Raw genomic sequence first — 144,179 nt, 5'->3', positions numbered from 1 at the left:
GCCTGCTCCAAGACGAAGGCCACTTTGAGACACATGTGATTAGTGATAGCCCCCCAACACTGAAAAGGAGAGCAGGAGGCCAAGGCACCACCCCAATCTGTGGAGAGTCCCAAGCCAGCCCAGGCCTCTCTGGGTCTCCTGCTGCCTCTTGCCCCATGGCCTCTTCCTGTTTTTCCACCTCGCCACATCTCTGTCACTTTCCTTACCCTGAGTTCACTGTGTCTTCTCCCCAGCTTATATTTTAGATGGGTCAGTCATTTTAATAAGTTGGAACATCTGCATCACTTCAAAGGCCCTGACAGCCCCACCTTATTCCAGTGGCTAAAGTGTCCACCATCATCACGGTCAGGACTTGTGCATGGATGTGCTCCCCAGGGACCATCTGCTGCTTGGGCAAAACAGTCCACACAGCTTCAGTAGAAGGGTTCCAATGAGCTAAGAATGAAGACTTGGTGGTATGTTGAGCTGGGAAGCTGGGAAAGACTCACTTTAAATCCAAGAAGACTCCACACAGTGGGAGGGTGCTAGGGACAGGTCGGGCTTCCCTGTTTCAAATTAAGGGTGTGTGCTTCATCTTTACCTGGTTTACATCCCAGCTTAACCATTGCCTACGGTCATGCCTGAGCCTGTTTCCTGGCTCCCCGCCCTTTTCTCTTCTCATGCTCTCTTGGCAAAAACCTCAATCTTGATGAGAGCTGACTTTCTGCCTACTCGCACTTACACCTGACCAGCTGTAGATGGCTGAAGAAAAGCACCCAGACACAGGTACCACTCTAACTGCAGCTCATGATCAAGGACTTGAGTGTGGCTTCAATGGTTCCAGGTCCCCACACTCCCTTAGTTGCATTCCCCCAACATTCTCCTTTGTCTTAAAGCCCCATACCTCCTCTCCTCTCCTCTTTCTAGTAAGATGCCCCTGCTCTCTACTTCTTTGAGAAGTGGAAGAAATCAAAACAAAATTTTTAGACTTCTGACACATTTCCCTACCTTCTGGCGTCTGTTCCCTGCAGTCTGTTCTCCTGTTACCACAGTGAGCTGTGCCTGCTCCCACCTAAAGCCAGACCCCTTACGTGTGTCTCTAATCCACTCTCATCTACTCAAAAATATTGTTCCAGAAAGCTCCTCTCTTATCTACAAAACTAATTTCTTATTCCCTGAATAAGAAACAATATTTTTTATGAACATACAAAAATGCTATGTGCCCCATTTACAAAGCAAATAAACAAAAAACCCTTGACTTCACTTCCTCTGCTGGCCACCACCCATTTTTTTGTTCCCCTTGCAGCAAGCAAACTTTGTGACAGTCATCTATCTATACTTGCTGTTTTCAACTATTACCCTTCTCCCATGCGCCAACCCTCACCAACCAGGCTTCCACTCTCACCACTTTGCTGTAGCTGCTTTTGTCAGGGTCACCCATGACCTCCACTCTGCCATACCCAGTGGACAGTTCTCCACCCTCACCTTACTTGAGCTCTCAACAGCATTTGACCCAGCTGTGTGCTTTCCTTCTCGATTCACTTTCTTCTCTTGGCTTGTTGTATACCATGTTCCTGGGTTTTCCCCTGCTTCACTGGTTGCTCCCTGACAGCCAGTTTTACTGGTAATTCTTCATCTCCCTCAGTCTCTAAATGTAGGAGGGCTCCAAGGCTCAGTCTTCATCCTCTTCTCCTTTCTATCTCTACTCCTCCTTTTAGTGATCCCATGTAGTCCCACGGCTGTTAATACCATCTATGTGCTGCCAACTCCCAAATATGTCTCTCTAGCTTACACTTTTTTAGCTAACTTCAGATTTGTTTACTCAATTGCCTCTTCAGCATTTGCATTTAGATGCCTAACAGCTATTGCAAACTCAACACCTTCCAATTAGGCTCCTGATCTTCTCTCCAAATCTTCTCTAGTCAGAGCTTTCTACAACTTGATTGATAGCAACTCTATTATTTCATTTGGTCAGCCAAAATCTTTGCTTCCTGCTCTCTTTCCCTCAGACCCCATGTCCATTTTTTTTTCCTCAGAAAACCCTGCTGACCATTTCTTCAGAATATTTCCAGAACCCAGCTACTTCTCACTATCTGCACAACCACCATTATTTCTTGCCTGGCTTTCCCTAATTGTTCTCTTTACTTTCAAACTTGCTCCACTAGTCTACTTTAACATCACCCCTAGAGGGATTAGTATAAATCACAAATCAGATGACACTACTCCTTTGCTCTACACCCTACAATGGTTCCCAGCTCACTCAGAACAAATAGCCTGCAAAGTCCTGCAAGACTAATATCCCATTACCCATCTGACCTCATTTCCTAATACTCTCTCCCTTGCCATCTCCACCTCAGCTGCACTGGCCTCCGTGCTATCCTCCACCCTTTGGCCCTGGAGTCTTGGCTAGATTGTTTCTCTACCTAGAACTCTCCTTCTCCAGATAGCCATGTGAATAATTCCCTCTTCTCCTTCAAATATCATTCCAATGACCGCCTTTTCAATTCTGCAGTCTAATCCTGCCCCCCAATGCGTATCAACAATTCTCCTTTCCTTGTTCTACTTCTCCCGTATCACACATAACATGCTGTATTATTTCTATAATTTGTAACACTTTCTGGCATACTACATTATTTGTTTGTTTGTTTACTTGTTTATTACATTCTTCGGTGTCTGTCTCCCTCCTGTTTCTTCTCCCCACTATACCATAAGTGCATTAGGGCATGCATCTTTGTCTGTTTAGTTCAGTTTTTGATCCCAAATTAATGAAATGATACCAGGTGTCATTCTGAGGAATCTACAATGACAGATCCTCAATTATGTGTTAATGGATGAATAATGGTGAGAGAGCAGGGAATCTTTTGACTAGAAAATGTTTCCATAAGGTGTGTCCATCTCCTATCATTACCTAACAAATTATTGCACACTTGTAACTTAAAGCAACATGCATTTATTAGCTCACAACTTCTGAGGGTCAGTCTGGGCACAGCATGGTTGGGTCCTCAGCTCAGGATCTCATAAGGCTCCAGTCAGGTTGGCAGGGGCTTTGGGCTCCTTAGAGCCTCCACCAGAGAAAAATTCCCTTCCAAGCTCCATCAGGTTGTTGGCAGAATTCATCTCCTATGTTTTTAAGACTGAGGTCCAGCCAGTAGGGGGAAACCCCCAGATCCTAGAGGCTACCCCACAGTTCCTTGGCTCCTCCACAGACCCTCTCTCAACATGGCAGCCTATTCCTTCAAAGCTAGCAAAGGAGACTCCCTCAAGTGCAAGACATAATATAATCACAGGAGTGACATCCCATTAAATTCGCCATAATCTGGAGTTCAGAAGCAAGTCACAAAGCCTACTCACTTTTATCAAAGGTAGAAGATTATACAGTGTGAACACAGGGGGCCATATAACTTTTCTGTCATCAGCTCCAACCTTTTTTTCTCTCAATATTGCATCCTTTATTAGTCATTAAAAAAAAAAAATTTTGGAAGATGTTTCAGCTAGGATGAGCTAGTTTGTACCGCAGTAACAAGTAACCCCAAAACCTCTTGGTTTGAGGGTTTTTTGATGTGTTTTTAAATTTTTTTTTGTTCAAAACACATGTGTACCACAGGTGAGCTGGGGGCTCCCCACTGCATGTCCCTGAACTCAGTTATCCAGACCAACAGAGTAGTCATTATTTAAATGTTGCAGATTACTCTGGCAAAGAGAAATTAAGGCCTAGAAGGTCTCCTATGCACAGTCAAATGCTCTAGCTCACAAATGTTACATCTCAATTCTTCTCAAAATGCACCACAAGGAAGCCAGCTTGCTCAGTCTCCTGTTTCTAAGAGCAAGAGCCGAAAGAGTTGGAGGACATCACCCATGACTGCTATAGGAAGCCTCTTTACTGAGATATGGCCAACATGGAGTTTGTCAATAAAAGAATTTCAAAGAAAACTAGTTACCTGAAGGACATATCATATCAAGGAGATAAGAGTTACAGGGCTCTTGACAGTCTGCAAATGTCCAATTTCAAGGAAAAAAACTGGCATACCTCAGAAATATTGTGGATTTGGCTCCCGACCACCACAATAAAGCAAGTCACATGAATTTCTTTGGTTCCTTAGGGCACATGTAAAAGTTATGTGTACACTATATTGTGGTCTATTATGTGCAATGATAGCATTATGTCTAAAACATGTATGTACATTAATTAAAAAATACTTCATTGCTATAAAGTGTTAACCATTACCTGAGCCTTCAGAGAGTAATCTTTTGCTGGTTGAGAGTCTTGCCTCCATGTTGATAGCTGCTGACTGACCAGGGTGGTAGTTACTGAAAGTTGAGATGGCTATGGAAATTTTTTAAAATAAGAAGATAATGAAGTTTGCCTTATTGATCGACTCTTCTTTTCATGAATGATTTTTCTGTAGCATGTGACGCTGTTGGATAACATTTTACCAACAGTAGAATTTTTTTCAAAATTGGAGTAATTCCTCTCAAATCCTGACACTGACTTATCAACTAAGTTTATGTGCTATTATAAATCTTTGTTGTCATTTCAACAATCTTCACAGCATCTTCGCTAGGAGCAGTTTCCATCTCAAGAACCCACTCTCTTTGCTCACCCTAAGAAGCAACTCCTCATCTGTTCATTTTTATCCTGAGATTACAGCAATTCAGTCACATCTTCAGGCTCCACCTCTAATTCTAGTTCTCTTGCTATTTCTACCACATCTGCACTTACGTCTTCTACCAAAATCTTGAACATCTCACAGTCATCCATGAAGGTTGGAAATGACTTCTTCCAAATTCCTATGAATGTTAATATGTTGACCTCTTTCCATGAATCCTGAATGCTATTAAATGGCATCAAGAATGATGAATCCTTTCCAGAAGGTTTTCAATTTACTTTGCCCAAATACATCAGAGGAATCACCATCTATGGCAGCTATAATCTTACAAAACATATTTTTTAAAGACTTGAAAGTTGAAATTACTCCTTGATCCATGGGCTGCAGAATACATGTTATGTTAGCAAGCATGAAAACAACATTAGTCTCATTGTACATCTCTATCAGAGCTCTTTGGTGACCAGGTACATTGTCAACAAGCAGTAATATTTTGAAAGAAATCTTTTTTCTGAGCAGTAGATCTCAACAGTGGGCTTAAAATATTCAGAAAACCATGTTGTAAACAGATGTGCTATCATCCAGGCCTTTGTTGTTCCATTTATAGAGTACAGGCAAAGTAGATTTAGCATAATTCTTAAAGGCCCTAGGAATGGTAAGTCAGCATTAGCTTTAACTTAAAGTCACCAGCTACATTAGCTACTAACAAGAGACTCAGCCTATTTTTTGAAGATTTAAAGCCAGGCATTGACTAGCTATGAATGACCTAGATGATATCTTCTTCTAATATAAGGCTATTTCGTCTACACTGAAATTCTGTTGTTTAGTGTGGCCACCTTCATTAATTATCTTAGCTGGATCTTCTGAATAACTTCCTGCAGCTTCTTCACCTTAAACTTTTATGTTATAGAAAGAGCTTCTTTCCTTAAACCTCACCAGCCAACCTCCAACCTCTGCTAGCTTCAGACTTTTATTTTGCAGCTTCCTCATCTCTGTCAGCCTTCACAGAATTGAAGAGAGATAGGGCCTTGCTCTGGATTAGGCTTTGGTTTAAGGGAATGTTGTGGCTGGTTTGATCTTCTATCCAGACCACTGTAACTTTCTCCACATCAGCAATAAGGCTTTTCAGTTTCTTATCATATATGTGTTCACTGGAGTAGCACTTTTAATTTCTATCAAGAACATTTCATTTGCATTTACAACTGGAGGCCTAGGTTTCAGCCTATCTCGACTTTCAACACACCTTTCTCACTAAGCTTAATCATGTCTAGATTTTAAAGTGGGAGACATGGGACTCTTCCTTGAACTTGAGCACTTAAAGGCTATTGTAGGATTATTAATTGCCCTGATTGCAACATTGCTGTGTCTCAGAGAACAGGGAGGCCTTAGGAGAGGAAGAGAGATGGAGGAATGGCTGGTCGGTAAAGCAATGAGAACACACAATATTTATCGATTAAGTTCACCATCTTACATGGGCATGGTCAGTGGCACCCTGACAGTTACAGCAGTAACAGTAAAGATCACCGATCACAGCTCGCCATAACAAATAAAATAATAATAATAATAATATGTTTGAAAATTGTGAGAATTACCAAAATGTGACACAGAGACTCAAAGTGAGTAAATGCTTTTAAAAACTTGTGTTGATAAACTTGACTCAGGATTGCCACAAACCTTCAATATGTAAAAAAATGCAATAATCTGTGAAGTGCAGTAAAATAAAGCATAATAAAAAGAGGTATGCCTGTATTTAAAATTTGGGCTAGATTAATGTAGTGATTGGTGATAATTAAAAAGTAATGAAAACTGGATAATTGCATCTAAATGAGCTTGCTTCTTCTTTAGGGCTATTGCTTTTCATTTGTATTTGCATTTTTTTTAATGTACTACAAATGTCAAAACTTTTAGTTTCCAAAAGTATCCTGCCACATTGTTCTCTTAATAAACTCCCAGTGCTCCTGAAGGCAATTGGTACTAGAATGGACTATTACACCTGACAATCTACAAAATGTGGAATCATTTGAGTCAAAGTGAGCAGGGGTCCTTCTGTCCCTGGTTGGGACATTAGAAGTTTTTTTTTACATTATAGTGGAGTGATTGGTTAAACATCACATTTGATATCTTAGAATTCAGCCCATAGGATTATAAAAACTAAGAGTTTTGGGATGCTTCCCAGAGACTTTCTGGACAGACAAAAACATACATACATCTGATATAAAATCTAAAGTCTCTTTTTAACTCTTGATAGTCTTAAATATTCTACTATGCCCATCCTTGAGGAACTCTTTGATATATCGCCAGCATGAGAAATAAACACTGATTCCCACCCTTGTGAATTGCCCTAAGCTGGTTCTTTATTCATACCCAAATATTATTCCAATCCCGTTGTGATTCAAACTTACAAACCATCTTGGACACGATTTAACAATGAAAACAAACCTGGTTGTTAGCTATAACCCCTACTCTGCTACTGACATACCACGGAGGGCTACTTTGGTTTGCCAAGGGTCATCATGTACCTTCTACTAAATGGCTACAGTAGCCATTAGGTGAAGACCCTATATCCATTCTGCCCCAAATGATTAGGCTCCTAACCTAACCATTGCAATCCCATTTCATTCATAAGGAATGGTTTAGGAATGAGCATGTAACTAGATCCTGGCCAATAAGACATGGGCATGTGTGTGTGTGCTAGATGGCTCCTGGGAAAAGTCTTCACATTTGTAAGAAATGATGGTTCCTCTCTTGCCTCTGGGCAGGTGGCACCTGGATGGGATGCTGCAGGGAGAGCAGAGCCAGACTGCAGTGAATGAAAACTAGGACCTCTGGACTTTTTGTTAATTGGAATAATAAATCGCTTATTGTTTAAAACAGTTTGAGTTGGGCTTTTAGTCACTGGCAGCCAAAAGCATTTTAATTGACAACACAAAGGTAAATTGCATGGTTCTTTACCTTTCCTCCTGTGGTGCAATGCACATTGTTTCCACAGCAGTGCATTGGAAACGCCAAGGAATGTGCTCCGAAGCTCTGACCCTTGTGCCATTTCCACCAGTTCATATGAGCAAAAGGGTAATAAGTGCAGCTGGGTAGGCAGCTTCCTCCAATCACTGCATGATAGGATTGATAGAATGTGCTGAGCCGTTTGGCTGATGTTCACCAAGATCATAGGCCAGAGCTCACCATCTGTTGTATTAATTATTGCCCATAATCTTGATTTATAAGATGTCCACTATGGTTTTCCCACCTAATTACTTTGGATCTAATATGGCCACTTCTATGATCACAATTCCTGATGTACAGATGGATGGGACTGGAAAGTTAGCTCCAGCTCCAGAAAAATTAAAGAAGCAGGGATGAACCTGGGGCCTCTTTCTCATCATGGAGCGCCAACAGATATTCATCAACTGTAAGGACACAAACATGCTCAGCATACATGGACACAAATCTCTCTTTTCTGACGAGATGGGTCACAGTATTCATGCCTGCATTTTAGATCATGGAATAGGGTTTCTCATCCTCAGCACTACTGACATTTTGAGCTAAATAATTCTTTGTTATGAGGAACAAATCCTGTGTATCATAGGATTTTAGCAGCATCCATGGCATTGACCCATTAGATGCCAGTAGCACCACCCAATTGTGAAAACCAAAAACATTTCCACACATTGTCAAATTTCCACTGGGGTAAATAATCACCCCTCAGTGAGAAACATTGTCTTAGAATTACTCTCAAATATCTGCAGATAAAACAAACAAACAAACAAACAAACACCATGTAGTAGACACCTTGTATTTTTACCACCAAGCCATCACTCACTTTTATTTCATTAATGGAACCCTGACTTCTTTGTGCAGAACTTCCCCCTTCTGCTCTCAGCCCACAGGATTTGGATGAGGCTGACTATAACCGGGTACCACAAGCAACGTGTTACCTGGGTGTAATCAATGAAAGTACATCATCCCCTTGGCTTCAGTGATCTGTTCAGGACTGACCATATGGTCCAATTCATGACAGTGAGAGTCAGGTCCAGGACTTCGAATTCAGCTGTTGGACTTGTACTTTGAGAGTAAAAGCCTGAGATTGCTGGCTGCCATTTTGTCACTTTTAAGAGGGAAAGGAACTCTCTGAGAAAGTAGCCACCACAGAATGTAGAACAAAGAAAAGGTAAGAAGCTAGATCCTGATGCTTTATCTGAGACCATAAATCCAGAAATGTTTGATGTTAGATGTCTCCCTGAACTTTCTATTCATATGAGTCAATTGATTTCTTTGGGCCTTAAGCTATTTTGTGTTGTGTTTCCTTTCACTTGCAAAGAATCCTTATTGCAGTATTTGATGAGGTTTGACCTGTTTGCAATCTATAATCTTGTTTCTGCTTCTCAATATCCATAGCGTTTTTCTGCATGAGGGTTATAGATTACCTGGAAGATTGCACTTTTCTCTTTGCTAGTTTCCCTACCTTTTGAAATACAAGGATAAGGAAATGGAGAGAAGTTCACTTTAGAGAAAGTAGGGCCCTCATACTCTGGGCCTAGAGAGTAGAGTAAACTGATAGGTAAAGAAACAGATGGTATGATAGTTCATTTTATATATCAACTTGACTGGGCCATGGAGATTCCTAGATATTCCATTAAACATTATGCTGGGTGGCCTGTGAAGGTGTTTCTGCATGAGATTAACATTTCAATGGGTAGATAGAGTGAAGCAGATTGCCCACACCAGTGTGAGTGGGCCTCATCCAACCTGTAGCAGGCCTGAAAAGAACTAAAGGTAAAGGAAGGGAAAATTCATTTTCTCTGCCTGTCTTCGAGTTGGGACCTCCCTTAGTCTTCTTCTGATTTTGGATTTGAACTGGGACTGGAACTGGAAGTTAGACCACATGCTCTCTGGTTTCCCAACCTTCAGACTCAGGCTGGAACTGTAACATTGGCTCTCCCGGGTCTTCAGTTGGCTGACTGCAGGTCTTGAGACTTCCTAGTCACCATAACTGTGTGACTCAATTCCTTATAATCAATTATCTAATCAGTCAATCCTATTGGTTCTGTTTCTCTGGAGAACCCAGACTAACATAGATAGGTTTGGGCATGACAAATGTAAGGAGGAAATCCAGGCTTTCCTCTGACTCAAGCTTTCTCTCCCTTACTTATTTATACTTCTCTGATGTCGGTGAGGTTGCCCTATTAATTAACCTTTGCCACTACATTGAGAAAGGGATCCTAGTGGTTTAGAAAATTTCAGTGAAATGAGCCAGGCAGGTCGACACAGGCTTTCAAGAATTTTAAAAGTCTTTATGTAATTGGGAAAGACTTGGTAACTTCTGGATTTGCTTTTGGGGGTATCTCTTAAATCTTTGTATCATACCTGCGTGTGACCAGAACTGCCTGGACAGAAGTGCCTAAGCTAAAAAATAAAATTAAAATATTTAGATGTAAATGTTATAGATTCCTCCCAAAGCACTGTCTTTATTTGTGGATTATGGGCAGCTAGCATTATATTTGGAAAGACTGATGGTTACTCACAAAATCTGACATGGTGTCCCACGTCTAGAGCAGTAACATTAATGTATTTTGATATTCCCAGAAGAGGCAAAGTCCTTGCCACCTAGCTAATGAACACATGTTTGCACAATTTTGCAAACAATTTCAGAGGGTTCATGGAATCCCTAAAAAAAAATCAGACTGTGAAGAGAAATCGGGCTATCTCTAATACAGTGAGGGGTTTCTTAACAGATTTTGTCCTCCTCTTTTCAAGTGTTTTACTTCTCTTGACACGTGTTTTATTTCAGGAAACTGCTTCAGAAGTTTCAAAGAGCACATATATTGGTTCAGTCCTCATAGGATGAAAAAACCATGCATTTGGGAGTTCTGAATTCAAATTCTGATCTGTCACTCAGCTGTGTAACTGTAGGGATGTATTACCACCTCTACAAACTTCAGTCTGTTTCCTCATCTGTAATATGATACAATTCTCAGCCATTTCAGAAGTTAAGGGGAGGGGCTGGAGTAAATAATTCATATTCTTTGCTCTCTACCGTGCGGTCTCGCCGAACTTTCAGTTTGACTAATGATTTTGCTGAATTGCCCAATTGTTCTGGCTTCATGTAGACACAGCCAGTGGCTGTGAAGTAGAACAAGAGTGAAAACAAACTCATAACGCCTTCAAGTGTAGAGTGTAGGCGTGTGTGTATGTTCGCGCGTCACAGTGGCTGGCTGGATTCTCTTGTTTGCATCACCCACTCATTTCAGGCATCTGGTTCTTTCTGTTTCTGTCTAGGTGCCGAGCTCATGGTGCCCCACCCCAACTACTACTATCTTCACACAACAATGCCTCCTAAAGAGGCCTCAAATCTTCTACTCACTCTGCTTTCTCCCAAAATCTTTACTGTGGCATTTAGTACATTGTATTTCTGTCCTTGTTTTTCAAGGGTAATCATTTGTATTCTGTAGGTATCAAGCAGTATCTGCTATAGAACATGTTTATAAAATTGAATCCTCATCTATCTAAATCCCCTTGTCTCTACACATACCCCTAAATTCTCTTGGCTTTTCCTTCCTGCAGGAGCCATGGTTTAAATACCTAATTGGCCCTTACTCCTCGTTCCATATGTATTAGTTTCCTAGGGCTGCTGTAAAAAATTACAACAAACTGGGGGCTTAAAACAACAGAACTTTGTTCTCTTGTAGTTCTAAAAGTCAGAAGTCTGAAGTTGGTATCACTCACTGGGCTGAAATCAAGGAGTGTGTCCCTTCAGAAGGATCTGGGGAAGAATCCTTCCTTGCTTCTTTCAGCTTCTGGTGGCTGTGGGCATTCCTCAGTTTATGGTTTATGGCCACATCACTTCAATCTCTGCCTCCTTTGTCACATTGCCTTCTCCTTTGTGAATGAGTATGTGTGTGTGAGTGTGTGTGCGTGTGTGTGCGTGTGTGTGAATTCTCCCTCTACCTCTGACATGTAAGGACATATATTCTTAGAGCCCACCTGGATAATCCAGGATAATCTTCCCATCTTAAATTTCTTAATTTTACTATGTAAGATAATATTCACACTTTCTGTGATTAGGACCTGATACTTTGGGTGACATCTTTCAGCCTACCACACCACAGACTACACCAGTGAAGGGGTGTGCCCAGGTGGCTATGTCTATTCCAGGTGACCCTACTGACCTGGTCACAGCTGAATAGTTGGGAGTGGACTCCTGGCTCAGGAGAATGAATGCACAGGCTGGGTGGAGCCAATCAGATCAGGTATCAATAGCCCAGTTTCAAATTCCCAGGAAAGAGCATCCACTAGCAGTTAGGATCCACATATTAACATAGTGTATATAAGTCAGGAGGTGGCATGCTATATCCACCCAGGTAGAAGCTAAAAGTGGGGGACAGTCAAGGTGCCAGCAGGGGCTGGTCCTGAGTGGAGAGAATGAACAAAATGTTCTAGGAGGCTGGGACAACACAGTCTTCAGCCCCTGGGAAGTGAAAGGCTTTTGGTTCTAGTTCCCTCTGTGATAAGCCTACTTTTTGTTTCTCATCCCTGGATATCCATGAAGTTAGCTCTTACATTCTTAAAAAAAAAAAAAAAAAAAAAAAATCCCAGCATATTTAAAATCATTTAAGGTAGCTGCAATTCTTGGCAACTTTTAGACCCTCAAAACAGACACTCTTCTCCGTCTTCCTCATTGGGGCCTCGTTGGAGTCCCCAATTCTGCCGAGAGTAAACTCTTTTATCTTAAACCTCTCCCTACCTCATCTAGCTTCTCACCCTAACTGAGACGTCCCCAATGGCATCTACTTACCATAGGCACACTTGCACCCCCTCATGGCCCTATTACAGGGGTCAAATGGAGAAGTTCTTCCCCCCACCTTCTCCACATCTAGATCAGTCACTCTCACCAGTGTCCCCTTGTTATCACCTGAAATTCAAGCCATTCATCTGTTTAGTTCTTGCCAAATAATCACTGCTAACAGCCCCCTTTGCACCAGAACTCATCTCCACCTCTTAGTTCGTTTTAACCCTGGATTTATCCTCTTTTCTCTTTACATCCCCTGCCATAATCCTCATTGACAACAACATCCATTTTTAATGACCCAGTAACTCTTTGATCTCCCAGCTCTTAGCCTCCCAGCCTTACTTGATTTTCAGCTCCACTTCCCATCTGCCACCCACAAGCAAGGCTGCATCCTGAGATCTTGTCATCCCCTCCACACAGACCTGCAAGAGGAGTCGTATTGGACATAAATTTTGCTCACTTCTAATTTCCCCAACTACTCTCTTTGTTCCTCTCTCTTGTTGTGGCTTCCCCAACTGTGCCTACTCACTCGTTGTATCAGTTTCCTAGGGCTGTGGTAACAAATTATGACAAACTTTGTTGCTTACAACAATGAGGTTTTCTCTCTCACAGTAGTGGAGGGCAGAAGTTTGAAATTAAGGTGTGGGCAGGGCGCCTGGGGAAGATTTGCTCCTCACTTCCTATAGCTCCTGGTGGCTCCAGGTGTTCCTTGGTTTGTGGCAGTGTCACTCCAATCTCGGTTTCAGTCTTCATACATCCTTCTCCTCTGTGTTTTCTCCCATCTGTTATAAAAACACTTGTCATTGGATTTTGGGTCAAGCCTAATGCAGGATGATCTCAAGATCTTTGACTTAATTACACCTGTAAAGACCCTTCATCTAGATAGTTATATTCAGTTTCCAGGTAGACGTATCTTGTAGGAGACCATCATTCAAACCACTGCACTTCTTCAGTTTCAAATTTGGAAAATACACCACACTGTAGGGCCTGGGCTCTGGCCTCCTACAACCAACAAAGGGACAGGTGATGCAATCTGGAAATGAGGAAATAACTCCCAGCTGATGGACCTTGACCAATGGGAAACAAGAGAAGGAGGAAACCAGGTGGCTAAATCTCTAGCCCCCTCTCATGGACCTCTTACAATACTTCTGAAGAAGGCTTGTGTGCTAGTGAGCAAGCCAGCCTTCCAATCTACCCCACCTCTCCCAAGCTCTTCAGGAAGTAAATCCCCACCAAGTAACATCTCTCCACTTTCCTCACTTCACTTCCTATTGCCCCTCATGCGCACCTCCACCTCCGTGGGCTTATGCCTCTCAAATAAACTGTTAACACCTTACTTCCTGTCTCAAGCTTTGTTTTCTAGAAGAATCAAGCTATGACTCTGGCCGGCTATGCCCTGAGTTCCCATGGAACAGGAAGTGGTACAGGTAGTCTCCTCAGATAAAGTGCTTTTTTTTCCTCTTTTTTTTTTTTTTTACCAGGCAGACCATAGTTTATTGAAGGACAGATCTGTAGGCTGCCTTGTGTCCTGGGACTACAGCTCTATCCAACAGTGGCTTGCTGAACCTGAGCATGAATAACTGGAACGACCGGAATCCCTGTGGGAAACTGTGTGATGCAGATAGGTAGCAGAGTGAGAAGAGTTGAAAGGTAGGGAAAGGAGGCAGATGCAGAGACAGATGTGTTATTTGCTTATGATAATGGGGCAGACTAGAGCAGAGACTGCTGGGTGCTCACTACTGGAGGGTGGCAAGAGGAGTAGGGTTATAACTTTTATGAGGCCTGGTCAGGCAACTTTGCTTAAATCTTGAGACATACTGGGGTAGCTGTGAAAAGTGCTTTCTGTGCTTCCTCTGCCCTAATGGTTCTTACAGTAAACTCCTAATGAGGGCATCCTGACTCCTTATAGCCTAAAAAAGCTAAATTAACACAACCTATGGGGCCCTTAACCTCTGGAGCCCCCTCCCCCACTAAATGTACTGTTGGTATCATCAAGAGTTTAACCATTACACCATGGAACCCTTCCCCAAATGAGCCACTTTTATTTTGCCCAGCTCACCACTTTCTGCCACCAACATTGCTGTGCTAGGCTTTCCTGTTATCTCGACTTTTTTCTATGTCACTCAGCCATAGATTCATAAATATCTTCTTCCTTCTACTTCCTTCTACTTTTTTATTGTATACACATAACATAAAATTCATCATTTTAAGTATATAATTCAGTGTCATTGAGTACATTTACAAAATTATGTAACCATCATGACCGTCTATTTCCAAAATGTTGTTGTTTTTTTTTATCATTCCATACAGAAAATCAGTTCCCAGTAAATAATAACTCCCCACACCTTCCAAACCTTCAACCCCTGGTAACCCCCATTTTTCTTTGTCTCTATGAATTTATCTATTCTATATACCTCATATAAGTGGAATCATGTAAGATTTGTCCTTTGGGACCTGGCTTATTGCACTTAGTATAATGCTTTAAAAGTATATTTTTATGTCATATATCAGAACTTTATGACTTTTTTTGACTGAATAATATTCTATTGTGTGCTACCACATTTGTCTGTTCATTCATCTCTTGATAGACACTTGAGTTGTTTCTACCTTTCAGTTATTGTGAATGATGATGCTATGAACATTGATGTACAAGTATCTGTTCAAGTTTCTGCTTTCAGTTCTTTTAGGTATATATCTAGGAGTGGAATTGCTGAATCGTATGTTAATTCTATGTTTAGTTTTTTAAGAAACTGTCAAAATATATTTTCCAAGCAGCTGTACCATTTTACATTCCAACCAGCAATGTACAAAATTTCCAATTTCTCCACATCCTCACCAATACTTGTTATTTTCTGTTTTGTTTTTGTTTTATAATAGCCATCATAATATGTGTGAAGTGGTATCTCATTGTGCTTTTGATTTATATTTCCTAAGTGAAAGAAGCTGTGCATCTTTTTATATGTTTGTTGGCCATCTGTATATCTTCTTTGTAGGAATGTTTATTCAAGTCCTTTCCTCATTTTTGAAGTGACTTGTTTGTATTTTTGTTCTTGAGTTATAGAAGTTCTTTATATATTCTGAATATTAAATCTTATCAGATATACGATTTTCAAATATTTTCTCCCATTCTTGGGCTGTCTTTTCATTCCCTTGATAGTGTCTTTTGATACACAAAAGGTTTTAATTTCAATGCAATCTAATTATCTATTTTTTTCTTTTATTGTCTATCCTTTTGGTGTTATATCAAAGAAATCACCGCCAAATCCAATGTCATGAAGATTTTCCTCTCTGTTTTCTTTTTAGAGTTTGGTAGGGTTAGCTCTTTAAGCTTAGGTCTTTGATCTATTTTGAGTTAATTTTTGTATATGATGTAAGGTAGGGGTCCAACATCATTCGTTTGTGGTTATCCCTTTTCCTAGAACTATTTGTTGAAAAGACAGTCCTTTGCCATTGAATAGTTGGAACCTGTGTTGAAAATCAATTGACCATATGCAAGAAGGTTTATTTTTGGACTCTCTGTTCTATTTCATTGGCCTTCATGCCAGTACCACAATATTTTGATTACAGTAGCTTTGTAGTAAGTTTTGAAATCAGGAATTATGAGCTCTCAAGTTTGTTCTTTCTTTTCAAGACTGTTTTGGATATTCAGGGTTCTTTGAGATTCCATATGAATTTTAAGATGCATTTTTTTTATTATTATTGCTATAAAAATATGCCATTGGAATTTTTACAGGAATTGCATTGAATATCCAGAATGCTTTTGGGAATATTATTGTCTTAACAAGATTAAGTTCTTTCAATCCATGAACACAAGATATCTATTTCTTTATGTCTTCTTTGATTTCTTTTACCAGCATTTTGTAGTTTTCAGTGTACAAGTCTTTAACCTCCTTGATGAAGTTATTCCTAAGTGTTTTATTCTTTTTGATGGTATTGTAAATGGAATTACTTTAAACAAATTTTTGTTCTTTATTATTAGTGCATAGAAATACAACTAATTTTTGAGTATTGATTATATATTCTGCAACTTTTCTGAATATGTTTATTAGCTCTACAATATTTTTTTGTGAAATCTTTAGGATTTTTCTACATGTAAGATTATATCATCTCTGAACAGAAATCATTTTACTTCTTCCTTTCTCATTCAGATGCCTTTTATTTTTTTGTTGTCTAGTTGCTCTGGCTAGAACTTAATATACTATGTTAAATAAAAGTGATGAAAGTAGGCATGCTTATTGAGTATGATGTTGGCTCTGGACTTTACATATATGGCATCTATTATGCTGAAGAATTTTCTTTATAGTCCTATTAGTTTATTGGGAGTTTTCATCATGAAGTATGTTGAATTTTGTCAAGTATTTTTCTGCAGCAACTGAGATAACATTAATGTGGTATATTTATTGAATAATTTTCATATATTGAACCATCCTTACATTCTAGAAATAAATTCCATGTGGTCAGAATATATAGTCTTTTTTCATATGCTGTTAAATTCACTTTGCTATTATTTTATTAAGGATTTTTTACATTGATGTTAATAAAGGATAATTTCACTACATTCCATAGGTTTTGGTATGTTTGTTTTTTACATTTTCCTTTATCTCAAGGTATTTTTAAATCTCTCTTGTGATTTCTTCTTTGACCCATCAGTTGTTAAAGAATGTGTGGTTTAATTTCCACATATTTGTGAATTTTTCTATTTTACTTCTGTTATTAATTTTTAGTTTAATTCCATTGTGATCAGAAAAGATACTTCACATCATTTCAGTCTCTTTTAAATTTATTAAGACTTTTTTCATGGTTTACCACATGATCTATCCCAAGAATGTTCCACATGCTCTTAAGAAATATGTATATTCTGCTGTTGTTGAGTTAGGTATTCTATATGTGTATTAATTCTAATTGACTCATATTATTGTTCAAATTCTCTATTTCCTTATTGGTTATCTGTCCGGTTGTTCTATATTATTGAAAGTGGGGTATTGAAGTTTCCAAGTTCTATAGTTTCCACTATAGAACTGTCTGTTTCTCCCTTTAATTTTGTTAATATAGTTCATAAATTTTGGGTGGAAATGTATGTTGTTTGAGGCATACATGTTTATAATAGTTATAGTATCTTGAATTGACTCTTTTATCAGTATCTAATGTTCTTCTTTGTCTTTTGTAACAGTTTTTGTTTTTTTTTTTTAATTTTAAGTCTGTTTTGTCTGATGACAGTATATCACAGCTCTCTTTTGGTCACTATTTGCATGGAATATCTTCATCCTTTTACTTTCAACTTACTTGTATCTTTAGGTCTAAAATTATTCTTTTCTAGACAGCATATAGTTGGATGATGTTTTCTTTATCTATTCTGCCAAACTCTACCTTTTAATCAGAGAGTGTAATTCATTTACATTTAATGTAATTGCTAATAAGGAAGGACATTGGCCACTTTGCTATTTGTTTTCTGTATGTCTTACAACTTTTTTCATTCCTCACTTCTTCTATTACTACCTTTTTTATGTTTAGTAGAAGTTTTTGCAGGAACACATTTTGATTTTTTTCTCATTTACTTTTACATATATCCTATAGATATTTTCTTTGAATTATTATAACACATTTAAAATATTAAAGTTATAACTAGCTGATTTTAATTAATTTTAACTTAACTTCAATAGCATATAAAAACTCTGCTCCTACATAGCTCCTTCTCCACCTCTTCATATGATGTTACAAATTACACCTTTATACACTGTGTGTCCAAGAACATGGATATTATTTTTACACATTTGTGTTTTAAATCATGTAGAAAATAAAATGGCAATAATAAATATAAAATGGCTTTTATATTTGCCTATTTTTTAACCTTTACTGAAGATCTTTTTTGTTTATACAGACTTAAGTTGTCTTTGAGCATCTTTTCATTTCAACCTGAAAGACTCCTTTTTGCATGTCTTACCAGGAAAGTCTAGTGGTAATAAACGACCTCAGCTTTTGTTGTCTGGGAATGTTTTCATTTCTTCCTCATTTTTAAGGACAGTTTTGCCAGATATAGAATTCCTAGTACAGTGGGGTTTTTTTTCTTTCAGCACTTTAAATACATTGTCCCCTGATTTCTGACCTCCAAAATTCTGTTCAGAAATCAGATCATAATTTTATTTAGGATTGCTCACATTTGCTGAGTAATTTCTTTCTTACTGCTTTCAAGATTCTTTCTTTGTTTTTGGCTCTTGCCCATTTAATTATAATCTGTATTTTTATGGGGCTCTTTGAGTATCCTACTTAGAATTTTTTGGGCTTCTTGGATTTGTATATTCAAGTATTTAATCAATTTGGGCTGTTTGGGAACTTTATTCCTTCTAATAATTTTGGCTCTTTTGTTTTTCTTTCCTCATTCTTGGGTTCCTATAATGTGATGTTAGTTCACCATTCAATGATGTCCCACAGGTTCCTTAGGTTCTGTTCACCGCTTTTCATTCTTTTTATTTTTGCTTCATGCTCAAGAATTTCAATTGTCCTATTTGACAATTGAAATTCAATTGTCCTGATTCTTTTTGTTCGGATCTGATTTTTAAATGCTCCAGTGAATTTTTACTTTCAGTTATTTTACTTTTTAGTTCTAGAAGTTTTGTTTAGTTCTTTTTAATACTTTCTATCTCTTTAATAGTATTTTCACTTTGTTTATACACCATTTTTCTGATTTCCTTTTTTCTTTGACTCTTTAAGGATATTTAAGACAGTTATTTTAAAGTCTTTTCCTAGGAAGTCTGATGTCTGCCATTCCTGAGGGACAGTTTCTGTAAGTTTATTTTGTCCCTTAAATGGGCCACATATTGCTGTTTCTTTGCTTGCTTTGTGATTTTTTGTTGAAGATTGAATGTTTGATTTTTATCATATAATTCTGGAGATCAGATTCTCTCCAAGGCTTATTGGAATTTTATTTTGTTTTGTTTTGTTTTATTGTTGAAGGTTATAATAGTCCATTTTGAGAATTTTCTAAGCCATTTTGCAAAAGTTATTCTTAGTGATGTGTGGTAACTGAAGTCTCCGTTTCATTTGCTTTCTCATGTTTAGCTAATGTTTTAACAGATATTTTCTTGAATTCCAAAAGGGGAGAGAGAGAGAGAGAGAGAGAGAGAGAGAGAGAGAGAGAGAGAGAGAATATCTCTCTTAGTCTTTGTAGGAACACTTAGACTTGCACAGAGCCCAAGGATCAGCCTGAGGTGAAATCTTAAGGATTTCTTGGGTTTTTTGTGAAAATGCATCTTGTTCTTGGTATGTGCATGACTCTTGAAATACCCTTATGAATGGCAACTTTTGAATGCCATAATTTCCCAAAGAATCTCACCCTCACTTTTCCTTCAAGTCTTAGGTAGTTTGCTATGTGTCTCAATCTATATCTTTTGGTCCAGACATCTGTGGGTCTTGAGTTCACCTTACAGCTTTTATGTATAGTGTCTACCATTCTACTCTCCGGAGTTCCAAGTTAAGTGAAACAGAGATGAGCGCCTTGTATCAGCCCTTCAAGTATCCACCAGACAGGTTAGACAGACATACACACAATAATTTGTGATGACATCTGGTCTGCTCCCTCTGGTTTGAAGGATTGGAGTCTCAAACAGAAACATAGGCTGCTGCTACTTCAAGATCATAACTGCCACTGTGCCAGGTAGGGCAGGAAGGGGCTGGTGTAAGGGCAGGTAAAAATGCCACAAAAAGTGTCCTACTGCTTTGAAGATGGCTTATTTTTTCCCTTCGATTTGGCATTCACTTAATTGGTACAAATATTTGTTTTCTCTTTCCATAGTGCTGAAAAAGTTGTTTGTTTCTGCTTGTTTTTGCAATTTCTGTAGAGGACCAAAAGCTTGGAGCTTCCTAGACTTTCATTTTGCTCTGGCTTTCCCTCTAGTTTTACCATTTTTTCATGTGAAAAAGACCAATGGCATTTTTGAGTACCTCCTATGCGACATAAGCACTAGGGGCATTATAGCAAATGAGATAGACACAGTCTCTTCCCTCATATGGCTTCTTCTCTAGTGGAAGAGACCAGAAAACAAATAACTTAGGTAATTGTCATTTCTAATGTGTACGGCGAAGAGGGTAGGGTGGGGCAAGGCTAATATAATATAGAGATTGACTGAATCTGGTGGAGTCAAGGGTGCTATTTTTTCTAGTATTCCAAGGCAACTTTCCCTAAACTGGGGATATATTCTTTAAACTGTGTAGAGTGGGCTGCTTTCCAGCCTTCAGTGTCACAAAGGATGCAAGGCTGATGGGCGGCATTGGCAAAGCCATAGTTGAGAGGACTGAAAGGCAACCATTAAAACTGTAGGAACATGATTAAGGAGAAGAGGGCATAAGATGAGGAAGATGAGCTGGACAGTGGTTTAAGGCCACTTAGAATTCAATGGGAAGCCATATTTTTTATTGAAATATAATTGACACATAACACGTTAATTTTAATTGTACAACATAATGATTTTATATATATATATATATATATATCTCAAAACATTTACCACAATGCCTAGTTAACAGCTGTTCATCACCACACATAATTATAATTTTTTCCTTGTGATGAAAACTTTTAAGATCTATTCACTTAGCAACTTTCAAATATGCAATACAATATTATTAACTGCAGACATTGTGCTGTCCATTACAGCTCCATGATTTATTTATTTTATAACAGAAAGTTTGTACCTTAGACCACCTTCATCCTTTTCACCCACGATCCACCCCTGCCTCTAGCAACCACTAATCTGTTTTCTGTATTTATGAATTAAGAAGCCATATTTTAAGCAGAAGAGTGACACATTTGATTGACCTTTTAACATTACTTGTGGCTGAGTTGAGAACTAATTAGAGGATGGTATTGTAGAAGCAAGAAGGCTGGCTAGGAGAATGTCTGTAACAGCTGTAACAAGAGAGATGTTATGGTGGTCTGGCAGTGGTGATGCAGAGAAGAGGAAGAAGTGGCTATCTTGTAGTGTAGGATGTGGCAGGACTTCTTAATGGATTGATTGGATGGATGAAGAATGGGCAAGGAAGAACTTAAGGATAACATCTAGTTTTTTGTAGGTAATGCCTAGACAATAGTGCCATTGACTCTATTGCAAATTTGAAAGGAGAAAGCATTCTCCTGATTTATTTTAAAATACCTATAAAACAACCAAGTGGAAATCTTGAGTAGGAAGTAGACCGTATGAAACTATGAAGACTGGGTTGGAGATAACAAATTTGGAAGCTATCAAAACATAGATGATATTTGCCCCTAAACAGATGACATTAAAGGACTTTGAGAGTTTAAAAACAAAAACAAAACAACAACAACAACAACAACACCATAGATGATATTTAAATCCATGGGAAGTGCTGAGATTGCAAAAAGCATGAAAAGAATAAGAGGAAAGAGATCTCAAACCTAACGTTTAAAGGCTGAGCTGACAAGGTGAACAAGCAAAGAAACTACCTAATGTTAGCAAGACTCTAAACGGTGTCCATATCAGACTCCTCAAACCTAGAGTCACCAAAACATACCTTCTCTGAAATTACCCAATAGGATCTAATTGCCTGAATCACTACTTAGGTAGTAATTGGTTTATAATACTCGGGAGTACTGGAAGCCAAAGACAGATAGAAGGCAATAAAATGCTGCTTTAAAAGGTAGGTAAATCCTTCCTGGATGGGGCAAGGAGAACCCCAAGCCTCTTCCAGATCTATGCTTGGACAATGCCAATTTGCTGTGTGGAAATTATTCAGGCTTTCTCAATTCCTTTAGGAAACAACTGTTTATGAACTAATGAAAAAAGATAGGAGGCTGGGGGAGGAGGAGAGAAATTCATAGTATACAACTCTTTCAGTTTCCATCTAAATTTACCTTTTGTATTTATGTATTAAATTAGTATGTCTTTTTCACTTCTATAATGTATAGATACCTTTATAATATCTACATTTAGTATTATCAAGATTTTCCTGTACCTTGTGAGCGATATGAAGGCATGGATTGTTTTTCTGTTGCTAGCCCTGTACCTAGCCCAAAGTGTAGCAAAAAAGATAAAACAAATGAATGAATAAAATTAATGAATGAAGGCTTTGGCTAATGAAGAATCCAGTAGCTCATTTAATTTAAAATTTAGGGGAGCTAAAGCAGAAAACAGACTGACATCCATAAGTATTTAAATGTTCATTAACTAAATTGCAATCATCTAATGTGCTTAATTACTTTAATTATTTCGAACAACAACAATTTGTTGGTCATTTACTATAGGATGGTGCCAGGTACCAGGGGCAGGGTTGGAGGCCTTACATAGAAGTGGAAGAGTTGGTCTCTAGATGCTTACCTGAGATATGTACAAATTGAAGAAAATAACAATGCAGGAGAGGTCTGTGCATCTCCCTAAGGGGACACCTGGATCCAGAGGTTCCTGTATAGTGAAATGGAGACAGCCAGAGATAAAATAAAGCTCTACTTGGCCTCTTCTGCTGCAGTATTGATGACTTTTATCAAGTAACTTTACATTGTTGAAAAACCATGTTTTTTCCTATAAAAAGGAGTCCTTTTTTACTCTAAAATTGTGGTTTTCTTTTTGTCTTCAGAAACTATCTGGAAGAAACAGTGGTTTGTGTAGGTCAGAGATTGGAGTTCCACAGGCCTAACCTTCTTGTGTTTGGCTCAAATGTTAATGGCTCCCAGGGCTCTTTTAAATTTTATTTAAATCTGTAACTTTTAAATCACTTCATATTTAAAATGCAGGAAATTTTGTGTACAAACGCAATTTACCAGCTTTGCTGGAGAAATCAGAAGCTCCAACAGCACCAGGCAATCTTAACCCAGAGGTGGTATCTGCTGCTTTCTTTTTTATATGGTCTTTTCAATTCTTTCTTACCTGGCCTCGCTTGGTCTAAACTGTTGTCTAGGTTTCAAAACAGGTATCTGTAACAGTAGGTGTTCAAACTTTATCCTTCAGGCAAGTGATCATCATGGGAATATGTTCGTGGAAGTGGAGGATAGGAGAGTGCTCCCCAGTGGGGGTAGGTCAGAATATCTGAATGTGTTTTTAAGCCCAGAGATTCTGAAGGCACCTTCTGCCAACTTCCTTACCTGGGACTAACTCCCTTAACCTGAGCCACAGTACAGAGGAGTACATAAGGAGAGGGGAGAGGTATGCAACTACCATTTACATAATGATGAGAAGAACTAGATAGTATCCACCAAATGTCTGCACAGGCCTGACACTGCTCTGAGCTGTTACAGCATTACCAACCTCATTTTACAGATGGACACAGATACAGAAAGATTAATAACTTTCCAAAGATACCTGGGATGGCAAATGACAGAGCCAGATGATTTCACTCTAGATGAAATAAAGATCAAGAACCACAGGTGGGCATACAAAGTACTGTGGAAAGTCTTTGAGGTCAAGGTAACAGGCAGAAATTGATGTTGGTGAGCAAGATTATTTGGGATGAGTAGAGTTGAGCCTGGGGGTTAAATACTAATTGAACTGATGATGGTGGCTGGAAAAGCACTTTTCAACAGAGCACTTTTACTCCAGTACAACATATTACTTTTAACACAGTTAACCTACTCAAACAAAGTTTTAAGGAAACCAAATAAGAGGCAGCTCTGGATTTTATAAACCAACCAGCTCTGGGTAGATTCACATTTGTGCTTTTGTGCTTACCAGATGAAAATGGGGGCAAAAGTCCAGCAGTGGTCTCTGAAAGTTTAAAAGCTGGTGGAACATTATGGAGACAAAGCTCACCATTTAGTCACATAACTAATTTTCATGGATGGCTTATGAAAGTCAACATGATTATTTACTCTTACTTCACAAAAAGTACCAGGTCTCCATATTTCAAATGGGTTTTCCAAAAGCTGAAAGTTAAGAAATTCATAAAGTGCTAATGGAAATCAACAGGAAAATAGTCTTTCTGGTATGGTTAGTTTTCCCTTAATGCACTTAGCAAAGCGAGGGAGACGGGCGTAGCATTTATGATGACAGGAACCTCGCGTATCTGTTACTTCAGTCTGTTTGGTGACTGTTGGGAATTGGAAATGAAGAATAGGTTACAAAGGTGATTTCCAGAGGGAGAAATTGTGGAAAATGGAAAAGAATGGTCAGGAATGAAAGAGGGGAAAGCATCAATAGTGAAGTGGATGTGGAGTGACATTAGCCATGAGAATAAAGGGAAAGTGAAGTATAGTACAGAAGCCTCTGGAATCAGCAGGCTTTTGGATGAGGGGGGGAAAAAAAAGCAAGAGAGTGTGCATTTTCATGTACTAAAAGCAGGTTGGAGAACCTGGTGACTATTCACAAAAACAGGGTAGCAAACACCTGGCTGAAGGAAAAATTCCAGGGTGAATATGTTTCAATATTTAGAAGGGATCACAAGTTACATTTCAATGGGTTTGTTCTGAGAAAAATCTCTATGTGCCTTCAGCAAGTCTGTGGCTATTGATCAACAAAACACTGTAACCAATAACTTCTTGTTGCTTTAAGAGGAATTGGACTGAAGTATCTGTTAAATGTATGCAGACCTTTGGGAGATAGGTTGTAAGAACCGCTGATGCCCCCAGAAGCTTTACTCTTTGATTAAAACAAGATTCCTTTTTAGCCAATAAGTAAGTAGAACATCTTTCAAAGGCTTGCAGACTGCCACCTGCTACTTCAAAAGCTCTTTCAATTCCCTGCGCAATTAACTGTAGGGCATTTGCACTCCTGGGTGTGGTTTCTACTATTTTTTAGATATGCTCTCTCCAAGTTAAGGAAGAACCTATTCTTGAAGGTGGGTTTTCAGTACAGATCTGTCCATCTAGGTATTTGTCAGCCTTTATGGCTCTGATGGTGGAAGTGGAACAAAGGTCCTATTTTGATGGATGAAAAACACAGGTAGGTCAGGATTTTAAGAGCATTGATAAGAAATCAGGATTTTGGTTCAATTTTTAAAATTAAATGTTGAAGTGACTGAGATTCCTCGTTTGTGTTGCTGTAGATGAGTCTGCTATGCTATAAACTGGGCACAAGTATAAGTAAAAATACTCCAAAGCACACTAATTGTTAGGGAAATGCAAATAAAAAACACACAATAAACACAACTAGATTCCACCTCACACTCATTAAGATGGCCAATATAAATTAAAAACACACACACACAAAATAAATGTTGGTGAGGATGTGGAAAAAGTGTAACCCTTGTGTACTATTGCTAGGAATGTAGAATGGTGCAGCCACTGTGGAAAACAGTTTGACAGTTCCTCAAAAAAATAAATGTAGAATTACCATATGATCTAGCAATTGCACTTCTGGATATATAACTGAAAGAATTAAAAGAAGGGTCTCAAAGAGATATTTATACACCCTTGATCATAGCGGCAACAGCCAAAAAGGAGGAAGCAACCCAATTGTCCATTGATAAATAAATGGATGAAGAAAATGTGGTATACACACACAATGGAATATTATTCATCCTTAAAAAAAGAAGGAAATTCTGCTATATGAACAATGTGGATGAACCTTGAGGACATAATACTGAGTGAAATCAGCCAGATGCAAAAGGGCAAATATTATATGATTCCACTTATATGAGGTATCTAGAGTAGTTGAATTCATACAGACGAAAAGTAGAATGGTGATTGCAGGAGCTGGGGGAGGGGGAATGAGGAGTTATTGTTTTCTGGGTATATAGTTTCAGTTTTGCAAGGTGAAAAGTTCTGGAGAATGGCTGCACAGCAAGCAATGTGGATTACTTAACATTACCTAACTTTACACTTAGAAACAGCTAAGATGGTAAAGTTTATGTTATGTATATTTTACCACAATTGAAAATAAAAACTAAGAGAAATAAAATAAAATACCCTAAGGTAGTAGTTCTCAAACTCAGGCACACCTCAGAAGCCTCATGGAGGTCTTGTTATAACACAGACTACTGGCTCAGTCCCCAGAGTGTCTGGCTGCTTTTCTAACAAGTTCCTCAGTGACACTAATGCTGCTGGTCCAAGGACCACACTTTGAGAACCATTGCTCCAAGGTTTTCAAAAGTGTGTCTGTTTTTCTTTCAAAAACAATGGACCTCACAAACAACCCACGATATCTTGTAGAAATAGACATATTCTCAATGAAGGGGAATTTAATTATTGCTAAACTTGAGCAATGTGTCAGACACATTATTAGGCATCTTATATACATTTTAATTTTATCCTTGCAAACTAATTGATTCATTCAACAAATATATATTGATAGCCTATATTATCCAGGGAACTATGCTTAGTGTTCAATGATAAACAAAGCAGTTATGTTCCTAGTCTGTGAGAATAATGACACAATGAGTGAACAAACAAAATAACCTAGTTATAAATTGCCAAAACTAATGGGGAAAGAAGTGGAATTGAGCTAGAGAAGATCTACTTTTGATAAAAATGATTGGAAAAGAATTCTGAAGAAGTTACATTTCAATGAAAATTTAAGGTTAGAAAGAACTAGTCATGCAAGATTGAGGGTAAAAGGAATTATAAGGAGAGGAATCAGCACATGATGGGGGGAAACTTCAGATCTTTAAGAAGTTGAAAAAAGGCCAATGTAGCTGGACAGTAGTGGTCAACTGAAACATGTAACAAGATAAGTTGGGAAGGTCAGTTAAGCTGGAGCATACAGGAATTTTAAGCTGTGGTGAAGAGTGAGGATTTTAATTTAAGTATGTTGGGAAGACACTGGTGGCTTGTACACAGCAAACAGAATATAGTCCAATTTTTGAAAACTTCTGGCTGTAATTAGAGAGTGGATTGGAAGTTAGGCAAGGGTGAGAGTAGGAAGACCAGTTGGGAGGCTGTTGCACGAGACTAGAGAAGAGAGATGAAGGCTTGGATTTAGGGAATAGCAATCACGATGATGGGAAGAGTGAAGACTCAGAATATGCTTTGTGGTGGAACTGACAAGGCTTGCTGGTAGATTGAATATGGAAAGTGAAAAGAAGGGAAAAAAATCAAGGATTCATCCAGGTTTCTCACTTGAGCAATTAAGTGAAATAGGGAGGAAGGGAGCAAAATTGGAGTGAAATCAAGATTCCTATTCTGAATATTTAAAATTTGATATTTCTATGAGATAGTCAAGTATAACTATTAATAATTCAGTGGGATAAATGAATCTAGACCTCAGAAAAAGAGGTGAAGGCTAGAGATACCTATTTGGGGTCATCAGAATATGGAAAGTATTTAAAGCTATTGGATTAGGCAAAATCATCTAGGACAGGGGTGAACCCTGAGCAACACCAACATTTAGAGATTTGGTAAAAGAATAGAAATAAACAAAAGAGACAGAGAAGCAATGAACAGTGAGTCAAGAGAAAGAAGAGAATAGTGTAATGTATCTGAAGCTAACATAGGCAAGTGTCAGGAACAACAGTATGGCCAATTGAAACTAATGCTGCCAAAGCTCATGAAAAATGAAGACAGAAAAGCATCCATGAATTTGATTTGGCTTCTCAGAGGAGCAGGGTATATTAGTCAGCTCAAGCTGTCATGACAAAATCCTATAGATTGGAGGGGTTAAATGACAGGCATTGTTTTCTTATTGTTCTGGAGGCTGGGAAGTCCAAGGTGCCAGCAGATTTAGAGTCTTGTGAGGATTATTCCTGGCTTACAGACAGCCATCTTTTTTCTCACTGTGTCCTCACATAGCAGGAGTCAGGAGGAAGTAGAAAAGAATATGTGTGAGAAGAATATGTCTCTTCTTATAAGGACACTAATCCTATGAGGTCAGGGCTTCATCCTTATGGCCTCATTTAACCTTTATTACTTCCTTAAAACCTTATCTCCAAATACAGTCATGTAGAGTTCACTCAGAACATAGCCCCTCCACATACTCAGGACTCTGATAGCTGCCTGGCCAGCAGCCAAGGAAGGCAGTACACAAAGAGCTTTCAGCATGCCTACTCCCAAAAAATGTTTTCTGCTGCTCCCATGGATGTTATCTGTTCCTGTAACCAAGCAGCACATCTTGTTCCCATCTGTCTGAGAAGGTGGCTGCTCCCCCAATGAGATAACCCCTCCTCTGCTTGTGGGCATAAAAAACTCCACTTGCTCTTGGTCAGCCGCAGTTTCTCTTCCTGCAGTTTTGACTAGATGCTGCTGAAGATTCCCTGCCTCATGAGTATTAAGTGGCATGTCTCACCTGTCTGGCCCCAGTGGTTTTTCTGGAATATCCAAACCCAGGTGCAAGTTCCAGGCTTGGAGCCCCTGCGTTACAAGCCACATTGGGGGTTAAGACTTCAACATGCACACTTTTTAGCAGAGATTCAGTCCACTGGATGAGAACATTCTGTCCACAGCACAGGGAGATTTTGAGAAGATGGCATCTTTAACATATTTGGCCTTCTGTCTTCTCCCAAATTCAGTTCCAGACCCTTTCCCAGAGATAAGCAGCAGGAGAAGGAAGGTACTTGGGTTCTGCTCACAGAGATCTATAGACTGGGAGGAAAGTACCATCTGTTCACACAAGGAGGCCTGGTCTTCTTGGTCCTAGAGTATGTAACAGGTAGCCCAAATGGGAGAAAAAGGACAGAGAGCCTTCCTTTTGAGCTTCAGTAGGGGGTTGACAGCTTTGCCTCACTCACAGGTTCCCTTCCTCCACCAAAGGACTGCCACCACTTTAGTACCACAGCAGCAGAACCAAGCCCCTCTGAACAGATGTGAAAAGAGAGCAATGCACCAAAGGACCCAGATGGAGAGAGGAAGAACAGGCAGAACCCCCACAAGAGACTCTAATACAATAAAACCACTGGAGAAAAAAGACAGACTAAATGAAGAAGGGGTGTGGTTTAGGAGATTTAAGTACAGCACAGACATTGCCAATTTTTAAAACCTATGATTTTGACCTAAAAATTCACTAGATAAAGGAGAAATGGACACTGCTGAGTTCCAAACAAGTTCCAATCAAGAGAAAAAAAAAAATATCCCAAAGAATAAAGCAAACATTCAAAGAAAAAGAAAATAGGGAAGAAAAGATAGGATACTTGCAGTTAGATCCAGGAGATACAAAAAACCAGAAATTCCAAAGGGAGTAAAATAAATGGAAAGAGAGAGGTGGGGCTAACTGGATTTGAGAAGGCAAGAAGTTAAATAGTCAGTTATCGAATCCCATTTATAGCACCAGAGTTTCTCTCCCACCCTGAAAAACACAAGGAGGGGCGCAGTCTGGGGCCTGGGATCCTGTCTTTCCCTAGCTACATATTATCAGCTGATACCCTCCAGGAGCACAAGCTTACTAAGAACAATCATACTATTGAGGTATGCAAAAGAACAGTTAAAAAAAAAAATAGAGATGCCTGATATAACATATAACAGTTGAAATAAAGTACAGTTAACCCATCAACAATGGGGGGGTTAGGGGCGCTGACCCCCCGCATAGTCAAAAATCTGCCCATAACTTTTGACTCCTCCAAAACTTAACTACTATTAGCCTACTATTGACTGGAAGCCTAAACAATAACATAAACAGTCAATTAACACATATTTTACATGTTATATGTATTATATACTGTATTCTTAAAATAAAGTAAGCTAGAGGAAAGAAAATACTATTTTAAAAAATCACAAGGAAGAGAAAATACATTTATAACATTTACTTAAAAAAAAAAAAAAACCACACTTAAGTGGACCCACACGATTCAAACTAAGTGTCAACTATACTCAATGTTTTGAATCAAAGAATAGACACCACTGAAGAATAAACTAGCAAAATTTTATGCCAGTAGAAAGCAGAACAAATTTTATAAAATTCTAAGTGGAAAAATGTGTAACCCAAGAATTTTATATCCAGTCAAATTTTTCTTCAAGTCTGAAAGGCTCCGGATAGACATTTTCAAGATTTCAAGAGCATCTACAAACATTTCTCAAAACATCAACAGCTAACATTTATTATATGATTTCCAGATAACTACAATATATATAAAAAATGAAGCTCTCAAGATTTCTTGGCTCCCTTGAGTAAAATGAAAATGAACTAAAAGTTAACAGCTCATGGAATTGTGATTAAGAGTGTAAATATTATCAACCTCAGTAAAATGAAACAAAGTATACACTAGTTAATTGTTTTAATGTTAGAGGAATGTAAAAAAGTATAATAAATATGTTAATTAATCCATTTTTAAAGTTAATAAATATTATCTATAAGTAAAAAAAAAATTTTTTTAGATAACTCCAAATGCATGCATTTTATTTTCTTAAGTTTACAGGTATATTTTAGGAAACCATACTCCCAGGGATAAAGAGACATTATTACTTCAATAATTCCTTCATTTAAAAATTGAAGTTATCTATGGTTGGCATTTTTAAAAACACACACACTGATATGGAGTGATCACCTTTATCATGGCAGAACACTACTATTTGATGCTCACATTTGAAGAGTAAAAAAGCATGCTAATATATACTTGTTTCCTTGTATTTTCATAAATTATTTAATAGTAGTTGTTGCCTCTGAAGGGACAGACCATGGTCTGAGAGTCATGTACTCTATTTCTTATAAATTTGATTTTTTCAGTGTTTGTCTGAATGTTTCCATCATTAAAGAAAAAGAAGAAAAAACTAGCATAATAAAGAGGAAATAAGAGGTGAGAACATAGAAATTGTACATGTGTTTGACTATGAAGAGGAACAAAAAATAACAGTGTTTTTGGATGCTGATGTGAACCATCCATAGAGTTAAGGGATACAGGTTGGGTTCCCTGGAGAGTGAACAGGATGTTTATTAGGAAGTGCTCTTGGGACCAATACTGGTAAAAGGAAGGAGAAAGAAATGCTTGCGAAAAGGGAGAAGCACAGCTGTGGTACAGGCCCACCATCCTTTGACAACCTCGCAGGAAGCTCTGGAGTCAGTTTGTCCTTCAGAAATGTCTGGAGTAGGCTAGGATGACCAAGCCTTTCCCCCTGCATTAGTGAGTAGATGGGGACCACCTTGGGGAGGGCCTTGAACTTCAGCCCCTGCGATCATGAAAGGGTTGACAGCTGAAGGCTGTGGACTGACAGCATATCAGCAGCTGAGGCAGCATGTCCTTCACTGATGGGATCTAGATGTCACATCATTGTCCACCACAGGGAGTGACCTATGACTCAGAATCAAGGAAGTAGAAAAAGAGAAGTCCTTGAGGCAAGAATGCCTGAAATCCAGAGAACAACTGGGGATCACTCTGTGTCAAGCTGGCCTGCAGCTTCCTATACTGTGACAAGGGAGGAAGAACAGTTAGGATAGATGCTAGTCAGTGTAGAGATTTGGTGGAGAGAAGGTATAGACAATCCTCTGTCAGCATTATGTGTTCTCAAAGAAGCCTTAAGAAATGCTATCTCTAGTGGGAGAGAAGATGAGAAAAACTTGTCTCTGGGATTGGGAAAATGGGCCTCCCTGAGACATTTAGAAAAGTTGTGGGATGCTTTTATTTACCCATAGGAAATTTATGGTGGAATATTAAAGCAGGACCAGTCATGTCGCTGGTAGGATCCTCCAGCAACTCAGTGGCTCAGCCTAGGAAGCTTGAAGGCAGGATTGGCCTTGAGGGGGTTTCATTGCCAGGAGAGTATAATAAGTATAATAGAGGAAGAGAGAGGCTGAAGGCATTTGTAAGAGTACAATGATAGTGGTACTGAGGCTCGGAAGGGTTGTGTAACATATTCAGTCTCACAAAGCCAGTAAGTGGTTGGGAACCAGAATAGGAAAAGTAATGCAGCCTTGGTGTATCATATGTCAAGGTCCTGGCAAGAAAGACATGGTACACCTGGATTGGGTAATTGGAGGAGAGTGTATGTAATAAATGGACTACTTACAAAGGTGCTGGAGGAGGAGAGACACTCAGGAAGGCACAGTGCCTGGGCACAGGTAAGGTGAGCTGTCTACCAGTTAGGCCTGAAGAGGTGAGAGGCAGCCATTGAAGAACCTGATGACAGCAAGGCCGTGTGTGAATACTTCCTGGGGAAGGAAGAAGCTAGCCTTTGAGGACTCAGCCAGGAGGTAGCCTGGGGCATGAATTCCTCTCCCTCAGTCACTTCACCATTCCCTGACCCATTCCCAGAGGCAAGGGAAGCTCTGGGCCAGAGCACTGTGCTTGTAGAGAAGGGATTTGTAATCAGCCCACGACCTTGACTCCTCAGAATAAAGTCACCAAACCAATCTGGGCATCGAACTGCTTTTATCTAAGATATATAAGATAAGAGCAATCGTCCCTCTTCTGTGATTTGCAAAAGACTCCTAATACATGGCAGCACTTACTGCAATGACGTTGTTGCATATACAGACGTTGGCGGGGGGGGGGGGGACGGTGCAGCTGAGGCTGGTCGGTCCTTGTTCCCCTAGGCGCAGCTGAAGCTGAGTGCTGGGATGCGTTTCTTTCCTCTCGGTAGAGTCCTCCAGCCATTCTTACAAGGAATTTCTTAGCTGCGCCAGGCGTTTGGTCAGCAGCTGCAGCCACGGAGCTGGGCGAATGCCCGCCTCTGGCCAATAGCTCCCTGCGCGCTGAATGGAGCCCACGATCCTCAGATGAGAAGCGGCCACAGCAGCCACCTAGACACCCAGGAGACTTGTGCAGGGTTCCGGGACGGGAGTCGGGTGGGGGGATATTGGGAGGTGCCGCAGAAGCCTAAGAGAAGACAAAAGTCTCCTTTCCTGTGTGCTGGGAAGACCTGCTGGCCGCGGCAGCCCCTTTCTCCGCCTGCAGCCACCCGACAGCTATCAGAGCGCCCCCTTGCGGGCGGGCGTTGGAGCCGCAGCGCGGGCCGCCACCCTTTACCTCTGGCTGTTTGGAGCAGGGCTAAGCCATTTTGCAGCTGCGAACCCCCGACCCGCCACCTTGCTGGAGGAGGGGGCTGGGGTGGGTAGAGGATACCGGTTCCGGTGACAGGAACTGAGGCTCTGGGCCACCGGCTCTGGCAGCCCCGGGAAATGCGGCCACTGAGGCCTCGCAAGGAGTACAGGTGGAGCACAGACCACTGGGCGCGAGCAGCTGCGGGCGCCTTGCCTCCCGAGCCCAGAATCAGAGAAAGTTCAGGCGGAAAATATCGCGGGGAGCTTTTGGTCCAAGTCTCCCATTTTACACATGGGAAATTTTAGGACCAGAGAGTAACCCACCTGGGGTCACATAGTAGGTCGTTGACGGCAGAACCTGTGGGAAGAGGAAAAGGAGACAGTCCCCTGAGGCCGTTGTCCCTTTCAGAAGGAGAGGGGCTGCCTGTCAGATTAGAACCCTTAAGAACCCTGGCGAGCAACTCCATTAGCTAATCCCAAACCAACCAACCAAAATAAAGCATTAACCTTACAGTTGTGCTGGAATTGAATTCGCTCCTTTCTAGATTTTTTTTGAATGTTTATCGGAGGTAAACCTTTCTCCTGGTTTGGGTGACTGTGCTTTCCTCGTGGCCAGTCTCGGGCGTTGGGGGACGCTGCACAGCTGAGCAGTGGGTTAAAGGCAGAGGCTCAAATTGGAGTCACGGCCAGCTTCGCCATCAGCTCTGTCTAGGGCTGAGACTCAGGTTCCGCATCTACTGAATGGAACGATGGGAGAGATGTTGTTTGCCAAGGGCAGAGCCTGTAGCTGCAGTCGTGCGTGGGGTTTTCGGGGCTCAGCCTTGGGCTCCTGAACGCAGCGGGAGGACTAGCAGTGTGGACCGAAAGGCCAAAGCGTTGGGGTAGCAGCGCAGGCCCTGCTTGCCCGCTGCTTCACAGCCCCCTCGCCCCCTCCGGTGCCGCTCAGGTTCCAAATGATTCATTGCCTTTGGGCGGCAGAAACCCCTGCGCGCACTGCAAACTCCCGCATTGTTCTCCCTTGTTGCGACTGAATGAGTGCATGCGGGCGGCGGCTTGGCGGCACTGATGTGCTCAGTTTTGCGGAACACTCAGGGCAATTTCTGATACCCACGTCTTTGCTGCCACTGCCTCCTTCTCTTCATACCGGGGGGAAAAAATTCTAAATATTCTGCCTCCATTTGTAATTGCTCACTTTTGCAGACTTTACTAAATTTCAGGACAGAGATTATTTTTATTAGGATTATCAAAATCTTAAAAAAAAAAAAAACTATAAGACACACCTAACCAGCCCTGACTATAGCCACGTGGAAGCTACGATTCTCCTAAACACATGAAAATCATAAATCACTACTACCTTTCCCTCCAAACCCACAAAAGTCAGCAAACTCCTATAGTCACCTAAAGATCAAAGATAGTAAGTTAATTTCCTCTCGAAATAACATGATTTTGAAGACACATTCTTAGGAGACATTGACATTTCCCTCTCACATTTCCAAAATAGAGTCGGGCTAATGCTCAGAAATAAGTCTCGTTTCAGAAGTTTTCAATACATACATACATACATACATACATACATACATACATACATACATACATATTAAGGGGGAATAAGTTACTTCTTTGGAAGAGCAAACGCAATATCCTAGCAAGAGGAGGAAAGTAAAGCTAGAAAGGAATTACCTCTGCGAATATAAAAGGGAGAAGAAAATTCTTTATCTATATTCTTTCCCCCTTAATAGTTTTGTAGGAAAATATCATGGGCTCAATGAAGTTACAAAGAGGTCGCACAGAGCACAGCCGGTCGCGTCGGTCCCTTGGTGAATGCTGGGTTATCTGAAACCTCCCGGGTCTTCGCCGCCTCTCTCTCGCACACTTTTGAATCTGAGGTGCTAACGACCGACTGACTGGCTTTCTCAGGGTTCTGCCGGCGCAGGGCACCCAGACCTGGAGTACGGCTTCGGGACTCAGGACGTTTGAGGGCATTTACTCAGGAAGGAAACTAGAGTGCGCGGGGCTGGCGTAGAGGCAAACTCGGTCAGGGCCGAAGAAGGACCTGGGTTCAGTTCTGTTCCCCCGCGCCCACTGGCGCGGATGGTGAAATGCAACCTGAGCGGCTGCTCTCAGTGGGTCACCTCGTGGGCGACGCTCAACCCAGGGGGTCGCGCTGGGGTCGGAATCTGAAGGAGAGTTCTGTCCAGGAACAGCGCGCAGCCAGGCGGTGGAGGCCCGCTGGCCTTGCCGGGGCCGAATTGCAGGCGCTGAAAACTCTCTGGACACCGGGATGAACTTGAATATCCTGAGCTTCTGAACTCCAAGCGCCGGAGCAAGAAAGCAACCGGGTGCAGCACCCCTCGCCCGCACTTCTCGCATTGAGCGGTTATACTTCCTTCCAAGCTCAGCTCTTCCGCCTCGCCCTCTGCCCCAGCCCGGTCCTCTGGCGCGTCATTTTTCGGAGAACAGGGGAAAGTCGCTTCGAGTGGACTTTGATTATAAAATAAGTGCAACTCAGTGATGATTTGCTCCTGGTTGATGTTAGACTTTAAATAACGGTGGGAAAAAAACAACACCTAATAATTAGTGTAACAGGTCAGCAAACCAGACTGTCTTCTAAATGAAAGTGAATGTTGACTTCTTTATTCAGGGAAAAGGGAAGATTGAATATTTTCTTAAACTTAACGTTCCCGACAAATTTATATCCGGACGAAATTTTCTACATGTGACTTTAACATGTACTTTTCTACCAGGAAACTTTTCTTACCAGCCTTTATCACCCCGTTAATTTCCTCCCTCCCCACCTTTCCTCAGCAATTTAGGACACTAGGAAAGATATTTTTAAGGATAGTTTATACCGATCTCAGTTAACCCTCAGTCTTGAAAAGATCGACTCTTGGCAAAGAAGGAAAGACTTATTTTTTTTAAAAAAAAAAAAAAGGTGACAGCGATTTCTAAATATGCTTTCCACTTGAACTTCCTAAACTGGTGCCTGTCCGGAAAGGCACCCCTCTGAGAGCCCCACGTGAGATGGGCTGGTTTGGGGGCTGTATGCACGTCCGGCCTGACTTTCGCTCCTCCAGCGCTTTCCTACTGTACACTGCACGCACGCGCGCGCGCACACACACACACACACACACACACACGCAAGCCCGCCCGAGAAACACCTGGATGGGGACTCGTGTCCAGACATATGAGCAAGTACAGCAAAAGCTGGCACCCAAGAAGCCAGTGGGGGAATGCGCGCGGATGCCGAAGCGCACCACTCGGTGGGGTCTGTCCTCTTCCAGTGCTAGGTCACGCCAGCATCCTTTCTACCTTCTGCTTCTGTCACCAGTCCCTGGCTCCGCCCCTCTGATCCCGCCCCTTGTACCACAGCCAATAGCAACCCCCGACCACTCTCCATCTCCCCAAACTCTTTCCACACCCCCACGTTCTGGGAGCTGGTTGGCTGCTGAACCCTCAGCGAAACGGCTGTATTTGCATGGCGCTTCGGGTTTCTGGTAGGTGGAGCGACCTGTCACTCCCGGTGGCCGGATCCGCCCACTACACCTCGGTTTCTGACTCTTCCTGCGCAGTTCTTCGCAGCCTCTGCGAGGAAGTGCGGGAGCTGCTTTCTAGCTCAGTTCGTAGGGCTGCAAGGAGGCAGCACCGGCGAGCGGCAGTACGCACCGCTCGGAGTGGCCAGGGCACGGGAGTTCAGTGTTTTCGGAGCCCAGAGCGGGGCGTCGTGCCGCAGGAGCCGTCCCCAGGCCAGCATTTGCCTCCACCCGACTTTCGTTCCAGTTGCGGCTCCTCAGGGCAACATGTCAAAAGCCGCCGCCGCTACTGCTGCCGCCGCCGCCTGGGGAAGAACAGCAGCAGCAACGGTGGCCGCGGGAGAGCGGGGGCAGTAAACCGAACTACCGGGCGTCCAGAGGGCCAAGGGAACCCTCTCCGCGCTCACTGCTCCGGCGGGACTCGCGCCATGTGTTGAGCCATGCCCCTCGCTGCGCCCGCGGGCAGCGCATGGGGCAGCGCCTGAGCAGCGGCCGATCCTGCCTCGATGTCCCCGGCCGGCTTCTGCCGCAGCCGCCGCCGCCTCCGCCACCGGTGAGGAGAAAACTCGCGCTGCTCTTCGCCATGCTTTGCATCTGGCTCTACATGTTCCTGTACTCGTGCGCCGGCTCGTGCGCCGCCGCTCCGGGGCTGCTGCTGCTGGGCTCGGGGTCCCGCGCCGCCCACCCTCCATCAGCTATGGCGACAGGTTCCGACGGGGCTTCTCCCAGGCTGCCGTTCCAGGCAGCACCAGCCACCCTATTAGCTGCGGGAAAGGAGACGGCCGAGAGCGCCGCGAGCCAGGAGGAGCAGAGTCCCGAGACGCCGGACTCCCCAAGCCCCATCTCTAGCTTCTTTAGTGGGTCGGGGAGCAAGCAGCTGCCGCAGGCCATCATCATCGGCGTTAAGAAGGGCGGCACGCGGGCACTGCTCGAATTCCTGCGCGTGCATCCGGACGTGCGCGCTGTGGGCGCAGAGCCCCACTTCTTCGACCGCAGTTACGACAAGGGCCTCGCCTGGTACCGGTGAGTTTCCCTGGGCCAGGAACGCCAACTGCAATTCAGAACGGGAGAGGAGACATGTGTCGTGTGCTGGGGAAGTGACAAGGGTACAGCCTCAGACTACTGGGGGCGGGGAGGGGTAGAGAACAAACCGGGCGTGCGTTCCCCTCTCCCATAACTCACAGAAACTTCTCGAGAAGCTCTGGCAGCTCAGTGGCTCACGTTACCCTAGAATTAATCAGGAAAGCTCTCAAAGAATGGCGATAGTGACTGAGGCGGCTCTCAAGAAAGCACTCAACCCTCTAATTGTGGCCGTGTCCAAAAAGACTGACCTAGTGTTATTACTCAGCTCTGGGGACGTTCTGCGCCCCGCTGGCCAGGGTCTCCACCCTAGACCAACTTCTAGAGCAGCTTCTGCTCCCCAGATGGGGACGTGGGAGTAGGAGTGGGAGTGACGGCGTCCTTCTAAGGCTGAGGAGAGTCTGTTCACTTTTTTTTTTTATTACGGTCCCCCTCCTTACTGGAACCCAAACCCAAAGAGAGCCATACACGTTTCGCTGACGAGCACTCAGCTGGGTGGGAAACCTGAATGGGTGGCCCTGCGCCTCCGCCTGGCAGATGGGTGGGCGGCCGGCTGCTTGCGGCGTGTGGAGCGTGGAGCAGTGCTGGTCCCTGTCGGGCAAATGCACTCACTGCAGCGGCCAGGAGCAGCGCGCAGCTTTGCTGGCTTCCTGGCGCCCCGGGCACTACTCACCGGCCGCCTCTCCGGCATGGGTGCTGGCAGAGCGAGGGCAAGAACGCGTGTTTCCGTGGGCCCTTTACACGTCGGGGCGCAACGAATATCGGGGGTCCACTGATTAAGACATATGGATTGCCTGGAAGTCGGGGCTTCCGGAAACTGTTCTCCAGTTGAGTTGTGGGTCTTGTTCCAAAGGGACAACGCCCGAGGTTATAATCACGACCTCTGCACAACGCTTCCTCGTGGCTGCCAGTCTTTGGGATGAGCGGTTGGGTTGACCAAGCTTCGGATGAGGCGCGGATGGACCAGAGGGTCCAGACTCCGGCCTTCGGAAACCTCTTTGCCAACCAGAGGACCCAGCCAGCGGTTCCCACCCCTTCTATCTGATCACCGCCCCTCCCCTCCCCACACACCAATTTTCATTACATGACTCCACTGACTACCCGGCACTCTCTAGGTCCAATGAGTCTCCAAGAGGCTCGAGACTTCGGAAAAACGAAGGGAAGAGTCGAACCGAGCTCCACTCCCTGTTCCCATGCTCTCTTTAGGCCCCAGGAAAGGATGGGAGGTAAAAGGGGCTGACCCAGTGGATTAAAACCCACTATCTTCCCTGACTCGCCCTCCTTTTCCTTTTGTCCTTCATGTTTTTATTGTCGTCACCAGTTGCCCAAGTTTCAGCCGTTACAGTCATCCGTCCCACCGTTCCCTGGCTGTGGACACCGACTATTAAGAACGAAGGCTCTAGAGTCGGACACCTAGCCGACAAGTTCTGGCTTTTGGTAGCTCGCTAGCGGCGCCGAGCCTCTGTGCTCCCCCTACGTGCAATGAATTCATGTGGTTCTCCATAGGGCTGGAAGGCGGGAGTGCGCAGGGGTGGTCAGTTACCTGTCTAGCATGTGCGGCCTCTCTAATTGTTAGCTATTGTCATTGATCGTATTTTTACTTTTACCACCACTTCTGCTCCTTCTAGGATGCAGATCTCGGGGCCGAGGTGGTAGGCGATCGCTCGCGCCCTTCCGGGTGGAATCACCAGAGATTGGAAGCAGCCTGGGTTTTCTGAGATCAGACACACCAGGCTGGGAGGCACTGGCAGGAAACTAACTGAATCTTTCATGTCAGGCAGTTTTAGAAGCACCTGGTGTAGGCTGTGGAAATCCCCACAGGAAGATTCGCGCAATCGCTTAGGTGGCTGTTCTCCACCTGCCACGTTCCTTTTGATTGACTCAGAAATGCTGAATAAAGAACGAAGTCGCTCTGGAAAATCTCACTGCGCGCCTGCAGCGGGGAGCGTAGCCGGGAGCCTCGGATAGGACAGGAGCCTGGGGGCCGCTGGACTTGGTGGCCGCAGGAGTTGGGCTGGGTAGCGGGAGGCGGAAAGTTCATCAACCATCCGAGCCATCTCCCTAAACTGACGAATTGGGCCTTCCGCGCTGTCCCGGCCAAGAGCCCCAGGTCCGCGGCGGTGACCCCGCGAACCCGGCGGCATGAGGAGGAAGCCCAAGCACCGCAACTCCCCCCAAACTCGGAGTTCCCCAGCAGCGCCGGGCGTGGCCTCAGGGTTAGTGGATTTTGTAAAGAAAAAAAAAAAACATTTTAAATGTCCTCTGCTTAATTAAAATTTTTTAATTAATGAAAATATTCTGGATGTCTGAGCAAATATCTGGACCAAGATTATTTTGAAGGCAGCCGTTTCAATTTTACAGCCACACCGGGAGGAGACGCTTGACCCAGAACGCTTTTGCTAAAATCCCTTGCATAGGGAGCGCTCTTTGCCCTCGCTGGAGTCTCTTCCCCTGGGCAAAGCACTGCTGCTCTCCAGAGTTTCATCTCGATTGTATCACCCGCGCTATCCGTACAGGCAGGCAGCAGATTGGAGAAGAGCACAAAGCAGTAATTAACCTGAGAGAGTTGCCGTTCAGACACGTGGTTAAAATAAGTCCTCATAACGAGAAAATAAAAGAGGGGGGCGGATATTTTGGAAGCAGTGAGACATATTGAAGACATTAAAAAGCTATGGGCACGGATGGTTGAACCCGGGGGTCAGCATCGTAATCCGTTAGAGGAGGTATTGCTTGTGCTTGCGCGAGTTGTAAATGTGCTTAATCAGTTGGTATACAGTCAGTCCAGTTAGTGGCCTAACCAGTAGCCAGCACGGGGCCTGGGCAGATTTGCATGAAGTCGCAGAAATTGATTGTTCCTTCCACTTTGCCCCCTCAGCCAGAATAGGAGGGATTGTGGTGGGATGAAGTCCACCGTGGTGACTTCACCACTAGCCAGAGCTCAGAAGCTTTTTCTCTGCCTCGTTTGTGCAAAAATCAAACGCGCTAGTGCGTGGAGCGCATCTGCCCTGTAACCCAAGTATATTTTAGTCTAGGATTAAAACTCTTGGCGGCATTACTTATTCTGTTCATTATCCAGCTCTCTTTCTTGAATTTGGTCTTCCAAATTTAGCAGGTGCTGTTGAGCACCCCAAGCAGTGACTGAGCAGGACTTTTGGTGAAACGGGCCTTTACCTTCTGTTCCAGGGTGTGACGGTGTTTGAGAACTCTGGGGCTGTGGTTCAGGAGAACCTCACATTTGCCAGGTTGGAAAAAGCACACACCCTGTACTTTTAGACTCTGAATATTGATTTAAGCTTAAATTAAATAGATTCATTTTAAAATAATTTTCTCTTTTTGATTTGGTGTAAGTTTGGTAGATTTTCACAAATTTAATGACCTCGGTTTGGGAATTAAGTTAGCCAAATATTGTCATTATTAATTTTATGTAGAAATGTGCCTTAGACTTTACAGAAACAGAAACTCTTTCCCCACTTTGACTCTTTCCGTTTTTGATTGTACAAAATAAGCTTACACTTTAATGCTGTTGGCCACATTTTTTAAAAAAATGTGTGTGTGCGTGTGTGTCTGTGTGTGTGTGTGTGTTCTTATGTTTTAATAATGGTAGCTAATACTTACTGGATGTTTTCCTAATGTGCCAGGCACTATTTCAAGTTTTATAGGATTAGCAAATTTAATCCTCATTACAATCCTGTGAAGTAGGCACTTTTATAGATGAGCAAACACAAGCACAGAGAGGTTAAGCAACTTGCCCAAGATGTCTCAGCTAGGAAATGGCAAGGTTAACACACTGACCCAGGAAGTCCTGATCCAAACGTCATTCTGCTGTGCTCCCTTGCTTAAGTGGCCAAGAACACCATATTGGTCATATGTGAATTCAAAACTGGGTTTGCTTTAAAAGAGTTTGAGTTTTCTGATGTACCTCCAGAGTCTTCAGTGCAGATTGCTCACTCTGTCATTAACTTTAAAAGAATATCAGCTCTAGAACAGACTAGCTGCTATGTCCAAAGTTGGTTTATGACTAAAGAGAGGATAATTACATCACTATGGCAGTTTGTATCTTTGCCTGCACTAGACAGGGTCAAAAAAGTCATTAAAATGACAAAATATCCCTCAAGTATAAAGGTTGAAAAAACATAGCAAATGTCCCTACTGAGAATAGATTTATTCTCTTCCCTTCCCGCCTTTTAAGGCTGGGAGGTGTGGGAGGACATAGGATTAAAAGAGACGTTCCAAACTTTCTTGGAATGAATTTATTCCTTTAAAAGAAATACAGTGCCCCTAGTCAAGATTAAAACTTGTACTTATCAGAGGACAATTGTAACTAATACTTTGAGTAGATTTCTTTAGAATTAGATTCTAAAACCTAGTAACTTCAGAAAATCTCTCTTGAAAGCTAATAGCTGAAAATAGCAACTTTTCCTACATTTTTAATTTAATAAATGCTGAGAAAATCAATTTCTCTCCTATTTTACTAGTCTATTTCTAAAAACCTGGTGGCAATGCTGTTTCTATCTTCACTGAGGGACATTTGAGATAAGATCTGGTTGAGGATAATCCCTTTTGAAGTAATTGCACTTTTTCAGTCCTGGATCTTAAACCAAGTATGTAACTCACTTCAAGCTCCTGGGTGAAGATAAAAAATTTACAATTATATGCAACAATTTGAAATACAAACCATCACATTACAAAGCTGTCAAGATTTATTAGCAAGACAGTGTAGCATGTGTTGAACTCTGTTTTTAATTAGGCACCTAAATTAGACCATAAAATGGTTGATTAATTTTTTACAAGTTAAGGGGAAAATATAACATAAATTAACCTAATCATAAGTGTTTTACTAGATGCTCTCAGTTGAAAATAGTCGATATGTAATAGCAACCTATTTATTTTACATAAAATGCTGAAATGTATGAATTAAATTACACTTATTACCTTCCAAATGATATATTATTATTGAACAGGTCTCTAAAAATAAGGACGTGGCCCACATCTTAAGTATTGAAATAGGCTACTACAATTTGACTGAACTGACTAAAGTAAATTTTGCCTTTTTAATGGAGCCTGATTTTGAAAATTTACAACTTTATGTGGACTAATATTTATAAAAGATTTCTAGCTAAAGTTGTTATTTGAAATTTTAAAGTGACCTGTCATACAATCAAATTCACAAAATCATGATTAGTTATAAACAGTAAGTAAAATAAAAATAAATAAATAAAGTGACCTGTCATGGCTACTGTTTTTCTAGTTTGGTGTTTTATTTTTGTTTGAAAAAAAACTTTTAGCTATTTTGAAAAACCGAGTTGTCAAAAAATCTCATTCCAAATATGTATGCTGATTTACATTTTTGTTTAAAACATGTCATAAGATGGTCAATTATATGGTGATGGAAGGAAATTTAACTTTAGGTGGTGAATTCAATGCAATATACATATGACACTTGAAACCTATATAATTTTATTAACCAATGTAATCCCAATAAATTTAATAAAATTAAAAAAATAAAACATGTTGTAGGAATAAGGTTTTCAGATTATATGTCTCTTTGAACCACTAAAATTATTTAGAATTAAAACTGCACCAAGAAATTAAAAACAAACAAACCTACCAGTTAGCTAGTGTTATGAATCAGGGAAGTGGCACTTATTTAAAGCTTCAGAATTGAAATACTACATGCCTCGGACTGCTTGCCTACTACTTTTTATGTCAGTAGTTTCTGAATACTTTATGTTCTCACTCTGTGAACAGGGAAATTAAGTTGATTGACAGAAACACAAAATGTCCAGTTTAAAAGTAGAGCACAATGAGCATTTCTTTTGTTGTGAATAGAGTAAGTTTCCAAATAGTGTGCTACCTCTCTCATTTAACAGTCTGTGATTTCAGACAGTAAAGGACATTTCAGTCCTATGCTATTGGGATAGTCAGGAATCCCAGCAAAATTGATTTCCCAAGTATGTGGCATATTTTCAAGAGCAATGACTACAATATGCTGCCTACCTCAAGTGAAAACATTTACCATGACCAAAAAGAAAGGAGATACCAATATCTTTGAAAACTACTTGAAAGTGAGCATGAAACTTTTTAATATTTAAAATACTACCTTATAGAACTCCCATATTTCTCTCAGACTATACTAAAGTAAAACTCACAGCAAATAAAACTGATGTTAGGTATATTGCTTTTTCTTTCTGATTTTAAATTTGGGGGAAAGTTTAGGATGTGAGGAGCAATTAGCAGCTTAGTAACATGATAAATAATTTTCATTGTGGCTAAGAAGCTCTGTGTTAAAATACTGCTGTTAATAAACCTATTAATTTTCCTTGCACAATGGTAATTTCCTTTATGTTACATCTATGTCTTAAATTCTTCCTTTAAATGCCCACTTGTGTGACTTCGAATATATTAAAAATAGCATAAATTAGTGGGTCATTCAAAAAATTTACTTCAATGTATCATAGATGAAACATGTTTAAATAGGAAAGCTGTACTACACAGAATTTGTTCGCCTCCTAAAGAGAACTGCTTTTAAAAACTGAGTGCAGATCTGTGCAGATAGAGCTTGTTGAAGAGTACTGCCAGAGAGGGTTTTATATTTTCTACAGTCGTTATAAAATATGTATGGTGTATACACCCACATATTCATTGTGACTTTAAGTTGATAAATTAGTAACAGAATAGATAAGCTCTTGGAATATTTTTCTTCTAAGTACAGCAAATGTGTTAAAATAAGACTCTGGTTTAACATCAAATTAATTGTATTTCAGTCTAGGCTAGACTGAGTCTTGACAAGAGATTAGTACCTTTAAACGCTTTTGCTGGGAATGTGAATGATTCCATGTGCATTCATCAAGCAACTAGGGCGCAGATGATTCAGAATACCTGTTTTTCCCCAAATCTTTGTCCTACACTACTTAACACGGTTATACTTACTTAGAAACTCATAAAATACTGAATGATTGTTCTGGTCAGTATGAGACTTGGGGCAACAAACGGAGAGTGAAAAAAACACAAAAACATATATAGGGAAGGGGCATGAGAAGCAGATTTTTCATGCACACTCTTGATTTAATGAATGGGGGGCAGGAGGAAAGGTGTGGTGACAGAACTGTCCAACATGGCCCCAGACAAGCCTAATATTGCCACGTGTCTGTTCCTTTCTGGCAGCTGGAGGTTCGTTCGCTTACACCTCTGATTCTGGAGGTGGCGGAACGCGCAGCCAATGGCAGAGAAAATGGCTCCGCGGCTGGCTGGCCTTGGGGATCAGTCAGCACGGACCCTGTGTCGCATGGGAGCGCTACATCTGGTCGAACGACCACTGAGCCTATGAGACAGATGGCCGAGTAACTCGCGTTGGGGGCGGGGCCGACGGCTCGACCCCAAACTGCCCCCTCAGCCCCGCGGGTTGCCGACTGCAGCCACGTGACCAGCTGGATCCGCGCGCTCCGGCCTCACCTGTTGGGCAGAGCCTGACGGAGCGGCTCGCGCTCACAGAGGGCGGTGCCGGCGGGCCTGGCCCCACGCTGGTTGGCCCAAGGGGCTGCTGGTAGACCCGCCTGAGTGGTAGCCCCGCCCAAGGGGGGCGGGCACAGCGGGTGCGTCCCGCCCTGGCCGGGGCTGGCTTTCACCACTGCTCAGCAGCCAGTGGGTGAAACAATTGGTTCTGAATCGCCGTCGCTTTCCGAACCGAGCTTCTCAGCTGATATATTGTACTCCTTTCCTTTCTTTTCTCTTTTGTTTTTTCTAAACCCTCCTGCACAAACGACACTGTCTTGTGGAAGGGACGTATCTCTTCTCTGAGTGCCTCTATTGAGCAGAGCAGTGAGGACAGAGTTAGACTCTCCCTCTTTGAATCCGCTGCTCTTGGGCCCAGGGCCTGAATGACTTCTCCAGAGCCTGACAAGGAAACTGTCTTTTAAGGGCCGGGCCGTGTTCTGGTGTGGGGTGGGGGCGTGGGAGCGAGGAGGTTAGAACGCAAAGAAGTGCATCAATTGAGTCAGTGTTCAACCAGCATGTTTCTGGTTTTTTTCCCATTCCCCACTCCAAACCTCACTCTTCACCCTATTCTTGGGAAAGAAATATATAATCTTCACATCACCCAATTCTATAATGGGTGCCTAAAATGCGATTCAGCAAATTCAGTAGATAACCCAAAATAGCTTCATTTCCCTATTGTGATCCGTTAAATGACGAGATGAAGAGAAAAGGTGGGAAAGACTGATGGAGAGGAGAGGCGAGAAAGGAAAAGGTGGGTGACTCAAGCTCCCTTCTGATTCTTGAACCGCAGCTGCACTTTGAGTTGCCAGTTCCCCTCCCCAGCACTTCCAGGCTGCTCCCTAAATGTTGCCATCCTTTCCTCAGCCCCTATACCCAGTCTGCAGCTGCCCCCTATCCAGAAGGAGAAGAATGGCTCTTCTTTGAGCAACCTGAAAGCCCCGTTCTGCTCCCTCAGCCTGTAGGGTGAACAGGAAGGGGTCTGTGGGCACTGACAAGCTTTTCTAATGCTCTCAAGGTGGAATTACAGCCTGATAAACGTCTCCACTGATGATGGGATTCACAGGGTGGCACTGAGAATTTTTTGTGGATTTGGATGAAGCAACTTTGTTTTCTGTAAAGTTTTGCAGAGGTGCAGGAGATGACCTGTATTAAAAGGGCAGGAAGCTCACACAGGGCATTGCTCATTGCTGCAGGAGATGTTGAAACGATGGCAGGATTTGGTCCACACATCCATTAAATTAGTCTCCCTGGAGGAGGAGTCAACATACTGAGCCAACAATTAAAGAAGCCCTAGATCACTCCTGGTGTCTTCCCTCAGCTGAAAGGTCTCTTCTTTCCCCTTACTTCTTTAGCAGGAATGTCCTGGTTTAGCCCAGCCATTCCTCCTAATGTGTGCCATTCATTGGGTCCCCAGTGCCCCCCTGTCTGATTGTTCCAGAGTCTCCAGGTACTTAGCATATGCTAGTGCTGCCAGTAGACACACACACTCAACGAAGTAAACATCCTGTTCCCAGCCAAGAGGCAGCAGCCCCAAGCAGGTAAGAAGGTGTATACCATGTTGGAGGGGCTGGGAAAGTAAGGTCAGGAAGCCCGTCATTACTCTGTCATTGACCCGACATACTTAACGAAGGAAGTAAAAGGTGACCATTTAAGTCTTATACTATAGTCAGTGAATAATACATTCTCATAAATCATGTTGACCTATTATTTTCACTTACCTAACTAGATTTATTGAGTACTTTTAAAAAAATTTATAGATCATTTTTTAGAATAGTTTTAAGTTCACAGAGCAATAAGACAGAGTTTTATATATATATATCTCCTGCCCTCACATATGCACAGACTCTCCCACTATCAACTTGCAGCATCAGAATGGTACATTTGTTACTATCAGTAAACCTACAGTGACACATCATTATCATCGAAAGTTCATGGTTTACACTGGGGTTCACTCTTGATGTTGCACATGTATGGCTTTTGACAAGTGTATGATGACATTTATCCATCATTATAGTATCATACCGAATATTTTCACTGCCCTAAACATGCCCTGTTTGAGCACTTTTATCAAGTGCATACTGGGCAGCACTTGAGGTACTGAGGAAGTACAAGAGAAATGACTTCATCTTTGAGGGCCCTGTTTTAGTCAGTGAACTAAAATCTAGAGGCTCAAATAGGTCTCAAAGCAATTTAAATACCAAATTAAAAAACAAAATTATCAGTCCTGCCAAATCACTAATAAATGTAACAACCATTTGAAGGAGAAGAGGAAGCACATGATAAAATAGTACAAATTAAGAAATATGACTTTATATTTTACTTTTTTGGGAGCTTCCAAAGAGAGCTAAGGAGGTAAGAAGAAGGAGAGGGGATGTCAGTTAACCTGTAATGCAGTAGGAAAGTGAGAGCCTGCTGTGTTTAGGCGAGGAGTGGCTGATGCTTATTGTATCTTAACAGTGGTCTTTCCTTTGTGATTTTCCCCATTTTGCAGAGGAGGAAATGGAAGCTCACAAAGGTTGCCTAAACTGTATTTATAGATGGCTCAGCCCTTCTAACTCTATAACTCATAGCTTCTATACAGGGCTGAAATTTGACATGATGTTCTTTCTGAACCAGTTGAAGCCATCTCTTTTATTGTTCCTTTCTTCCCAAAGTCATAGACTTTTCCACATAAAAGTATCTATAAGATTATATATATTTTCTCTTTTTTTGTCCCTATACCTACATTACCTTTTGCTCCCCATACGCACTCCTCAGCCCCATCTGTTGCAATGACATCTACATTGATGATGCCAGCCTTCACGTATATCATCCATGTACCAGCCTGTTACTTTGGCATCATCCTTGCTGCCCTTGCTCCAACAATAAGATCTGTACATTTGATGCCTCCTTTCTGATTGTAGTTTCCTTCCATTTTTTCACTTGCCAGCCCCTCTCTTCTCTCTCACCTCTTCCCAGAGGCTGCCCACCATACTCACACTTTAGTTCTCAGGATCATACTGAAATCTTCACTCAACCCCTATGACCAGTTGCTTCCCTGTTGGTTCCCTGATGCATTGTTAGCTGATACCCATACACCCTTGCGCCGCCTTTTGGAGACACCTTGTTTTGTATCATCCTCAGCAATTGTGCAGGAAAAGGTCTTGTCATAGAGCACTTCTGGCCCACCCTGAGTTATGTCTTCACCCAAGAACTTGGACCTTACCCTGCAACTTAGCCTTGTTGGTCTCACTCCTTTGCCATGCCAGGACCCTCACTGTACACTGGCTCTTCTACATAGTGTCCTCTGCTTTCAAGCACCAGTTCATAGATCACCCTCCACATGGGGAGAAACTCGAGCAAGGTCTCAGCATCTGTAAGGGTACCATTCTCTTAACCACTTCTCAACATGGCCTTATTTCTACTTTTCCCAAGACTTCCTCCATCATTTCTCAGAAGTGTTGTATTCTCTCTTTTATTGTATTATTTGAAGAAAATCCCAGACATCATATTATTTTATCTATAACTCTGGCCTGTGAAATTTTTTTCATCACATTTATACTCACATGCCTATAAAAAAAGTGCACAAATCAGAAGTGTGCAGCCTGATGAATTTTCACAAAGTGAATATACCCAGGTAACAGCAGTTCAAAAACTCTGAAGTCACCCTCATGGTCCCTTCTGATCATGGTTCCTTTTCTAAGGATAACCACTATCCTACCTCTTACCACTACAGATTAGTTATACCTTTTATCGAACTTATTATAAATGAAATCCTAGAGTGAATATTTGTAGGTTTTTAAAAACATGTACATTCATTGCCAATATAGACAGATTCAGAGATTTCACAAATACAGATTTTCTGCTTCTTTTATAAAGGAGCTGACAGTATTAGGCCTGCCTTTCTCATGGCAATAACTAGTTAGAACTGGTTAGAGCTGCACCTGTAAATGAGGGCATATCCTCTTCTGTTTGCCACACTCCCTACTGCTCCTATTGTTTCACACTTTGCCAGCTTCACTCATTTGTTGCCTGCCTAGTTTCAGTTCTAGGTCAATGCCAGACAGGGTGGGGAGCCACAGACTGGTTTCCTTTTTTTTTCTTTTTTTCCCAAGGTATACACTATTTCAGGATTGAATTTCCATTTAATGTGGACATTCTTGTTAGATTTTGGAATTAGATTTATTCTATTTGACTTACAACTCTAGAGATCCTGGGAGAGGCTGATGGAAGTCTGCTAGCTGGATGCCATTTAGAATCAGAATCACCATTATAACATTATTTTCAATGATAGGCTTCTTGGATTTAAATGAATTTTTTTTTTAACTGACTCTTCTTCCATGCAGCTCCCAATTGAGATCAGCCTCTTGCTATGAACACTGTGTGACCTTGAGCAAGTCTGTTTATTTCTTTGTTGTCAACATTCTCAAGAATATGGAGATGGGCCCATCAATGCTTCCTGAATCAGCGCTCAGCAAACTCTGGTGCAGGACCACAGTTTTTCCTAATGTACTGTGGACCAATATGTTGTCCTAGTGCTTGTGACTAGTATACACCTTGTGCCATATGCCTCCTGCCACATAATTTGCAATACCCACACTGGTCTCTATTCTGTCTAATGAGTTCATTGATCGGAGCTTTGGATATTCGAACAATGTCAAATTAATTACTGTAGCTTTATATACTTACTCTCAGGTTTTGCATTTATCTCCTCGAAGACAATTTGCAGGTAATCTGCAGACCATACTTGGAGAAGAACTGTCTCAAGTTTCTTTAGTGGACAAAAAGTTCTGGGAAGATCAACAGTGATTTGTAAAAAACAAAACAAAACAAAACAAAACAAAAACAAACAAACAAACAAACAAAAAACAGTTCTGTGTTAGCATTTTAAAGGCCCTGAGAAGTACTGGAGCTTAAAACAAAACAAAAATCTGTTTAATTTTGTTAAAGTTTCCCTTCAGTACAAAACCCTGCTGATAACCTGAGGAATCATGTTTGTCCAGATGCCAATTTGGGGCAGTTAGCACAGCAAGTCTCTAAAGTTTCTTGCAGTTCTAAGAGTTTCACTCCTGACCCTGTGCTCTCTCTGTTCACCCTTGGAATGGGAGTTAGACTTCTTACTTCTTTTACTTGTGACATCATCTCCAACCTGATGTGTCTGCAACCCCTTCTTCACCAGAAATGATTATGCAGAAAGAGTAAAGAAGGAGAAGTGGGGTTGTAGTCAATCAGACCCTGGGCAGAAAGTCATGGAGGCTGAGGATTTCATGTTCAGTCTTGCTGTGGGCTTTGTTAGGAGACTTCCACTGGCCGTTCTGCCTTAAGCAGGCTAATTGCCAGTTCAGCTTTCCTCCAAGAAGCTTATGTCTGTTTTCAGAGGTTAGTGCTCCATCTCCGAGCTGTTTACAGAGCAAGATGTCTGATGGTTGTTGGAAAAGGGTGAAGATTTTTCCACCTTGCTTGGCACAATGTAGCCCTGTGGTCTGTGTGTCTTTTATCATAGCACCGACATGATTGCTCATGCTGGACACAATACTGAGGTCTCTGCAAAATAACATCAGTGCCACATATAAACATCTTTAGCCATTAGCTGCAAACGAAGCCAGTCATCTTTTTATTTTTTTTAAACATGCATTTTCTCTTTTTGTGTCTGGGGTTAAGGGGGAACACTTAAAGTATTATTTAGTCACGAAGTGTTGGGAATGAAGGAAACTTTCAGATTAGTTGTCACTGGGAAAGGAGGTGAGTGGAACCTTTTACAGAAAGAGAAGGGAGATTCATTTACCTATTTGTACAAAAGTTAAATTACATGAGTATCTGGTTTTCTCTCCCAAGCACTCTAAACTTGCTGTAATGACTTTATTATCTCCTGATACACTTACCACAGACTCCTCATATTTGGCAAGATTCTAATACCTGTTTGGATGGCCCCCTTGCCTTTGCCCTGAGCTCCTGCTTACAGGGGAGGTGTTTGGCAAAAACGTTTTACACGGTCTGGAGGTGAGCAGTTTCACACCAGAGTGAGATCCGCCATTGCGTGTACTTAACTAGCTTTTCTTTCTTATCGCACTTCCCTTCCTATAAAGTTACGTATCTTTTAACAGGATATTTAATACTCACCTTCTCCTTCTATGGGGCCTTGTGAAAATCAGGCAATAATGATGCAGCCTTATTGCCAAGTCATGACCAGAGCAACTCATTGAATAATGTGATGGCTAATAATGTGAGAGTATAATAATCTCATTGAATATTACTCATGGCATAAGGTGGTATCTACCATTCATTCATTCATAATTTGGTTTCATCTCACTGGCCAGAGGGAGTTTTTTTAAACCAGCAGGGTTTCCTACACCAAAGAAAGTTGCAGACTTTAAATGAATTATTCATTTAAACTCTTTTCATGTATTTTTTGAGAAAAGTGAAATAATATGATGTTCAAGACAGAGAAAGCAAGAAAACCTATAGATGATTTTCTAAGATGAACAGCACTTAGCCCTTCCAGGTGATTTGTGTGTGGCCCCCATCTTTCCAGGATAAGCATTCATCCTGATGGTGCTCATGAGAAGGGGTGGGACATGCCTCCTCATTCATTGCAGAACCCACACACCCTTCTTTCTGCTGCCTCTGTGGGTAACTTGGATGACTATCCCCAAGGACACAGACTGCACCTCTGTAATTTGAAGTTTGGCGGCGGGGGCGGGGGGGGGGACCATTTTCCCCCAACTCCCAACTCCCAAGTAATCTCCAAACACTAGCTTTCCAACCAGATGCCATGAAGAAACAGATAGCTGAAAGCCTTCAAGCTGGACCCTGACCCTGCCAGCTTCCTCCTCTCCTAACCAGTTTTGCTGGGGGAGGAATACTGCCATTCCTTGGGAGGGGCTTCAGGACAAGCAGAGGAAGCCAAGTGGAAAGGGTACATTGTGTGGACGCCACTCTCTGGTCCAGCTGGGTAGATCTGGAGTGAATCTTCCCTCTCCTGTCTCAGAATTCTGAACAAGGAGAGAGAAACCATGCCTCCCTGGTTGCCAGCATTCCCAAAATGATTTAGTCTATTCTCATCACTCACTGTGGAGGAGTTCAATTAAGCCTTCCATGCATGTTAGCATACAAAAATGTTTGTATTCATTGATCAAGTCTGGCTAAGTACTGCATTTTCCTGATCCAGAGGTTTAGAAGAGACAGAGATGAGAGGCCAAGAGGTGGTAGGCTCAGGAGAGAACAGCCAGGAGGCTCCTGGTTAGGGGGCAGCCCATGTAGGCGGGCAGGCCATGTGCCCTGACTCTGTCTTCTCCCCATCTGCTCTTGTGGAATGTCCAGTCATTTTTAGGGTTATGTTTTCTTCCAGTCCCAGGTGGAAAAAAAAGTACAGAGCAGGCTCATGGTTTTTTCTATGTTCTGTAAAAAGAGCATTTGCCAGGAAGCACATGTGCCAGTGTCCTCGATACTTAAGCTTTCATTCATTTTGAGGACTTCGATCAAAGCCACCTCATCTTACCCAGATGGTGTCTTTTGGGGATGTCAACTTGGGGGATAGGAAGCGTAAGGGCATGTCACCTATTTGTGTGTTCTCTATGGTTGCTCAGCCCCCAGATGTAGCAAGTGGGTCATAGATCCCAAAAGCTCAAAGTGTTCTGGGCTGCAGGTAAAGATACTCCCCAAGCAAGTGTGCCAATGGATTTAGGTCCTAAAGGTTGGTTCCACTCATGTTTAACATGTGAGCCCCAGAAAGAGTTTTTCAGCATCTGGTTGCTTGTCAGTTATATTCTAATTTAAACCTGTTGCTGTTTTGTCTCAATTGTATCATTCTTTGGCTTCTCTCTACTCAGTGGAGTGTATTGAGAGGACAATTTGGAGGACACCAACATCAGGGACCCTGTGGATTTTGTCCATTGGAATTCAGCAGTGGGGACAGAGAACTGGGGAGGAATCCAGTTGATTTCACTTTGCTCTTGGTGTCTCTGTATCAGAATATTAGAATATCTGCTGGTATCAGTGTTGCTCCTTATGACTGCATATTGATTTTATTAGTTTATTGAGAATCTATTCTGTGCCATGTGCTGGGGATACAAAGATTTATTTATGCCACAAATATTGCCTATTTTATTAGCACTCATCCTGTTCTCATGTCGCTTATATTCTAGGAGGGAGATGGGCAGGAAACAAACAAGTAAACTAATAAAAATAGGAGGTCTTTCCCAGTGATGAGAGCCATGAAAAGAACTAAAACAGAGGGAGAGGATGTAGAGTTATGGGGGGACAGTATAGGTGAAAAGGGCTGTTTTAGGAAGGAGGTCTTTTTGGAGAGGCGATATTGAGTAGTGGTCTGATGGAAGAGAAGGGATATATGAGGATCTGGCAGGTGAGAGCATGTCTCTGTGAGAAGACACTATGACTAGAGCGAAGAGATCAAAGGAAGAGGGGAAGGAGAGGGGCTGAGGCAGTTCTGTGTGTTCTTAGTGTGGAAGGATACCAGTGGGGGGCTCTCTGACTGCTTTGTGGAAATTGACTGTAGAGGATGAGAATAAAGGCAGGGCATGACACATGTAAAAGCAGAGGGATGTTCTAGGCATAAAAATATTTCAGAGGAAGGAGTGATTAAATGTCTGGTGGATGATGAGCTTCTTTGGGAAAGCTCGAGAGAGGAGATGACACTTGAGCAAGGTTAAGATGGGTGAATAGGAGTTTATGTGCAGACCAAGTGGGGAAAGGGGTCTTTTTGGCAGAGGGAATACATGTGAAAAGGCAAGATGGTTTACATAAAAAGATGTGGTGGATGCAAAAGTGTGATGGATGCAGGGAAGTTCCAGCAGAGGAGAAATGAAAGTGAGATAGACAGCATCAGAGTGAGCCTTATCATCACGACTTTAGAGGGTAACAGTTTATCCTGTGCCTTTTTTTTCCCCTCAAGTATTTTAACTTGGAAGTGGGATTTATAAGATGTTGTTGAATAATGTTCAACAGGAATTGCCACCCAGAAAAAAGGGCAAGTGCTGGAGGTCCTCTCAGGATGTGTTCCGGGACCCAAGTCATCTAAGCTAGTTGCTTTTTTGCTTGCCTAGACAGAGCCTTTCATTAGCGTAAAGCCTAAAGCCATGTAATTAGAAATTCCACTTCCCAGCTCTTCGGACCTACAACAAGAAACAGCCCCATGGATGCTCAGTTCCAGCATTCTTAGAAGCTGAGCAGGGCCAGGCTGCCAGTGCCAAAATGCCAAACCTGGTAATTAAGAGGTGGCTTTGCAGGCACACACCTGTTCTGAATGTTCCATTAGTGCTTGCTGCCCTTCTTATTGGAGCTTATCTCTGCACAGACCACTGGCAGGGATGGTGGGGGTGTACCGATGTTTGTCTCTTCCCCCTCTCCTTATTCCTATTCCCCTTTTTATCTTCCTAATCTAAATATCGTTTTCTCTGTTTTTATTTTCTGGATGCCCAATTTCTGACCATTTAGTCTCATGAAACCATCTCTTTGGTTATTGAACCAGGAGCAAACCCAGTTTACTGCACTTTTATATCTGAAAACCAAAATAAGAAAGTCTTGCCTTTTTTGCTGTGTTATTTTCTTATTGTGCAAAAGAAATTGCAGAGAAGGGGTCAGCATGGAGGATGGCTCCTGGGAGGGCACTGGTGTGGAGTTTTCCCCCAGGACTGCTCCTCAGATACTTTCCATTCTACATTCTCCTGGTTTATAGCCAGGCAAATTTAATTTCCAGCTGTGAGGCTACTCCCATATGATGGTAATCTCAAACAGTTAATGAGTAGAAGAGGAGGCAGCCTATTGGATTGATTCTTGTGGCTTAGCTCAGTGGTCACAGTGCTAATTTATCAACCTATTTTGTTCTTTTGGTTTGAGAGGCTTGTTCAGCCTGGCACAGCTTCATGAATCTCTCCGCTTCTAAAGATGGATTGAGCGGTGACTTCTGGCTTTTGGACATGGAGAAAGAGTTCACGTTTCCTTTTACACACCTGGTTTATTTAAAGGGATGAAGAGAGCTGAGGGGGTAGCCACACGTCATCTCATCAGTTTATGATAACTATAAAACACATTGTGAATAATTCTGAACAATTCAGCAGATACACAGAGGGCATACTGCATTGAACAAGGCTGGTGTGTAATATTGATCCTAGGATTTGGGGCAAGTGTTTCTCTCCAGCAGAAGACTGGCACAGTCGAAAAAAATAAGGCTAAAGTGCACAATACAGAATAGGAACAGTGACAGTGGGATTAGGGCTATAACAGTGATTGGGGATGGCTAATCTGATTATTTGCATTTTTGTGATTGTTTGTTTTAGTAGGGTTGAGTGAAAAATGAACTCCTAAAATGAAGACATTAGGCAGAAGTGCAGAGAACAGTGAAAGATTTAGTTCTTATGTTCTAAATTAATTTTTCTTTCCTCCCTTACCCTGTCTATGTATATGTTTATACATATATGATAGTTATATAAGTATGTTTATTTCATTATAATTATACCTGATATAATCACTAAAACTAATTTAAAACCAAATCTTTTTATTTATTTATTTTTTACTGTCAGAAAGGGAGAGAAGGTGGAAGCCTCATGAGAAAGGAGGTGGGTCCATGTGAACCTATATTTATTTCAAAATAAATAGTATAATTTTAAGGAAAGAAAAAGGCATGGGAATGAGAAATATCTTTTAGAAAGATTTCCATAAAATATTGTTAAGAATGAAAGGAAATTTAATGCTAAAGAAAAAAAGAAAGAAAGGAGATGTGTGATAGAGATAAGTCAGATGGGACTGGTGGAATGATTACTGTTGTCTGAGCATTTTGATCTTGGAAGTGCTCAGAAATGTTGAAAAGTGGGATGAACTTGAGATTCTGAGTTGAACATTTGGAGTTTGAATCCCTGTTTGCCATTGCCCAATATTTGATTTGGGGCAACTCCAACTAAACTCCCTCAGCCTCACTCTCCCTGTCTTTAAAATGGAGCAGACACCCCTTGAGAAGGTTGTTACAGTGAGCCAACAAAATCCTGGATGTCAGTCCTTCCTTGTGGATAAAATGCTAGACAGGTCTTAGAGTTGAATTCATTATGGCCATAATGGAAGGAAGCCCATTGATTCTTTATAAGAGGCAGACATTTTTCTGTTGCGTGAATTTTGAGTATTATGGCAGTTAGTGTCTTTATGTCTGGCTTTATAAGACCATGTGCAGACAGACCATTATTATGCTATCTCATTATTTCAATGCTTAACAAAATATAGAGGCACATCCTGTTTGTAGGTAGTTCAGGGAAAGCATTTGGGGGTAAGCAAAACTCATGGGGCCTAAATGTGATACTGACCTCATTCATGGGTGGAGAGTGCACGTCTGCTGTGCTCTGTGTACTGACCTAAAGAACCATCTCTAACAGGCTTTAGGCCAGTGGAGCCTGCTGACTGGTGCTGGTGAATTGCTGTTGGGCTGTGTGTCTCCATTTGCTGCATCAAAGATCTACCCCTTTTCTCAAATCTTCCACAATCCCTAAAAGTGGAAGAGCACTGCTGTATGGGATTTCATGCCTGTTTTGCAGTCAGCAAGGGTAGCAGTCTGTTGTGATATTTAACAAGCCCCATTTTTGTACTGAATAAGGGGAGAACCATCTCTTTTCAGAGGAAGAGGGAGCCCAGAAAAGGGGGTCTTTCTTTGAACAGACATTGTATTTGTCTCATAGAGAAATCTCTCTGAATTCCAGATTCATGGAGACAATTTGAAGATCAATAGTACAGCAGCTTTATGGCATCTTCAACAGTCAATTGATTCCGTTTCTCAGTTTGTTACCTGGTAGTCCTGCCTTCCTCCAAGTGACAGGTTAATCTATGTGCATTTACCAAATTCAGGAAAACTGTCCTTGCAGGGGTTTGAACTGATTAATTTCCCTAACACTCTTAATGGGGCAGCAAAGAGTGCATCTCTTGTTCTCTCCTTTGGGTGGTGTTTGCTCAGTGGCTTAGCGCTCCTTGTTCCCAAGCCCCAGGATTTGGGAGTAGACTCATTTGGGAAAGTAGCAGCTTAAGGTCTTTATTTGGCTTTGTCAGTGAGTGGAGAACACCTGCTGAGCATGGGGGGTGGGGGAAGGTGGAGAGTCATTCTTCTCAGAACCCTGCCTCTGGTTGGCCTCCCAGAGAGGCCTCTAACCTCTCCATGGGCTTACCCAGAAGTGGTCTTTCTGGCCCAGGGAAACTTTTCTGACCTAAAATCTGGGGTGATTCTCCCTTTCTCTGTTTCTCTGTTTTTGCACATGGACACAAAACCCTAAATGTTCATTTGTTTATAACATCTCTTGGATGAGCACCTAAATTCTGCTGCTGACCTCTACCCTGAAAACTGTGTGGGAAGCTGCACTTTCCATGGTGAATTCAGAACTTGTTAGTGTCACTCCTGCAATCAATTTTGCTTAGAGACCAAAGATGGTCCCTTGATCTTACTTACTTCCTTATATCTAACCTATTAGCAGTTTTGCTTCTTTCTTTTCTTCAAAATGTTCTTGAATTAGCTATCCTGTCATTTTCACTACTCCCTTTCCATTCAGGTCTACAGAATGTCATTGATTCTGTGTCTACCTATTGAAAAAGTACTTAGGGTGGTTTTTAAATGATGCCTAAAGGGCTACAAATACATCAGACATGAAAGTCAAAGAAAGCAATGAATAATGGAGCCATAAAATGGAGCCAAGAGTTGGCCTAAGAAATGTCTCTCAGATGACTGTGGCCGTGATCCTCAGCTTCCTGGCAGCCTTCACAAAAGACTAACCTCAATTACACAAATCATAGATACAAGCTGCTCAAAAGAAAGCATGACTGCTCTTGGTACTAAGATGGGGGTTTACATAAAGAGGACACTATAGAGTAATGGCCACTGGCATAGCTAGCGCCCTTCCAGGAAACACACGGTTCATCCAGCCTTTTTGGTGAAGGATATTTTCCTAAAAACAAAAGGTAAAATTATGATTCTCATCCAGATCTAATTTTAAGGATTACATTTCTTTAATGATCATGTTAAGGATTTTATTTCATTCATTGTTAATGAGAGAACCAGACAGATGTTACCATTAGTTCAAAAGAGAAGTCAAAAGAACACAGGTTTACTTGGAGTTAAAGGAATATTGAGATAAATTTACAGATAGGCAGGAAACTGACTTTTTTCCATGTGGTGGGGAGGTGGAGAGACAAATCCACAGAATCTCTACCAAAAAGCACTTATTTACATGCCTATGGTCAAGAATTATATTGCTTTGCTATATTGTTATGTATAATTTACAGAGTTGCAAAATATCTCAAAGGCAATAAAAGGCTAGAGTCAGAAGGGTATGCTTTACACAATGCATGAGTTTCTACTGCAGACACCTAGTAATCTTTTTTGCTTATTCAATTTTTTTATATTATATCAGTCTTCAGTAGGCTCATAAAGTTTATGATCAGCTAAAAGCCCAAATCTGTTTCCATATATGCTGCCAGTAAGCACTGTCTCCTCCATTCCTAATACATTTTCATGCTACTCATCTCCTCCATTTGATGTGGCTTTTCATTCCCACTTAGATCAAATCCACATTCTGTCTTGCATTTTGTTCATTTGTTCATTCACCCTTTATTCATCTAACAACTATTTTTTTTTTTTTTGTCTCAGTGCAGATAAGGCACGGTCCAGTCCTCAGAGCCTTCTAGGACTATAACAGTAGATAGGTAAAAGTTTTGCTAATTCTGTGGGTGCACATGTGCGTGTGTATGCATGTATATGCAGGGAAGATGTGAGAAGGGTGGTGGTCATGAGAAAGGAGTAAGGATGACCGACTCAGACTGATGAAGAGATGAGTGTCATAGAAATTTATTAGAAGGAAGAGGGCTGGAAAAAATGTTCCAGGAGAAGAGAAGTCCATGGGGTGCAAGGAAGTTTATGACCCATTTAAAGAATTGCAAAAACTTGCCCCTAGCTGCTGGGGTGAAGCAGAGTTGGGTGGAGCAGTGAGAAAGGAGGTAAAGAACTTAAAATTCACTTGGACTTGATTGGCATACTCAATATTATGAGAGGTGGTGAAGCCTTCAGGATTAGGCTTTTGGGAAGATGTCTAGGGGAAGCAGCAGGTAGAGGGTTGGGCAGGGTAGATAGAGGGCAACCCAGCCTGTTTCCCGATCTTTCCATAATTGCCCACCATTCCTCAAAATAAACAAACAAACAAACAAACAAATAAAAATTAAAGAACAACAGTTCAGATTACATAGCTCAATCACTGTCTTATATTCCTAAACTGAGCTTTTTCCTTGACTTCTTCACTTCCACCTACCTTTGGGACTAGCTCAAGGAAGCTTTCATTGCCTCAAAGGACACAACTTCTGGGTGCTTATTTTCCACATTTCTCATTTTGAGCCAAGTATACAATATTTATTGGTAAACTTCCTGTGTGTGGAATTTCTTTCCAAATACACAGTAACCTCCTGGAGGGCAAGAAATATCCCCATAACGATACTTACCTGCCATATCACTGATTACTTAATCATTCATGATAATAATTATGTTTACATTTCTAGTCGTCTTCTTGCTGCCTATGAAAGAGGCATTTGGTATGGTATCTCAACCCACAATCACTTAATGGATGCCTGGGAATGCAAACAAATTTTAATAATAATTAAAGAAAAATAATAAGTAAAATAACAATATAAATCAGCTAATTAAAATCATTTTCTCATTGTTATTAACTGCAACCACTTATTAGTTTAAAAAGAGAAGATGGTTTATCACTGGCCACCAGAGGTGGGGCATTCAAAGCTCATTGGTGAGATATGTTATGACTTGCTTCTGTCCCACAGGAGAAATAAGGAACACTGACTGATCTTATGCCACACTTGTTCTGTATTTTAGCTTCAAATTCAAGTTCAAGACCTTCTTTATGTGTATAGCCTCTTAATGTAATTGTGTCACTTAATGTAATGGGTATTATGATACATAACTGTTGCTCTAGAATTAACTTCTTTGGGCATCGGGATTCTGAGATCATCACCATTTTCAAACCTTGCTCAAATGGTAATTTATTATTCTAGGTTGCCCCCAATTCTCTTTACATATTTGCACTGTGACCTCCAGTCATTAGCTATAAGCATGCTAACTCATTCCCCCTCATTTATTCATTTATGCCTTCATTCAGCAAATATTTTCAAGTGCTTTTCTTATGCCTGGTATTTGGCTGTTTTTCTTGTATTTCTTTTGAAGATAAAAATCTTTAAAATTTACAGTCCAAACAAATACAAAACAAAACATAGGTGGCAATAAATTTCAACCAAACATTTTATTATTAGAAATAGTCTTTAGGCTTAAAAATAGTTACAGGGTTAGGTTTTCATTGGGGCTAATGCAGGGTAAAAGGCTAATCTCACTTGTAATTCTTAGCAGCTCTCCCACTAACCATTTAGTTATTTGATCTCCTTGGTGCTTACAATTTTGTTCCCATGTGAGAGCTGTGGTGTGGGGGAGGGAACAGTTTGTCTACAGCACAGAAGAATTGCTGGAAAAATTTAAGACTCACCAATCGGACAGCATCATCTACCAAAGAGTTCTCAGAGCATATAAAAATAATGCCGGGATGTCCTCAAATAATACAGAACATTTGAACATAGCTTCAGCCTCCAACACTTTCCGTCTCTCCTATCTTTGGACATAAAATACACAAGGCAAGTAGTACCTTGTATAGTAATCTGTTCCAAATGTATTAAGTTTTTATTAAAAAAATGGTTGATCATAACAATGAATGGAAGAGAATTGGGGGAAGTTGGACTTAACTCTTCTCCTGCTAAAAACTGACTCTGAGAAGCTTCCATTATTTCTGAAGTCGAGAATTCCAAGAAGGGTGGTGGTGGGGTGGGATCGGGAGGGAACTTTGATGTGTGTCCTTAGAGTTTCCATTGGCATTGCCATATCACTATATTTTCAAGACACCTTTTGGTCCACTTCAAGTATGAGGTAAGAAGTTAAGTATTGATGATGATAAAAAGTGCAAGATAAGAAAGTTTTTTCTTTGTCAGCAGTTTCTCTAAATTTACACACTCCCTCAGATGTTCTCTCTGAGTAGAAAGTACTTCTTTTCTGCTCTAAAATGTTCTTGAGGTATTTAAAACCCTTATATAAGGGAAGTTTATGTGCACTCATTTCCCTTCAATTTAGCTTAACTCAAACTTCTGTCTCAAGATTTTTATTGACCTAATTTACTTTATACTGTTTAGTTGATAACCATAAAAATGGGGTTCTGTTTGTCAAGGGAAGCAGAAACCAGGACAGAACCATTATCTTAGACTTAAGTTAAAAGTTGACTGGGATTTCTCTTGTCTCAAACTCCTAATGGCCCCACAGTCGGAGACAGGAAGGCAAATGATTATATCAAGTCTTCACTCTATGGATCTGGTTTCGACAGTTGGGTTATTTCTTTTCATCAGCCTTAGATGGACTCCTGGCCCTAAACTGTGGCTGTTTTGCTCCTTGTAAACCCCATACTTTGCCATATCAAAAAAAAAAAAAAAATCCTCCAAAGTAGGCTATGTTTAATATTAAAATTGCCTCATTTCCCATTTCTGTTAGTCTTCGGAAGGGGACCAATGTTTTGCCATCCCAAAACTGTGCCTTTTGTAAATCGATTTTTAAGCCGGTTATTAAGAAACAAAGACTCAGAAAGAACTTTTGACTCTCCCTCTTTCTTGCCAAAGAGATTCAGATAGAAAGACTTTCTCCAGGAAGGGAATTTTAACATATTCACCTAGGTGGCAGATAGATAGGAAGGCTCCAGGTAGGAGCTTGGTAGCTAGATTGGCCCTGTTCCTATCCCCCACCCCATTGTTTCTGTGTTGCCTGGCTAGTTTTCCTGCCACCGTATATTTCATTATATGTAGCTACCTATAAAATTGCCTATTTTCTTATTATGAAATCCCATCACAGCCACCTTTCTCCTTTGTCCATATGGCATATAAACCTCAATTACCCAATGCCTCTTTGGGTCTCATATCCTATATACTCCTGGGCATGTACACCCATAATAAATTTTGTGCATTTTATCATGTTACTCTGTCTATGGTAATTTGATTATTAGCCCAGCTAGAAGAACTTAGAAGACAATAGGAAAAGTATTTTTTTTTAGTCTCCACATTCATTCAGTGATGTCAACCCAGGAAGGGTGTTCAATTTTCCTTGGTCTCCAATGTCCTACCATGTACTAAGAAGAAAGATCCAAACCTGGGATCCTTCATAGCACAAGTGAGGAATTTCAGGAAATTGAGACTCTTTCAAATACTTGTTTTTACATGAGCCTTTGAATCTAAGAATCAATTTGGTGTTTTGTTTTGTTTTTTCCTTAGCCCTATTTCCCTAGAAATAGTCCGAGTATCTAGAGCCATATGCCAAAGGAGATAACAGAAGGGGTATGAATGGGGTTCATTCCACCTTACTCTTAGGTAGGATTTTGCTGCTTTAAAAGCTTATTCACCTACAAATTATATTTGAGTCTCAGAAATTTTTTTGTAAAATAGGTAGGAGAAATATTTCCATTTTACAAATGAGGAAAAACAGCTCAGGATATTAAGCAACTTGCCCAAGGCCACATAGCTTGACCTTGAAATGGGTGCATCCTTTTAGGGTACACTTGACATGACCTCTATCTGATTTATACTCTTTGGTTTGCTCCACACCAGTGCCCCTGAGATGCAGTTTGTATATATTCAATTATCAAATATTTGTAGAAGTTATACTTTACCCCTGCCAACTTGTGTCAAACTACTGCTAGCTGAAAGAGGAGGTGGAATAGGGATGGGGTGGGAGAATGAAAATTGTAAAGGTCATTTTATAGAAGTTAGAGCTGAAGAATACCCTTTTACGTTAATATTTATACACAGGGAAACCGAGTCCAAAGCTTTTAGTGTCTGTCCAAAGTCTTAGGCTCTTGTCAGTGGCAGGGCAGGAACCAGAACCCAGAACTTCACGTGCCCAAGCGCCCACTACTTTAACTGAGTGTTAGAAACTGCCCCGCCCCTTGCCCCTCACCCGTTTGTTCTTTCCTGGCTTCCATGTGGGGGGTAGTGATTTTCATCCACTGTGTTGGCTGGCAGCACTGAGTGGTTCAGAAGCTCTTGGGTGAAGGCCTGTTTACAAACATTAGCACTGAGTTACCCAGGGCACAAGAGAAGGCAGCTTTTCTTGGGATGAATCAGGGAGCTGGGGGAGCACTACAGGAGCATGTGAAACATACAAGCGAATGCAACTGTGGAGGGGGAGCTGCCCCTTGTTGCTAGGGAAGTAACCTACACAGAGCTGGGGCTCCCATCTCCCCAGGGCAAAGGAGCCTATTCTAGTCAAAGAAGCCAGTGCTGATCAGAGATGAAACGCTTGTCTGGTCTACACAGAGAAGAATCTGTCAAAGCAGGAGCAGAACCACTTCAGCTGCGGCCTTTCTGCAGCTGGATTTGGTGCCCTGCTCTTCTTCTTTCTGGGTCTTCTGCCCAATGGCAGGGCTGATTTTACTTTCTAAAAAGTCTGCTTCCCAGAAGACTGTTTCTTTCTTTCTTTCTAATGATCAAAAAAAAATTTTTTTTTTTTTTTTAGGAAACGGACACAGATTTCTCTGATTTCCCATGATTTGTCCTGGCACACAGTGAGGTCCAATAAACATGAGCAATGCCCCAGAGAGTTCATACACAAAAGGCTATTAGCTTTTAATTGAAACCCTCCCTCCATCCCCCACACCCCCAGCCCCTTCCAGGAACAGGAACTCAGGCCTTTGTGAAGCAGGGTCTATAACAGAGGATTCTGCCAAAATGAAAGGAATCTTGAGTTGACCCAGAGGAGCGAGATGCTCTTTTGTGCCCCACCTCCTTACCGCATTCACAGGCTTTTCATTTTCTGAGCAGTATTGAAATTCTAGGACAATGGAGGGCAAATCCTTGCGGTGGGGGTTGGTGGTAGGGAGTGGGGAAAAAAGAGAGCGTCAGAAGAGAGAGAAGCTTGGGGGAGCCCATCTTTTGTAATTTTTTTTCTTTCCTACTCATTACCTTAAAAAGGGGAGGAGAAAAAAGGCCCAGTAGGGTTTGTAATGAATGAGGACATCACTTCCGGTAGCTCCACTGCTCCAGCTTCAAGACCAGAGGGACATTAAAGACAACAGACTGTATACAATTTCATTTTAAATTATTTTAAACCCTCCCAAAGGAGTTCTTTGATATGCAAACATCTCCCCCAAAAGGATGTAATTATTTATGGAGATGTGGCCCTTTGAAAGGGAGCTCTGACTGGTGGGCTTTGAGGCTTCGCACCAAAGGAAAGAGGGTCCAGATAAGGAGGGGCTGTGCTGATACACATCTTCCTCCTACCTCTCCTCCTGCCTCCCCTGGGAAGAAAGCTGCTTTAAAGAAGAAACTTTCCGGAGTTACAACTTGCAGTTTCAGTTACAACTCTCAGTATGAGGCTGTGGCTCCTTAGTCATTGTCCATGGGCAAGTTTTCCAGGAAAAGTTTCTTCCTTGTCCCTGGGTGTCTCATCCTTCTGTAGGAGAAGAAAGGAGAGAGAATGGGCTGTAAATTTGGTCTTTTTACCCTTGAAGGTTCACTGTACTTTATAAGGTCATGAGGTAGAAAGACACTAGGGAGCTTTTTGTGGTGCGACTGTGGTGATTATTGAGGGTTGGTAACCAGTTTTCAGAGAAGATAAGGATAGGCTAGCCCAAACTTGCCATTACAGAAATGCCTGTGATTAGGACTTTATGACTGTGAGGCCCTCGCTTTCTCTTTCCCCTGAATTCTCTTTTAAAAATGCTTTAACTCTTTGGCCTGGAGTCGTAAGTGCTCACTGAAACCTGGAAGAGACACCCCCTCCCCACAACCTTCCACATCTAGCACCTCCAAGTCTTGTCTGGCAGCTTCGGGGTTTGCTTCGTGGAAGATCACCTCCCCTCCATGTCAAATTTCCTTTATGTCACCTCCCCTTCACACCCCCAGCTGCCCTTTCCACCTTTTCAAGTTAGCCAACTGGATGGGTTTCCTTGACTTTTCTATGATGGGGAGATTGAGGTGGTCAGCTCCTGCCAAGCCTAAAATAAAGCCCTGGTTCCTATTGCACTGGTCCTCAGGTCCCTCCCTCCCTCCCATAGGGACCAGGCAGGGTGGACCCTGAGGCCTTTGTGCCAAGGAAGAAAGGCTGAGTGAGAAGCTTGGGCAGCCCCAATTCTTCCAAGTAGTCAGAAAGCCCAGTAACCCAAGGGTGTCCTTTTGTAAAATAAGACTTTTTTTTTTTCAAAAAACATTTTCAAGGCAGAAAATTTGGTATTTATTCTTTGTCTTGCATGTCTGAGGTTAAGACATGCTACCTTTTACAAATCTCACTTTTATCTAGAAAGGAAGAATTTTCTTTTTTCCTGAGTGGTTGGGTGAGGGTGAAGAAGTGAGTATGGATGAGGCAAGCTGATGTGCAGTCTGCATCTCAGATAGAGCCCTCTGCCTGAAGTCACAGGATAAAAATGAGTGTTAAACGAAGATACCTATATAGGCGCCTAGGCTAAGGGTGTGAGGCTGTGAGACCCCATTGTTCCTCAGGGAGAAAACCATAGTTCATAGAGAAGATTTTATTTTTTAGAGCAGTTTTAGGGTCACAGCAAAATTGAACAGAAAATACAAAGGTTTCTCATATGCTCCCACCCTACCACAAACACAGCCTCCCTCACTGTCAACATCTTGTACCAGAGTTGTCCATTTGATGTTGGCCTATAGTGACACATCATTATCACCCAAAGTCCATAGTTACATTAGGGTTCACTCTTTATATTGTACATTCTATGGATTTGGATTAAAGTACAATTACATGTATCCATCATTATAACATCATACAGAGCATTCTCACTGCCCTAAAAGTCCTCCGTGCCATTGCCTATTCATCCCTCCCTCTCCCTCTCCTTATCCCTGGGGATCCCAGATTTGGAACTGCAGATATATGGACCAAGTGTGGTGTTTTTTGTTTTGTTTTGTTTTTGCATGCTGGGGAGGAGGGATGTAACCTTCCTAGAAATCCTGATTGTGCCGTTTCTAAAATTTTTTCCTTGTTGCACTTCTGATTTTGGAATTCTCAGAGGCAGACTTGAGCTCTGTGGAAAAGCTATATTATTAGATGATGCAGCATTACAGTTTCCTGGCTATGCGCTTGGTGTTATCACTAGAGCATTTTATCAGCACTGGCGGACCATTGCAAACTCTTCTGCCTGCTCATTTACAGGCCAGGAAGCTGAGCCCTAGAAAGTCAGGAATGTGGCCATGAGGACATGCCAATTAGGAGCACGACTAGAAGTGGAAGACTAAAAGAGACCTTCATGAAAACGACTTGTCCATTTTTCTCAAAGCAGCAGTAAATAATTCTGTTATGTCAAAATTTCTAAATCTCTATTGACCGTTTTCTCATTTTAATCAATATTTTCTTCAAAATAGTATCAAGACAAGAATTTAGGCAGCCTCTGGCCATTTGTAAGGGAACTTGTTCTCTATAAATTGTTTGCTTTAAGATCTTTATTGGACTAGCAGAAGGGTGAGATTTTGTACTGATGGCAATGTTCTATGTCTTGATTGTGGTGGTGGTTGTTACACAATTCTATGCATTTGTCAAAGTTCATAGTACTGGACAGCAAAAATGGTTATTTACTAAATGGTAGTCTAGTAGGTTAAAAAGTAGATTTTTTAAAAAGAAAAACAAAATCTTTGTTGGAGTACAGAAAATGTGGGGTATTCTGCAACCAAGCAAGGAAGTTATTCTCCCAAAGGGTGAGGGGAAAGGGGTGGGTGAATGTTTCTCTGCTCTTTTCAATTTTCCTCAGTGAGAGTGGGAGATGGGCCCATCCCAGCCCGGTGTGGCTTGCAGCTTAGTCTCCTCCCTGAAGTTCATTGTCTTCCATCATCTGTTCTGTGTCAATGTCTTGGTATCTGCTTGACTCTAATGAGTTAGGTTACACCCATTTTAGCTATCTTCCTTTTTCTTGTTGTATAATTTGCCAGTGCAAACAGTAAGTTAAGTTGCTGGACCACGGGGTCAGGCATGTCACCCAAGAAAAGAAAGAAGCAGAAAACAGGGCAATGTTTGCTACTGGAGAACAGCAGAATTAGAGGACTTTTTAGATCCACTCTGGTTCATTTGAATTTCTACTCATTTTGGCCTGGAGGTTGGTTTTTAATAGTCTACCTTCAGCAGTAACACAAAAGGGCCCCATGGAGACTTCGGGTGTTCAGTTGTAAACTGCGCTTCTCCCAAGCCCTGTAACGGCCAGTCCTCAGTGAGAAGTTGACTCTATGGGTTGTGGGCTCACCTCCTCAGCTGACTTCTCTAGTCAGCAAAGGCACAGGGAGAGGGGAACTCTGCGACCTGACATTGGAGATTTCAGATCTTCAAACCTGATTCTTTTTTTTAAATTATTGATGTAACATTGGTTAGTAAAATCATGTAAGTTTCAGGTGTGTAATTTGGTTAATATGTCATATGCATATTTCATTTTATTTACTACCCAAAGTTAAATTTCCTTCTGTCACTGTATATTTGACTCCCTTTATCCTTATCTACCTCACCTGATTCTGACCATTCTCCTTATCTACTCTGTCTCAAGATTAGAAAAGGGGAAAAGGGCCTTAAGGTATTTTTGACATTAATTCATTTTAATTTCCTGGCATTTTTTAAAAGAGAATTTAGTTTCACTTTAAGCCACAAACTTTGGCAAAAAAATAAATCAGATAATCTAGTGCTAGTACTATTATTCACCTGTTTGTTTTGCTTTCTTCTGTTTATATTGATGTTATCCAGCTTTTGATGATGAAAGAATTAGATGCATCTGTGAGACTTTCTTTACCACACAAGACAGATCCCCTCGTCTGTCTTTGAGCTTCAGTTTGCCTCATTTTGTTTCACTGGTAGTCCGATTTGTGTAAGTGTGTGTGTGTGTGTGTGTGCGCGTGTGTGCACGTGCACTTGTGTATGTTTAGGGCAACAAACGTTCTTTTTTCTCTTGGCATTAAACATGACTGTATTCATTTGTTCAGGTTGTTTTATTTGTTCTCTGTAGTTTGTTTACTACTGGGGCATACCCCTCACTCACTCTGGGACCTGGTCTACTTTCAGCAGAGAGAGTATGACCCATAGTCCCTAGACTTAACTGTAGTAGTTCTTTGACTCAAATAGTAAGTCTTGGATTAGCTGAACAACTTTCAGTTCCAGTCACGATATTTTTTTCTCAATTTTTTGTTTGCCTCTGTACCTACACATTGTCTCCTTTTAGGTACCCATGGATATCAGCAGAATAAATGACTGAAGTACATGACAGATACCATAGATTAATGATTTCCAATCCTGGCTGCACGTTGGAGTCCTAAAAGATTCTGTGTTGGGGCCCCACCCACACGGGCCTGACTCAGGTGGTCTAAAGCAGGGCCCAGGAGTTTTAGTTCAAAGCACCCTAAGACTTCAATCTGCAACCAGGGGTGAGACCAACTGCCACAGAGGCGGCCCGTCACTTTCTGTGCGTATCCTTAAACGTGTTGAAAGCCTGAAACACCCTTTCCAAATCCTCCTGGTCTTGGGTTCCTGCTCTTTGGCCCCGCTCTTTGAGATTACTGGTGTTTGTGAAAGTTTATTGAGTTTGTCATCCCCAGGCCAGAATGGGGTGACAAGCCTGCCTTGCCCCATAGGTCTCACTGGATGAAGAAGTGGGATCTTTTTTGCTTTCTGTCATGGGTGTCACCTGTATCACCAGTTAATAACTTCTAGACTTGTCCCAAAGATGCTCCTCATAGGGGTGAGCATGTGCCTCCCTCAAGCTTCCACTGTCCGGCCCTCTCAGCTTCTCAGGTACCCACTGCCGATATATGCCAGGTGCCAAAGAGATGTCTCTTCTTGGCTGCATGATAAAGAGGGAAAGAGGTCAGGGCCAGAGGGTGCTGGAGGAGGTGACCGTTGCAATGATTGCTAAGATTTCAGGCCCCATAGAATGCAGTTAATATTGGGAATATATGAACCTAAGGGCTTTATTGTTTTGAAATCTGTCTCAGTTTAGAATTATGATTGCAGTCATTTGATTCTAGCACTGAAATACCTATTATTAAGATCCTAATCTATGAACAAGAGAAAAAAAATACAGGTATCTATTTAAAGAGAGGACAGGTATGTGGTGCTATGTGCTCTTCAGCATATTAAAAAGAAACACAGGAAGTCAGTGAGGAAAAGGTTGTGACAAATGGGAGGAGAAGCATACCAGGGGCTGACTCTAGGTCCCAGCTCTTGACCTATACAGGCCAGTGACCCACCTCCAAGTAAGTCACCCTCTCTCCTTTAGCTTTAGTTTTTTCATGAGTAAGTTGAGAACTGCAGTACTTACCTCAAAGGCTTGTTGTGAGGGATTAATGCAGATAATATCTGTGAAATTTCTTCTGCAAGCTCCAAGCTCTATATAATTATTAGCTATGACTATAGGTTTGAGAAATTGGTTTTCATAATGAGCAGCTCAATTAACCTGCAATCTCTCTGTTGGCTCAGGAGGATCTACTGCTGGGATGGACATGCAAGGGCCCACATGAGTGTCTCAGCCTCAGCCACATCCTCTAACTTTCTTCTCTGAGTCACTGTTGTGTTCAGAGACATTTTGAGTGTGAGGCCAGGAGAGTGTGGCCAGTGAAGGGAGGAGAAGAAGGAAGTGGACCCAGGAAGAGAATGAAAAGGGGTTAGCTCCAGGACCAGGGAGTGAGGGTGGGAGTAGTGGGAAAAGAGGGGCTAATGTGGAGAAAGGCTGTTCAGAAGATTCTCTGCCAGGAGCTGTCCACATGCCTCTTAATCTGTACTGTGCTCTCACTCAGGGTATAATGGGGAGATGCCAGTTCCCTCTGAGCCCAGTGCCTGTATAGGGGATGAAAAATAATTTTTTTCTCTACCTTTCTGGGGTCTCGACTGAGATCCTCATGTAATAAAAGATAGATTAACAGGAGAAAAACAAACAAAAAATTAATGTATATACCTCCAGTACACATGGGAGAGACCCAGGAACACTGAGCAACACCCCAAAATAGCCCAAGGTGTAACCTTAATTCCATCTCCAGCTAGAGACAAAAGAAAGATTTGGGGGTATGGGGAAGGCCATTTATGGTAGATAACCAGGAAAAACACAGCAAACAAGGGTAAGGTTGTTATGCAGATTTAAATCCATGCATTCTCCATTGACTAGAGTTTCTAAAAATTCAATTTTGTCCTCTTCCTGGAACAGAGAGGAAGACATCCTTACAAATGGAGATTTCCTTTATTAATGTAAATGTCTCTTACAAATAATAAGTTTTACTCAGGTTTTCAGAGCTTTTCTTACGTCAGCTATTTCTTAAAAATAATCAGCCTTAAATAATCTCTATGCCAAGGATGCATATTTTGGGATGGCAAATTCTGCTTCACTTTACCTGCCACAGAAACATCCCTGAAAGCCAGCAGAGAGGACCCCGAAAACATTTGCTGAAATGATGGAAAGCCTAGTTGTACATCTTGCCCATTGGCCACTCATTGTCTGCAGCCAAGCACACCAAAGGGAGAGTGGCTGTGGAGCCTCCAGTGGACAAGGGCCAAGGAGTCTTGGTGTCACAGCAGTAGCTCCCTGGCTGTTATCATGATAATGAAGAAAAGTCCTGAGGTCTCTAAATGCTTTCTGACATATGCGTGCAAACACAGACTGTCTTGGGGAGAAGGGTCCCCTCGAGCTGGTACCCCAGAATGGCTTGGGTGGCCAGCAGGCAGTCAAGCACTGGAAATCTGCCCACAGCTCAGAGACTCTTTGTTTATGGCTAAGGAGGCTTTGCCTTTGCACTGGAGGATAATGAGGCTCTACCATGTCCTTTTTACCAGTCCTATGATGTGGTTTCTTATTCACAATTGCCCATTTAGCTGTTTTGTTCAGTTCCTGCCAGACCCTTCTTTAAGGATGTTGAGGAAATGCAGGCAGTAAAGGTTCAGAGACGGTTCTCGAGCATCAGGCCGAGGGCAGAGTCTGATGCCCTGCATCTCTGTGTCTCACAGGAGCTGAGCCTTCCCTATTACCCCTCTTGGGGTAGAACCATGTGAATGATCTGTGCGTAAACCTTTCTTCCTTACTTCTTTGCCAAGACCCTGTCAACAGAAGATTATTGATAACATTTTCTAGCACCAAGCTTGGTACCAAAGTTAACTTTATAGTTCTGTAAAACCCTAGGTGGTGGATGCCATCATTTTTCTCATGGTTTATATGAGAAACTGAGGTATGGATAGGTTAACTGACCTGTGACCTATGCAGGAGCACATACCTTAATGGGGGGGGATGCTGAGAGTTAAACCAGTGGCCTGGATTCAAAAAGTCATGCTGGGTCAGACAGACTCTGAGGACTGACTCAAACCCACTCCTTGGCAATGGCTCTGAACAACTTTGGGTGTTGAGTTTTCTTTAATCATTGTGGTAGCACTTTGATTCTGAATATTGAACTCATGTAGACTGTCTTTATAGCCAGTTGTAGATGACTTAACATAGGGAAGAAAACTTGGACTTTATCTGACTCGACCTGCTTTTAAGTAAAATGCAAAATAAGTTGAGATTCAAGACTCTCTTTAATCCGCCATCACATTAGCCTGATGGCACTGTGACATTAATCTAAGTGGTTAATGGGCAAAGTGGGTCAATCCAGCTTTAGCTTAAGCCAGGGGTGGCTGCGGTGTTGTCAAGGCAGTCTTCCTTCAGGAAAAGCATCTTCTGTTACTGGCTGTGAAGGAGCGCCCTCCAGGTAGTTGCCCTTGCTGGGCGGTGATGCTGAGTTTTATCGTCACTCCCATACTTGTGGTCAATGCAGGACTTGTGGTCTCAGTTGATTAGGGATGGCTCGAAGCTGGAAGTTTAGAATATCCTACTAAGAGGTAAATATTTGCTCACAAACGATGTAGAAATTGTTTTCTTTTTTTTCTTTTTCTTTTTTTTTTTTTTAATTCTTGGGCCCAAGTAAGAATCAATTAGAAATCTCTATCCCATGGCTAAAAGAAAATTGTACATTTCTGACCAAAACTGAGTGTCCAATTAGTTAACACATCTCCTTTGGATGTATATACATGAGTGTGTGCACACATATGCTCAACTTTGGTCCTACCATGTGCTATAAACTGTGTGTTGAACGCTGTAATAATGACTGTATATCAAGTATATACCATATGTTATGCATGTTCAAAATATATTATGACCATTAATTGTCTTACTTCTCATTAAACTCACATGAGATGGATATTAGCCCCTTTATTTTTACAGATGAGGAAAAGAAACCCACAGCTTATAAGTGTCAGAGCTATGATTTAATTCATGCAGTCTGACTGCCAAGCCCATATTCCTTAATTGTTAAGTAAAACTGGTTCAGTTTTATAAACCTCATAACAACTGAATGAAGTAGGAGGAATTATTCCCATTTATTCCCATTTCACATATGAGGATACTGAGGCTCAGAGAGCAAATATGGCAGTTTTACATTATTGATTCTTTTTCTTATTTATTTTTTTGTAGTGCTAATTGTCACCACAAAACTGCATATCGGTCCAATTATGGCCTGTAACTACAATTTTGCCTACATACTTTTGCTTGATTAATACTGCAATAGTATCATACAAGTCCTTTTTTGTTTTTTGTTTTTGTTTTTGTTTTTTAATGGAATCTGAAGTATTTGGGGAAGCTTCCAGAGTTGTGTCTTAGGAATTTCCTCTTTGCAAGTTTGTATCAGTTTATACTTCTCATTCAGTTTTTTGACTGCTGTATACTTTGTTGCCTTCAGGTGTGCTTTTCGGAAGAAAGGTGTTTTGTCAGTGGTCTCTGCAATGAAGCCAGTACAGCTTGGCTGAGCCAGGGTGACATGTGCCCACAGCACATTTACTCAGGGTTTGTGAGCACCTAAAGGCAGGGCTATGGGCATAAAAATCGCTGGGAAGCCCAGGTGTTATTATTTAGGAAAGATACAGAGGCCAAACATCTTTGGTTCTGACATCAGATGTTTGGGACTGTCTAAAAGTTGGATACCCTGAAAAGTAAGTGAAGAGGTGACATCCACGAAAGGATCTTAGAGTAACCTGTGTCTTACTGTTTTTAGGATGAGGAAGATGCCTTTATATTTTAGTTAGATAGTGTCTGGCATCAAACTTCAGATGGGACATTATTTTGCTTGCATTTTTTCATGATTCTACAACTGTTGAGGGGAGAAGATCACAAGGTTAGTAGTGTTAGTAGTGTTGACAATGAAATGCGTGATCAAAGAGGCATCATATTCTGACCCAGGTTTGCTCTGTTTGCTTTTCTCAGGGACCTGATGCCCAGAACCCTGGAGGGGCAGATCACCATGGAGAAGACGCCCAGTTACTTTGTTACCCGGGAGGCGCCCGCGCGCATCTCGGCCATGTCCAAGGACACCAAGCTCATTGTGGTGGTGCGGGACCCAGTGACCAGAGCCATCTCAGACTACACGCAGACGCTCTCCAAGAGGCCTGACATTCCTACTTTTGAGAGCTTGACCTTCAAAAACAGAACCACCGGCCTCATCGACACGTCATGGAGCGCCATCCAGATCGGCATCTACGCCAAGCACCTGGAGCATTGGCTGCGCCACTTCCCCATTGGTCAGATGCTCTTCGTGAGTGGGGAGCGCCTCATCAGCGACCCGGCCGGCGAGCTGGGCCGCGTGCAGGACTTTCTGGGTCTCAAGAGGATCATCACCGACAAGCACTTCTATTTCAACAAGACCAAGGGCTTCCCCTGCCTGAAGAAGGCTGAGGGGAGCAGCAAACCCCACTGCCTGGGCAAGACCAAGGGCAGGACACATCCTGAGATCGACCGCGAGGTGGTGCAGAGACTGCGGGAGTTCTACCGGCCTTTCAACCTCAAGTTCTACCAGATGACTGGGCTCGACTTTGGCTGGGATTGAAGGCATCTGGACCACGCAATTTACCACTTGGCTTATATATTGAGAGAGATTATATGTATGTAAAATGTACAGAAATCTATTTTATAATAATTTATTTTTAATTCATAAGCAATTAATTCACTAAGCTGCCTAGCCACACTCTTTAGAGAGTTAGCTTCATAATCTGTTAACATTCCAAAGTGTTTAACTCTAATATTTTTTTTCCTTACAATTGATGGTGCTTCCATTCCCCCTCCCCTCTCCCTATTATATTTAAAAAGAAGAAAAGCACAACTTGAGATTTTTTTGTTGTTACGGGTATGCAGCCATCGATCGCTGTCTGAATTCACTTGCCATCTCCTTGTGTCTTGGGTCTCATATCCCAGCTTCCATTTCTCTTCCTGCCTATGTACCTCGTAGGAGTGCTGAGCTGTCTCAGCAGTGCTGCACTCTGAAGGTGAGACCTCATGTAGCAGCTTCTTCGTCGATGTGATGCCATTTCCAAGGACATAAATGCCAGACGACCAAGCTAAGTTTCCCCCACGTCTGCTCAGCGCATGGGAGAATCACTGCCTTGGCAGGAACATCCACATCCTTTTAGAGCCTGTGTACCAGGGTCTGACTACTTCAGATTTTGATTTTGAGGGATAGCCCTGCATCCTCTTCTGCCCTGGTCCCCTGGTTCATTAACCAGCTTGAAGTGTATGCAAATGTCAGCCCTTTCTTTCCCAGGTCACGTGTATGCGATGCTTGGGTGCTGCTTTAGAAATAAAGACAGTCTCTTCTAATTTGCATAAGAGTGCACCACACTTTGTTCTCCAGGCAGACAGTTCTGCTTTGACACACCAAAGAATCTCCTAGGCTAGCAGAACCACAGCCACAAACTAAGGGTGCCAGGTGTTAAGACCCAAAGTGGTCAGGTGCATCCAATGCCATCATCGTCTACCAAGGTGCTGCTAGGTGCAGAGTCAGTCACATGAGGCACATCTCAGTACGCTAACAGCCTCAATGGAAGAAAAGAAAAAGACCCCTCCAATAAAACAGGTGTCTGGCAGAGGAAGGGAATCCTTGCCCCTCTGCTTGATGTCTGGAACTCTTCTCCTTGGAATTCCCAGCTCATCTCAGATTGACAACATGGTCTATTATAGCCAACAGCCAAATGGCAAGAACCAGGAGTGGCCCTTGTAAGGACAGGCTGGGAAAGCTGGCCACATATTGCCTGCGAGCACTTAGCACTTGAGCCTGACACTTGTGCAGCTGTCCCTTGTTTTTGCCGGGTCTTGGCAGAAGGGTTGCCAGCATTGTTGCTGCTAATGCAGAATGCTCTCACCATACCTCTCTGTTGAGAGAGGAATTGGGGATCTTTTATGATAACTAGCTAGTGGCGGTTGGGTAATACATAGCAATATCACATAATGACATTCACTTTATCCTAAACCAGAATGCTTTTTAAACCAGAATGATTCTACCATAAAAGAATTGTTCTTTCAGTTACACATTCATCAAGGCATATGTAGGAAGATATACTTATTGTCAAAATGGTTGGGTTATGATATTTACGAAGAACGCTTTTGTATTTTGTAAGGGATAACTTGCCCAATAGAGTAAGAAAACTTACATGAAAAGAGAAAATATAATTCATCAAAATGATATGAGATATCAATAGTTTTTAAATGATGTCTTGTTGATTACCTGGTTTGTATTTGCCCACAAGTTTTAGCCCAGATCTAGCTAGGTTATGCTTAGCAGCAAAACTGTTATTAGGTTCTGTGCAGGAGGATAGAGATGGGGGGCTCTGAGCATTCCTGAGATGTTCTATTTATTTCCTAGCTTTGTTACTGCCTCTACCAAGTAGTGTAGAACCTGCACTTAGGGGAATGCCATAATCATGACCTGGTTCTCCCCTTTTGCTGCTTGAGTATCAAAGTTATCTGCATAAGGGTGCTAATTAATTGGTCATGCATTTTTTTCAATCAGACTCATTTGAAATAAAACTGAGAACGCCTCTTTTCAGTTATAGCATGCTATTGCTCAGAGTAAAAGTCAGTATCCATGTCTTCCACCACATTCTGCCTTGTTTGCTTTCTGGCCACTCTCATGCTCTGATTGGCTCATGATGGAGACTCACAGGAAAGCTCAGAGGAGGGTTTGCAACAACTTGGTTGAAAAACATGCCCATGCTTTTCCTTCTCCTCAAGTCCCTGCCCTCTTTCCAAGCTGAACGACTTTTGATTAAGTTGTTTATTCCCTGCCTTAAAACTGAAACAGGAAATTTTCAGATAGGAGGAGGATCATTTAGTCATAAACACTGAAGTGGGCCAGATTCTATTCTGGGTCAAATCCTTGACTCCACACAGATGTCGATAACTAGCACTGAAGGACTAGAGCAAGTTTTTCTATATAAAACAAATAAATCAAACATTCTGTGCATGTCTTCATAGGGGTCTAATAGTTTATAATTCCTGACTGATCTGGACACAGCTTTGGCCCCAAGGTTATACCCCATCATGTGATAGTTATTACAGAGCCTGAGCCCACATGTCTTCTTCCTGGAGAGGTTAGGCAACACATAAAATTAAGCCTTGGGTTTCTTCCTGTTCTAGCAATCTGCAAGGCCACCAGCTTAACTTTTAGCTGCTAGAAGACAGACACCATTTCACATTTTGGCAATTTGTCCTAGCACATGTTTTGTATTTCTTCCAGTTTACAGGAAAAGCTCTGATAGTCATTGGAATACTTTATTCCTTTCAGTTTTATTTCTTTTCTTGTTAAAAACAAAAACATTAACAAAAATAATTAGAGGTTTTTATTGTTCCTCCTGTCTACTCCATGCTTTCTTTGAGGCATTTGTACAGTAGTCTGTTAACTTGGTAGGTGGTACCTGAAAAGGTATTTAGGTGTAATGACTGCGTAATAAATATTTAATTGGATGATGGAGGAGGAGAAAATGTCTTCTCATGGAATGCTCTTGGGAAGTCATTTTGAGTGACAGATACATTTTAGACCTATGGAAAAACAGTCTCAGATCCTGCCAGGACATTTTCATAAGAAAAGAAAATGGAAGGTTCTATTTTAGTATGTATTAAAATGTTGACACAGAAGTCATTGTCTTTTATCTTTTCAGTTTATCAAAAAGAATGGTCAGTAAAACTTAAAGGTGTGGTTAGATTTTTTTACTTTTGTAACATTAATTTATGACTGAGTTTCATTCAGCCCTGTAATCTGAAATACTGTGCAAATTCTAGCAGTGTGTCTTCTATAACCTGGATGTTAGAATAGCCAATGTGTACAAAAAAAAAATCAAGTATTTTGTCCTATGTATAACACAAATTAATTTTACACAGAGAAAGATGTTTCTAGGAAAATGAAATTCTGATAATTCATACTATTTCTTTGTATGAACGAATAAAATATATTTTACCAACTTATTGGGACTTATATGTTTTATTACATGTTGTGGAAGGGCAAGAAAGTGACATTTTATTTAATAACTAATCACATGCATACACACACACACACACACACACCCCAAACAAAGGGATTCAAAAAGCAGATTGATCTTTCAAATTGTAAAAGGTCCAATTCAAATTCTAACTAATCCACAAATATTTGGGGCAAATTTTCACATATGACTCTGAAAGCTGCAAGATGGGTGAGAGGGCTTCTCTCCCCTGGAGGAACATATCTCCCCTAGAGGAAGTGCTGTTTATCACATGAATTCCAAGAACGCCATGGGGGTTGCTATGTGTGGGGCAATGGGAGATACTGGTCAAAGATACAAACTTTCAGTTACAAGGTAAACAGATTTAGAGATCTAATATCCAGCATGGTGATTATAGCTAATAATATTGTATCATGTATTTGAATGTTGCTAAGATAGTAGATCTTTAACGTCCTGACCACCAAAAAAGAAATGGTTATTACGCCACACGATGGAGGTAATAGCTACTGCTATGGTGGCCATCACTTTACAATTCATAAATGTATCCAATCAACACATTGTGTACCTTAAGCTTACACAATGTTAAGTGTCAATTATATCAGTAAAACTGGAAAAAATAAAAATAAAATATAGTAAAATACAGTAAAAAGTTCCCCCATGTGATTGTAACAGGTAGCCAAGACAAAGAGCCATTGTTCTCAAAGAGGTTTCATCAGCAAGCCCTGGAATCTTGATAGACATGCAAATTTTCAGGCCCCACCTCAGACCTACCGAATCAAAAGCTCAATTTAAGGTTTAACAAGCTTTCTAGCTGAAGTCTGAGAAGAGACTTCGTATCACTTTAAAACTAGAGAGCTTGGACTCCTAATCAAGTACATTTTCCTCTGGACCATGCTCTTCATCAATAAAGTCGATTACTAAGCAGTCAGCCCTTATTCACTGTGGATCTCCTTCAAGTTAAGGGAAACCCGGCACCTTCAATCTCACACTATTTCAAAGAGTGACCATATCTGCCTGGCTTCCCTCACTCCCCAGAGTCCTCTTTTATCGGGCAGCCCCCCGAGCCGTCACCTATAATGTGTTCCTGAAACTGCCTGATGGAAATGATAGACTTATATATCATAAGGGATTTTTTTTTTAAAGAGCTAAAATCCTTAAATCCTTAATTTTATCTTACCTTCTAGATTCAATCTTTGACAACATATTTCCAGTACTTTGTATATAACTGGTAATTATTTTTTCTTATCCTTCACAACTGAATACACAATTGACTCCCTAAAGTCCACTGATGGGCCATCCAAGGTTAAAGATTCCATCTGGCCATTATGTTCTCAATTATAATAAGCTCGTCTAAACCCACAGCCTCCATTACAAGTGTCTAGTTTTATTTTTGCATTCTCATTCATTTTTATTATTACTAAGCGTGAAAAACTCTAAAATTGTTATGTTATTGCACAACATCTGCTGGCATAACACATCTGTGATCCTGAAGCCTGCATTCCCCATTTGAGAGCTTGAGATGTGTTTGTTCCCATCCAGCAGTCTATTTTTGTGTGAACTAAAAGTGCCTGAAGGACCCCAGTGCATAGTTTCCTGAGAAAGATGAATATAAGGCACTGAAGATCCTGCCCCTGCTTTTATATCTGTATAAGAGTGTTTGAGGTGGCTTTATGTCTTCCTTGATATCCCCCAATACTCCTCCCTTGCTGTGTAGAAGCTGTCACAGTTCCTCCATGGAATTTTGACCTCAAAACATCTAGACCTTGCATGCTTTCTATTTCTACATATTTAGCAAGAGAAGAGATAATAGAAGACACCAAATCTCTGTTGGAATAAACACTGGGAAGGCTCTGGAACTTCTTGAGAAGGGAAGTTGTCTGATGGGAGGGACGTTCAGAGTAGTTAATTTGGGATATGATATTCCATATGAATTGGAGCAAGAAGAGGCTGGAGTCAGAGATCATTTGATTCATTCAATAAATAGTTATTGAGTGCCTACTGTTGCTAGAGACACAACCCTAAATGAGACACATTTCCTGCTTCGAGGGACTCATGTTCTATGGGAGGAGAGGAGACTGAAGATGTAACTCAAATGCAGTGTAATAAGGGCCACAAAGAGGTGCCATGGGAAACCAGGACAGGAGTACCTAACCTAATTCAGGGCAAGTTAGAGTGAGGGCAGGATCAAACTTACAAATCTGGGAGACGTAGTCAGTAATTGAAGGGAGAGTGGTAGAGAAGCAGAAGGATAGATTTGTGTGCAAAGGTCTGGATGTGAATAAATATGGCCTGTTGGGAACTGCAAGCCATTCAAGATGGATGTAGCATGGAGTGCATGGGGGAAAGGGAGAGGATGGTCTGGAGGGATAAGCAGAAGATTCTATCACAGGCACATGAACAGCAGCCCAGCTGCTTTTGAGCTTAAACCAGTTTTCCAGTTGCCTACCTGACATCTCTATTTGGGTGTTTCCATATCAAATAAAAACATGCCCCATATTGAACTCTTTGTTATCTTTACTAAATCTTCTCTCCTAATCTCTCCTGCTCGGAAGTGCTCAAACTAGAAAACTTGGAGTCACTATTCACATCTCTTTTACATTTCTCATGTCCAGTCCATCATTAAGTCCTGTCAAGACATCTTCCAGGAAGTCTCCTAAGTCCATTCACTTTTTTCTATCTCCTCTGACACTACTTCCTGGTACAAGCTGCCATCCTGTCTCACTTGACTCCTGCAGTGGCAATTGTAGTAAGTCCTGCAATGCACTTACCTGGCCTCCCACATATTTTCTCTTGCTCCTTCCAGTCTATTCTGCTCATAACAGTCTGAAGAATCTTTTGAAAACTCAGATTAGATTGTGTACTCCTCTATCTAAAAATACTAAGTAGCCACCCGCTGTGTTTTGGATAAATTCCAATTTCTTAATTTGTTGTGGAAGTTTCATACCCAGCTTCATTTTATCCCCTCTTCTTGTTGGTCTCCATGTTTCAGCCACAATAGTCTTCTTTCAGTCCCTGGAAAGAGCTACATTCTCTTTGTGAATGTCTTTCTCCTAACTTCTTGACTGGCTAACTTATACACTTCTTTCAGGTCTCAACCTACCCACCCCACCCCTTATTGGCATGAATTCCCCATTGAAGTCTTCTCCAACTGCCTGTGGTACAGTTACCACAAGGAGCCACACCTCCTGATACTTGTACTCTTGGGTAGATCTCTTCCACACTGACTTGGTGGTAGGCTTGTGACTGTTTTAACCAATAAAATACAACAGAAACAGGGGTGTCCCATTTTAGGACAAGCCCTTGATTGGCCTGGCCACTTCTGCTTCCTCTCTCTTAAAACACTAACTCAGTCTTGGTATGCTCTCCCTTGGAACACAGATGCTATGCCATGAGTAGCCCAAAACACTCGGAGAAATAATGTATAAGCATTTTGGTCAATAGTCTCAGCTGAGCTCCCACCAGACAGGCAGCCTCAACTGACAGCCATATCAGTCAGTTGTCTTGGGTGTTTCAGAGCACGCAGCCTAATGCAGCTATAGCCAACATCATGTGGAACAGAAGAACCACTTAGCTGAGCTTAGTCAACCAATGAAATTGAGAGATTCTAACTGCCTTTTTCCTTAAGCCCCTAAGTTTTGGGGTAGTTCGATATGCAATAATAGATCATTGGAACAATTCCCATCTAAATGAACTTCTGCTCAGCTCAGAGAATCCAACCCCCTTCCTCCACTACACTTGCCACAGTTTATATTTCTGTATGTATATGTATTTGCTTGTTGCCATTCTCCAGCACTGGGCTTATCTCCATGACAGCAAAGACTATGGCTTCCCTTTTACCAGCAAAGGATTTTCAAGACAACGAATAATTTTTAAATGTCTGTCGAATAAGAGAATAAGGGACTTGGATTATATCCTGACCGTAAAAGATAAAAATTTTAAACAGATGAGTGATGACATAGTTTTATATGAAGAAAAAAGTGATATTTTAAAATCTAGCTTTTAATGAGGGCAGAAAACTTCTTAGCTTTCTTATAGTTGAGAAACCATAATGACTTTGGGTTTTGAAGAGAGAAAGCTTTGGGCTAAGTCTGGGTAAGAGAAGAAGAGACAAAAGAGGTTAATGGTTATTGAAAAATAATAGGAAAATTAACTTCATTGGGCAGAGAAAAAGTACAGTAAGGGATTTTAATGTTTTTGAGATGGGCTTTAGAAAGGAATTTAAGAATACAAGAACCTGGGGTGGGGAGTGGGAAGACATGGAGGGAAATTTGGATCTGAGAGTGTCCTCCAGGGACATGGAGAGGGGCAGGGTTCTAAGGGAGACGTGTATAGATTCCCTATTGTGGACGAGCAGTTAGGCCTATGTATTAGCTTCCTGTGGCTTCTATAACAAAGTACCACAAACTGGGTGTCATAAAACCCAGAAATGTATTATCTCACCGTTGTAGAGGCCAGACATCTAAAATCAAGGTGTGGGCAGTGCCATGCTTCCTCCAAAGCCTTTAGCAGAGGACCTTTCCTTGCCTCTTCTGGCTCTGATAGCCCAGTAATTCCTTGGCTAGTGTCAGCAAAACTCCAATCTCTGCCTCTGCCTTCACATGGCTGTATTTCTTCAGTGTTTGTGTTTTCACATGGCATTGTCCTCTCTTCATGTCTGTGTCCGAATTTTCCTCTTCTTCATATTGGACTCCACCCTAATGACCTCAACTTGATTATATCTGCAAAGACTCTATTTCTCAATGTGGTCACATTCACAGATACCAGGAATTAGGACTTTAACATAACTTTTTGGGGGATACAATTCAACGCATAGCAGTTTGTTACTAAATTTAAGTCATTATTCTCCTCCAACATACAACCCCAAATACTTTTTTAACTACCACAGGTTTTGTGAACTTTTACAATGGAATATTGAAAACCTTCAGCTCTGCCTTTGGGAATGAAGGGAAGATTTGGAGAATTGAGTAAGAGAGAAGATATGCACCACAAAGGACCCTCGGGACATGTGAGCCTCAGAAGTAAGAAACAAGAGCATGGACTTCCTGCAGTTATATTCAAGTTATCTTATTTGGCTATGGAATAAGAGTATGAACTTGGAAAGCTATGGAACTTGGAAGAAAATCAAGTTACAATCAGATTAGCACTTTAGAAAGATGATGCTGGCTGCTGCATAGAAAATAGATTGAAAAATTAGAAGTAGAGATCAAGGGATGAGTTAGGGCTGTTGCAATGACTCAGATGAAAGATGATGGTGGCTGGGACTAGGATGATGGACTGGAGATGAAGAAAGTCAATGGGAACCACAGAGAGCTGAGTGAAGGAATTTAGGGGGCAAGGAGGCATCAAAGATGACAAACAGATTTATGGCTTAAAAACTTGGGTATATATCAATGCTAAATCTTAGCTGGGAAACTAAGAAGGCAGTGTACTTTGCTGCAGTAACACAGACACTTAAGAATGAGGACCTGTCTAGGGTGGTAGCTGGGGTAGGGCTCTGGCTGGATGACCAACCCCTGGTTTTTTAGTTGTCCTCCTTCCCCAAATGTCACAATATGGGCACTGTCAGATTGAATGAGCTCCTTAAACATCTGAGAGCTTAAAAGGGAAGATTCAACTGTTGGCAGTCAGAGAAAAATCTTAGCTGAACTGGGGACTCTGGGGAAAATTGTATCATTTTATTGAGTTTTTAATAATTGCTTGTCACTTATAAGACTTTATTGCAATAAGTCAATTTAGCTTTTTCCTTAACATTCCATGGATAGAAACACATGTAATTTATAACTTGCTCAATAGTTGCAGAACCTTCTCACCTTAAGTGTTCTTTAAGGCTTCTTGGGCTCCTAAGGATCCAGGTATTTAGGCAGCATCAAAATAATATATTACATGTGAGTCAAGAGATAAGTGTTTTGAATCAGTGATTGGTGACTTGGTTTAATGTGATACATCATTAAATTAAACCTCATTACAATGTGTTAATTCTAAAGCATCTAGTAGGTAACCATTAATATCTGACAAATTCATTCAATTGGTTAGACTATCATGTATATGATTTCTATGTCTATCTACTAATCCATATCTGTATCTGTATATCTATATCATCTATGTCAATATATCTATATCTATCTGTATCTATCTATCTATATCTGTATCATATGTATCTATTCTATATCTATATCCAATCTATATTATACCTATATCTATCTATCTCTATATCATCTATATATCTATCTATGTCTATATCTCTATATCTATATCTATATCTATATCTATATCTCTATATCTATATCTATATTATCTAGATATCATGAGCAATGAACTCTATTCAAGGCCTACGAGTGCCATTTTAATGATCCAGAATGTGAAGATCCATTTGGGCCTTTGTTTTCTGCCAAGATAACCATTTACTCATGTCTTGTTGGGGTCTGATCATTGGTTCCATGAGGAGGCAGAAGAAGGGAAAACTAGAGGCTTGTGAGGATAAGAACTGGTGTATAGTCTCACAATATCACACCCTTCTGGCCTCAGTGTCCCCAACTTGAGTTTCTTATACTTTCTTCCTGAAGGCTCAGCCCATTCTATTCCAGGTTTGGAGCTCTGTTGTACCACCACTTACTAACTCTATTGCCTTGGAGAAATTACTAAGCCTCCCTGAACCCAAAATTCCTCAACAGTAGATTAGAGTCAATGATATTGGTCTAACAGATTTATAAGGATTAAAAGAGATTTTTATCTGCAAAATATTTATCATATCATCTGGCACATCTAATATTTGATAAAAATTGCTTTCCTTCACTCCTCCTTTTCTGAGTTAATTTTGATCAAGATGAGATGAATACCTAAAGCCTCAGGCTCATTTTTGATGGTACCGGAAAACAATTCTATTTGTATAAAGCTAATGTTTGGTATTCCAGGGTAAGTCCTTTACCCCTACTGACCTTAGACCTGTAGGAGTCCCTCCTGCACTTTCCCCATTGGCCTAGTTGGTATGAATGGGATTTTGCCTAGTTTACCTGCTTTAGGATTTCATATTTCCTCTTGAGTTAGAGACTGCCCTGGACTGTAACTCCAGAGGACTCTAACTCTTACATTTAGCTCTGATCTTTATCATTCTCTAGCCAGAGGCTTGAGCCCAGCACAGTGACGCCAGTCTGTGCTCTGAAATTCTCACCCTGCTGCTGACAACTTTGTGCTTTCTTGGCCATCTGATCCACATGCAGTGCCACTCCTGGGGATTAAACCCCTATATGAGTTCCTGACCCACGGCACTAGAAGATCAATCTGCAGCTAGGTGAGTTCTCATAGCCCCAACACCATGCACCCCCTCAGTATCTCTCTCTCCTGCTCTACCTACAACCACTGGCAGCCCAAGGGGACATCATGGCAGAAAGGTTGCACAGGCACCCAGGTGTGAAGAGATGATGCAAATGTTGACTCAACTTGCTCCTGTGAAAGTGGGAAAACAGATGTTAAATCTAAGATTATAGAGGAAAAACTAATGACCCAAGTGATGAATATGAGGCATTCTAATCCCTCACAGATGGGCACTCTTCAGTTGATCCTCTTGCCCTGCACAAGGAAACTCGTCCATTGCCTTCTCCCTCACCACCTCCCTCACCACCTCCATCACCTGCAGTTGCTCTCTCTCCAGACTGCCTGCAGCCCCCACCATCCCACCTTTTTTCTCCCTGTTCCTTCAGTCTTTACAGCCCAGCTCAAATCCCATCTCTTTAAAATCCATTTTTGAAAATTCAAGCGTACATACTGTGACCTCCTTTCTTTGAACACCTGCTGCATATTTTCTTAACAATATGCTCTTCAGCATGTTGTAATGCAGTCCTCTGCCTATCCTCTAATCATATCCATTGGTTTATTCTCTCTGACAGTTTCATCCTCTAAGAGTTTTTGTAGTCCTCCCGACCACTCTGTCTGCCAACACACACATCATCCCATTTGATTATAGGAAGAACCTCCCTGTAGGTACCACCTTGCCACAGTGACCCTCCTCCATGCACTTAGTGGGACATTTCAGATTTGATGTCAGAAATGGTTCCCACCATTTGCAGAAACTGATCTATATTATTCTTCATGTGACAGCACAGTTTGTCATGATCTGGCCTCTGCCTGCCTCTTATCCCTTTTTCTTAATGACAAGAAATAAAATTTTGAGCTGTTCTAAATTAAAATTATAGCAGCCAGAGAGAGAGAAAGAGACAGAACAGTTAACCTGTTAATAACTGTAGACAGCTCTGACAAAAGAGTGCTCGCATTCCTTAGCATATATTGAAACTTCAGTTTAATTTCCATGGGGCTATTTTCCCTATTATTCTGAAGAGAGACTAGCTAGGTGCCTTTGAACCCCAGGAGTCTCCTCTTGTTTACACATGAACTTTCTGGATTTGCCCACAACCTATCTAAGGAAGCAAACACTTTTTCCCTGGACTCTGAGCCTACCCCAGAACTAGACCTGCATCAACTTCTCCCATCCCCCTTGTCTATAGCTAATACGATTCTTTCAAAGTGGCTTATGCATTTCCCCCACGTGGAAGTTAAAATTTTTGTTTAACACTGTCTTCATCAGCCTCCACCTCTGTTCATAAGTCACTCCCCAGCTACACCAAGTTGTATTTTGTTTCTCAAAATATAGCATTTGTCTTCACAGCTTCTTGCTTTGTGTGAGCAATTCCTTCTTTCTGGAATTCTTGCCTATGCTCTTTCATTTTCTGTTCACTCTTGCTTTTTTTTCTTTTTCTGTATTTTAAAATACATGAATATTTATAGACAGTTTAATAACTATCTTATGTATACTTACCCAGATAAGGATATAGACCATAATCGGAACCCCCGGAGGTCCCCTGAAGGTCCCTCTCTGATGGTATCCCCTCTCCCGTCCCCAGGAGTTACCAATATCCTAACAATTGTAATAATTTTCTAACTTTCTTGAGTTCTGCCGCAGTGAATATGGGTCCCTAAATACTAGGATTAGTTTTGCCCATTTTTCAGCTTCATGTGACTGGAATCAAATTCTTTTGTATCAGCTTCCTTCAGTCAACATCATGCTGGGGAGCATCATTCATGCCGTGCATAGCTGTGGCTTTTTGTGATTCTCTCCTTCATCACATTCTATTCCATGAATATACCATATTTAATTGAGCTTCATCACTGTTAATGGACATTTGGGTTTTTTTACCCTTCTTCCTCAGTGTCTCTCTACTACTAATCATATTATTTGAAGTTCATCTTCCCCTAAGCGAATGTAAGTTGCATGAGAGCAGAGGCTGTTTTGTTCAATGCTGAATTCCCAGAACCTGCACAATGCTGTAACACAATGGGCACCCAAAATAGGTGTTGAAAGTATGAATATTGACTTTACGAACTCATCCTCGTCCTGTGAGGTATTCCTCACACATTCCCTCCTCTTCTAAGCCCTCATCAACATACTTCCAACAACAATAACAGCAGCAACAACAACAACAACAACACAACAACAACAGCAGCTCTAGTGGTTGAGTGCTTACTCTATGTTAGACAGTATGTTAATGCTGCTAAACTCTTATGAAGTAGGCAGCCTTATTATCCCCATTCTACAGAGTCAGACACCATAGTTTAGGAAAACTGTCACCTACCCAACAGTTCAGAAGGCAGGAGTTCAGCCACTGATTGATTTCTGAAGTCAGGTTCTTTGTCCCAACAACATACTGGCTCTCACTAGATAATTCTGTCCACAGATGTGTTCAGTTTGGCCCACTAGGGTTTTGACATTAAAAACAAAATTTGATTGCAAATATTAAAGAAAATGGAGATTTTTCACAGGGCTATTATAAAAATTCTTATCACCATTTCGGGGATAGGCCAAGGCTCAGAAAGGTGAAATAAATATCTAAAGTAGTTACACAGTTTCCAAGTAGTTCGGCCAGGTATAATTTACACTCCAGTCAATGAAGGCTGTGCTCTTTCCAGTAGAATATTCTGCCTCAACCTTTCCAAAGCAAATGAGAACAAGAATAGTGCACCCCTGGGACCATGAGTGACTTCCTCCTTAGGGAACAGTTCACCTGATCCTGTTCCTTTGCTCCCCTTTCTCCCATGGCCTGTGGGCTGGGCTGCTCCTTTGAAACTGTCCTAAAGATTAAGAAATCTATTCCAGCTCTTCATGGGCCATTGACATCTTTTCTTTTTGCTTGGTGTTCTGTGAATGGACTGCCTTGTTTTAGAGGAAAGACACATAAATAAGTCCTCGAAAAAATAAATTTGACCTGAAGAGTTTGCAAAATTCAATTCTTTATCATCTTGATCTTCTTTAGTCCCTAAGCTGGTGAAACAACACTTCAAAATGTCATAAAAGAAAGGTGGCTGGATATGCAGTGATTAATTTGGAGGGCCTGACAGCTATGGTACTTAGCTTGGAATTTATGAATCAAAAGCTTTAAAACTTAACTCAAGAAAATTTTTTAAGTACTACTATTTCCACCTAATTAAAGACTGTCATACAAACGTGATTTATTTACAACTATCATTCATGTATAGAGTAGAATTATCCAAGCATAAAAAAATTTCTAATGACTTTTTTGCATTAACTTAATCAAAGGGCTTTTAAAAAATACTATCTTTCCCCTTCTGGATAAGAAATTAATGTCTACTTATCATATAAAACTTAGAAACTATAGAAAAATACAATAAGAACATAAAAATCATGCAAATTTTACCAGCTGGAGATAAACAGAGTGAACATTTGTAGGACATTATTTTAAATTTTTTCTTCACACTATTGTATCTAAATTTATATATGTATATTATAAAAACTGAGTAAATAGATATGTTTTATACCCTGCTTTATTTATTTAACATTACAATGTTACTCATTAGACGAACTCCTAAAAATAAACATTGTTAGAGAACAATTTTCCATGACTTCAAGGTAGTCCATCTTGTGGATTTACCATAATTTGTTTAGTTTTTCTCTATTATTGAAAATTCTATTTCCATTTTTTCCTATTAAAAATAATGCTTTAAGGAAAATTTTGTACATAAATACTTTTTTTTTTTTGATAATTTTCTTAGTCTAGATGTAAACAACATTGATAAAATGAGTACAAAATCAAAGTTTATGAACTTATATAGATTTCAAGAAATTGCTTTCTCTCTTTTTTAGTGATTATTATATGGGAAAATGGTTCTTCTGCAGTATCAGGTAAGAAAAGCAAGGCATGAAATTATACCTTCATTGTTATTTCAATGATTTAAATAAAATATATTAAAAATAGGTGTTATATAGGAAGGATATGTTCTAATGATTTCTTCTGAGCAGTGAATTGTTTTTTCCACTTCTGTAACTTTTAAACTTTTATATAATGAGGACTCCTGTGGACTCTTTCTATCCCCAGCCCTCTGTGACACATTTTTATGGGCCACTATACTAGTACATACTGCTCATCTCTGTTTATGCACTATTTTCTCTTATTTTAAATTCTCCACTTACTTTTTTTCTTTTTATTTTGAAGTTGTTGTTGTTGTTGTTGTTGTTTTAACTAAAGATTGTAAATGTCAATTAATTCTTTAAGGCTTCCAACCCAGTGACATCCCACTCCACAGAAGGCACTCAGTTTCAACTCATTTTGTGGTTGTTTTACATTTTGTCTCTCTCAAAGTCTTCTGATGCTAAATAACTCTAAGATCTCATTTATTATTAGACACAGAATTAGTGCTGAAGACTCAAAATTTCTTAACATTACTCATGTCAAATAAAAAGGTTCAAAGTAAGTTAAAATGAGTTTTCTTGGGCTAAATTAGATCAATCCAAGGTTAATAATCATTTAATTTTAAAGAGAAAAGTACTAAGTTATTTTTGAGTACAATTATTATTATTTACAATTGTAAGTACTAAAGAGTTTTTAATCATACTGCCTTTTAAAATGTTTAATTACTATATTTATTCAGAATATATTTATTGAAATGCATCCATATTCCTGACAGTGAGTGTAGAGTGCTAAGCAAGATGAATGAGATCTTTGACCTCATGAAGGATATATTCCATTAGGAAGATAAAATCACTGTAGTACCAATTCTGATGTGTGGGTTTTCCAACACCAGCAAGCAATTAGTTCTATTCTGACACTGTCTACTAGATCCCATAGGGTAAGGGCTCAGTCCTACAAGATGGTCCTCCTCCTCACCTCTGTCTTCAGACACCAATCGCAAGTCCATGCTGTCACTTAAGCTTCTGACTAGCTATATAAAATCTCCGCTGTTCACCAACTGGGGAGCTCTCTAAACCCTGTCCTGGGTTTTTGTGGAGGCTACATTACACAGGGATAATTGATTAAGTCACCAGCCATTGGCCATTGAACTCAATCCCAGCCCTTTTCCCTTCTCCAGGGGGTGGGAAAAATAGAAAGTTTCAAATCTCTAATCAGGTGGTTGGTGCTGTTGGCAACCAGCCCCCATCCTTCGGTGCTTTCCAAAAGTCACCTGATTAACAAAACAAAAGACACTTCGATTTCCCTCAGCACAAAAAAATTCCAAGGGTTTTAGGATCTCTGCCCCAGAAATGGGGACAAAGACCAAATACATGTTTTTTTATTGTAAATCACAATATCACAAGAGGAAATGGACATTCATAAGATGACCACAAGTAATTACAAATAAATATGCAATTACAAAATGTGATTAAGTATTCAGAAAGAAAGCACAGGTCATTATGAATATGATTCAGGACAGGGAGAATTCCCCCGGGTAGAGGAGAACCAAAATCTTCCACTGAGAGAAGAGAGTTCTTGGTGGAGCATAAGAAAGAATTCAAACACATGTCAAAATCAGAGTCAAAAGGAAAGTTTCCTAGAGAAAGGGTAACACTCCATAGACAGACTGTGGTCTTCTCTCAGAAGCAGAACGTAAGAGAGACAAGAGAGAGACTCAGAAGGACAGAGACAATAGAGAGATGAGGACAATGAGAGAGACAGAGTAAAGGCACTGAGAGGGACTCTGGGTGTTTGGGGAATTGTTTATATATCATTAATTCCTGCAAGTTAACAGTTTAAAGACTTTGCTTACCCATTTTCCTTTGATATAGACATACAGTGAGAAAGGATAAGATTATGCAGCATGAAAAGGTAAGAATATGTAGCATGAAGGGCCTACTGGCAATTTCCAGCCTTCAAATCCATAGGTTCCTATGGGTTTAGTAATAGGGAATGAATGATTTCGCTTTGCGTAGAGCAGGAACTTAAAGACTGTTTTTCCTGTTTTCCCTTCATGGTGTGGGGAAATGAGTTGTTAGCAATTCTAGCAAAAATTATCCTGTGTTCTGAAGGTTTCTTCATGGTCTGGATGCAGGGCTGATCAGCATATTGCAATCTCTGAATATAGCTTGATTTAACATTTTAGTTTGCTTGCCTGCTCCCTACATTAAACAGAGGGACATGATTTCATCCAAAGAACTCAAGAGTAGATTATGAGCTAGAATCTGAGCAAATGAAGTGAATAAAGATAATGAGAAAAGGAAAAATAGAAAAACAGAGTATTGCAGATGAGTAAATGATATATGCAGAGGCCTTCATACCCTAATAATACCGCCCAACCTATGATACACAGTATTGGGGCCAGAGAATTTTTCCCCTTACCCTTTAGTTCTTCTGGCTGTTCAAATAATTCAAATGATGTGCTGTAGATTAATAGGAGAAAATTAAATTTTAATACATGCACAGGGGGAATTCACATAGGCACAAAAATTCCAAAGACAGGTAGGCAAAATTTTGGACTAATTTTGGACTAAGGAGGGGGAAAGGAGAGAGGCAATTCACAGGTAGATGAGAAAGAGAAAACATTTGGTAAACAAATTTTTGCAAGTCCACCCAGAAATATTGGGACACAAAGGGGACTCTAGTGAACAGAGTTTTACTTGGATCCTCCTTGTCTGCCACACTTAGTTCCTATGTGCTAATCACATGCTAGGGTTCCCTTCCCGAAGGAGGTTTTACGATCTGAAAAACCTACTTAGACAGGTGAGGGGGAGGTAAAAAACAAAATAAAAATGAAAACAAAAGACTTCCTCAGTTTGTTGGGCTTTAATTGTTCTCAGCTGGAATTAATCTGCATGCCAGAATGGCACATTCTGGGGAGACTCATTCCTGACCCCCACAACAGCTATACCATTATGTGTAGACTGGCATTTGTGTGCTAATGGGCAACTTTGGTTGGTGGTCCCTTATCCCAGTGGTCTCCAACCCTTTTGGCACCAGGGACAGGTACTCCCATGAGAATCTAATGCCTGATGATCTGAGGTGGAGCTGAGGCTACTGCTAGTGCTGGGGAGCTGTAAATACAGATGAAGCTTCACATGCTCACCTGTCACTCACTTCCTGCTGTGCGGCCCAGCTCCTAACAGGCCAACTGACTGGTACCAGTCCACAGCTCAGGGGTTGGGAACCCCTGCCTTTTCCTGTAGATAATCGATTATAGAGTATTTTATCACAAAGACAGCCATATTTTTATTGAATGCTTGAGCTATGCCAGGCATATTACTTTTATCAAAACCTAGCATTCTGAGCTATATATTTTTATTACTATGCCCATTGTATAGACAAAGAAATAGAGGTTTGGAGAGTTGAAGCAGCTTATTCGAAAACCCTAGTTCATCTGGTTCTAGAACCCTAGTCAGCTACTGTGTTGTCCTGCCTCTCATGCATGGCTCATTTTTATGTGCACCTGTTCAAAAGGATAGGGAAATTGGTTAGCTGAGAATGAATATTATTAGTTTTTTTGTATTCTACTGTATATTAAAAATTATATGTACTTATGAAACCTACAAGTGATATGATTAACTCTTATTATGTAATGTTTTTTATAACAAGTCTTTCTTAGTACTACCAATTAACTTCTGGTAGTTTCTTTGTTGCCTTGGCGATGAAACAGTGAAGGAAAAACCTGCTGAGGCACCTTGTTGGTGGATTTTTCAGTCCCTGAAACAGTTTTTCACAAGTTGGTGGAACTTCCACTCCACTCCAGCTTTACCCCTTTGTAATTTCCTTCTTTTGCCCTTGAAATGTTTATAATCTGAGAAGTAAAACGAGGTTGTTTGGAGGAGCCACAAGTCTCAAAGTGAGGTTTTTTCACACATTAGTTTTGTTTGAGAAGAATGATAGGCCTTTTCAGAATATCTATTTACAAATGTTTTTCAATAAAATATAGAAAGAAATAGGAAAATCGCTATGTACTTAGTGTAAAAATTCAAACCATAAAAATCACTTACTACCCCTCCATCTTTACTGCTATTTTCTGTATATATGTAAAGTATGTATACAATTCTTTAAAAGAGTGATCATTCTCTAAAATTGCTCTATTAAATATTTACTTTCGCTTAACAAAATGTCATGAATATCTTTAATAACAATAGAATCATTTTCAACGATTGCTTAGAATTCTACATTCTGTGGTTGTACTTAACCATTCGCCTGGTGGTAAACTTTTGGTGTTTTCTAACATTTCCTAGTATAAAAAATACTGTGATGGGTATGCCTATGCATATATGTTGCATAGTTTCCAATGATCTCTTTAAGGTAAATTCTTCAACATGGAATTTCTGATTAAAAAGTGTAAACACATGGAAATGCTTGGTCTATATAGTGAATCTTCCTTCCACTTGTCCCTTCGCTCCCAAGAGTATATGAGAGTACTTGTCATCTCATATCTGTACCAACACTGGGGGTCACCACTCATTTAACCCTTTACCATTTTGATAAATTCAAAATAACACATGTTCCTATTGTTAGCCTCATCCACGTGGAAAATTTTCAGAGGCACCGGCCAAAAGGAAAAGGCTGGATAGATGAAACTGCCCTTCCTTTTTGAAGATCCCAGGTCTCATTCTTCTTTTGGCCTTCATAATGATCAGATCCCTAGAAACTGACACTCCCCAACTAAAATGCACAGGATGGCCTGAAAGAAATAAGAGAACATTTATTATTAATTGTCAATAAAGACTGCAACTATCACACAGCTCAGAAATCCACATGTGAATAAAACCAGCACATTTGGTCTCAGAATGCTCTGTGTGCATTGATGTTCATTGGAAAGCTCTCTATTGGTTATGTGTGATAAATCACTGTCAAAGGGAACAGAAAAATGTGAAATCCATATTTTCAGCACATTCTCTTTACGTAAGTAAGCTGACTGCACAGGGGTCAAAATGTTGTTTGATGAACATGGAATCAGAACAAAGACAAAGAGAATATTTAACAGCACAAGGGATGTCAGTGGGTTTGGTTTGCCAGAAAGAACAACACTAGAAGTCTGTTGGTGTAACCTCCCATCTTCAGCTCCATCCTAAGGAGAGCTCTACCATTGAAATGAAGGATAATTGCAGAAGGTGGTTACTCCGGGCAGCATTTGGACGGTACTGCCAACATGACTTCTTAATCACCCTTTTCTGTTCTTTCATTACTGACAACCCTTTCTTATAAACACATTTTTTCTTTTCTCTATGCTGACCTCTTGAGTGGGTTGTTCTGAAGTTTTGCTGGCCATCCTGTCCCCTTCAGATGACCTTACATTGCTATTATCTATCTAACTCACCAAGTGTTTATTTTTACTCATCTTTCTTCATCCAGCAAATATAAATGGGTGAGGACAAAAAATGATATGTTTATTTGCTAGATTAATCAGGACTCTAGATACCAGTGACAAAAACCTGGCTTGACTTAGTTTACAGGAAAGCCGGGATATTTATTGTCTTAAAAACCAAAACCAAGGGACTGATGTAGATTGAGTTGAACTTGTGGACAACTGGAATCAATGATACTAATACCATCCATTGGTCATCTGACTCATTGTTTCAAAAGGACATGTAACTAACTGTATTAGCTTTATTCTTTCCCACTGCCTATCAGGGAGTGAGGATGCAAATGTATGTGAGTCAGAGGGGAGAGGATGGTATGTAGATGTGGCTGAGAGAAGCTCCAGACTAAAGACCTTCATGACATAAATAGAGATCAAAGATTGTTCCTGCCAGTTCCATTAAAATAAAATTCTCGAGGAGAGTCTGACTTATCCAGCTTGGGTCCCATGACCAAGCTGTGTGAGTGTTGGTAACACCATTTCCAGTAGAGTTTGGTTACTCAGCTGTGCAGCCAAAAATGGTGTTTGCCTACTATGTTTACCTGTCATTGATTGAGAGTGGGGTGGAACATCTTTTAATGCCTTTATTAGTTTGTTTCCTGTGTCTTCTTTATTCAGATATTTTGCTTTTTTTGAAAATGTATGTTTTTTTCATAGCTAGACTTTTAAACTAGACATACACTAGCTTCTTCACTGTGTCTGACCCACACAGCTTCAGTACAGTGACATATTTGTAAACCAATGCACTGGAACAAGGCATCTAGCTATTTGTCCATCTCAAGGGAATTCATACATACAGGAGATTATTCTGAAGGTCTCAAGAGGCAACATTGGTGAGATCTCATTACCATCTCCGCTAGTGTTCTTTTCTAGCTAAGGGCAAAGAATAAATCACAATTGTCTAAGTAACAGACTAGAAAAGATGCCTTGAACTATATGCATGTAGGGTTACCAGCAAGGGACTGCTCAATCTTTTCAAAGAAGAAAATCAAGATAACGTGGTAGGAGAGGATAATTGATAATTGTCCTCCATGAATCCTAGATAAAACTGGAAAGAGAGGGAAATTGGAATGGGATGAGCCGACTGGTTGTTGGTGTTGTGTAGACCTGTAATAATACCTTCATTTGAAAGTCCTTGAAAGTGCTTTCACCAGCTTTTTAAATATACTTTAGCACACAAATCAATAAGCTACTGCCAACTATATGGGAGTCTCTGGGGGCATTACAGAGGCACATGCTCCTGGCCATCCATTCAGATGTTTCTATATTTTTTGGAAGAATAGGTGAGATATTAAGGTGTGGAACTTTAACCTTCCAAGAGCCCATTCTTGGTTTTGCAGATGGAATTGCTGGAGCCCAGAGATGTACAGAATAGAAAGGGTGAGGGAATATGATGTTAGAGCTGTTGAAACACAGATATCTTGATTCTTTGTCTGGAGAACTTTCTACTACAACGTAAAAATTACAATACCAGAAATAAAGAACACTTAATGCCACAATGGGGCACTGTCACAGGCCATACTTCATAAATTGCCAAGCAAGAGGCACAGGGAATAAGGGCCAGGCAACTGAAAGGTGGGTGGGCTACCATAGCTGGCAGCAGACAGATGGCATAGAGAGGCCAGAAAGGTGGACTCTAAGTTGGGTCTCAAATCAGAGCTGCAACAAGAAGCTGGGGCAGGTGTTACTGGTAGGAGGATTTCAGGGTCTTGAAGAATAAAGGGAAAAGTGGATGCTTTCCTAACACTCATTGATCCAACATTGCTTCCTCTAATATCTCTACCTGCTCTTGTCTCAGGTCTCTCTAATGGCTTCTTGATTCTTGTTCAGTATTTTTTAATCTTGGTAATACTATCTGTAGCTAATGTGTCGATGGTCATTAGTGTCTCAATCCCTAGTTCATGCCCATCAAACCATACTCCTCACCATGGCTTTGGAAGCTCTCTTATTGTGAATAATTTCACCTTTTCACCATTTCCTGTCTGATCCTTGATTTTTCCTGCTGTTCCATCTTTCCTTTTATAGATGACTTTAGCATTTGCTGTCATTGCCAGACATTTAAATCTTCAATTGTTAGGTGACTCTGCTCTAAATTATCTATGTTTCTTACACTGGGTTGTAAATAGTAACCACTTCTGACGTTGGACTGGCCTCCCTGTGTAGGAACAATTGCCTTAACAGTGCATTAGGCAAGGCATGTCTCTGCTCTCCAGTTAATATAGTGGCCTCTGTTATCATCTGAATGTTTATGTCACCTCAAATTTCATATGTTAAAATCCTAGTTTCCAATATGATAGTATTAGTCCATGGGGTTTTGGGGAGGTGCTTAGGTCATGAGGACAGAGCCCTCATGAATTAATTTAAAGCCCTTATAAAGGAGATTACACAGAGCTCTTAGCCACTTTCCACCACATGAGGATGCAACAAGAAGTCTGCATCCAGGAAGAGGACATTCTTCCAACCATGCTGGTGCTCTGATCTTTGAATTTCAGTCACCAAAACTGTGAGTAATAAACTTCTGTTGTTTCTAAACTACCCAGTCTAAGGTATTTTGTTATAGTAGTCTGAGCTGACTAAGACAGCTTCTATCTGGTTTCGTCATTTGAGATGCCCCCCTTGTTCCTGGAAGCATTAAGTTTCTAAGCTCTAGTGTGGAAGCGTGTGTTTAAATACTCTTTTATTTAGCTGTGGTACATAAAATTTACCATTGTAACCATTTCTAAGTATACAATTCGGTGGCATTATTACATTCATATTATTGTTTAACCATTACCACCATCCATTTCCAGAACTTTTCATCTTCCCAACTGAAACTCTGTCTCTATTAAACAGTAACTTCCCACTCCCTGCTCCCCCAGCCTCTGACAACCGTCATTTTGCTTTCTGTCTTTATGGGTTTGACCACTCTCAGGATATCATGTAAGTGAATTGTATGGTATTTAACCTTTTGTGGCTAGCTTATTTCACTTAGCATAACATCCTCAAAATTCATCCATGTTGTAGCATGTGTCATAATTTCCTACCTTTTTATGGAAGAATGATATTTCATTGCATATGAGTACCACATTTTGCATATCCATTTATATGTCAATGAACATCTGGCTTTCTTCCTCCTTTTGGCTATTATGAATAATGTTGCTATGAACATAAGTGTACAAATATCTGTTTGAGTCTATGCTTTTAATTCTTTTGGGTATATGTCCTTAAATATTTTCTTGCATAGATTCACAATGGAAAATTTTCCCTGAAGGAGAGACTCATAGTCATACTGATTCTCCCTCCTGATCCACAGGCTAGAGATGGAAGGGGCTCATGTTGGGATAGATAACTCTACAGGGTTTACATGAATGTTTAGGATTGATATGGTGTTTGTTTTCACCCTTGTAGGTACAGGAAACAGAGAGACCTTTTCCCCTAATGACTCTCAAGGGCGCATACTGTTAGAGTCTGCAGGGCAGAAATGGGAACTTTGGGCTGAATGTTATGTCTGACCTCTGCCACTTCCCCCCTTAAATGGTTGTAAAAGTGGCGGAGTGTGTGAGTAAGAGATTATTGTTACCTTAATTATTTTTGTGTCTTGAGAAATTAATCAGTGTCCCAGTGATTGTTTACATTAGATCATACAAGAACCAATCCCAGCATAGCCAGTTTGTCCAGCTGTTCACAGATGTTGAAAGAAGCCATCATTAAAATCTAGGAAGCTCATGAAGATTGGAGCTGAGGGTATTTTCCTAATGGTGTGTAACTAGTCAAAAATGAACTATTTGGATTCTACCCTAAATTTAGTTTAATCTATGACCTTTACTTGCTCAGAAAGAAAGGAGTTCAAAAATATACTGTGGCTACTGAACCCCTTTGAAAATAGTGGTTTTCTTCTTGGATGAAATGAATACTTCCATCATCTGAAAAATACAGCCACAATACAAAGGCCTGGATTTTAGGGAACCTATTTTATTTAGCATCGCAAATAGCATCAAATTGTTTTATGAAAATAAGACATGGCAAATTTGTCCTCAAAATTATTTTTATTGATTAACAGGTTTGTTTATATTAACAATTTCACATTATTTATGAAAAAAGGGTTTGCTACATACACACTGTTAACAGACTAGCCACAGTGAGATTTTATTCACATGTCTATCCATTTAACTAATATTTCTTGAAAACCTTTGAGCCAAGTGTCTCAGTTGGGCTCACTTCAAAGCAGAACCTGAGGAAAAGATGGAGGTACAGTGGTTTGTTTGTGAGATAACCTTAGGAAGTGGGAATGAGGAAGGGGGGCAGTGCTATAGGGAAGAAAAGAGAGCCAACGAAGCACATGTTAATGAATGTGCCTCAACCCTGCCATGGATACCTGAGAAACCAGGTAGAACATCTCATAATTGTCCATCTACAGGGTGGGAGCATTTCTTCTTGTCCCTCAAAGTTCGTTACCCCTGGGGGCATTTGTTTGTCTGCATACCTCTAGCAAACTCCTGAATAGAAAGAAGCTGGTACTTGAGGTGGGGGAGCTCTCAGCTTGCAGAAACCTATGTACTCAAAGGGGTCCTAGTTGATATAGAGCTGAGGCCCAGCCATTGGCGGTGTCTGCTATATTACTCTGGGATAGTGCTGGGGATATAATGATGCACAAAACAGACACCTCTCTTCTCACTTATGAGGGAAGACAGACTTTTAAAAAAGAAACCCACAAACACTGGTTATAATTGCAATTAATACCATGCAGGGTAAGTCCAGGGTAAGTGCATAATGGGGAGCCTGATCTCATCTGGGAATTAAGTTTATTTTAAATTCCAAATAAATAGAGTCAGTATGGTTCATTGAGTATTTATTTATATGCTATAAGAAAAGTTTTAAATTTGGTTTTGTGACTAATTCTCATGGATTTTTGTAATCATCCCAAGACTACCAGAGTATAAGGATACTAGGTAAAAAACTAATTCTGAAAACTTTTGGAGGTTCTGGCAACTCGATTGTGGCTAGATTGTTCTGATTGAGTTAACTGAGCCGTTATGAAAGAATGATTTGCACATGGATACATTTAAAAATATTTATTTTCTAATTATAAGAATGATATATGATATAGGTTTATTAGAGAAAATAAGAAAAATACATAATATATACTATATAATATATTCTATATAATACACATTTTATATGAAGTATGAATATACATTTTTAGAAAATTACTCAAACACTTGAATTATATTGATTAATCTGTTTTGTCAAGATAATCTGGTTATGTATTCAGAGCTTTTAGATGCTTTATTTTTCATATAAAAGTAATAAGAATTCATTAAATGATACTGGGAATGGAGGCTAAAAACTTCACCAAGGTTTTTTATATAGATTTAACTAAAACATGTAATGTTAAAGTATATCTTTTTTCTCTTTTTTTTTTTTTTTTTTGGTAAGTCACAATTTTTTTTAGATCACCAACACATAAGCCTTACTTGTGAGTCTATATAAGAAGACATGTACATATGTGCACATGTATGGGCATGTGAGTGACCAGTGCAAACCTGGACATTTCCTCCATTTTCTACCTTCTGCCATTGGTATATTTTACTTTGATTTGTTTTTTAAACCAGAAATTTAGAAGTGGTTTCTGAATGACCATTTTATATCTTCACTGAGCTAATTTTTGAAGGCCTAATATACCACCCAAAGCAAGAATGCCTTAGAGAGGAATTTGTTTTTATTTCCTAAAAGAGGTTTTCAGACTGTTTTTAAAACTCCAAAAAAGACGATTTTGGTGTGAGAATTTGTTTCCTCAAAAAATGATTCTCTTTCATGAAGTTAAAGACTGTCTGTTGATAACACAATCTTAGGAACTTGGTGTCTTTGGTAGCAATTTCTCTTATTTTCCGTAGGAGGAAGAACAGGAAGCCTTGAACCCCTGTGCTCTTTCTCATTTATTTACTCAGTTCTGTCAGGTTGACCATTGGAATCAGTGTGTCGATTAGGTCAAACGGTTGACCAATGCAAGTTAAACAAGTTACTTGCTTAAAAAAACATAAAAGCAACCTTTTTGCTTTTTAACCACTAAATTGACCAAATGAAGTTCTCTCTCTCTTTCCCTCTCATTCTGTTTGTGTGGTGTTGATGGCCAGTTGAGGTGGCCAAGACAGAGTGGTGACTAGGACAAAAGAGCAGATAACACTTGAAGTTTTGTCTGACAAAGAGGTCAGAGGCCAGAAAAGCAAACAGAGATCAAGGGACTCAGATAACTGGGGCAAAGCGTATGCAAACACTGGGTCACCATGAGAGTGGCAGGGTGAAAGCAGCACAGCCAGTCGGGGTACATGGAAGCCATCCTGCCAGAAGGCTGCTGGGGTGGAGGCAGCTGCTTGCCCAGCCCAGCTGCACTTTCTCCCCTTTCACTCTGGTAAGAACCAGTCCTCCTTGAATTCTGGCTGGGGACCCTGTAGGTGCTGAAAACGGAAAGCAGCTGGCAGGTAGAAGTTCAGGGAAAAGGGAATACAGACCTCTGGCAAAGGCAGAATGCTGATATTACTTTGGGAAAGAATGAGCTTAATTGCTTCTTATCCAGGCCACACTACGAGTTTTTTTTTGTTTGTTTGTTTTTGTTTTTTTTTTTTAGTTCTTTAAGTTTCAGGTATACATTAAAATTCAACATCTGTATACACTACAAAGTGATCACCCCCAAAAGACTAGTTATTATCCATCGGATACAATTGATCTTCTCACCCTTTGCTAACCCCCAATCTCCTTCTTCTCTGGAAACCACCAATCTATTTTCTGTATCTATGAATTTGTTTTTGTTTTATTTTGTTTCTTCTTTTTCAAGATTCCACGTGTGAGTGAAATCATACAGCCTTTGTCTTTCTCCTGATTTATTCCACTTAGTATTATACCTTCAAGGTCCATCCATGTTGTCATAAATGCTAAAATTTCATTTTTTTATGACTGAGTAATATTCTATTGTGCATCTTTATGTATATATGCCATCGAATATGCGTAATGTGTATATATATTCTAGTGCATAATACTCCTGTGTGTGTGTGTGTCTGTGTGTCTATGTGTCTGTGTACCGTATCTTTATCTATTCATCCACTGGTGGCCAGTTAGCCAGTTAGCTTTTTTCCATATTTTGGCTATTTTTAAATGATACTGCAGTCAACATAGAACGTACATATATTTTTGAAGTAGTGTTTTTGTATTTTTTGAATAAATCTCCCAAAGTAGAATAGCTATATCATATGGTAGTTTTATTTTTAATTTTTAGGACTCTCCATACTGCTTTCCATAATGGCTCTACCAATTTACCATTCCACCAACAGTGTACAAGGGTTCCCTTTTCTCCATATCTTCTCTTGTTTCTTGTCTTTTTGATGATAACCATTCCAACACTTGTTATTTCTGGTCTTTTTAGCAATACCCATTCTAACAGTTGTGAGGTGATGGCTCATTGTGGTTTTGATTTGCTTTTCCTAATAATTACTAACATTGAACACCTTCCCATGTGCTTGTTAGTCATCTGTATGTCTTTTTTTAACACATGACTTTTCAGATTCTCTGCTTATTTTTTAATTGGATTGTTCGATTTTTTGTTGTTGAGTGTATGAGTTCTTTATATATTTTGGACAGTAAGCCCTTATCAGATATATGATTCGCAAATATCTTCTCCATTCAGTAGGTTGCTTTTTCATTTTTAGAAAGCTATACTGTGTTTCAGGAACACTGTAATTCCTCTAAAGAAGAAGTGCAGGGTGCTGGGAGCCAGGTTCTCAGTTTGTGAGAGGCTGCTTACCTATTGAATCTAAGAGGAAAGGAACCAGCAAAAGAAAAAAGAAAAGTTAACTGAGGACTCAACTTTTGCTGTGTACTTCTTTAAATTAAGTCTTAGTTTGGATTTCCTAGAAGCAGTCTCCAAGACAAAGATTTTGTGCAAGTAATTTATTTGGAAGGTGATCCTAGAAAACATCAGAAGAAAAATGGGAAATTAAGGGTGTCGAAGGAAAGCAATAAAGTATGCATAATTGAGCATATTACTATGATGGACCACTGGGCTCAGTGTCTCTGGGGAACACTGAGACCCAGTGTAGAGAAAACTCCAGTTATCCTACCTGAGATGAAGGGGAGATGATCTATTTAAACTGTTAAATCTTTTCAGTCATTGGTTGAAGATTTCCCCAGGAGGCATTGTGTCCCTGACTAAGTGGGCTCCCAGTGTCTCGACAGAGACAAGGGCAAAGAGTTAGAATGTGGGTAGTAGAAGTCATTCTAGTCCGTTCTCATGGTAATAGTGGGGGTGCTAAGAAACAGGTCAGAGCTCCAAGTGTATGTGTAAGTAAAGATAAGTGGGTGTGCTCTGTCTTTAAGAAAACTCAACATTCCAATCAAAGAGGCATGCAAGGTTTAGCCAGGAAAGTCATCATTACTTACTGACTCCCCTAATGATCATTCCATCAATTTCATTGATCAAAAGAGGCAAGAATGCTTTCTTTATCAGCTAGGCCTCCAACCCTTCCATCTGTTTCAATGGTTTTTATTGTGAACCTCAGGAATGTGACTCAAGTAATGAGTTTTTTTCATTAATCATTCTTTTGTACAAATCCAGGATTATAATGCAATGCAATATGAATTACGGTAACTTCTAAGCAGTAACAATCTGGATAAATCAATCAAAGGGAAAATTCAGTGGCCAGCCATGGAACCACATGTGTCTATTTGCCAAGTTTGTAATGTATAAGATAGCAGCCTTCTGACAATTTTGATTTATGTTTCACATAATCATCTATTATCTTAATTTGTAACATTTCTTTTAAACTCACCTGAGGGCATGTTCTTTCAGAAGCTTGATTATGTGCAGTCAGTTATTCGACAGCACTTTTGGCAAATGGTTGTTACGAGAGTAGGATCTCTGTGTTTGACAGGCAGCAGAATGTAGCAGGCTTCTCACAGGTGCCTCTGGGAGAGGACTCAGGGTGTGAGAGAATCCTCCTGCAGATTTCTCTCAAAATTTACTGTATCCATTAGCATGGAGACTGGAAAGTCCTGACTTCTTACACAATAGGGTACATTCCCAATAAGAATAAGAAGTGAACGGGGGAGCATCATTCAACAAATGTTAATTGAGCATTTACTATGTGCTAAACCAGTGATTCCTTAGGTCTCAGAACCCTTTATACTCTTGAAAATTATTGATGACCACAGAGTGTTTTTATTTATGTGGGCGATACTTATATAGATTTATCATATTAGAAATTATCACAAAATATTACATACTTAATATTTATTTCATTAAAAATTAGCAATAATAAAATAATCACAGTTAACTTAGTAACATATTTTTATGAAAAATAACTATGTTTCCCAAAACAAAAATAATATATAGTGAGAAGAGTGGCATCACTTTACATTTTTGCAAATCTCTTTTATGTCCGGCTTGATAGAAGACAACTGGATTTTCACATCTGCTTCCACATTCAATTTGTTGTAACATCTGCTTCCACATTCAATTTATTGTTTTGGTTGAAGAATATCTAGCTTTACCACTGGAAAAAGAAGGCATATTTTAATAGCTTTTCAGATAATTGTGGATATTTTTCTTTGATGCGGCACCCAAACTTGGCAAGTAGTAACTTTTTTTCTCTTTTTCTTTTTTCACTTCTCTTCTCTTCTCTTCTCTTCTCTTCTCTTCTCTTCTCTTCTCTTCTCTTCTCTTCTCTTCTCTTCTCTTCTCTTCTCTTCTCTTCTCTTCTCTTCTCTTCTCTTCTCTTCTCCTCTCCTCTCCTCTCCTCTCCTCTCCTCTCCTCTCCTCTCCTCTCCTCTCTTCTACTCTCCTCTCCCCTCTTCTTCTCTTCTCTTCTCCTCTTCTCTTCTTTCTGTGGTACCATAACCATTTTTAAGTGTACAAATCAGTAGCATTAAGAACATTCACATTGTTGTGCAATCATCGCCACCATTTATTCATAGAACTCTTTTCATCTTGCAAAACTAAAACACTGCACCCATTAAACACTAACTCCTCATCCCCGCTGGCCCCCTGCCCCCCCCCCACCCCCGGGCCCTCAGACTGAGAAAACCACCGTTCCATGTTTTTTTTTTTCTATCAGTTTGACTTTAGATTCTTCATATAAATGGAATAATTCACTATTTGGCCTTTTATGTCTGGCTTTTTTTCACTCAGCGTAATGTCCTCAATGTTAATCAACATATAGCATGTTTCAGAATTTCCTTTCTTTTTAAAGCTGAATAATATTCCACAGCATGCCACATTTTTTTAATCCATTCATCCACAGATAGATACTTGGGTTGTTTTCACCCATTAACCATTGTGAATAATGCTGCTATGAACATGGGTGTATAAATATCCATTTGAGTCTCTGCTTCTGGGCGTATACCCAAGAGAATCCAAAGCAGAGACTCAAATGGATATTTATACACCCATTAACCATTGTGAATAATGCTGCTATGAACATGGGTGTATAAATATCCATTTGAGTCTCTGCTTTGGATTCTCTTGGGTATACGCCCAGAAGCAGAGTTGTTGCATTGTACGGTAATTCTATTTGTAATTTTTTTTGAGAAACTACCATATTGTTTAGTAGTAGTTTCTTAAAAGTTAGTTATAGGGTGGAATCTGAAAGAACTACCAATGAAATTTTTGTGATCTGTTACATTAAGATTTATTAGTCTGTCTGGCACATTGAATGGATCTTTAAGCTATGCATAATTCTTAAAGTAGTATGCAGGGGTTGTTTGGAAAGTATTGGTTCAATGAATTTTGAGAATCTTTCAAATAATGATTCATTTTTAATACAATATAAAATAATCACATTCATTAATATCACTGCTGATATCATCTGAAAAGTCTTTAAACTATTTCAAAGTTGTCAAGTTTATAGTGATGAATATAAGTTTTCTAAAATTCTAATTTTCACTTGAAAGCTTAGTGTTTTATCATTGGCAACCAACACTGTCAGTTGTTTTCCTTGAAGGGAAACAGACTCACTTTGTTCATTTTCAGGAATAAGTTTGCCAAATCCAAGTCTGAATCACTATAGCTTGTCATTTTTCAACTAATAATGATATTCCATGGAGGGAAGAAAAGCTCTATTTAGTGTGCAATTCAAGCAACATCCCATGTACTTTTCTCTGAGACAACTGTCGTCCTTTGGTATGCAGCTGAAGTGTTTTATGTATACTTTGTATTTTGTTACACAGAATATTAAAAACACAGGTATTCAAGGATTAGTCTAGATTTAACAAAGTTAATCATTGTTACTGTTTCATCAAGGACATTCTTTAGTGACACTGCATTGTTTTACTGCCTGTGTGTTGGTAGTGAAAAATAGAATGTCTACTAGTCAAGTGTGACCACTGTTTCTAGTTGTTCTAAGGTTCCAGGAGGTTTACTCCTCCTGTTACTTTGGCACCATTAGTGCAAATATCGCCACAGTGAAAAAGGCAAATAACAGCTTAATATTTTTTGAGAATAGCTTGGACTTCACCGATTTCCTAAAACTTGTCTCTGTGACACTCTGGGTCTGTAGGCTCTCCTTTGAGATCCGCTGTGCAAAATACTGTTTGACTAAAAATCCAAATACATACTAAACACATGTGTATAGTATGTACCTTCTTTATTTGTTTTAAAAAAATTTATTTTTGTCCTCATCATTCACAAAACAACTACTATTAGTAATTTTCTATCTGTGCTTTCACATAAATATGTACACATATATCTATATACATATATGCTTTTTAAAAATGAAGTCATATTAAACTATTATATAACCTGCATTGTTTGTATAATAATATGATGCAAATATTTTTCAATTCCATTAGACATTCTTATACAAATACATATACAAAATACAAATACAAAACAGATATAAAACAGATGGTTGGTATCACATCTTATGGCTACATCAACATTTATTTGAACTAAACCCAATTGTTGAAAATGTAGCTTTTTTTTTTTATCGCTTTGCAATTGTAAAAGTTCTCTACTTGCTATTCTTATACCTGAAGTGTTAGCTATTTTTATTTCCTTTCTCACTATAAATTTGTAGAAGTAGAGTTGGTAGATCATGAAATCTTCATGTTTTAAAATAAAAATGGGTTTTGTCTCATTGTCCTCCAAAAAGTTGTTTCAATGTGCTCTCTCATAGGACTGTGGGAAAATTCCCAGTTGGCAGATGCTGGACCTCTATTGTACAGTATATTTTCCTTATCCCCATGTTGGAGCATTTATCTTTGTCAATTTTTTAAAGATGGAAGGTCTGTTCAGAGTGTTTGCCTTTGACCCATTCTCTGTTCAGTTCTGTAAAACCCACACCATCTCCTTCACACACACATACACATACCCATTTATCTGTAGAGGGAAGGCAAAGCTGATGTGCATGTCACCCAGGTCAGCTTCCCTCAGAGCTTACATTCATTCTGTGTTGTTGAAATATCATCTTCTACTTCCAAAATCTGAATTTCTGATGAAAGACACTGAAGATTAGAATTTTCAGCAGGCATAGTTTCAGATTCTCTTCCTCTCTCTGCTCTATGAACATACTCCACAGATAAGGTCCCCCACTTTTCAGCTCCTGGTAAAGCCTTGGGTCTGACTGAGTTATAACTTGGTGCATAAGAGAACTGAGGTCACTCTACTTGAAAATTAAACTCAAACTGACTTCCTCCATCATTTTCAGGCTTTAACATTTGATTGTCTTCCAATTTTTTAAAAAGAGAATGATGTTCATTATGGTTTGCTGAATTTTTTTTTAATGATTTTAGATTGTGGTGAAATATACATATTATAAATGTTACCACTTTAACCATTTTTAAGTCTGTAGTTCAGTAGCATTAAGTACATTTACAATATTGTATAACCATCACCACCACCCATCTCCAGGTCTTTTCATCTTCCCAAGCTGAAACCATACCTAGTAAGCAATAATTCCTCATTTTCAGCACACTTCCCCACTTCCCCAACCCTGCCCCCAGCCCCAGACAATCACAATTCTACTTCTGGTCTCTAAGAATCTGACAACTTTAGGTATCTCATATAAGTGGAATCATGCAGTGTTTGTCCTTTTGTGACTGGCTTATTTCACTCAGCATAATTGGGAGCATTGATCTCCCAACAGCCTGCTTTTAGGAGCCCCTAACTGACAGCACCAGGATGGTTCAATTTGAGTATGTTTGCAAGCAGATAACATCAGGATTTCCGTGTTCCTAAGCAAACTTGGTCAGGATAAACAGAGTTCTTGTTCTTGGAGGATAATTGGTCTAACTGTGTTTTTAGAAAAAAAGAGTACAGCATTACAATTAATGAGTCTTCCACTGAATGTCTATCAATTTAAACAACAAAACTGGAATTTGGAGCATTTTCGTGTGTACATTTGTTTATTTTTGCCATTTCTGAGGTGAGGACACACCATCCTGGACCAGGAGGATTTCAGAATCACTGGGATTTCATTGTTTTTACTCTCCTCCTGCTGAAGGCTGGTTTAGAGCTACTGTTCTTGTTCTGATGGAATGTTGCAGAGTTGGGTTTATCTTTGTGGAAATTCAGGTGTAGTACAAGTGTTTACACCCCAAAGTGGCATTCTAATTCTTCATTTAAGTTAATTTAAGCTATCAGCAAAGTCACAGGATTGCAGAGTATGCTATATAGAAGCTGAAGACCGTTTATTTTGAAGAGGGCTTGCTCTAATAGCCATAGTACCTGACTTCTCTTGAGGGCTTGCTCTGTTCCAGGCATGTGGTTGGTTATTGACTATTATCAATTCAGTTTTATTTAACAAAAATGCTATGAGGTGCTGTTTTTGTGAATGAGGAAACAGTAGACAGAAGGGATAGATAACTTCATAAAATCATCAGAAGTGGTGGAGCAGAACTGGAATTCAGGTAGTCCAGTTGTAGACACTAGGGACTTAATAAATCCACTCTAAGATTCCTCATTTCTCAACAGACTGTGTGTATTTATTAGACTGATTTATTGAAAAAGAAACCTTTTAAGAGTGATGTAACAGTTTACTTATAATAAATATAAAGTGCTGGAAGTGATATTATTGGTGGTAATATAAACGTGATTTTTTTTTTAAGTTGGATTTTTGAAAATATTTGAGGAGTTCTGCAAGCAAAAGCATTGAAAAACTCCGTTCTAGTTTACAAATGATTTTGGAAGAGAACAGCGATAATCTAATTTGACTAGACATAAGAAGTGATAAAATGTTATTTAAATCTAGTAGATGAAAATTATACTTTATCACTTTAATTATCTGGAATACATCAATGCAATATTAGTCAAAACAAAAAATAAGAGACTTTTTCAATTAATGCATGAGAATTACAATCTTCATAAAAAAAGAATCAGGAATAACTTCGTTCTGAGAAAAAAATGTTATTAAACAAAGCAAGTGTAAAAGGTAAGCAAAGTGAATTATACCCAAATGACCACAAACCCAGCAAGAATAAGCAAAAATTTTAACGGCCTTTCTTTCTTGTTAATAATAATATGTGAAGCTATGCACTACTATGTAAGTTAAGCAATCAAACCTAGCAGAGTAAGCCCATGTATTTCATCAAGGATTATGACAGTGAATTAAGCAGGCCTACGGGGAGGAGGGTCACCTACCACCTATTGGAAATTTAAAGGAATTTTCTGCTTTCAGATCTTTATCATGTCCTTCACTTCACACAAATAGCAAAGTATTACAATCCCCCAGGAGCCAATCAGAGGAGTCGTAGGGCGAAGAGGTTATTTGATTCAATTATAAGAATATTTGATGAATATCTAGAAGGAGCTCAGAGCTGTGGTAGCTGAGAACAGTTTTGGGATACAGAAAAGATGAATAAGACAATATGTTAGTTCTTAAGGGGTTTATGGTCTTTTTACGGAGAGAAGACAAAAGCGTCTGAAGTAAAGAGAAAGCAGGCAGTGAGAGAGAAAATTGAAAAGTGAGTGCTGCAGTCAGTAAGCACTGTGTGAGTGGTTGGAAGAGAAAGTAGAGATTGTGGTGGGAAGTGTGAGATGAAGGTGGTGCATGGATGCTATGTCTAACATCAGCGTAACAGCATTCTCCAAAGAGAAAAGCGATGCATTAGAACAGAGCTAAAAACTATAATTCAAGAGAACTTTCCTAAGATACAAAAAGATTAGAAACTGCACATTGAAAGTTACCATGTCCCTGTGAGAATCAATCCAGAATGATTAATGCCAAGACATATTTAGTTAAAATTTTGTATTAAAAAGAAAAGAAAAGAAAAGAAAAATCCTTTGGGCAAGAGATAAAAACAGCCACTCAAAAAGTGAATTAGGTTATCATCAGATTTTTGACAACACTGTTTTATGTTAGAGGAAAATGGAATAATATCTTTAAGACAGTTCTTTATTAAAGAATATTCTAGAGGACAAGTTCACGGACAACTGAAATGGTCAGAGACAGCGTCATTTGGACTGGTTTTCAGCTTCAACATCAAGTTACTATGGAACTAAGATTCAATGAGGGTTAACAATGAGACAGGACAATGCATATGATGGCAGTTATACAACCTGATAATGCGGGTATGGAGCAAATCTGAAAATAAGGGGAAAATGGAGAACAAATGTGCAAAAAAAATTTTAAACAACTCTCAGAAATTAAATTTGTTATTACTTTCTGAGATTGATGTGTAAAATACTGGATACGCAAATAAGGAATCACCTTTCATATTCTCTGTCTTTTACCTCCAGGATAGAGCCCTCAGACATGACATTCACCTTTTATAGTTCTCTTTTGACAGTTTTTTTTTTTTTCAGTAGCCATATTGTGGGGCTTACTGTACAACACTACTTCTTGACTTCTCAGGTTTCTGGTTCTAGGCAGAGGGCCTCTGCTCATTTCCATTGTTATTCTCACTGTGTTTGTGCTGTCAAGCTTCCTATGTTTTTCAATCTCAAAGCATATTTATCTTCAGACTTTTAAATTAATCTCTAAATGTCTATCCTGGACCATTGATAGCCATTGTCCATTTCTAACTAGATTATAACAGAATTAATCCATCATTCCATTGGAATAGTCTATTCTTTTGAAAACTCAGTCACCCTAAGAATTTAATAACAATGATAAATACTCAGTATGGTTTATTTTAGTATCATTGAATGGCCAGTGGTTTAGTTCCCTTCTTTCCTTTTAGTACTTTCTATGGCAGAGAGGAGAAAACGTTGGTTTCCATTATTCAAAAGTATGTATAGTATTGTCTTTTTCTCCATAGCACTTAGCACAGTGTGACTGTTATTCGTGTACTCACTGACTCTCTCCAATGGCAGCAGACACTTGTTTGTTTTCCCAGTGTCTGGTGGCAATGTTATCTTAATAAATATTTGTTGAATGAATGAAATGCTTTCAGATATTATGTATTTGTGATAAAGCAAACATGTGTTCTTGAAGAAAAGCTCCATCAAGTATACTAGGGTTTATCATGAACCTTTAGAAGAGACAGAAGGATAGCGAATTTTGTCAAATTCCAGAGAAATATTCCCAAAGTTACCCCTGGTACCTAGTATTCTTAAGATTATCTATATATCTTCCAGACATGAGAACACTTTTTTTTTTTTTTTACCAAATAACTAGCTATTGCATAACGTTTCACCTAAGTAAATAAATGAACTAATAAAACAAATGTTAATATTATAATAGATTGAGATAGGCTTGTCATTCAACAATATTGTATACATCACAACTAACAAGCACACAAACATTAAAAAAAGTACATAAATATTTTTCTTAAAACTAAATAAATGGAAGCGTGCCATATAAATATATAGTTTTCACCTTGATTTTTAAAAATTTCATGTTATATCTAGAAGATTGCTCCATATCAATTTATACAGAGTTTTCTCATGTATCAAGGCTGAATATTATTTCATTGTGTAGATTTACAATACCATATTTTACTAGCTATCTACTGATGAATGTTCAGGTAGTTTTCAATCCATTGCTATTAGAATCAAGCTCCAACTGATTCATCCTGTGTTTAAGTTATTCCATAAATCTTAGATTGTGTGTATCTGTGGGACAATTTCTAAGAAGTGGACTTTCTGGACAAAGGATATATATGCGTTTGTAATTTTGATAAATCTTGCCAAGTTCCTCCTTCAGCAATTGATGATTAACACATGACAACTCTTCAATGGTCATCTGAGACCTTATATGTGGCCAGAAGGGGACTAGTAAAGGCACTGAAGACTTAGATTCTTTCTTAACTGAGGTGACTAATTTGGAATAAAAAATGAGGATTCAGGCAAGTCTGCTTATGCAGGACAGAGTATTTATACTTAAGAGTGTTGTGAATTTTCTGGAATGTGTGGTCATATTGCCAAGTTCAGATATCCATGTAAGTGCATGTAGGCAGCTAAGTAGTTGTCTATCACTTAATTTACTGAGTCGTTGTCTATCACCTAAAGTACATCTTGGCAGAATTTGTTACTAAGACATTTCAGAAGCTGGGATCTGTTGTCCTCAGAGCCTCAGGCCAGTGTATTTACTCTTTGGCCACTGGACCAACAGGTTATTAACTGATTTTATTTTATTTTTTGAAGGAAGTTCAGGGAGACCACATATCAGGGAGTTATTTCTGTACAATCAATGAACTCAGCAGTGGCGCGGGTCCAATTTCATCATTAAGGCCATGTGTACATGATGTGAAAACAACCTGTGAATTCCATGCATTCAGATATTTGGTCTGTTCAGTGAGGGGCAAGGCAAGGAGAATGTCAGTTAAACTGATTGTTAGATTTAATTGATTGGCTGCTTGAATTGATGAGACAGTTCCATTAAAATGGTCGATCCAATTAGGCATGCAAGATGATTGAAAATACAGGATCAATCGCTTCTAGTTTAGTGTTTTCATTCAATGAAGGCTTTAGTGGTGGTCTTCATGCTGTGTCTCTTGTTTTAGCACTTGGGTGGCCCAAGTATGCACTTGGGTTTCCAAAGTGTGCCATTTAATCCCAAAAAAGCCCAGGCAATGCAAACAATCTGCCTAAATAATAATAGCAGTAAGTGTAGTTTACTATTGTTTTTATTGTATTTTGAATCACAAAGGGATAAAGGAAACGTAATCTTTTTAAGTGTTTAGGTTCTCTAAAGGTCTTAAGCCAATCATGTAAAAATAGCAATATATATTGTTTGTTGTCATTATTTTATGGGAACATTCTTGTAAGCTCATTGCCTAAGAAACTCTTCATTAATTTCTTTAAAATTTAGTCACAAAGTACTACCAGTTGTAAAATAGAGCCATGCTATTTGCTAGTGGTTAAATAATAAACATCACATGATGATCTGAGAAAGAGATCAGAGCTGGCTTTTCAATTGAAAGTCTACGACTGGAAATAGAGCCTTTCATAAAAAACATCTCGTCTTAGCAACGTTAAATAATACATCATGTACTATAGTAATGCTTTTTCATAGCTATGCCAAATTTGGAAAATTTGAAAAAAAAAGTAAAGAGAAAATCTCCAGGGTCAATCCCTCCAGCCAAATTATGTTCCTACCCTCTTTGAATTTTTGGAGAAAGAGGGGAAGTACAGATAACTCAAATTAAACCTGTATTTTAGGATTACTTCCTCCTTGTAAGATAAAAAAAAAAAAAAAAAAAACTGAGAGTAAACTATTAAAAAAAATCTAGGCACAAATAATTGGGTGCCTTTCTAATCCTAAGTGTATACACAAATTTTATTAGAACCTCCTTTAATTTGGAGAAAAAGTTTTTCTACAGCTCTAAATCTTCAAATCAAAATCCTCCAAATATCTGAGCCTTTATTCTCTCAGGAGTGAGAGCTTACTTGTCTCTACTTTTCTCAAGCATAATGCAAAACTGTAATTTTTCTTGTAATGTTTCACATTAACTCTTTAGGTTTAAGAGATACAGAAACTACAGAAATTAGACCCCAACTCTGTGTGTCAGCTAGGGTCCAATCTCAGTCTTTGGGCCTTTGTAGTGAAAATTGATCACCAGAAGATGACCTGTCTTTGGAGCTAGGGGTGAAATGAGTTGATACTTTTTTGAGTTTCTGCTATTTCTTATGAACTCAATTCTAAATAAAATTCTCTTAACAAATGGCTATTTAAAAAGCTTGGTCCCAACACTAAGTATGTAGTTAATATATCTCAGTAAAAGATGAAAAACATATTCTGAAAGAACCAGGCTCTTTCAGTAAAAATAATCTTAAACACTTTTTAAAAAAAAAAAAAAAATGAAATCAGTGAGATAAAAGAAGGAAGTGATACCAATTGTGTGTCACCAGTCTCATCCACACACAGAGCCAAGGGGCCAGGGAAGAGGGACACCCATTTTATTGAGCACCTACTATGAACCAGGCACTTCTACTCACCTCAACTTATTTAATGATTATATGGGGAATCGAGAGTTACATATGAAAGGAGGGGAGAAACTGGTTAGGGATAGAAGAGAGTGAAGGAAAAAAGGAAGAAAGATTCTTAAAGTCCACTTTCTTTTTTTCTTTTTTGACTGATAAACTATATAACATAATATATAAAATAAATTTTTACCAGTTTAACCATTTTTAAGTATATAATTCAGTGATACTAATTATATTCATGATCTTGTGCAATCATCACCACCATCTTTTTCCAAAACCGTTTCATTATCTCAAACAGAAACTCTCTGCCTATTAAGAGATAATTCCACATTTCCCTCATTCAGTGCCTGGCAGCCTCCATTCTACTTTCTATTTCTATGGATTTACTATTTTATGTATCTCACATAAATGAAATCATATAATATCTGTCCCCTTGTGTCTGGTTTGTTTCACTTAGAATAATGTCTTCAAGTTTTACCCATGTGGTAGCATACATCAGAACTTCATTCCTTTCAATGGCTGAGTAATATTCATTTGTGTGGATACACTACATTTTGTTCATTCATCTGGTGATGGACATTTGGGTCGCTTCCACTTTTTTCCTATTGTAAATGCTACTATGAAGTTTAGCATACAAGTATAGTTGTTCAAGTTCTTGTTTTTAATTCCCTGGGTGGACACCTAAGAGAAGCAGTTTCCCTTTTATATTGTACCTTCTTTTGCTTTCTCTGGATAGACCGGCTCTACATCACAGAGGTAGAAGCAGCAGAGTTAATATCAGGAAAGCAAACTAAGAGTTAGCAACAAAGGGTTTCTATTTTGTGTTTTAAACTAAAGAGAGACTTTTAGGGGAAAAATCCAAATAAAATCAGAAGTCCAAATAAAATCCTCATTTTCTTCTCATTCTCCCCTCCTGAATACATCACAACCACCACCTTTTTCCTCTCAAGTATGTGAAGAGTGACTGGCCTCCCGTGTTTATAAGACCTCTCTGTAATGCAATTGCTCCTCCAGGACTTTATTAATGACATTTACAATTCCCATCATAACTAAACCATGCTGTTCTCCCAACACCAGGCCTTGGAGAAGTCATTACTCTGGTGATCACAACAAAACTGAATTGTAACAGGCTGCCTGCTGCTGCAATATGCTGTGAGTAACTCCCTGTGTTCTGGCAGTAAAAACAAATTAAATTAAAGATCCCTGTTCACCAAAGGACTAATTCTAATTTTTGCAAAGTTTCCATTAAACAATATTGTCTACAGAAAGTATGCACTAACATTCTCCTCCTGGGAACTAAATGGAAAGAAAATTCTAATAGGAGAATTATTAAATTTCCCCATTAATTTTGTGTTATACTCTCTTAGCATTTATTAATAATGTTAAGAAGATTCAAAGATCTGTCCTCTTTGAATTCTGTAAAGCATTTATGGAAATTAAATTTCATCAGGGAGATTCAAATTGCTGAAAATCAAGAATGAACAAAGCAATAGATTAAAAGGGAATTTGCTTTGGCATTAAATATGGTAATGGAGTGTCTCCCTTTTATTAATGGCATGGAAACATTCAGAGAATATTTTAATATTGTTTTCCCCTATAAGAATCTCAGTTCAAATATTTTCTCTTCCACCATTTAATGACAACTTGCGTTTGATTTTGTAGTTCCTGAAAGTGGTGCATAGCATCTACAAAAAGGGTTGAGGTTTCTATACTGCTGGGGGCATGGAAAACATGGCACCTCTGGGAGACGGTGTGTGGGTGGGCTTCCCACACTGATGGATTGGTTGGTTGATAACTACTTCAAGACAGCAGTGTAATGTTTCATTTCTTCCATTCCACTTTATCTGAGATGGATTCTAGCATTCTCAGACAGTATTTCTCAGGTACTTGTAAGTAGTGTGGTGCTTAAACATGAGAGTGTAAAATGTTGGTAGAACAAGAGAATAAAACATATTGAGCACCTTTCAAGTACTGGACTATGTACCAATAATTTTATAGATCTTTTAAAATTTTGATTCTCACAGTAAACCTTTAAGGTAGGTATTTTTATTCTATGTTATGGACAAGAAAACTTGCCCCAGGTCACGTAGCCTATGAGTGGCCGAACTGTAAGGCATTCACTCACCTATGCATGTCTCAGTCTCTTGTCAAGGGTTTAACCTCAGAACATGAAAGTTCCCAGGCATTTGCAGCTCTCTGCATTCAAAAGCAAAGTGGGCAAAGAGATCAGTTGCTGCCCATTGGGAGCGAAAGTTCATAGGCAGCTGGTGTGTTTGAAAATGGAAAAGGGTAATGGTAGGGCAAAGATAGCATTTCCTACAGTATGAAAATGATATGTGCACACACTCATTGTGTTTGTGTCATTTATTGAGATGTTTTATTACCCTTTTTTTTCCTGGAAAAGTGGGTGGATTGAATGTTTCATATGTTTGAAAAAAAATTATTGATGTGTTCAGTGTTTCATCTTCAAGTTTCAGTTATTAAATTTTCCTTCTTGCTATTCCTTTACAGCAGTGCTTCTCAACATGTGATCCCTGAACCAGCAGAACCAGCATTGTGGGGCACTTGTTTGAAATGCAAACTCCCAGGTTTCCATTCAGAAACTCTGGGAGTGAGACTTAGAAATCCAGGTTTTAAGATATCTTTGGTGATTCTAATATTTCTTAAAGTTTGAGAACCACAGCTTTATGAACTGGGCAAGTATTACAGAGATAGAAAAGGAAAGAGGGAAACACATTTATTCCACAGCTACTTTACATTAAATAGAGTCTTATGTACTTTATATTCATAATCTCATTTATTCATCATGACCTCTACTTCCTGTGAAGTAAATATTGTAAGTTATATTTTTACTAAAAGTGGAAGTCAGGAAGGTAAATTGACTTGCCTAGTCATACAGCTAGAGTTAAAGTCAGGATTTGAACCTAGGCCTGACCTTAAAGCCCATGCTTTTTCTAATGCATTGTGCTGCATTAACAAACTAGGTGCTGGAGAGCTGCATACACAGTGAAAGGGAGAGGTAAGTGTATAGCCTTGGAGAAGACACAGTCTTGCCTGGGGCTTTGTCAGTGACCCCCACATGTGCATGTCCAGTGCAACAGAGAGAAACAAGTACTAGGGGAGGAGCAGGGGTAGTGGAGATCAACATCATGATAAATGTGAGATAAGAATCTCTCTCAAATAGTCTGGAGAGAGTTGATCCTGAAAAAAAGTTGAGAGTAGCTAATCAGCTTCTGTTATTATAAGTCTAGGGACTATCTGAATGGCAGATATCTGGCTTTGTGATAATAACAAAATAATAGTGATGTAACTGTGTGCTAGTGATGGTGGAGGTAAAGGTGGTGACGATGGTGGAGGTAGTGGTGATGGTGATAGTGGAGGTGATGGTGGTGATGGTGGTGATGGTAGTGGTGGTGATGGTGGTGGTGGTTATCCTGGTGAACATGGTGTTGGTGATGACAGTTGTAATGGTTATAGCAGCTTACCAAGTTCTCATTGAATACTAGTTATTATATTATAATAAACTTTACATGTATTTTCTCATATAATCATTGTAACAACCAATGTGAGGTGGCGGATGGTGGATAACAGTACCACCATTTTACAGATGAAGAAACGGGAATTGATGAAAGGCACATAGTTTCCCAAATTTAAAGTGCAAAAGCTAAAATGGGATAATCTACTCATTGATGATAAGGGTCAACCCTAAAATAGTACTCTATACTAGGTACTCTGTTTAGCATTTTAGTTAATCCTCATAAGATTTTTATTAGGGAGATATTATTGCCCACTAGAGATAAGCAGAAGCACAGAAGTATTCTCTTGCTCACAGATCTATAAGCAGCAAAACCAGGAATTGGTTCAGAGCTCATATTTAACCACTGAACTGTACTTTCTCAGCATGTATTCAGTGGGGTGTTGAATCTTGAGAACATGCCTGATTCTTTGCAAGATTTCATGATTACTTACTGGATTTTTCTGGTGCTTCCCTAGAGAAATTGTTGTAGTTCCTGACTTTATAAGCTCCTGGGAACTTTTGTTCCTAATTTTCAGTTGCATCAAGAAGTTGCATATGTTTGTAGTTCTTTACCTTTCTACATTTGGCACAAGAAATTGCACTTATCCAGTCCAAATTCCATACTAATTGACTGATTGAAACAGGATTCTATTTCAAGTGTGCTTTGTAATCGAGCACTCTTTTCTGGCCATAGCTTCAGGTCATCCTTATAAAAGAAAGACAAATCTTGAAGTTTTATCTCTTTCTGAGAGAGTAACAATAATTTGGCTTATTTTGTATCCTACTAGAGTGGGTTCAAAGCTAAGCTAAATTACAAAGGGCTCCAGCTGTCACTCTGGAAGATGCTTTTTTGTACATCTGTTTGGAAAGGATTTGTTTCCATGGAGGCTCTTATACCTTACAGATATTAGATGCTACTTGAATGGGTGGGCTGGAACTCAGAAATCTTTTTATCCTCTAAGATTTCCTTTGTAATTGGGATACCCTTTGATAGTGTTTGACCTGTATTGACTTCTCCTAACACCTCTGGTTAACAATCCTAGTCTTAGAGAAGAAATGTGGATGCTGTGTCTTATATGAGCGGTAGTTTGAGAAACAGTATAGCATAGATATTTAGCAGTGCTACTCAGAGTGTTGTCTGCCAACCTATTGTCAGTCTAGAACCAGTTTGCTCCTGGTTCCCAAGGAGATCCAGAGTTTGCACCAGAGTGTAAATCTGCTAGGAAACTGAACATACTGTTTAGCTCAGCTGAAAGGTGTTTACAGCAAGACTTTCTTGATGAAGAAAGTACTATACTGATTCGTGGTCTGATATAAGCACCTTAAGTTCTCACAGACAAATATTAAAAAGTTTGAAGTCTAGTTACTTTTTGTATCTCTGGGTTACAAATTCTAGAATTAAACGGTCTGGGTTCAAATCCTAGCCCTGCCATTTATTATCTGGATGATTTGAGGTAGGTTAGCTAACTTTTTTATGACTCAGTTTTCTCACCTATTAATTGAAAATAATATTGGTCCTTACTACTCTTAAATAGATGTGTATATATGTGATAGATAAATATATCATAAAGTAAGCACTATGCAATGTTAATAATTACAACAATAGTAACAATAACGACGACAGTAATAATTATGTGAATGAAACAAGCATGGTCCTGCAGGGCCATTTAGAAGTGTGTCTCTCCTTCGAACTGACATAGTTATAGGATGGTCGTGTTAAAGAAAGGAGAAGCTGGGGCTGAGGCTGAACTTTGTAATTGATCGGGATTTGATCTCCTGAGTTTAAACTGCTGACTCTCCTAATTGCCATTCCTGCCCTCATCTATCCCTGATATTGAAAGGCGCTCGCAATAAAAAAACGACCAGGGTCGAGGGAGGGAGGGAAATGGTTACTGAATATTCCAGTGGAATTTTTCAGTTGGGTGCAAGTCGTACACTCCATGAAGATGGTAGTTGTTATGTAGCAGGCATTCTACAAATATTTGTTAAATGAATACACTACTAAATGAATGACTACTTCTAGTATCTCCAAAAATGCAAAATTGTTCATGTTGTGGATGATTTAAGGCTTATATATTGCATGCTCTAAGATATAAAACAAGAAAAGTGACTTTACAAAGAGTCTACTACGTATTTATCACTCGCTTAACACTGGCTAAACATAGGTTTGCCAAGATTATCAAGTGTTTTGTCCTTTGGTTTAAAAGAGCAGGTGAGAACTGAACTCTGAACAACTCATCTTTTATGCATTGCAGTTACACTCTCATTACATTGTGAACAGAACTGGAAATCTATTTGACAAGGTTTGCTTTGGATCTTAGAATCAAAATTTCTCCATGCTACCAAATTCTGTTGAGTTACAATGTTGGAAAGTCATGGCCCTCAGAATCCATGGAGATAAATTTGAAAGACCCCTTAAAACCGAGAACTTCAGGAATATTGTATTTAATAAAGAAGAGCAGGAGGGGAAGCAGTCATGTTGTTTTTATTTATTTGTTTGTTTTTCACTCCTTTCCCAATGGTAAAAACAAAATTGGCAGAAGATATTGGGTCCAGGTAGTTTAAGTTAAGGAAACAGGCTACTTTTTGAAAAGCTGATTTTAATTTAGTTATTTCTAAAAATTATTTTTAATCGTGGCAAATTACATATAACACATAATTTACCATTTCCACAATTTTTATGTGTACAATTCAGTGGCATTAAGGACATTCACGTTGTTATGCAACCATCACTACCATCCATACACAGAACTCTTTTTATTTTGCAAAACTGAAGCTCTGACTCCATTAAACACTAACTCCTCATTTTCTTTTCTCCAAAGCCTTTGGCAACCACCATTGTACTCTCTGTCGCTATGAATTTAACTATTACAGATACCTCATATTATATATATTACAGTGTCTTGTCTTTTTTGTGACTAGCTTATTTCAGTTAGTATAACATCCTCAAGGTTCATTCATATTGTAATATGTATCAGAATGTCCTTCCTTTTTAAGGCAGAATAATATTGCATTGTATGTATAACACACATTTTGTTTATCCACTCATCTGTGAATGGACACTTGAGTTGCTTCCATCTTTGACTATTGTGAAAAATGCTTCTATGAATAAGGGTGTGCAAATATCACTTTGAATTCTAATTTTAGTTGTTTAAAACTGAGTCCTAATATTTTAATCTGAGTATCAGAGCACCAGTAGCCTAAAGTAGTCACCTTTAGTAGTTTTCCAGGTCTTTATAATAAATTTTATCTTTTTTTCTCTGTCTCTCTCTCTGTCTCTCTCTCTTTTTTCTCTCTCTTTCTGTCTGTCTCTCTCTGTCTCTGTCTGTCTGTCTGTCTCTCTCCGTCTCTCTGTCTCTCTCTTTCTCTCTCTCATGCTTGCTTTTGTTGACGTGCATGTAGGCAGAGACAATCCCTTCTACACTCACAACACCTTGAATAATGTTCAGATTTGTCAAAGAACTACTATGAGTTACCAAACATAACTGTGGTGAAATTGACAGAATAGAAATAATGGATTAAGCTTTAGATTTAAGGAAGAGCTACTGTTAAAGCTAATGTCTTTACATAGGTAAAAGGTTTGACTTAAAGATAAATTCCCTAGATTTAATAATTATTTTTATAAAATGAACTTACTATCAGATAATGCAAGTCTTCATTTGCAAGGTAAAGTAATCTGAAACAACATGTTGTCCAGTCAAAAAAGGGAAAAGATTAGATTAGAGACATGAAGCATAATACATTCAGGGTATCTTTGTAGAGCTATGGAATTCTGGTTTAACTTAATAGAGAGAAAAAAACATGAAGTGAAGCTGACTGAAGAAAACAGAAAAGTGTGTTTATGTGCTGAAGCTGCACACACTGGGCATGTAGGGCTTTGGTTGCTGAGAGACACCTGTGCCTTTTGGAGTGAAGCTAAGGTACACATAATGTGAGCAAGTTTCCAGAGCCTGGAGAAAGCTCCAGGCAGTTGCAACTGTGCTCTTTTCTCCTTCTGACATTTCCTTGATCTGAACGTGCATGTCCCCAACTAGTGGGTAGCAATGTTGAAAAGGAAGTGGATGTGTTTATAATTATGAAAAATATGCAGACCAAGCTTTTTTGTGTGTATAATGAAAAGCGCTGCATTTAAAGAAAAAGAATGTTCTTTTGATTTGGTTTTCTCAATCTGCTATTATTGCTAGTGAGAAATCAAGGCTCATGTCCCTAGCTTTGACCTTCTCTGCTGTCCCCTCTCTGATAGCTCCTCTTTCTCCTACCCTACCCGTTGGGAGCTTTTGTCATGATTAGACATTGACATTCATTCTTTTTTCCTAAAATTATTCCAGGTTTCCTTTTTGGGAATCACTTCTTCACCACTGGATAATCTTCTGGCATAATGTGACTAGCATCTGCCTCCCTTCGTTGGAAGCCAGAGGAGCCTATGGAACCTCTTATTACCACTTTCTCTCTTCATCACCTGCTTCAGGAAAGAGGTAGAACTGGGACTTAAGTCCAGCAATATCACTGGAGCCAAGTGAAAGCTGGAGCCATAGAGAAGGGATTGCCCCACAGGGGTTCGCTTTAAGACAGGGCTGGCTGGCTTTCTTTCTTTCTTTCTTTCTTTCTTTCTTTCTTTCTTTCTTTCTTTCTTTCTTTCTTTCTTTCTTTCTGTCTTTCTTTCTGTCTTTCTTTTTACAGCTTTACTGAGATATAATTCACACATTATACAAGTTGTCCATTTAAAGTGTAAATTCAGTGGCTCTTGATATATCCATAGGGTTGTACAACCATCATTTTTGAAACCTTCTCAGCACTGTAGCATAAACAATCATTCCCCATTTCCCTCCAAATTCCCCTCCTTTCAACTAATCTATCTTCTGTTTCTATCAATTTGCCTATTCTGGACATTTTATGTGCAGTCGATTCTGCTTTTTACAGTATTTATGTTCTGTAAAGTTGCCACAAACACTTAATTACTGAAGACTGAACCATTGCTCTCCTGGAGGAAATACAGGGTCAAGTTCCTGTGAACCTCTGGTCATAACATTTCATCAATAAATCAAATACATAACCTCGTTTTAAATGTGTCTCTATTTAAAGGTGCTTTATCTGATATCTGTTGTTGATTCATTAACATTTAACCCACAGTCAACAGTTTTACAACTCATGCCTGAACAAAGCTTATCCAACACATGTTGTTTTTTTTTTTTTTCTATATGTCATGTCACAGCCTTCTTGCACTTAGGGACATTAGTCAGCACTTCCACGTCACTCTTGGAGGACATTTAAAGCAGCAAAATCATCAACAAAAAGCACCACACTGTGAAACATGAAAATGTGGCACCAAATAGACTATGAAAAGAACACTTTTTTTACAGAATGAAAGCAGAAACAACAAGACAGTATATGGCTTTGTGTGTTTGACCTCAGCTGGGAGAGTGTATGTCAGGCAATGCAAATTTTTTGCCACTCTGTGCATGTCTGTAAATGAGCATGAAAGCACCCCATTTATTGATTTGGCTGTTACAAATGAAATTTTAGCATATAGGTGAATTTGCAAATGTGGACTCTGAAAATAAAGAGACAAATGTAAATGATATCACACAATAATGTGGTTCTTTTGAATGACTTACTTTACCCAGCATAATGTTTTCAAATTTTATCCATGTTGTAGCATATGTCAGAAGTATATTCCTTTTTATTGTCGAATAATATTCCATTGGCTATTATGAAAAACTGTAGTTATGCTCATTTATGTGTGGACATATGTTTTCATTTCTCTTGGGTATATAACTAGGAGCAGAATTTCTGGATCATATGGTAACTCTGTTTAACTGTTTGAGGAACTACTAGACTTTCCTAGAACAGTTGCACCATTTTACATTTCCCTGAGCAATGTTAAAGTGTTTCAATTTCTTCACTTCCTTGCTAACAGTTCTTGTTGTCTGACTTGTTGACTATAGCCATCCTACTGAGCACGAAGTGGTATCTCATTATAGTTTTAATTTGCATTTCCTAATAATTGGTGGTGTTAAGAGTACACGTGTGTGTGCGTGCGTGCACACACATGCATGTGTGCATGTGTACATGCTTGTTGGTCATTTGTATATCTTTAGAGAAATGCCTATTCAGATCCTTTAGGTAAGGGTTCTAAACCTATTTTGTGCCATAGGCAGTCTTGTGAAATTTATGGATCCTTTCTCAGAATAAAACTAATCACAAAGAAAACCAATTATATCGAAACAAAGTTATTAAAAATAATTTTAAAATCATATTTGTCATTTAGTCATTTTAAACCTCCTTACTAACATGTTAAATAAAATTCAGAAGCAGATTTAATTATGCTATAACCTGAAGATAGTGATGAGTATTAAAAATATTTGGAGATACCTGCAACAACTGAATTAAACTCCAAAAAAATATTTAATTTTGGTTGGTGGCAGAATCACAGCACTAAAATTACTAAGTGATATAACTCACTAATATTACTAAGGTTTGTTGCCTATACTCAGAACTGAAGGACATGTTAAATTTCAGTTAATGTTAATGGAAAAAATAGTATAATATTTTTTCCTCCCAAGGTCATAAACCCCTGGAATTCTATTTACATCTCCCTTGATGGGGGCCTATGGATCTTAGATTAAGAAATTTTCATAGAAAGAGACAGCCCCTTCCAGAACCATACAGGGAAGGATCAAGGAAAATAATACCCCAACATCTCTCTTCCTATCTCCGGTGCTATGTTCCACTGACTAGAACCAATTGGAAGCCAGAGGGTGAGGAAGTCTGGGTGATGCAGTCCATAAGAATCAGATCCCAATGGCACAGAACGGGTCAGGGAAGGTAGAAAATGGACTGAGGGTGGGATATGGAGGTGGTTGACAGGGAATGAGGGTAAAATAAAATGGTTGTGGCACACTGAGAATAACCAACACCTTGACCAAAAGACTCCCAACATGTGGCTCTCCATTGATCCTCCATGCCAGGAAATGGAATGAGAAGAGGGTCTTGCCTTCCAAATGGAGTTTGGTTGAGAAGCGTTTCCTAAAGTGACCTTCTTTGGAACATACTAAAAAACTTTGCAACATCTAGCCTACATTTTGGTTTTGGAGATTCATAATGCATAATAGCCTATTACAATTTCTGGGAAGATCTGCCATGATGAGATTTTTTTGAAGTTCATTTCCCCAATTCATGTAAGCACAGAAACATGGCTAACAGTTCTCGTATTAACAGAGCTCTGTAGAACACCAGTTTTTGACATGCCAGTTTAGAGTATTGTAATTCATATTCATAGGTTGCTAGCTGTCAAAGTTCTTTTACATTCCTGATCCTATTTAGCCCTCATAGCATCTCTGTGAGTCAGAATTCTGAGATTCAGAGAGGGTATGTGACTTACCCAAGATCACATAGCTAGTTACTAGAAGAGTAGGAAATTAAAAAGCCCATTCTGTTGGTGCCCTATAACATAATAAACCCAGTCTTTCTTCAGATGTCAAATGAACCCAGCTGCCAAATTTGCGGCCTCATAGGGTAGCTCTGAAGATAATTAAACCAACAGCCTCTGTGACCTCGTTATGTCTTCTGGCTCAATTGCATCAAGATGCTTTTGGTATTTGATATAAGCCCAGAGAATGGTTTTAAAAAGAAAAGAAAAAAAATATTCTGCAGTTTTTCTTATTTGAAACAACTTTCCCAGAAGGTGTAAGTGAAAAGTTTCACCCCTATGCCCACTTTCAGAGCACTTTCCTACTTTTAGAAAGTAACTAGTCTAGAAGGAGAAAAAAATGATCAATGGAGGCATGCAGATTGGGAGCTAACCAGTTTTGCTCTCAGTAATAATGGGCTTTCCTTAAGAGGGCCAATGTTCACAGTAATGACCATATCCTTTTCATATATTTGATTCTCTTAACAGTCTTGTGAGATAGTTGGAGTAATGAGAGCTTAGAGAGGCTGTATCGGTTGTTCAGGTAGCAAGAATGAGAGCTAGGATGTGTGATTAGAAGATCTGGTCATTCAGGCCCAGGGCCCTTTCCACTTGTATAACACAGCCTTCAACTTTGAACAAACTGAGCACAATAATGATGTATAATTTTTGACTGTAAAACCTGTGAGGAATGGCAGGTGGGGAGTTCTGAAGTTTTAAGCTATGTTTTGAAGGAAAGGAGAGGCACAGATCGATACAAACAGAAGTCAGGTACACTCGGTATGCCATGTTGGTGATGTGTGTTAAAGTTTGCACTTGGCTATCCATCAAAGAATAAGCAGGCACCTACGTGGTGCAGAGGAAAGAGGAGAAAGCAGGGCCAAAGGATGAAGGTCTTCAGTTTATCATCTGCCACCAAATAGCCATAAGAGCTTAGGTTGGGTGTGTGGACACTTTTTGCCTACTTCTTCATTTATAAAATTGGTAAAGGGGCTGGGCCTCTAGACTGTATGCAATATATGGCACTTAGGCTCAGGCACAGAGCTAGAAAGATATCTGTCTTCATGGAGCTTAAATTCTAGAGAGAGCAGAAGCCAACGGAATAATAGGAAAGAGTGTGGGTGGGTAAAATGCAGTGTGCTCTAGAGGCTTCTAACTTAATTTATTTGCTACTAAGAAGGATTCCTAAAGAATTTGACATCAAATCTGAGATAAAAAAAAGAACAGGGAAGCTAGGTACAAGAGTGTGGTGGAGAATGGGGAGAGCAGTGTTACAGGGAAAAGGAGTAGAATATGCAAATGCAGAGACATAACCCTTTGAAGAATTAAAATAAATTGGCTTGAGACGAGGTGGGACAGGATTAGCAGAAAGTTTTGTTTTCAGCTCCCTCTCCTGATTTACACGTTATTTTATTGAATCTTATAAATAGGCAATATATGCATGTACAATATCCTAAAGGTATAAAAAAGCATAAAATAAAAAGTACACCTTTCCTCTCCTTTGCCCCCTAGCCATCCATTTCTGCTTTTGAGACAACCAATAATAGGCACCATTTTCCTGTTAATACTTTCAGGAATATTTTATAAATTTACAAGCATATAAAGGTGTTTCTCTACAAATGGCAGTATTTTATATACCATTATTGCTTTTATTACTTAACTTTGATTTTGTTATTTAACCTCATTTCTTCAAAGTCTTTCCAATCTTTCTAATGGGCAGTCTAAGACATGAAATAATTCTCTTATTATATGCAAAGTTATGTTTTTTTTTCCTGGTATGTTTCAGAGCATATTTATTTTGTATTCTGTGAAAAATCTGTTTATATACTTGCAAACATTTTGTATTACTTTGCCAAGACTTTGTATATATTAGGAAGATTAGTCCTTTATGATATGACCTACAAATATGTTTCTCTTAGTTTGACATTTTTCATTTGGGTTTTTATGTACTTTTTGTTTTATTTTGATATTTTGTCATTAGGCTTTTTTTCTTTTTTTGGTAGTCAAGTTTATTAATAATTTTTAATGGCTTCTTGGTTTTACCTAATATTTTTAGGAAAACTTTATTTTTATAAGAAAAAGTTTCATAGTTTATTTTATTCTTTTACAGATTCATTTCACATATTTCTCATGTATGATTTACTTTTGTTATAAGATATGAGTTAAAGACCTACATTTTATTCTTTTTTCCAGATGCTATCCATTTTTTCCCAGCATGACTTATTTTATAACCTATCTTTTCTTTTTCTTTCATTAATCTGAAGTGCCATTTTTGTCATTACTAAATTCTAAAATGTATTTGGGTTTATTTTTGGACTTTCTATTTGATTTTACTTGTCTGTCTATCTATTCCTGTCCTGGTAATACATAATTTCAAATTCAATTTCTGTAACATATATGTACTTAATATCTAGAAAACTTAGCATCTTAGCTTTCAGAACTCTCCTGCCTATTCTCCCTCTGAGAGAAACTTTGGAGGGAACAATAACTAGACAGTTCAGTTATCTTTGGCTCCATTCTCAAGTCCCTTTTGTTCTACCTGTCTCTGGCTGCTTCAAGGAATTACTGGATTACTAGTAATGAGCTCTAGTACTCTACTTTGTTTCTGATATGTTTTTTCAGAGTTTTTATTGATGCTTGCTGGACTCTGGGAAGAGGGATTAGACACATTATTTGTGGCAGAGTTTTGACTGGAACCTAGGTTTTCCTGACTCTAGTTCAAGATTTAACCACTATTATTACAACTATAATGGCAACTTGTATTATGACTACTAATGTTATCACCACCCAACCCCTGCTGCTTCTTTTAAAATACAATCTGTCAGGTGCTGTGCTAAATATTTTTAATACATTATCTATATCATCTTTACAGAGCACCCAGAGGAAGTGGAATATGTTTCTCTATCCACACCTAGCTGTTGGTGGCCACTGCTACATGCATTTCACCCTCTAACATGTTCCCTTTATTGGCCTCTTTCCAGCTTCTGACCAGGAGCCCAGGCATCCAGACTTTTTAGAGCTATAGCAGACAAATTGCTGTATGACTGTGTTTTTATTTCTGAGGTTGTAAATTGTACCAAAATAGTTTTTTTATAAAATTTACAACGTGTCTGACAAGTAAACAAGTTGTTGCTGCCAAATCCTGATTTTTAATTGACCTCTATTTGAGTGGGGAGCGTAATAAATAGCCCTACCCATGGGGATATAAGGCAACAGTAGAGGCATTTGAGAATGTCTCCTGGGAAGGCACAGGGGGCGGGGGTGGCAGAGAGCCCACAGTTCTCTGGATGCTTTGCTTACTTTGGTTATTTTCGGAAGTGTCTCTTAAAGGGCCACTGCAGGGGAGTCAATAAATTCACAACCGCCATTTTGATTGCAAGCAAGTAACAAAACAGTTCTGTTGAGACACAGAGGCTGAACATGGATTTGATTTGACATTAAAAGATTTGGTAATCTTTAGATCACATAGGTTTGTTCTCCTCATGCCTGAAAAGTAATTCTGCACACAGAGGACTTCCACATCTTGTTGAATCCTTTGCACAGTGATGGCTTGTTGGAGAATGACGATGTTTGGTATTTCATTGATTGAGTGAGAGGTGCCAGAACGGGCACCTGTGATATGAGTCTTGGGTCATTCTGCCAGTGAGATGGCATCATACACAGACAGTGGTTAGTCCATAGTATCCCTTGGTCAGTGGGGATGTGTGTGCTGGTGTGTCTGCGAGGAAGAATGTGTGGCTGGTATACCGTATCTATTATGAGAAGAGAGAAGAGTCAGCAGAAACTAGGAGACAAAGAGTGACCTGAGTTATGAGTCTTGGAGGCAATCAGGATATGGATGTCTATGGTGATCCTTGAAGGCTGGTGTCACAAAAATATGTTGCCTATCACCACACACCAAAATTAACTCAAAATGGGTTAAGGACCTGAATATAAGACTTAAAACAATAAATTGCATAGAAGAAAATGTAGGAACGAAACTCAAAGACCTTGGACTTAAAGAGGATTTTAAAGAGACAAGGGGAGTAAAAGCACATCAAGCTAAAAAGTTTCTGCACAGCAAAAGAAACTGTCAACAAGGTTAAGAGACAACCATCTGAATGGGAAGATATATTTGCAAGCAACGCCTCCAATAAGGCCCTAATATCCAAAATATACAAAGAACTCATACAATTCAATAACAACAAAAATCAAACCAATTAAAAAATGGACAGAGGGCCTGAACAGACTCTTTTCCCAAAAGACATACAAATGGCCAACAAACATATGAAAGGATGCTCAACATTGCTAGCTATTAGGGAAATACAAATCAAAGCCACAATGAGATGCCATCTCATACCTGCTAGAACAGCTGTTATCAACAGGACAAGTAATAACAAGTGTTGGAGGGGATATGGAGAAAAAGGAACCCTCATACACTGCTGGTGAGACTACAAATTGGTACAGTCACTGTGGAAAACAGTATGGAGGTTCCTCAAAAAACTAAGAATTGAAAAAGGAACACTCATACACTGCTGGTGAGACTACAAATTGGTACAGTCACTGTGGAAAACAGTATGGAGGTTCCTCAAAAAACTAAGAATTGATCTACCATATAATCCAGCAATCCCTGTACTGGCTGTTTACCTCAAAGACTTAAAAACTCATATCTGAAAAGATATTTGCACACCAATGTTCATAGCAGCATTATGCACAGTGGCCAGGACATGGAAGCAACCAAAATGTCCTATGATAGATGATTGGCTAAAGAAGCTGTAGTACATATACACAATGGAATATTACTCAGCCACAAGAAAAGATGAAATACTCCCATTTGTGACAACATGGATGAATCTCGAGATTATCACACTAAGAGAAATAAGCCAGACAGAAGAAGTTGAAAATCACATGATATCACTTATACGTGGGACATAAACCTAAATGCAACAGACTAACAGGACAAACAGAGACTCATGGACATGGACAATAGAGTAGTGGTTACCAGTGGGTGGGGAGAAGAAGGAGGTAGATGGGATAAAAGGTGTCAAACATGTGGTGACAGAAAGAAATCTAACTATGGGTGGTGAACACACAATGCAATATATATGCCTTGCTGTTGAATTGTACACCTAAAACTTATTGGATTTCATTAACCAATGTCAAATAAATAAATAAATAAATAAATAAATAAATAAATAAATGCAGTTTACTTATGCTAAGTATTCCTCAATAAAACTGTAAGTTAAAAAAAAGTTCACCATTTCTTACATTTATTTGTGATCTCATTTGAAATTTCAAGCATCTTGCCTTGAGATTTATCATTTCTTACCAAGATGTAAAGAAATTGAGACCCAGAGATGTTTACTTATTCAAAGTTATATGGATGATAAGCAAGGCATGCCTACTGAGTCATTTTTCTGACCTTCTACTTCAGAATTCAATGTGCAGATAATCTTCTAAATGAGAAATAGAGGAATTAACATTTTTCTCTAAATGAATCTGAATGTTTTACATTAAAAAACAATTTGTTCCTTGTCTATGGCCATGCTACCCTTAACAAGCCCAATCCTGTCTGATCTTGGAAGCTAAGCAAGATTGGGCCTGGTTAGGACTTGGATGAGAGACCACCTAGGAAGACCAGGTGCTACAGGCATAAAAAAATAAATAAAAAAATAAAGAATTGTAAACTGACAAGGTCCTCACAATCTGTGAGGTCAACTAAGGGTTTCCTCGCCTAAAAAGAAAAAATTGTTTCTCCAACCTAATGTCTCTCACAGATTCCACACATGCCTTTTAAAAATGCAGAACTCTTTAGAATCACTAGGAGATAATATTCCTCCTCTTTTATTTTTCCACAATTAATATAATGACTTTGCTTAACATACTGATTTACTGATCACTTCCCTGGGCTCTGGCATTGTATAAATTGTAGGATGAGATGATGTAAAATGTAGCATTTTAAAGACATTTCTATGTGGAGACTTTAAAAGCAATACATTAAAAGAGGAAGAACAGTTGTTGACCTTGCTGGTCTTCGTGCCCTTCTCTTTTTCCCTTCCTGCTGTTCCAGGAAACTTAAAACATGTTGGAACAAGCAAACAAACAAACAAACAAAAAACCATGCCCTTCTCCCTCCTTTGGAGATTGGCAGCTTTGATGGAGTCTCTTACAACAGGTCTGAGTTAGCTTAGTGGCACCCATTTTTGCCCTCTTTTCCCCTCTCTCTCTCCTTTTCTTTGGTACCCACTGGGCTTAGAAGTTTTGGAGTCCACAACTTTCCTCTCTGACCTACACTTCCTGGAAGAGCCCATGCTTTAGTTGACTCTTCTGGCTTGTGATAAGGAGCTCCTTGTCATGTCTGTAAGGGAAAATCTTGATTCTACTTAAAGGTATCAACATCAGAAACATTCAACCTATAATGAATTTTTATGAGTTTTCTTGAGCCAAACTGACAACAATTGCCAGGAAGCAAAATCTCAACGAATTGAGAAAATGCTCTGGAGAATGGCATTTTCACAGCTTATTATATACATTAGACTAAAAGGAGGAGATGAAGGAGGTTTATGTGAAATCCATGGGTGGCAGATTAAGGGGGCAGGAAAAGGCAAAACAGGAGGTAATGGAACTCTCTGAGATTAGCTTAAAAGTAAAACAGAGAGACACATACTTCTTTTACATTGATGCGTACAGCATAGTCAATAATTAACATTTGCAGCACATGGAAGTGGTATGCGGGCAACAAGATAACAATGAGCAGTTCTGTGGTCTCATGTTCTGGTGCACCGGGTTGTGCCCGTAGGGGTCTAAGGAAAGGGGATTACTCTATTACAAGGATATGTTATATTAGAGACTAAAAGACAGTAAATAGGCTCACTTAAGGTAAAGATTGGCCTTTGTCATGGAAGCTACAGGCCTGGGATGTGACTGCCCATCATAATCTGCTTTTAGGATTTTTTATGTTCAGATATCCTATGTGATTAATTTCAGTCTCTGAGTTTGTAGGGCTCACCATGCAGGCCTCCCATGAGCTCGTCAGATTTAGTATGTGGCTCTTCTTTGTTCACAAAAGGATGAGGAAAGTGTTAACTCTAAACTAAAAAAAAAATGTGCCGTATTCTGGTCCTTCCAGAATGGTCTTTTGAATATTGCAAAGACCTTTTATTCCCCTTTCTTCTGAACATTTGCCTGCAAAAAACTAATTTCCTACCACATGCTAATTAAGGTAAAGGACAAGAGCCAGTCCTTCATGTATAACCTCATTTTTGCAAGGGCTGTAATGATACTGAAGTATAAACACTTTTGGGTTACAAAGTAATGTCTATGGATAACTTATTCTAAAATAAAGATTTGCTGAAACTTACAAAAGAATAAAGCACAGAGCATGATAAAAATGTCAGACAGAGCCATCCTTCAATTATTGAACACATATTTTTAAAGAAATAATTTTCCCTGCCCTCAAAATGACTGTAACATAGTTTTCTTTGTGAACTCAGAGTTTGTGGTCCATTCTCTGGAAAAACCTTATTAATAGTAGATTTTAATATTTTAAGGATAGATTTAACTTTTGGAAGCTAGAAAAATCATTTAGAGTTAAGTGTGCTAAATAAAGTGGATAATATAATTTTGGTTTAAAACAATGTGCTGTTTAGAAGAGAATGGTTCTGTTACATGTTTCGAGGACATTTTTGAAGGTAATTCCTAATACTTTACCAATGGAGGAAGGCTAGAAACTAGTGCAAAACTATGAAAACATTTATTTAGAAAAATAAAATCTGGTTTGTTTGTCATAAAATGTTATTATTCTTATAGTCATATGTACGTTTTGAATTTAGAAGATACTTCTCAGCTAGCATATTATAATGTATATTCATTACACAAAATAAAAATTTCCATTTTTTCATAAGTCTTAGTTTATCACCAAGGATTTTGAAAGTGCTGCCTTAGAGTTACATATGTGGTGAGTAGATCGCACTGCTCCACTAAGCAATCCAGGTCTTTGTTATTATGAAGAAACCACAAAGTCATAAGATTTTAACTTGTCCATTCTGTTCAAAGAATGTTTTAAAAATAATTAGAAAAGGAAAAAACTATTAATGTTTCTTTAAACTGGGGGCTTAGATAACTTGTAATATTACAAAATCAGGTAAAACACTTTCATTGTAGGCCAAAGAATGATTTAATTTAAAGGGAGGATAAGAGATGGACAGAGAAGAGAGGTAAATTAGGGGGCTGAGAGAATGGGGTAAAGGGTTAAAGATGTACAAATTAGTAGTTGTACAGTAGTTGATAGATGGTCATGGGGATGGGAAGCACAGCATAGGGAATGCGGTTAGCACTAATATATTGGCTAGGTGGACAACCAGAGGAGAGAAGGAGCAATTAAGGGAATCATTTTATAAACTATATAAATGTCTAACCAATGTACTGTATACGTGATACTAATTAAAATAAATAACTAAATCTAAAACTAAAAATAAAAAGAAAAGCTTGTGGAGTGAGTGGTGGCTAGAAGTCTTGTTATGGTAATCATAGCAGTACTTACCTGTAAGAGGTGTGAGAAGAGTTCAACTAAGTTATAATTTATTTAAGAAACAGGAAAAGAGAGAAATCATTACCAGTTTGATGAGAGTCTTTGAGAAACTTAGATTTTTTGATAGTGACATCTATATTTATTTTAAATAACACACATTTATACAGTATGTGTCCATGCTTCCTTTGCTTCTGGTAGTAAGTAAAGTTGTGTACATCAAATGGTGACCAAGAATCAACAAAATATCTGAAGAATTCTTTGTTTTTAATGACAAGGTTCTACTTGACATTTCTCTCTTTTTTTTTTGTTTTTATTTTTATTTTTTGCAAACTCTCATTTATTTCCTTTCACAATTGGAAATACTAAAATTAATTTTCTCATTACTACATCTGGTGCAGAGATGCTTTGCAGTTTGACTACATTGTCTTATTCTCCTCATTTTTGCAATTTAAGGAACCACAATTTAGCAAAGAGATTAACAAACTTGAACATCTTAAAACAGGGAAGTTTTTTGCTTTATTGAAACTTATACCCTGAGGTGGTAGAGAAGATAAAAAATCAAAGGAAACTTGTAACTGAACATTACAATTTAAAATATTGAAAAGTGATCAGAAGGCAGATGTCATAGTGAGCAACTAGCATGTGGAGGAGACTATTCTATTCACTGGAGTTCTTTTTAAAGAGGTGATGTTTGAACTGAGATGCAAATGTGATTGTCAGCAGACAAACACCAACTGTAAATCCTTGGTGGTGGTGGGATGAGCTTGGGTGTTTGAGGGACAAGAAAGCGGCGTGCTACAACAAAAGAGTAGCAGAAAATAATATGAGATGAAGTCTATGAGTTGGTAGGGGACAAGATGGAGCACTTAATGGTCTCTGAGATATTCTAAGAATGATGGAAAAACGATGGAGTTTTGATTTATGTTTTAAAAATTTTTTTGGCTGCTATGCGTAAATGGATTGTTCCACTATCCTTTCTTTGTTCTTCTTTATATAGCACACATTTAAAATATGTTTTTAACATATTCTACTTATCATTGATATTGAGAAATTTGATTATTATGTGCTTTGGTAAAATTTTTCATCTTGTTTCTTGTGCTTCATGGAGTTTATTGAGCTTCATAAAATGTAAATTATCTAGGTAGAAAAACTGATCAAATCTGCAAAGAACAAGCAAGGACAGAGGGTCAAGTTCTGGGGCCCTCCAATATTTAGAAGTTAGGGAAAGAACTGGCAAAGGATTCTTAAGAAGAGGAATAATCTCATGATGTAGGAGGTAAGCCAGAGATCAGTGTCATTGAAGCCAAGAGAAAAGTGTTTCAATATCTGGCAATGTAGAAATATTTATTGAGAGCAATTTCAGTGGAATGCAGAGACCAGTAGCCAGATCCGAATTATGTTTAAGTTGAGATTATTTTTTTTCAAAAAGTTGGTTGAAAAGAAGAGAGTTAAGATGATATTTCAAGGCAGACTTGGCGTAAAGACATTTTATAAGCATGAGAGAAAATTGAGTGCATTTATAACATTAGGGAAAGAAAAAATAAGGAGAGGTTGAAGATATAGATACAAGGAGATAATTAATGAAGGAGACCAGACAGGACAGAGAGTAGACACAATCGAGAGTATGGAGAGGGTTGTTGCTTTGATAGGGAAGCAGGACAATCATCCTCTGAATCTGAAAGTGGAATGCGTAGATTTGCTTTCTAGATGGGAACAGTTGAGATTGATGGCTTCAATTTTCTTGATGAAGCAGGTAGGAATATTCTCTTCTTAAAGTAGAAAGTTTAATTTTAGTAGAGGGCCTGAGCTGAATGTAAAAGTTTTGGAGATTGCAAATGGAAATAGAAGATAAAATTCTCTAAGGATAAGTAAATGATATGTTGGGTTATGCTGAATAGCTGGTTGAACTTGGAGTTCAGAAATAGGAATGGTTTGCTGATATTCTCTTACAATGCTCAGCAGTCTCAATAATGTTCAATTGTGGAATTGTGGCCTTGATGTGTGGGTTTAGTAGAAGAACAGGGGTGCAAGGAGCTATAGGTGATGGTGAAACAATGTTTCAGAAGGTGGATAGTACCTTCTAGGCAGGGTTGATAAATAAAGGAAACTGCCCTGGGGGTATAGAGGGTCCTAGGACCCTTTTTGAAAAAGAATGATAAATCAGAAGAGTTTATATAAAGGCACCTTAAAAAAAACAATTATTCTAACTTGCCTAATAGAGTTATTATAAGGTGTCAATGAGCAAATTCATGCAGGGGTTCGACTACTGCTTGGCACACAGAAGGAGGCTAATAGAGGTTGGCAGTGATAGCAGATGCTATCAGTGCCCTGCACCACAGTCCTGTAGCCTCCTCTGACATTAGCTGTAACTCTGGTGGATAGTTTCTGGGCATGTCTTTCAACTTGTAAGTGCCTCCTGTTAGGTCAGCGGGGGTCTGCCTGGAGGCTTCCCAGCTTGACATCGGAATTCGGACAAGGGCCCACCCTAAAGCCCTGGCACCACCAATCTAATCCAGATGCTCAACTAACATTCTCCATTCTATACCTTACCTCCGCATAACCCTATAAAAACTATGCCCTTCCGTCCCAGAGTGCAACTTCTCTGGCCCCTCTCCTCTCTGGACCAGAGAACCTCGCCCAGGAGCGCTCTCCCAATAAAGGTTTGCTTTTAAAACTTCTCTCGATGTGTCATGCATTTACCTTACACCTCCCACCTCAAGGGCCTGCTTTACCCTTTCTCCAAAGCAGCAAGAATTTGCTTACTTTGTGCCTAGGTGCAACTAGAAAATGGAGGGACTACTGGAGTTGTATGTAAAAGACCCATCCTCTTGTCTTTCAGCTGGAAGTACATTTTACATGGTTCCTCAGATGGGCTCTAGCAGGATTGATATGAATTGCTCACAAGATAACCAGTTTCATATCACTAACTGTATTGGCTTTTCTCCTTTTTGTCTGTCTCTTTCTCTATTACCTCACTTCCGCTTTCTGGGATTATATTCCAAATAAATTATTTACACTCAAGTAAGTCCTTGTCTCATGCTCTATTTTCAGGGTGAGGTGGGACAGGGAAAACCCAAACTATCATAATCGTTATTAGTGTTATTGTGAATGTTATTATTTTTATTGTTATCTGTTATTATGATGATCTATTCTGGACATCTAGAAATTAGTATAAAATTTCTTATTTCTTTTCTGGGTAGAAAAGAACCAAGTCCAGATATTCAAAAGGCTCACAAAGTGTCAAGCAAAATTATTGTTAAGTGACCAACACATAGACATATCCTAATGAGCTTCTGAGGATCAAGAAAAAAAAAATCCAAAAGACATTTGGACAGAAAGTCTGTTGACCACATAGGAACAAAAATGAACTACTTTCAAAAGTCTCCTCTGCAACACCTAATGGTAAGGCAAATAGAGTGATATCAAGCAGAGCTTGGAGGGGTAAAAAAAGGACTGCATTTCAAGAAATCTATATTCAGGTAAATTGTTCAAGTGAAAGGGTAATGGAAAAATATTATTAGATGTGAAACTGACCTTTCTAATCTAAGCAAAGTTACCTGAAGACTTGCTTTAAATTATGGTGGAATTAATCAAAATATGGAACTCTAGAATTTGAATATCATGACAGTGACCAATAAAACAAATACAAAGAAAATTAGATCTAGATGATTATTTAATATATGGTTACAAAACAGAATAGAAGTCTAATAAGGAACTCTTGAAAAATGATAATGTTTTAATTATAATAATTTGGGTCTAATGTATTGGCCTATAAAAACAAAGAGACAGAATGATAGGAGAATATACAATTTCCTCTTTGTTCCCAAAGGGGATATTATTTCTTCCTTAATAAAGATAACTGAAGAAATATATTCTCCAAGACATAGTTTTTAAACCTTAAAATAAAAACTAGTTGAGATAAAGACAGGATGCATATTTCCCAAATTACTAAAGAGAAGGGCGAAGAAAACAAATTTTGCGTATCAAACACGTTGGCATTTTCAGTCTTTAATCTTCCATCTCCAGGGACTTCTGGGACTTGTCACACTTCCTGAATCTTAGCCTCACTTTCAATAACATTCATGCAGCCACCCTAGTTTTGACTACAACTTGTTCCCTTCTCAGTTTGACTTTTTAATTAAGATCACTCAAATAGTTTTGATCTCATTGTGACCTCCAGCCTTTTTATCTTCTATTTTCCCTATCTTTTACCCATTCCTTCCTTTACTTTGCTACCTATTGTGCTTAGATTTCAGGGATGATTATTTTTCATGACACTACTGCTGTTGCCCTAAAGTCCCTTGCTCCTTTGGGCTTCTGTCATACCTCATCTGGCTGTAATCTAATCCTAGAGGAACTCACTGTATGCTTTGTCTCTCTCTGAATTTGAGCAGCTGGGTAGATTCTACCATAATTTTATGACGACCATTCTTGAACAAACATGACAGTTCCAGACAACCCTTCAGGTATCTCTGGTCAACTCATAGTCCCACAGTCCACAAAGGCTTCTATTCCAAACTTCTTCCAGCCTCCTCAAATAACCAACTTCCCTACCTCGCCACCATCTCTCAGCAGATGCCTTATTCCATATATCGCAAAGACCAGATGCTATTAGATAAGAAACCCTCAACAATCCAGTTACCAAACCCACCAATATAACTGTACTTGTACCTTTCTGTCTTCCTTCTTGCCTGTTACATGGAAAAGCTGTTTCTCTTCCTAATGGAAGCCAATTCCTTCAGTGTACTTTGGACCACATCTTTCTCCTTCTTCTCAGAAACTTTATACTATGGATTGTTTTTTGTTCTCTCGTCTTCTCAATCTCAACAATTCCCTCAAATTACAAACATTAAAAACAAAAATCAATTCTATTAAAAAAGAATAGCTCATCCCCAGATTTTATTGGGAGTTTACTGGACTTATTATCTTGACTGACTTACCTCCTATTCACTTCTCAACTCACTTCGATTTGGCTTCTGTTCCCATCCCTCCACTATGACAACTCTTATAAGGTCACTAGTAATTTCCTTGATATTCAATCCTATAGGTACCCATTCTACTTAATTTCTAAGTGATATTAAAATTCTTTTTCCAATTTTAATGTGCGGGCTCATTGCCCCAGGCCACCTAGCAATTCTCAGACACCAGTAAGCTATATACAATTCAACTCAGTTCTGATACTATCTATTCAGAGATAGCTTTGGATTCCACAGGTTTAAGGGCTCAGTCCATTTCATATGCCAGTCACAAATACAGGTTGACATCTGGTTTTGACCTGACTGACTGGCTACAGATTGGAAGTTTCCGCAACTTCCTTTTTGGGTTTGATTAATTTGCTTAAGCATCTCACAAAACTTGGAGAAATGTTTTACTTGTTATATTGCTAATTTATTATAAAAAGGTAAAACTCAGGAACAGCTTCATGGAAGAGGTGTATAGGGTAAAGTATGTGGGAAGGGGCACGAAGCTTCTAAGGTCTCTCTCAGCACAACTTTCCCCAAATCTCCACTATCCAACAACCCAGAAGCTCTCCCAATCCTTTTCTTTTATGGTTTTATGGAGAATTCATTATGTAGGAATGATTAATTGAGTCCCTGGCTATTGGTAGTTGAACTTAATCTCCATCCCCTTTTCCCTCCCCTGAGGTCATGTGGTGGGGCTGAAAGTTTCAACCCATCCTTAGATGCTTTCTAAAAGTTACCTCATTAACATAACAAAGACACTGTTATTGCTCTCAACACTCAGGAAAGCCTAAGGATTTAGAAATTCTGTGTCAGGAATGGGGACAAAGGTCAAATACATATTTCTTATTATAAATCACAACATTACAGACATTTGATGCTATTAATTACTCTTGTCTACTCTTGCCCTTGCCTTGCTGACACTCTATTCTCTTCTTTATGTCTTATCTCTTTATGTGCATGAGGATCTCCTTTTCCTTCTCTGCCTCGTCTACATTTTGGAATTCATTGAAGTTCTGCATGTTCAATTTTAGTTGTAAAACATAGTCATTTGGGAGGTTTTAATAACTACTGATGCCTTGTCCTCACCACAGCCTGTTTCAAAATAAATCTCTGGGGGTAAAACCCAGTCATATATATATATTTTTAATATAAATTATATATACATCATATAAAGTATCCCTGTAAAAGAGGTGTCTGGACGCATTGATGGTGGAAATGCCAAGTGGTACGAACCTCCAACAATACATATTACAAGATTATTTATTCATTTTATAATTGTTAACCCGAGTTAAAACTTTTTTTTCTTCTATTGCCTTTTGGAAGTTTTAGAGTTTTAAATTTTACAATTCAATCTGCGACCCATTTTGAGTAAAATTTTACATATAGCGTAAAGTTTGGATTGAAGCTATTTTGCATATGGATATCTAATTGTTGTAAGGACTATTCTTTCCCACTGAATTTCCTTTGCCACCTTTGTTGAAAATCAATTATTTGCATAGGGATGGGTTTATTTCTGGACTCTCTATTCTGTTTCATTGATCTATTTGTCTATCTGGTTTCTACTACCACACTGTATTGATAGTATAACTTTATAATAAATCTTGAAATCAGGTAATGTTAGTCCTCCAACTTTGTCCTTTTTTCTCAAAGTTGTTTTGGCTACTCCAGGTTCTCAGTAGAATTTTAAAATCTCTTTTTCAATTTCTACAAAAATGTCTTGAGATTTTGTTTCGGACTGTGTTGAATCTACAGATCAATTTGAAGATAATTGACATCTTAACATTATTGAGTCTTCTAATCCATAAACACAGTATATCACTTCATTAATTTTGGTCCTCTTAATTTCTCCTGGCAAGCAGTTTTCAGTATAACCTTCTCGCACATATTTTGTCAGATTTATCCCTAAGTATTTCTTATTTTTTGATGATGTTTTAAAGGGTGTGTTTTTTAATTTATTTTATTTGTTCATTGTTGATATATAGAAACAATTGGTTTTTGTATATTGCTCTTGTATCCTGCAACCTTGATAAACATGTGTTAGTAACTTTTAGTAGATTTCATTGGATTTTCTTTATAGATGACTATGTTGTCTCTGAATAAAGACAAATGGACCTTTTTCATTATAATGTAAGACACTCTTTTTTCTTCCTTATTACATTGGCTTGAACTTCCAGTACAATAGTGAACAGAAATAGTGAAAATAGACCTCTTAGCCATGTTCCTGATTGTAAGGCCAGCGCTGCCAGAAAAGCCCTCAAGGCTTGCCCAGGGGCAGGTCCCTGCCCCTAACTCATCCCTGCCCCTAACTCCTGCCTGCTAGCCACCTGAGGCCCATGGACCAATCCGTGGGTGCTAGGACTACACTCCTGGCGCCACGCCGCTGCACCAATGAAAGAGCCCCACGCTATGCTTTTGCCTTTTTTTGAATCTTCCCCTTCCTGGACGGACCCTTAAAACCCTGCTCCAATCCCACCCAGGTGCGACTTCTCTGGTCAATGTGCTTGACCTGAGAACCTCGCCCAGGACCTCTTGCCTTTCAACAAAGGACACCTGTTATTCCTGAGTCAGACTCTGTTGAGTGGCTGAACCTTAGTGGGAAACATTTAGTCTTTTACAATTAAGTATGGTATTATTAAACTATATTATTATTTTCATTTATTCTTTCTTTTTTTGGATGATGTATTATTTTTATTCCAGTTTATAGTATGTTGGCTTATTTGTCAAAACCTTTCTACTTTGTTGATTGTGGGTTTATGTATACATTTTCATCTTATCTGAGTCTGCCACCTAGTAATATATAAATATGTTTATATATATATTTAAATGCCTACAGCACCTGGTATTCCCACTTAGTAATATAATACCACTGCATATTTAGTGTAAAACACTGTAAGAGAGTGCTTCAATTTCTCCCTTCTTAGTCTCTGTGCTATTATTGTCATTCATTTCACTTTGTCATGTTATATAATCCATACTGCATTAAATATTATTTTAAATCGATTATTTTTAAAAATATTAAATGATAATAAAATTTGCATTTATTGCAGTTATAATTTCTGATGCTTTTCAGTTTTTTTTTTGGAAAGATGTCTCTACCTTGATGCTATGAATATTCAGGGCCAAAAAGCTATCTTTTATGGGGCTGTTCTGTACACTATAGAATGTTTAGCAGCATCCCTGGTCTCTATCCATTAGATGCCATTAGCACCACTAAGCCTTGACAAAAACTCCTGATCTCTTCTTCCTCCTGACCTCAGTCTACTCGAAAGGTCTTAAAGAATGATACTACAATGCATATAGTTGTACAATTCTAAAATATAAGAATTAATCTTGATACTTCCCTCTCTTTTATTTTTCATGTTTCACCATCAAATTACATTATTATTACTTCCTAAATATACTCTAATTTTATCCATTTTTCTTATTATTTGCTGCCACCTCCTTAACCTAAACTATAATTTCTTACCTAGACTGCTACAATAAATTCTTAACTTTGTCCTGTATTCTTTTTACTTCGCTCCAACCTGTTGTTCACACAGTAACTAGTGTACTTTAAAAAAATATGTATCTTGGAAAACCCACCCATTCCTAATTTATAACTGAAGTAACTAATTTATGCCTCCTATGTAGGTATAATCCCTGCAATGTGCTCATATTTGGAAAGCAAAGAAATGTGATAAAAAGAATTCAACAGATCTACACAACTCTACAAAGAGACAATTTTTGAGTATTTGAATGAATATCAACTCAAAATGATGAGAATATTGTATTTTCAAGAGAGACAAGGGAGGAAATCATAAGAATGAGAATATTTGCACCACAAAAATATCGAGAGCTTCCTTCAAATGTATGCAACTATACTTTGTACTGACTTTCCATCCTCAAGAGGTATTTATACCTTCTGTTAGAGCATGAAGAAAAAAGTTTAACATATCTTTAATACACAATTATGATCTCCAGAAGTACCAACACCCTGTTCTAAGTGCCATGAGGGACACAAATAGAAAGATGAATAACACAGTTTTTCAGTTCTCAGGGACATACTCAAGACTTTCTGTCTCATCATTTGCTTATCTTCCCCCAACAAGTTTTACTCCAAGAGATTTCATCATCTCCCCCTTAACCACTAACATTTTTTTTTTTTTTTAATCTGGCTAGAAAGTCTGTGGACCTAAGATAAGGCAGTGGGATTGGGTGGTGGTGGTGGGGAGGAGAGTTCAATAATAATATATTCAGATTCTATTTAACTTAATAAGGACAAATGACTCAACAATAGAGGAACTTGAAGCTCTTTTTATAAAGACCAACAAAACACACTACCTGAAATCAAAGACAACAGTTTCCATTTGAAATCTCTTTCTGAATGGAAACAATGAAGTATTTCAAGTTTAAATTCTTAAAGAGAGTGAAGCACTAAAAATGGATAAGAAAAAAAAGGGATGGAGAATTTGGAAAGAAGGTACTGTCGGGTGGTAGAATCAGATAAAAAGAGTTTCTATAAGACATTCTGCTGGTAAGTTTATAAAAGATGGCATTGTTACTGTTTGGTAAGTAAGAGCTTTTGATTTGGAGAACACTCTCTACAGTCTTTATAAAGGGAAAGCAACCACTATAATCTCATAACAAGAATGCCAGTGTTTGTAAACTTTGATTCACTTCATCACATTGCCAAAAAAACAAAAAACAAAAAACAAAAAACCTTGACTTCACAAATAAGACTTCTATGCTGGGCTTGGATCAGAGTGGCCACCAGTGAGTATGTACGTCCTTTGTAAAATATGGGATATCAGAAAGTCAGAGAATTTTCGGCTTGGAAGAGTCTTTAGGAAACAGTAAGTCTTTTAAAAGCAGTGGAATGCTCCCTTCAGTTAAAATCTTATCTGGAAAACCAATATCTAAAAAATGAGAGCAGAACTGAGACTGATGGGGAGTGGAGGGGAAACTGGTGGCACAGAGCTCTATCATCTTGCAACTTCAGGCTCTGAACTAGGATCTGAAACACCCTTGGAGAAATGTAATAGCTCTTTTGAACACTACTTCACAATTACTCACTTATTCTCTCTGTTTGCAAATGAGGAAATTGAGATACAAGAGTTAAAATGACTCATCCAAGTGCCATCACATGGATAGAGACAACCGAGGCTTAAGATACACCTCCTTGATGTGGGTATATAGTGAAATATACTCTAATTATGCTCTAATTATGCCTACCTATATTGGATTGGTCATGGAGGTTTTTTCTTTTTTTGAGAGTTGTTTAAAGGGTCGAGAAAGGATTTTAAAAATAATTCAGTGATGACGTGTAGCTTCAATACTTGTGGCGGGGCCCCAGAGTGAGGAAAGAATATTGGTTAAAAAAAAAAAAAGATGTGTGTGCCAAATTTTACAAGGGATTCTGTCTTTTTATAGATACTCCCTAGGATCCAGGAGACCTCTGCCATCTGGGATGTCTCAGGGCTGTGGCCAACATCTTAAGCATTACCTATACAACCCTGGACTAAAAGCAAGGTCAAGGTACAGGCTACAAATAAACTAACACCACTTCAGCTCCAGACATCTGTTCCCTCAGCATTTGGGTTTGGATACTGCGGAATTCTGACTGTCTTTTCCCATGTGCTACTTCCTCATCTATGGAGACTGTAATAACCATTGCTGGCTGCCATGTAAATGGGCCGTGAAATTCTCAGGGGGTTGAATCTTATCATTACCTACCTTGTGTCTAGCATACTGATTTGTACAGAAAGTGGTGGTTGATAATGTCTTATCCAGAGCTTGAGAAGTAGTCTTAACTGAAATGGCATTGTTAAACTAGGTAGTGGGAAGAAAGCATGGGTAGAAAATGAACTGGCTACTAATACTGGCTCAACCACTAGTCAGATTTGGGGATGATTATTTCCACTTCCTATATTTTGATTTCCTCCAGTATAGGAAGACAGACTAGATCTCCAGGGTCTCTTCCAGTTGGAATCTCATACCTCTGCCTCATTTGCCTAATGACAATTGCTATTAATATATTTACAAAGCATCCACTTGATACATGCTGTATCCATTCATCATAACACACTATAGCATAGGGAGCATTCTCCCACTTCACAGATAAGGAGATTTAGAGGCAAAAAGATTAAGTCACTTGTTCAAGCTTACCAATCAATAATGGACAGAATTGGGATTCAAATTCAGATTTACCTGATCCTGAAGTTCTCTCCATTCTGCCAGGCTGCCTTAAATTTATGATGAGAAATGTAAAGGCTGGAGTGAGGA

At 39.5% G+C, this 144,179-nt stretch overlaps 1 protein-coding gene and 1 long non-coding RNA gene across 2 annotated transcripts; both read left to right on the top strand.

The window, feature by feature from the left end:
* The first annotated feature begins 37,113 nt into the window (after positions 1–37,113).
* On the top strand, positions 37,114–77,568 carry HS3ST3B1 (heparan sulfate-glucosamine 3-sulfotransferase 3B1). The gene is made up of 2 exons (XM_016161227.2): positions 37,114–37,693; positions 73,543–77,568. Exons 1-2 carry the CDS (start codon positions 37,140–37,142, stop codon positions 74,159–74,161), a joined length of 1,173 nt encoding a protein of 390 aa, XP_016016713.2. The 5' UTR covers positions 37,114–37,139; the 3' UTR covers positions 74,162–77,568.
* Positions 77,569–100,495: 22,927 nt separating this feature from the next.
* Positions 100,496–116,859, top strand: LOC118603950. Its single transcript, XR_004951494.1, has 3 exons — positions 100,496–100,578; positions 114,598–114,672; positions 116,032–116,859. It is a non-coding gene; the product is annotated as an uncharacterized LOC118603950 (long non-coding RNA).
* The last annotated feature ends 27,320 nt before the right edge of the window (positions 116,860–144,179 follow it).

This window comes from Rousettus aegyptiacus, unplaced genomic scaffold (assembly GCF_014176215.1).
Source record: "Rousettus aegyptiacus isolate mRouAeg1 unplaced genomic scaffold, mRouAeg1.p scaffold_m13_p_6, whole genome shotgun sequence".
Lineage (NCBI taxonomy): Eukaryota > Metazoa > Chordata > Mammalia > Chiroptera > Pteropodidae > Rousettus > Rousettus aegyptiacus.
The sequence above is the reverse complement of the archived record's forward strand: the minus strand, read 5'-3'. Positions and strand labels throughout refer to the sequence as shown.

Coding starts and splice junctions, on each gene's coding strand:
- HS3ST3B1 (XM_016161227.2), top strand. CDS start 37,140: ATGGGGCAGCGCCTGAGCAGCGGCCGATCCTGCCTCGATGTCCCCGGC. Junction 37,694..73,542: donor AAGGGCCTCGCCTGGTACCG/GTGAGTTTCCCT, acceptor TGCTTTTCTCAG/GGACCTGATGCCCAGAACCC.